Source organism: Microchirus variegatus (assembly GCF_963457635.1).
Source record: "Microchirus variegatus genome assembly, chromosome: 19".
NCBI lineage: Eukaryota > Metazoa > Chordata > Actinopteri > Pleuronectiformes > Soleidae > Microchirus > Microchirus variegatus.
The window spans coordinates 9,317,505-9,450,812 of NC_139820.1; the positions used below are offsets into that span (position 1 = coordinate 9,317,505).

At 41.6% G+C, this 133,308-nt stretch overlaps 7 protein-coding genes across 9 annotated transcripts; 4 read left to right on the forward strand and 3 right to left on the reverse strand.

The window, feature by feature from the left end:
- Positions 1 to 543: 543 nt before the first annotated feature.
- Positions 544 to 2,406, forward strand: LOC310941278 (nucleoredoxin-like protein 1; the record flags this gene model as incomplete). Its single annotated transcript, XM_083906420.1, has 3 exons — positions 544 to 825; positions 925 to 1,014; positions 2,130 to 2,406. The coding sequence occupies exons 1-3, from the start codon at positions 590 to 592 to the stop codon at positions 2,404 to 2,406; spliced, it is 603 nt and encodes a 200-aa protein (XP_083762546.1). The 5' UTR covers positions 544 to 589.
- Positions 2,407 to 5,190: 2,784 nt separating this feature from the next.
- Positions 5,191 to 6,966, forward strand: LOC310940703 (nucleoredoxin-like protein 1; the record flags this gene model as incomplete). Its single annotated transcript, XM_083905692.1, has 3 exons — positions 5,191 to 5,426; positions 6,383 to 6,472; positions 6,609 to 6,966. The coding sequence occupies 3 exons, from the start codon at positions 5,191 to 5,193 to the stop codon at positions 6,964 to 6,966; spliced, it is 684 nt and encodes a 227-aa protein (XP_083761818.1).
- Positions 6,967 to 13,742: 6,776 nt separating this feature from the next.
- LOC310941108 (adhesion G protein-coupled receptor L1-like) lies at positions 13,743 to 46,729 on the forward strand. Its single transcript, XM_083906200.1, has 25 exons — positions 13,743 to 13,849; positions 26,607 to 26,726; positions 28,648 to 28,861; positions 29,293 to 29,402; positions 30,242 to 30,256; positions 31,467 to 31,674; positions 33,174 to 33,438; positions 33,567 to 33,906; positions 33,986 to 34,279; positions 35,395 to 35,498; positions 35,655 to 35,840; positions 35,955 to 35,993; positions 36,074 to 36,254; positions 36,346 to 36,468; positions 36,595 to 36,812; positions 36,914 to 37,087; positions 39,025 to 39,237; positions 39,345 to 39,565; positions 40,003 to 40,069; positions 40,191 to 40,279; positions 40,391 to 40,559; positions 41,487 to 41,636; positions 41,722 to 41,818; positions 41,919 to 42,029; positions 43,028 to 46,729. The coding sequence occupies exons 2-25, from the start codon at positions 26,657 to 26,659 to the stop codon at positions 45,013 to 45,015; spliced, it is 5,646 nt and encodes a 1,881-aa protein (XP_083762326.1). The 5' UTR covers positions 13,743 to 13,849; positions 26,607 to 26,656; the 3' UTR covers positions 45,016 to 46,729.
- A 1,236-nt stretch (positions 46,730 to 47,965) lies between these two features.
- LOC310940940 (phospholipid phosphatase 3-like) lies at positions 47,966 to 53,952 on the reverse strand (the record flags this gene model as incomplete). Its single annotated transcript, XM_083906001.1, has 6 exons — positions 47,966 to 48,087; positions 48,740 to 48,916; positions 50,062 to 50,119; positions 51,126 to 51,412; positions 51,498 to 51,652; positions 53,853 to 53,952. 6 exons carry the CDS (start codon positions 53,950 to 53,952, stop codon positions 47,989 to 47,991), a joined length of 876 nt encoding a protein of 291 aa, XP_083762127.1. The 3' UTR covers positions 47,966 to 47,988.
- Positions 53,953 to 68,786: 14,834 nt separating this feature from the next.
- On the reverse strand, positions 68,787 to 70,271 carry LOC310940705 (tumor necrosis factor ligand superfamily member 14-like; the record flags this gene model as incomplete). Its single annotated transcript, XM_083905696.1, has 6 exons — positions 68,787 to 68,973; positions 69,071 to 69,308; positions 69,406 to 69,468; positions 69,552 to 69,585; positions 69,658 to 69,720; positions 70,074 to 70,271. 6 exons carry the CDS (start codon positions 70,269 to 70,271, stop codon positions 68,787 to 68,789), a joined length of 783 nt encoding a protein of 260 aa, XP_083761822.1.
- Positions 70,272 to 74,323: 4,052 nt separating this feature from the next.
- On the forward strand, positions 74,324 to 78,908 carry tmed1b (transmembrane p24 trafficking protein 1b). The gene is made up of 5 exons (XM_083906482.1): positions 74,324 to 74,579; positions 75,942 to 76,039; positions 76,133 to 76,322; positions 77,778 to 77,945; positions 78,035 to 78,908. Exons 1-5 carry the CDS (start codon positions 74,382 to 74,384, stop codon positions 78,083 to 78,085), a joined length of 705 nt encoding a protein of 234 aa, XP_083762608.1. The 5' UTR covers positions 74,324 to 74,381; the 3' UTR covers positions 78,086 to 78,908.
- A 12,853-nt stretch (positions 78,909 to 91,761) lies between these two features.
- Positions 91,762 to 113,874, reverse strand: LOC310940925 (dynamin-2-like). Of its 3 annotated transcripts, none has more exons than XM_083905981.1 (20): positions 113,550 to 113,874; positions 108,439 to 108,512; positions 106,808 to 106,957; positions 106,489 to 106,692; positions 105,270 to 105,368; positions 105,012 to 105,172; positions 104,777 to 104,919; positions 104,559 to 104,694; positions 103,756 to 103,823; positions 103,339 to 103,477; positions 99,750 to 99,836; positions 99,602 to 99,672; positions 97,750 to 97,804; positions 96,460 to 96,570; positions 96,191 to 96,300; positions 95,969 to 96,080; positions 92,835 to 93,002; positions 92,512 to 92,738; positions 92,135 to 92,386; positions 91,762 to 91,901 (listed from the first exon to the last, which is right to left on the reverse strand). In XM_083905981.1, the coding sequence occupies exons 1-20, from the start codon at positions 113,708 to 113,710 to the stop codon at positions 91,832 to 91,834; spliced, it is 2,598 nt and encodes an 865-aa protein (XP_083762107.1). In that variant the 5' UTR covers positions 113,711 to 113,874; the 3' UTR covers positions 91,762 to 91,831. The 3 variants fall into 3 exon arrangements, with proteins under 3 accessions (XP_083762107.1, XP_083762109.1, XP_083762108.1); XM_083905983.1 differs by having other exon boundaries at positions 92,835 to 93,005; XM_083905982.1 differs by having other exon boundaries at positions 91,769 to 91,898.
- Between the last annotated feature and the right edge of the window lie 19,434 nt (positions 113,875 to 133,308).

A 133,308-nucleotide genomic window follows, 5' to 3' on the forward strand; every position in this document is an offset into this window, starting at 1 on the left:
ACAAAACAAGGCAGTGTTGGTCGTTTATATCAGGTTCAATCAATCACTTTCAAAAAAGTGTGGCCGATGACTGTGAAATAACGTTCTCCCAATGTAGGATTTAAGCACTGACCTCTCCGAGTCTTATAGTAAATCCTCTTTTTTCTCTCTCTCTCTCTCAGGTAAGGGCCAATGCTGCTCAATTTCAAACATATTTCTTTTGACATCAGCCTTGGAAGTTTCAGTCCAGAGCTGCAAGTCTCAAATAGATCTGGCACAGCTCAGAGCCCGAGAGCCAAATCTAATTTGTGAGGTTATCGCTGTCAATTCTCCCGCCTGCAGCGACTGCTGCGACAGTGAAATACAAGCTGGGCAAGACAGATAAAGTACATCTCAGAGCTTTTAGGACTCAACTTTATTTATAAATCCAAATTTTATTTTAGATTTTTTTGTAGTTGTTGTGGACCATCAGACTCCTCATTGAAAACGCTGTGTCATAAAAGCCTAATTTGTACTGGTTAGCTGGCTCTGGCTTGGCTGCAGTGTGGATGATTTTCCTCCACACACAGGGGCTTCCACCCTTTCCTGCCACTGCCGCTCCGTCGTCATCATGGTGGACTTGTTCCTCAACCGGGTTCTGGTCGAGAACAACTGGGACCAGGACGAACTCAACACGGAGCATGAAATCATCGCAATCCTTCAAAACCGCATCCTGATGCTGTTCTTTGCGTCCGCTGAGTGCAAAAAGTGCCGGGAGTTTGTGCCCGTTTTGAACGACTTCTTCAAGAGACTGAAGGATCCAGCATACATCGAGTACCCCAAACTACTTGCGCTCATTTACGTGAGGTCTCTGTCTTTCCTTTCTCTTTGCCACGTTGATGCAAGGGATGTAACCGCACCCGTTTTACCCTCCATGACATTTCCATTCTCATCTTCTCTCTGCAGCTTGGACCAATCAGAGGAGCAGCAGGGGAGAATGCTCAAAGAGATGCACAAAAGGGTTCTGTTTTTGGCCTTTGAGGATCCGTACAGGAAGTAAGTGGATGGAAGAGTGTTTCTGAGTTTTCTAAAGCAAGATAAGGACTAAGATCTACACTGAACTACACTCCTGCTTGGGGTCACTTGGCAATGTCCTTATTTTTTCAATGAATATAACATTAAATGAATCAGAAATACACTCTATACATTGTTAATGTGGTAAACGACTATTCTAGCTGCAAACGTCTGGTTTTTAATGGAATATGTACATAGGTGTATAGAGGCCCATTTCCAGCAACCATCTCTCCAGTGTTCTAATGGTACATTGTGTTTGCTAATCTTGTTAGAAGGCTATTGGATGATTAGAAAACGCTTGTGCTTTTGCACAGCTGAAAACAGTTTTGATGATGGGGATCCTAATAAAGAATAACAACTGCAAACTAGGACTGCACACAGTCATGAAAGGACCCTCGCCAAATAATTCAAAATAAACAATGAAATATCAAATGACATCATATTTGACGACCGTGAGAAATATCATAAAGTTCTGTTCACGTTAAAGATGTCAAAAATTGGAATTTAAAGGTGCAATTTTAAGGTAAATTTTGTTGGAACCCTGAGGCCACACCTTTTGAGGTAGAGAAAACAACTTTTAATCATTAACCTGTCTTGAACGTATGTACCAAGTTTGGCGGGGCTAGCTTAAATGTGCTGGGACGAGTTCTTTCAAATGCGTAGACGAGTCATTTTTGTCTTTTCCAAAATGGCTGACTTCTGTGTGGGCGGAGCTAATGGAAGTACATTAGAAATTTGTTTGGAATCATGAGAGCAACAACCGTACCAAGTTTGGATCAAATTGGAACAACTGTGTGACTTATACACAAAAGAAGAAATACTAAAATTTAGCATTTTATGCAATTTTGACCACTTTATCTCGCGCTCTTTAGCACCCTGGGGCTAGCGGGTTAGGGCCCTATAACTCCATGCCAAATTTCAAGAGTTTTTATTAACACTAACCCTCGAAAAAATTGACCACAACGTCGGAAAAAAATAACAATAATCTCAACAGGAACAATAGGTTCCTCGCTCTTGGTGCCAGGAGCCGTTGGCCCTGGTACATTTGTGCTTGGGCCCTAAAAAACTGTGGATTTTCTCTCCTGTGCATTTTTCAGGGAACTGCAGGCCATGTTCAAGGTGAAAGACGTCCCAGCGGTCGTGGTCCTCCGTCCCGATGGCTCCGTCCTTTCTCCGAATGCCGTGGAGGACATCTGCCGCTTGGGTTGTGGCTGTTTCGGCGGCTGGCAGGAGTCGGCGGAGCTCGTCGAGAGAAGCTTCATGTTCAACGAGGAGTTCGACAATCTGGATCTGCGAAGTGCCACAGAGCCTGTGAGAAGACTGAAGTACAAGACGGAGGACGACAAGAGGAATAAGAAGTGGTGGAAGTTGTGAGGACGACGGACATCAAGGAAGAAGATGAAGAGACAAAAGACTAAAAAAAATATAAATAAAAGGTAAAGCCTTTTGTGTTGATCCTCTCTCTTAATTGTCTGACAACACATGATATTTATTCATTTCTTCTTATGTGACAATGTATTCTAGTTGTTAATAATGTAATTAATAACAAACTAAGAATCATTATGATGATAGGTTAAAACACAAAAACATGCATGCAAATGTGCAATAGTACAGACTCATATAGTGACCAACCCAACTGTGCAGCTTCAGAAAAAACAGCAACAACAAAGGTACAGTCAATAAAACAGTTAATGATGATAATATTTTTCGGTTTTAAAATAAAAATCAACAGAGCAACATTTTTTATATTAAAAAAAACTAAATCAATATATAACTATGTTGCTATGAAATTGTTATGTATTGATTTATATTCAAAAAACAATCAATTCTCGGTTGCTGCGCACACACTTCATTAGAAGAGTTCATCAAATTGTCGCTAATGCACCTGCATTATTTACTGAATAATAAACGTCTCATTGCGGCTCACTTCATTGAGGATTATTTATACCTCTGTTCACACATATTACAGTTTATGCTTGCTCAGCCATTGCTTTCACACACACACACATTCTTGTACTTGCGGCGTACTGAGGACCAGGCAAAAGTGCTGATAAAGTGAGGACCAGAATTTCCACTTCATAAATCAACACAATTACAAATATCTACTTCATGAATGACATCTATAAAGAACTACTGGGTGCAGTACCATAAAATGTCTGCAGGTGGAGCCACAGAGCAAAAAGTGTGTGAAACACCAGGACTGGAAAACAGGTTTTTGTACCAAATTGATGACCTCTTTTTAAAACAGAGTATAGCATGTTTACAACCTAAGGAAGTGATTTCAATGAAAACAAAGTGAGGACCGGCCAAAATATCCTCACTTTGTAAAAATGACCTCACTTTGTTGGTTAAAAACTCTCACTGGTCCTCATTATGCTGCAAGTACAAGAACTCACACACACACACATTATAGTACTTGCTGCATACTGAGGACCAGGTAAAAGTGCTGATAAAGTGAGGACCAGCAATTCCACTTTATAAATCAACACAATTACAAATATCTACTTCATGAATGAATTCTATAAAGAACTACTGGGTACAGTACCATAAAATGTCTGCAGGTGGAGCACCAGAGCAAAAAGTGTGTGAAACACCAGGACTGGAAAACGGCTTTTTCTGCCAAATTGTATAGTATAGCATGTTTACAACCTAAGGAAGTGATTTCAATGAAAACAAAGCGAGGACCGGCCAAAATGTCCTCACTTTGTAAAAATGACCCCACTTTGTTGGTTAAAAACCCTCACTGGTCCTCAGAATGCCGCAAGTACAAGAACAAACACTAGAGCTCTCACTCACACACCTCCCTCCCCGTCAGAAGAGGGGAGGTGGAGCACAGAGTGAACAGCCACTGCTATCAAGGTGAAGGAGACACACTGAGTGAGTGAGTGAGTGAGTGAGTGAGTGAGTGTGATACATGCTGACAGGCAGGAAACTGACTCAAGTACAGACCAAGAGAATGCAACAAAAAAAGAGGCCGTTCTCATGTTGGATCTGCTGCCTCGAGGGGAGATAATATTTATTAGAGGTAAGCAACTGTGAGGATTATCTGACTGAACAGCCAGTGAGATTAGAATAGATACAGTGCTGCGACAAAGTCTTATGCCACCATTAGATTTGTTGTTGTTTCAGCGACGCTACATATAATTATTTCTCAATCACTTCATTGGAACACAGCCTGAAAATAAGAACTTTTTCAGAAAATGAAACAGCTTCTCTCGGGTGAAAGGGTCAAGTATTTAGTGTGACCTTCCCTTACGCTGGAACAATAGCAAGCGTAGACGCCTAATTAATGTAAAACCTGTGAAAAAGGGTCTATGGCTATTTAAGACTCTAAACCAAAGGGTTTTACAGTCTCCACAGTAAGTGACACCCTCTCTCCTTAGACCCTCAATCAAGTGAGGAAACACTCCAAAAAATCCCTTTTTATAGTAGTAGAGCAGATTATTGCTTTTTTTTTTGAAAGAAGCGCCAAAATTTGACTGATTGTACCTCTTGGGTTATTCTTTTGAAAACTCCCTTTACCCACGTAAATGTCAAAATGTACATTTCCAACCGTCTTTTACATCAGAATTCCATTTCCTGTGCCGATGTCAGTGATTTTGGTGTCAAATGATAGGTAAAAATTCTAGTTTATAAATCCGAAATCCTATTTATATCTCTCTCTCTGCCATTTACTCCGAAAATAATGACGAAAATATGCAACGCAACATTATTCCAGCAAAACATTTATTACAAATGTACAAAAATGGTCATTGTATTTGCTCATGATTACTACTGTACATAAAAATTATTTCTTTTAGAGGTTTTTCTAATATTTTCAAAGGATCCTTGTTCAGGGTGATGCTGACTATTATTATAGACACTTTCAAGACAGGTTAAAAAAAAACGGTTAGAAATGGCGGCCATCTTTTATTTTTATGTCCGCCATTTTGAAATGTACGTGGCTAATGGGATTTTTCAAAAGAATGACCTAAGAGGTACATTCAGTCAAATTTTGGTGCTTCTTTGCAGTTGTGAATGAATTTTTTTTGCTAATCTGCTCTACTATAGGGAAGAGCATCCCTCTCCCAGGATGTCCTTTCACTGTTCAATGTCTTTTCAAATCCACTTGTAGCGTCTTAAACCTTAGCCGTCGTCAGCCCTCGTCTCTCTTTAATCATGGTGGACCTGTTCGTCGATCGAGTCCTGGTGAAGAACAACAAGGACCAGGACGAGCTGGACACAGAGCGTGAGATTGTCACGCGGCTGCAGAACCGCATCCTGTTGCTCTTCTTTGCATCGGCCGCCTGTGAAAGGTGTCAGACGTTTGCGCTCACGCTGAGCGACTTCTTCAGACAGTTGACGGATGAGTTCTACGTGGATCGCTCTGCTCAGCTGGTTCTGCTGTACATTAGGTAACACACACACACAACTGCACACATTTCCAACCATAACTGCACTTCAAATCATAGCCTAAACTTGTCATGCTATTGTAGATAGATAGATAGATAGATAGATAGATAGATAGATAGATAGATAGATAGATAGATAGATAGATAGATAGAAAGCTTGCTAGCTAAAAGATAAAGAGCTTGCTCGCTAAAAGATAGATAGATAGATAGATAGATAGATAGATAGATAGATAGATAGATAGATAGATAGATAGATAGATAGATAGATAGAAAGCTAAAAGGTAGATAGCTCGCTAGCTGATAGAGAGAGAAAGCTACACGATAGATAGCTTGCTAGCTGATAGATAGATAGATAGATAGATAGATAGATAGATAGATAGATAGATAGATAGATAGATAGATAGATAGATAGATAGATAGAAAGCTTGCTAGCTAAAAGATAGCTAGCTTGCTAGCTGATAGATATATATTATAATTATATAGATAGATACTGCAGTCTGTGTGCGTGTTCTAAATTGTACCCTTTAATGACGACACGATTCAAACAAATGTTATTTTAAATATGTTTTATACTGTTCAATTTTTTTATTTTATTTTATTTTTTTCTTCTTCGTTTTCAATTGTTAATACGCTATTTTAACGTGCTGTAAATTGTAAATAACTGCCAGATATCGAAAGTTATTCTGGAAAAATGGGCAAAAGCGCTTACTCACAGGACATTTTCTGGCCCCTTTATAGTTAAAAATAATTTTAAAAAATGTCCAGACGGACATTTTGGGTGTTAAAGGGTTAATCCTAACGTATATCCTCAAATGACATAAACTGATGTCCCATCATATCTAACATTCCATATTGTCCTCATAAGAGCAAAGTGACTTCTGTGGTTTATTTGAATAATGTGATGATTAAAATGTGCCAAATCTGTCTATTCATAGTGATTTTTCTTTTCGTATCATCAGTTTGGACGAGTCAGAGGAAAGACTTGAGAGCCTCCTCAAAGAGCTGCCAAAGAAGTGCCTGTTCCTGGCCTGTGAGGACCCCTACAGGAGGTGTGTGAGACTGGCCCACTGGTTGTGTGCACAACCTGCTGATGGATGATTGTAATGTAAATATACCTAGCTGTGTAAATCCATCTATTGCAATGTATGTGCCAGTATCTGTGTGTGTGTGTGTGTGTGTCCACAGGGAGCTGGAGGCCATGTTTAACGTGGAGGAGCTGCCAACAGTGGTGGTGCTGCGGCCTGATTGCTCCGTCCTGAGCCCTAACGCGGTGGAGGAGATACTGCACCTGGGCCCCCGGTGCTACCGCAACTGGCAGGAAGCGGCGGAGCTCATCGACAGGAGCTTCATGATCAGCGACGACTACGAGGGGAAGTCCATGCGCAGCTTCAGTGACCCCGTGAGGAGGCTGAAATACAAGGTGGAAGACGAGAAGAAGAAGAAGATGATGATGAAGAAGAAGAAAAGAGGGTGGGGTGACGGTGGAGAGGCGGGGAATGAAAAAGAAGAGGGTGGAGGAGGAGGAGGAGGAGTGTCATGGTGATGGAGATGAAGAGCCAGAGGAATAAGTTGTTGTGATTAGTAACTAAACGCTTTGTCGTAAGATTTCGACTACTTATTTAAACCAGGGTTATTATAGTTAACTAAGTCTAAGTTATTTTCAAGCTATTTTGTCCAGGTTACTTTAAGGCTGAAACTAGTTGTAACAAGAAGGGAGGATGGACGATAAAAGGGAGTGACCGATCTGATTTTTCACCAGAGCAGGAAGTAAAGGGAGGAGGGAACTGATAAATCAGTCACACCTGAGAGCTGAGGAGGAGGAGGAGGGAATAAACAAAAGCAGCTGGCGGGTGGAATGAAAGTAAAAATGAGAGGAATAAGCTGATCCCGGGAGCAGGAGATTGTGATGATCTTCGAAAACCTGCTTGGATACACTGACTGAATTCTCACCTACTCAGGGCAGATAAGTTCAAACTTTCTGGAACTCTCCTGGCTTCCAACCTCAAGTTACAGATACAGATGTTATTAGTGAGAGACTTTTTGGCATTTGTGGAATGTTGAATTTGATATGGCAATTTTGTTTGGAGTTTTAAGGGTTGGTCTCATTCAATTATTATTTTCAATATAATATGCATGAAAGTAACCTTGCCTTGGTTGGATATTAATTTTATGTTGGCATCTTTTGTAGCTAAGAAACAAGCTAACCGGGTAAAATACGAATATTTTCAAATGATGAAAATTGACAGGTTCGACTTTTGTCCAGCTTTGTCCAAGCTATTTCGTCCAGGTTACTTTAAGAGTAGGGAAACTAGTCAATTCCTAAACAATAACTAAAACTACTAAATCGTAGTTTTAGTTGAATTAACTCAAACTAAACTGAAATAAAAAAAGCAAACTGAGAAACTGAATAAAAACTAGAAAAGCACTCAGAGAGTGCAGACCTCCGCCAAGGCAGCTTAGCCCCCCCACAAAATATCGATAAAAACAGTGATAGTGATGTGTGCCTACAGATCACGCCCAAAATTTAATCACGTGTTCCTGGTCCCATTACGGACATTTCCTGAAAATGTTTCTGACTTTTCGAGTTATGTTGCTAACAAACAAACAAACAAACAAACTCTGGCGAAAACATAGATCTCCTGGCGGAGGTCAATAAAAAATAATGACTATTTCAACATGACAAACCACTGTGAACCAGTATAAAATGTAATGGTTGACTTACAGGCTATAGACACCTCCTTGCTAAGGGCACCAGTGTGTGCAGTGGTGACATTCTCGTTGTTCGGGTTAGAAATTGCAACAGATCCATCGCTAAACAAGACGATTTCGCCTCGTCACAACTGCGAAAGGGAGGGATGTCCTCTCAATGGGAAGATGATTTAGAAAACAACCCTGAAACTAGCATTTGAGAGCATCAACTCCTCAGGTAACTAACGTCATAAATAGTGCTGGGCACTAGTCGCGTTTCTATGGCGACTGACTGGAAAAAGACGCACGTGACGTCATGTTTACGTGCCGCGACACCGGAGTCCAAGCATCGTTTACCAGTTAGCTCCGTTAGCTGCGCCTACAGTCAGACTGGAGCGGTCTGTTTTATTAAAGGTCACATAGAGTGGTCCTGTTGCACATAAATGTTAGTTATGGAGGTCTACTTACATATATTAACTTGTTTTTATGGTCAAAATCCTCCTAGTTTCTGTAAACTAGCCGATAGAAATCCTCTTTTCTGACAGTGTTTTTCAGCCGCGATGTTTCAGAGTGAACTTTCACCCCCAGAAGACAGAGTCTTGTGATTGGCCAGTACTATCCAGCACGTCCGTTCTCAGAAGCGCAGCGCCCCCCTCTGGAACGGCGGATGCACTGCTCCTCATTATCAAAACATTGTTTTAACAGTGTTTAAAAATAGCTTCGTCACGACTCCCCGCCGCAGTTCCTTTTATGACTTTAAACCGGAGTCAGACCCAGAGTCAGAAGACACTGTTGCTCGTGAAACACCTCCACAACGGACGTTATTCTTCTTCTGCGGTTCAATGTACGTAACCGGATGTGCCCGGACTACCGCCTTGAGCAGGACGATCGGTTGTTTGTTTCGAACCGTCAGGCTTCATAAACAAGGTAATGACGCAGATACACACCAAAAAAAACAGCGATAATAGGAACTTCCGGTCTAGTTCCGCTTTAAACGAAAAGAGCAGGGCTACAAATAACCTAGCGTACCTGTGTACTGCGTATGTGTGCCTCTTTTTTTTTAAGTTTAGCGTTATTTTAGAGACTCATTTTAACAATCCGGAATCACGTAAACATGACATCACGCACTTCTATTTCCGGTCAGTCGTCATGGAAACATTAACGCCCGTTAAGCGCCACTATCGCATTAACGCGCCCAGCACTAGTTATAAACCAATTTCCCCATAGACTTCTATTCAAACTGTGTTATTTTGGAACCAGCATAGTCGCCCCCTGGTGTCTATTCACAATATTCTTATTTCCAGGTTGTCCTCAGCCATTGAGCTGGAAGACTACACTCAGTTTTTATACAGAGTCTATGGATTCACTATGAGATGTCACTAATTCTTATACATTGGATCTTTAACTGTGATTGATCTTAATTATAAACACCTCAACGTGTGCGTGGGTGTGTACATGCCAATTACCAATAAAACGTGATGTCGCATATTACCCGACAGAACAATGAATGCTGCTGGGCAGTGCTGACCTCAGCGTAGACTTAACTGCCTCGGCGATGTGCGAACGCTGCCAAGTGTACAGTGAAGCCAAGGTTTTGCTCTGAGCCAAGTTCTCAGCATTACGGCCCGTTTTATTACACTCACTCGTCAAAGCCTTTCTCCGTTTTCAAAAGACACGTCTTCCTAATGCAGTTTCAACATTTTCTTTTTCTTTTACATCATAATTTGCCGCGTCCAATCCCGACGCGCCGTGCATAATCTGAAATCGATGAATTATTCATCGCCATTAAAATAATTTCGTTTTATTGAGTGTTTATGAAGTCAAGCTGCACTTTATGGACTACACAAGAAGCAATCAGAGCTATTCAGATGGATGCGAGTGAAATGATGGTAAACTGGCTTTTTTTCTACATAGCCGGTAATTTAATGTGACTCATCTTTCATAATAAAGGCTGTGTTTAGCCGTCGCACACTTCCGCGCACATGAAAACTGTATTGATGATGCTTTTATGTAAATCAGACAGGAAGTTAAGATGCAAGAACTTCCTGATGTGCTGCCAGACTACAGTACACTCTTAGAAATACAAGTGCTAAGGAGAACCATATAAGGTTCTTCCCATTTCTCCTCATAGGAGAACCCTTTTTGGCTCCAGTTAGAACCTTTTTATAAATGTTCATCCTGGAACCCTTTTGGAGGGTTCCACCAAGAACCCTTTTAAAACCCTTTATTCAGCAAAGGGGTTTTAAAGGGTTCTCTGGGTCAAAATGATTCTTACGGGAACCATTAGTGTTACCAAGAACCCTTAAAAACCCTTTCTTTGGGAAAGAAAGGTAGAACCTCAGACCTTGTAGAAGGACCATTTTGGAACACTTATTTCTAAGAGTGTAGAAGAGACGCGGTGAAGCAACGCAGTGAAGCAACGCGGTGCAACGTTAGCTGCATTTCCACGAAACAGGAACCTGTGCAGGTCAGATCACCACTGTGCTGATTGGAACTGTGCAACCTGATCTGGACGGCATTTGAACCACGGCAATATTTTTTCTAGCAATACGTTTTGATTTCTTAGCGTTTTAGGTCAAGCTTTATGTCAATACTTACTTGTAGGTCTCTGCTCGAAAATTGCACACTCGTAATGTAATGGAACGATGCACCTGCAGCTCTAAACTTCAGTCAGATGTGAATATCGTCTCTGCAAAGTTTGGTCAAGTGAAGCAAAATTACAGAGGTTTTAGCACAGAAAGAGACACAATTTTCTCATATCGTTATCATTTTTTTTTCATTCCGTACCTCAAAACTCTCCACTTCTTGACAGTCGGCCGAAATCAGACTAAGGGTGCTTTAACCCCTACAGCATTTGGTGCGCACCAAACGTGTTTGGTTCGGTTTGTTTGCGTCGGTGTCAATGTAATCTTGGCAATTTGGTGCGTACCAAATCAACTCTACTCTGCTCTACTTTGGTACGGTTGTTTTAATATCTAGTCAACTCAAAATATGCATGACGTCGTTTGTCCCAACTCATCAAATGTGATATTTAAAATCCCCCAAACTTGTGTTGGAAATATGATAAGCCATTCTCAACTAAGGCTGAACAAGTAATCGAAATGATATCGAAATATCAGTATAGCCGACTGCAATTTCCCAATCTCGGGAGGCGCGGTATTTGTTAAAGCCAAAATGTGTGTCAAAATATCATTTTAGACAACAAGACGACTGACCGGAAAAAAGGCGAGTGTGACGTCTTGTTTACGTGCCGCGACACCGGAGTCCAGGCACCGTTTACCAGTTAGCTCCGTTAGCTGCATTAGCTCCTTTAGTGCCGTTAGCACGCATACAGTCGAACTGGAGCGGTCTGTATATAAATCGAAAAGAGCAGCGTTACAAATAACCAGCTTACCCGTGTACTACGTATGTGTGCCTCTGTTTTTAAAGTTTAGAGTTACTTTAGAGACTCATTTTAACAATTTGTGTAAACATGACGTCACGTGCGTCTTTTTCCGGTCAGTCGTCATGGAAACGCGTCATGCGTTAACGTGCGTTAACGTTGAAGTTAACGTTTTCTTTTTGTAGTTCTTATATTTCATACAAACTGTCGGTTGACCTATAGAGCTGCAACTCACCGTTATTTTCTCAATCGATTAATCTGTCGATTATTTTCTCGATTAATTGTTTGATCCAGAAAATGTTAAACGACGTCGATCGGCGGAAATGACGATGTTCCAGAATGTCTTGCTTTGTCCACAAACCAAAATGATTCAGTTTCTAATGATGTCTTTGTTATGTGGAGCAAAGAAACGAAAATATTCACATTTAGGAAACTAAAACGATCAGAAATCTTGTTTTAATCATGGAAAAAGCTTCAAACCGATTAATCTATTATCAAAATAGTTGACTTAATAGATGAATTGTGTCAGCTGTAGTAAGCTGACCTATTCTTCTTTTATATCTATATATACATATCAGTCATTACGGGTCAAATTTGCGGCTCTAGATTTATTAAAGGTGCATTATTATGTAATAAATCTAAAGCAACTGGCCATAAAACTCATAAAAGACTCAGGAATAATAAAACAGTACAGCCAAAATATTTGCATTAAAAAAAATATTTTGCAGACTGCAAATCATGTTTATATTTTGAAATCATGTTTTGGCATGTGGCGCCACCTACCAATCATTGCAGTCAGTAGAGTCTCAGCTGCCGAGCAACCACGGGTTGCCAGTTACTGTCACAGTTTTCGGCCACTTTCTTACATATGGCGCCTTTAAACTTGGGGTCAACAATGGCGCCTGATTGCAGAGGTTGCAGACCTCGATGGTTTGTGTCGCCTCTAACGATGACTGTCAGACGCCGTGTGTTTCACCAGGTGTCGTCGAGGTTCGACTGGTGGTGGAGGGGGTTTGGTGGTGGTGGTGTTTTTGAACAACAACAAGTGACACATGTTCTTCTCCTGTCACAGCTGCTCCAAAACAAAGCTCTCCTGTAGTAAATGCCTGCGGGCGCTTATGTTACATGCATGTGCTGCACACACAGCAAACACCATCCATGTGATTTGGGGGGGGGACATAAAATTGTGAGACATGTACAACGACATGTACAAAAAAAAAAAAGAGGCAGGAGCTGCTGTTTACCGCTCTCTATACTGCTTCTCTTTTTGCCTACACAGCAGCTTAACGCTGCTCACTGACACAAACCTTGATAATATAGTCGACCCCCCACCCCCCCCACCTTTTTTTTCTTCTTTCTATCTCTCTGTGTGTGTATGTGCACGTGCGCACACAGAGGCGAACACGCGTTGCGCGCTCCCGAACGCAGAACGCGCAACAAGCTGGGGAGAGAGAAGGACGCGGATGCAAGGCGAGGCTACGAGCGGGAAACCTCATCTCTCTCGGTTTTCTTGCCGTTGTCGCCGCGCTGTTTTTTTGATTTATTTACCTCAGCACAATTTTTATAACACGATTTATTTATTTTTTATTGTCTAGGTTGTCCCCCCCCCCCTTTTTCTATCCAGATATATCCTGATGTGCCACTGCTGCTGCCGCTGCTGCTGCTGCGCCTTATCACGATTCTTCAAGGATACGCACAGCGGCTGCGCTCACGTCGACGTTATTCCACATGCAACACAAGGATGTAATTGAGCAACATTGACAAGTAGTCGAGCTATTGAAGAGGAGGATACAGCAGCAGCATCATCATCATCATCAGCAGCCTGGGTCTGTCTGTCTGTCTGCGCGCTCCAATTTGCGTCTGATTCTTGTTTGCGTACGTGTTTTTTTTTTCTTCTTCCCTCCCTTCATCCATCCATCCACGGAGCTGTGAGGCCGATATGCGCCCGCATCCTCTCTGGACACGAAACCCGTGGGAATTATGATACCAACGTGACGCACACGCACACACACACACACACACACACACACACACAGCGGGGGAAAGACGACGCGCCTCGATAGGACGGAGGGAGGAGGAGGAGGAGGAGGAGGAGGGTGTGAGGTCCAGCAGAGACAGTGCACGGATCACAGGAGGCGGACGCCCCAGTTGTTGTTGGACACATCGCTATAATGACTTACACGGTCCCGCAGGTATAACCACCGCCACATCCCTGCCGAATATTTTTTTTTATTTTTTTTAATGCATCGGGCAGAGTGGAGGAGGAGGCTGCAAACGCAAAGTGAGCGAGGGGCGCGGAGAGACGGAATGCGGGAGACGCAGTGAGTGAGGAGGAGGTGGAGGAGGAGGATCGACGGTAAGATATGGATGTAGGCTATGAGGATGCACCCCGCCCCTCCCTCTCTCTCCCTCTCCCTCTCTTACTCTCTCACATGCACGCGCACATGCATGATCAGTCTGTACAGGTGCCTTCCCTTTGCTGCTGCTGGTGGTGCCATTGGATCAGTGAGGGACATGGATCTGATGATGTGCTGTGGGCCTCACACCGCTGCTCTGCCATTAGAGCTGGGTCAGTGGCACATGAGTGCCAGGCATGAGTGCTGTGAAATATTCATGGGCACGTGATCGGCTTCCTCTGGGCCTCTGAGGAGAGCAGGCAGGGAAAGTGGTATAATTCAAGGTGTCCCACGCAGAGGGAGGAGGGGGGGGGGGGGTCCATCACCGTTGGGGCTCATCATCCCAGATGACTCGGTGCAGCGCCTGTGGTGTGGTGCAACGGACGAATGGAATAAACAGGGAACATGAGCGGAGGACGGCCGTGTAGTGAGCGAGAGTCCATTATCAATATTTCAGACGGTGAAAGAAAGAAAGGACTGGGTCAGTGGAGGCAAGGAGTGACCGTGAAGATGGGGAGATGAAGGGAGATGTAGAGAGGACTCTAGCACTCATCTGTCAGCCTGAATTCCATTGTTAACCTTATGGCTTTGGGCTTGGTCATTTCATTGCTGTGTTGTATCGGTAGCAGATTTTGACGCCTGATTTGCTTTGATTCACACACGAGAGACGTTTGTGAATGCACAACTCGGTGACTCACCTACCGTAGCTGTGTGTGTGTGTGTTGGAAAAGGGGAAAAGAAACGTAACGAGGCTTGCTTGTGTGAACGGATCATTTACATCATCCATTTGGGGGGGGGGGGAGACACTAAGGATGGGATGGATTTTCTGTCGTTTGACTTGTAAAAATGCACCGTATGTGTCTGTTTTGGGTCACTCCGAACAGGTTTCTATTGTGTCTCCTCGCATCAGTCAGACACCCACAGACACTCAGTGGGCTCTCTTACGTGAGCCGAGGGCTGAATCTGATATATCAGAGTAACATCAATACAATGACGTGAGACTGAACGTTGCATGCTGTGATGTTGTCGAACTGTAGCCTAATATACGGGGCGTAATGAGAGTATGGGAAACGGCAGAGACGTGGTTATGAAAAATGAGTGTATGTGTGTGTACACATGGTCATCGCAGGTCAGCGATTGATTGTAGTGATGATGGACGGACAGTGATGACCTGTTTGATTGTCAGGCACCACGCCACGGGCTTTCTTCCTCTAATCGTCTCGGGTATGCGCTCAACGGCCACTTGATAAGAAACGGAGAACTACTATTAAACCACGAAGCCTCGTAACAGAACAGAATGCATCAAAAGAACGATATTTAAAGGCGCCATATGTAAGAAAGTGGCCAAAAACGGTTACTACATTCAAATTCAAAATACAGAGGTTCTTTTTAGGTTTCGTTTTCTGACCTAACTGGCAACCCGTGGTTGCTCGGTAGCTGAGACTCTATTGATTGCAATGATTGGTAGACGGCGGTAGGTGACGCCACATGCCAAAACATTTTGCAGTCTGCTAAATATTTTTTTTAATGCAAATATTTTGGCTGTACTGTTGTTGTTGGTGAGTTCAGTTTGTTATATGAATATTAATCCTGAGTCTCTGTGACATATTAGGATGATTTAATGGCCAGTTGCTTTAGATTTATAACATAATGCACCTTTAAAATCGACAAATGAAGTATGGTGAGGACAACCTGCTGCATCTTCAACGTTTGACACAAGGCCCTCTGCAGATTGGTTTGTCGCCATTCGATTATTTCAAACTGCTGTTCAGACCAGCCTGTCTGGCATCAACAACCATGTCACGTTCAAAATCACTGAACCCCAAACCCTAACCTTAACCCTAACCTCAACCTCAACCCTTTTTTTTGATCCCCATGTGTAATTTGCTTTATAATACGTTGAGTAATAATTTGTATAATGGTGGTTTTAATCCCCCAGCGATAATCGAACTGTACCCTCGCCCTCGCCAGCTTTTCAAGCCAGAGACAAAATTTCTCCCATCTCAGAGGACACCTATTGTCCGTGCAGCTCCAGCCCGCTCTGCTGCCTCGCAAACAAAAGCGGCTGAATGCGGTCGGCTCTGCTCTGTCACACCTCAGTCAGCGATCGCGGGAAGAAGTAGAATTACATTTTGTCACGCCTCGGGGTCACAATCCTGCTCTTTGTCCCGGAGTTCGTCTTGGTGACACGATGTCGGGGGAAAAAAAACACCTGGAATCATATTAACGGTGTAAGCTGGCACACAAATCACGATTAGTACGAAAGGGCAGTGAGGGACACGCGGATGTGACAGCCAGCAGATGACATGTCGCCTCAGTGTTAGCTCCAGTGACGCTCTGCGCACTAACTGCTCAGGTCTTTTCTCACCTTTGTGTGATGGAAAGACACATTTTAACCGAAACAATAACATGTGAGCTCAAGGTTACATCAATGCCTTTCTCATGCCGTGCTTAAGATGTAAGATGGAGCCATTTGAAATGGATTTTTTGCAAAGCCTTAATTCAGGTTTTATGGATGCCATTTTTAACATGACAGCCACTTTCAGATCAACCAAGACATTTGGTTCCTGGTTTTGCCTCATATTGCATTTTAAAAGATACATACATAAAGACAACAATAGTACTTTTTATTGATATTTATATAAGAAAAGATAGTGTACAAAGTACATACAGTACACTCCCTGCAACAATATTACCATACCATTCAACAGCCTGGTATTGATCGAACCTGTATGCAATCACTTACCAATCACTAATCACTTAATTACTTACACACATATATTAATTAAAACAAAACAGGATGATATACAATTAAATGGAGAAAGACAACAAACAAGCAATAAGTACACAAAAACGCTCCTTATGGGATTCAGTTTATGCACACTACAGGATCAGTCCTTTAAAACACCACCAATATTAGTGACATCCAATTTCTCTATATAACGTAAAAAAGGTTTCCATGTAGCCTAACATTTTTGAATACAACCTCCTGTAGAATAGCAAATCTTCTCTAATACCAAATGGTGTAAAAGGTCATTGATCCACATCTTAAAGGTTCCACTTCCACTTCCACTTCATCGCTTAGCTATGAGAGACGCAAAACGCTATCATATTCGTTTATAGTATCTTTTTTTGTAGCGTGATTTTCTTTTTGTGTGTTCAAAACCTTGAGTATCCATCCATCCAGCGCTGTACCAATCTGAGCTGACATAGGGGCGAACGGCGGGGTACGTCCTGGACAGATCGCCAGTCCATCACGGGTACACATATAGAGACAAACAACCATTCGCTCACTCACACTCACACCTACAATTTAGGGTGCTTTCACACCTACAGCATTTGGTGCGCACCAAACGTGTTTGGTCCCTTGGTTCGGTCCGTTTGCGTAGGTGTGAATGTAATCTCGGTACCTTGGTGCGCAACCAAATCAACCGGTCCGAGATCCGCCCTACTTTGGTGCGGTTCCTCTGGTGAAAGAAACCAAATGGGATGGAAACTGTATAGTTTAATGCATTATGGTTATGAGATGAGATACGGGATTACACCGAATGTTCCCCCGGGCGCATCAACGGTGGTTTTGCGCCCGTCCTCTGCCCAGCGTCAATCCCCACTGGGGGCATTACAGCTGCTGTCATAATCGCTGCCTTGCGAGCCAGCCGTATTCAGTGAGCCAGTGATTGGTTCCGACCGCGGTGCTTAGAGCTAGCTTAAGTTCCGCGGCAGTGACGGTGCCTGGTGGAGTTAGACTGGTTCCGGTGCTGATGGTCTTTGAGGTCTATTTTGGTTCGTTTAGAACTATGTATATGTCAAAGCAAACCATACCCACGTCTGTAACATTTTTCTGACCAATACGGACCAAACCAATCGAACTATAGGTGTGAAAGCGCCCTTAGAGTGTCCAATTGACCTAATCCATAACTCTGCACACACACACACAGGCATGAACATGGCTCCAAAGGCTCCTAGAATTTCGTCTGGTATCGCAACAAATTTCATCCAGTTGTGTTCCATCTTTTAATGTCTTTAATTAATAGATATAATAATATATATAGATATATTGTTTTCTTTCAGAGCAGTTATTTGTTCTATTCAGATGTATTATAAATATTATAAGAGAGTTGAACCATAGAGTAATGCTTTTTGAGATCTGAAAGATGACTTTCTTGGCGATAGGTAGAGAAATAAATAACCCTAACCAGCCATTTCAAATACACAATGCTCCAAATGTGTTACAAATATTGTGCTCCCATAAAAACAGGCTACAACATGACTCACTTAAAATCCTGCTGCTGCTTTTATTTACATTTTATAGCCTGTGTCTGGATCGTGGCAGATTTCCATATTTTTTTCTTCCGATAATCAAACCAGTTTATTTGACGTTAGAAAAAAAAACCATTGGCTAAAACTGGACTTTTAAATAAAACACCCATATTATTTGGAGTCAAATACGTGCTCTTTGCAATGCTTTACAGATCCCACCCCCTTGGCTTTGACCTAGAAATAAGAGAATAAGCTGGTGCACAGAAGAATAAGACAACAGCTGGATTTCGCCCTGGAAAAATCCAGGCCAGTACGTTTTTTTTTTTTTTTGGGGGAGCGACAATGAGACCAAATTTAAGTTCTGTCAGCTTAAAGAATTCAATATTTTAAAGTTCATGCACTGCAGCATTCGGCCAAACGCCAGCTAACCTGGAAACTGCCTGTTACTAACAAGCTGAAACGGGGCATTTCGCCACCTCGTGCTTGTTTACTGAGAGCGGATCGTTGTCCAATTAAATGACATGCCGTTCAAAAGTTTGGGGTAAATTTTTTAGAAAATATAGTCAAGACATTGACAAGATTAGAAATGATGTTGCCCTTCAAACTTTGCTTTCGTCAAAGAACCAGCAAAACTGTTTTCAAAAGGGTTTTCAAAGGTTTTCTAATCATCCAATAGCCTTTTAACGCGATTAGCAAACACAATGTACCACTAGAACACTGGAGAGATGGTTGCTGGCAGGGCCGTTTCTAGCTGTTTGGGGGCCCTATGCGAGATACTATTTGGGGGGCCCCTATTTTTTTTTTCAAACTCAAGGTAGAGAATCCTAACTTTTTCTGATTACCCCACAAACACTTACATGCTTTGCAAATATATGCATAATGAATGCATCCAATACATGCAAATAAAGACAGGTACTTTTAATTTTTAAAAATATAATAAAATATGAGTCTGAACTTGCAGTTTGGGGGGCCCCTGGTGGCTGTGGGGCCCTATGCAACTGCATAGTCGGCATATAGCAAGAAACGGCTCTGGTTGCTGGAAATGGGCCTCTATACACCTATGTACATATTCCATTAAAAACCAGATGTTTGCAGCTAGAATAGTCGTTTGCCACATTAACAATGTACAGAGTGTATTTCTGATTATATTCATTGAAAATAAGTGCTTTTCCTTCAAAAATAAGGACATTTCTAAATGACCCCAAACTTTTGAACGGTAGTGTAGCTCCACAGAACTGTGCATGGAAACATACCGAGTGCTTTTTATCCATTCCCGAGTATAATAAAGGCCCCATCATCTGCAAAACATAACCTTTGAGGATCACGGGGAGAGCTTGAGCCAAACAGCTGACATTGGATGAGAGAAGCAACAATCCAGATTATTGTTCTGTTCTGCTCAAACTAATCTGCAGCTTCAGTGCCTCTTTCATGAGTCATTTTATCCATATGTCATTCGTCTAAAAAAAACCTAAAATGTTTTCTTTGTTCAGGCTCATTATGTGTTCTTCATCATCGGATGATAATCGATAAATTATTTTGTTGACGACTGCGAAACGCGTGTCATCATTATTTTTCCCAGAGTCAAATCCGAGGTTGTTTTGGTCGTCTTGACCGTGTGATTTTCGAGGCGATTTCGTCATCTACCCGGAGGTTATTATTGTTGCAACTGGTTTGCGTTAAACACCGTCTCGTGAGAAAACATCTGGCTCGACGTGTTCGCTGATATCCGAGAGTTTTTCCGATGTTCTGCCAGAAAAGCTCCGCTTTGCCGCGGACAACTGAACTCACAACTGTTGATTGTTAATGCGCTGTGACTCTCAGGTCTGGGAAATGTTCAGCGTCCAGCTTCTAGGAAAGAGACATTCTGTTCCTGTTTGTTAGAATGTTTCATAATGTAGAGATGGTCCGTATGTTCGTGTCAGTCTTTATCTGAGCTATGAATAGGACTAACCCTACAACTACCTTTTAATCACGTAAACAACCAAATAAACCAATTATAATATTAGCTGATTACAAATTGATTAATTACACTATCGGACCAAACCCAAATATATGAAATTTACGATCCTGTATGATTTAAAAGAACATCAATCCTCACAAATTAGAAGCTGAAGCATCAAGTGTTGGACCTTCTAATAAGATTAATTGGTCAGCATTGGTCGATAGTCATAATTACAATGGGAAAAAAAATCAAAATTCTTTATATCTGCAGTTAATATGGTCATGCCTGGAAAAAAAATAACAGACTAATGTGGAACTAATGGATGTATGGTTTTATAATGTCAGTGCACAGTGTTTTTAATCCTCACAGGGCCACCTCATCTTAGCAGTGACACATTTCAGCTATTCGCTGCTTAATTAATGTCGCGCAATGATCGGGGCACCGACAAACGGTGATAAATGAGCAAATGCATCCGTTAAAGGAGGCAGATCCTCAGAGAAGGTGCCTATAAATCGGGCCGCTTTATATTGTGATTGAGAGTGCTGAGCTCAGGATTACGATCTTCATAAATATGTGAGGAAACTTAACAATGTTTAATCAACCTTCCCCCGCAGCTTTGGAATAGACTCAATTCTACAGAGTAGATAAAATACAACAAAAAAACAAAACATCAGTCACATGCAATAAACACTATTATACATTGTGTCATTGCTGTACATTAGCAGTGCACTCTTTTCATTATGCGAATATGATATGCAACAGTTGTGCACGAGTTTGAGTTAATTCATGTTTAACATGGTCGGGAATACATCTGCAAGTAATTTCCCCTCTGTTTTCTTTGTAGCGAGCCAGCTATGTGCAGTATAAACCCCAATGCTCTCGGGAACATCCAGCATGCAGGGGGCGGGGGGGGGTCCTCATGCTGCAAACTTGGCCCTGAGCGCTGCCTGTGTTTCCTGCCTGCAACAAGCAAATGATTCACAGAGGGCGACACCTCCATGCCCCCGGGGGGTCACCGGCTGACCAGACAAACATACGGGCTCCAAACCCTATAAATGTATTTGACGGTGTCATGAAAGTGTTGGCCTTGCGGAAGCTGTGGAGGTCAACTGAAGAGGACTCTAAAATCACAGAGGGGAATGCCATTGTTTTTATTGGAAATAATTTCAACCCGTAGAGCCTGTGTTTTCACTAAGGATGGGCCGATACCACTAGAGAGTATCTAGAGATCCCCATATTTGCCGCAATTCTCGAGTTAACCTAGTTCCCTGGTGTCCTAATGAACATGTCTGTGACATGCTTTGGTCAAAAGACCTTAAGGATGAAGCACCACAGCAGTTCAATCACTCTGCCAAAACAGCCCTGTTCAGAACGCTCGCTTTTGAGTGCCTGTCTCTTTAAATGCAAATGAGACACAGGAAACTACGTCAGCGTCACTGAGGCTCCGGCAGCTAACAGCTGTTAGCATTTGGAAAAGCCATCATTAGCCGACTCTAGTCGTCACATTGCCGTCATATATAAAATGTATCCACTGGACGCGTAAATCCTCTGAGGCGAGGAGTTTGTGTAGAACTCTGTGCAGCCAAGAATAGAACACTTTGCAGACTTCTGCTCTTCCAGATACTATTGCCCTCACCTGCACTCTCGCGTTTTCCAGGAATGTGTCATTGTGATGTAGCAACGAGTTCAGAAGTCAACATCGCGTGTTTTATCTCCTGTACTTCCACAAAAACATGACTCAGTCATCTTTTTTAACCCTCTAACCCTTTGCATAATATGTCCCCTTTAAGAAATGAGCAGCCCAAACATGACTCGGCGAAAAAATGCTTTTGCTGATTTTAATTTAAAAAAATATTACAGTCTGTGCATTGTGAAGCATGGACTACATAGGATTGTATTGGATTTTACATTTTTATCCAATCCAGTGATTTTGACCAGTATCGGACCAATTCCCTAGTTCTCGCTATGATGCCAAATCTTTCGTCTCTTGTCACTCAGTGTTTTTATATGACCTTAGATGACCTTGACTGGGACTAAATACATGTAAACATGTTAGTCTGGGGAGAATGCAGGTGCTCTACCCATGCACCTCAGTTCCCACTCCTGGGCTTTGACCTAGAAGTAAAAAGAAGAAGTCAGCAGAGGAAGGAGAAAACAAAATAAAACACATGGTGCAAGCCAGACTGACAAGAAGACTGAGTTTGTGTTCCGTCAGCCAAAAGAATTCTTAAAGTTTAAGATTGGCACTCGAAATGCTACCAACTAGCCGCCAGCCAACGTTGTTTTGCTGTGTGACATAATAGGTCAGCCAGAAACTGACTAGGAGGTTATATTGCCACCTAGTGTTGAAAAAAAAAAATCATACTACATTCAATAAATCAATTCCCTCAGTAGTGTTTGTACGGCATACAGGGACAAAGAGAGTGTAGACCAATTAAATGGCGTAGTAGCGGCACAGTGGTGCGACTCCACTGTGCATGGAAACGTACTGACTCTCTCTCTCACACACATTTCCCTCCATTAGGAACACGCCAGTGTACTGCTGTTTTGTCACTGTGCTTCATAGTGATCCACCCTTAGGCGCTGACAGCTCTCTGACCAAAAGAGGGGGAAGTTACTCTCTCTCTCACACACACACAGTGAATATTTGTACCTGCCATGATTGCACATCAGTTTGAATGATTTCCGACAGACTGATTTTTATTGGATTTCAGCTTTCATCTGCTTCTCGCAGCATTGTGTTGGTCAATATTTCCATTTTTTTAATTTTTTTTTGTATTTTATTCTAAGCCACACAGGATTTGTTTGTCAGACTCCTAAATGACCTTGCTATCATGATCAAGCTGGATTCCTTAGTGCTCTTGTGGCACGGATCTGTGCCACAGGTGCACCCTTGGTAAATTGCAGTGGGAATAATGCACAACTCACGACACGTGACATCGTGGTGGTCATTTGTTTAAATAAAGTGAGGAAAAACACTTACGGTCTCCATTTTGAACGTTTGACTTAAAAACATCAAAGCGAACGGCTCGGAATGGATACCGATATGATCACTATATTGCGAAATATTGCATTTGGCACCATCTAGTGGACTGAAACTGATTATTCTTTGTGTTAATCCATAAAAAAATACAGGTTTATTTATTATTTGTAGTTCTGGGCCATTAACGTCACCATTAACGGCGTCAACGTTAGCGTGCGAATCGTTTCCATGACGACTGACCGTAAAAAGACGCGCGTGACGTCATGTTTACGTGGCTCCCGATTGTTAAACTTAGTCTCTAAAGTGACGCTAAACTTTAAAAACAGAGACAGACATACGCAGTACTCAGGTACGCTGGTTATTTGTAGTACGACTGTAGGTGTGCTAACGGCGCTAAAGGAGCTAACGGAGCTAACTGGTAAACGGTGCTTGGACTCCGGTGCCACGGCACGTAAACATGATGTCACACGCATTTTTTCCCGGTCAGTCGTCACTAAAACGTGCCATGCATTAACGTGCATTAACGTTGACATGCCCAGCACTAATTATTTGTGAAGTGAACTAGAAAAGCACTCGGAGAGCGCAGACCTCCGCCGAGGCAGCTCAGCCCCCCACAAAATAGCGATATAATTAGTGATAATGTCTACGGATCACACCCAATATTTCCTGAAAATTTGACCTGGCGGAGGTAGAAAATGGATACTTGGTGTCTCCAAATATCACGATATTTCACTGTACCCTCCCTTTGCCAAGCATGTCAGGGAACTACGGTGGCCTTCACATACCAAGAAGGATGCCATTCCGCTTTGTTTGCTTGGTAAGCTTTCGCTTTAAAAAGTTAGGCTAATTCTAACCTCGTGGAAACCGAACAACATTTACCTGAAAGAAATTATACTCCCAGGTAAACATAATTAGGGGAGGCGTGCTGAATTTCTGCGTATAAAGTTCTAAATGCGACAGTAGTAGCCGTAGTAGTCTGTATGCTCTGTATGTGCATGATTGTGTGTACATTAATGCCACTGTGTGTGTAATTAATTTCCCTCCAGGCCCACCACTCACACACTCTCACTTAGAGACCGCGGCTTCTCCAAGTAGGCCGAGCTGTGGCCTAGGGCTAGATTTTGGTCACAGGCAGAGAGTGCATTGCCACCAACAGTGGGTAAGGGTGTGTGGCTTTGTCAGGGCCCATCAGTGTCCTTGGTCTACTTACTCTGCATCTCCACTTGTGTGTGTAAGTGTGTGTGTGTGTGTTTGTTGCCTCCTTAGGAAGCTTTTCTGGCATAAACACTGAACTTGTCAGGACCAGTAGTCCTCATGGAGACCAAAACCTAGGCTTATATCTGAGGAATTGGTTAAGTTGAAATGAGATAAGATAGTTTAGTTTATTAGTCCTGCAGCAGGGAAATGTACATTATAGACAGCATGAGCTTGATATTCACAGTAGAAACAAGGATTAAAGGTGTATTATGTAATAAATCTAAACCAACTGGCCTCCTAAATCCTCCTAATATGTCACAGAGACCCAGGAATAATGTTCATATAACAAACTGAACTCACCAACAACAACAGTACAGCCAAATATTCGCATTAAAAAAATATTTTGCAGACTGCAAATCATGTTTATGTTTCATGTTTTGGCATGTGGTGCCACCTACCGCCGTCTACCAATCATTGCAGTCAGTAGAGTCTCAGCTGCCGAGCAACCACGGGTTGCCAGTTACGTCTGAGCTACAACGGCGGAGAAAAGCGAAACCTAAAAGACTTCGGTATTTTGAATTTGAGTGTAGTAACGTTTTTTGGCCACATTCTTACATATGGCGCCTTTAACTGGTTACGGTTAAAGTTAGGGATGACGATATGTTTCGGGCAAATGGAAGTCAATGCAGGAAAGCTGCGTGTGTGTGTTCTTGTACTTGCGGCTTACTGAGGACCAGTGAGGGTTTTTAACCAACAAAGTGAGGTCATTTTGACGCAGTGAGGACATTTTCGCCAGGCCTCACTTTGTTTTCATTGAAATCACTTCCTTAGGTTGTAAACGTGCTATAAAAGCAATCCTCACTTTGGTACAAAAACCTGTTTTCCAGCCCTGGTGGATTCACACACTTTTTTTGCTCTGGGGCGCCACCTGCAGACATTTTATGGTACTGCACCCAGTAGTTCTTTGTAGATGTCATTCATGAAGTAGATATTTGTAATTGCGTTGATTTATAAAGTGGAAATGCTACAGTATGCAGCAAGTACACGAATGTGTGTGCGTGTGTGTGAGTGAGTGTGTGTGAAGGTTCTCAGTCATCCAGGTGATTGTATTTTCAAGAGTTTTCGATATAGGCAACTGGAATTGCTTTAGTTTGAGTTGAAAACGTTAAATCTCTTAATCTAATCCAAGAGGCTTCTTCGGTTCAAAGAGAGAGTGTGTGTGTGTGTGTGTGTGAGCCTTGTTGGTTCAGTGGACTTAAAGAAGGCAGACGTCTCTTCCCTCTCTCTCTCTGTATGTGCGGCCCTTACAAGCACCAGTATTTGAATGCGTGTTTGACATTTGTTGAGAAGTGACCTAAATCTGTCTGCCGTCATTACCGAACAAGATGACGGAGAGAAAAGCAAGTCACACAAATAGCACATGCGTGTGTACACACACACACACACACACTGGAGAATCTCATGCTGGATTTTATGGCAGCAGCAGCAGCATTGGGGAAAACAAATGTAATGGTGTGTGCATGTTACAGTTCAGCCTCCATCCGCCCTTCTGTCTGAGGCCAAGAGTTCAGTCTATATTAGGGAGTCATATTACTCTTACTCTCGTGTAGCTCGGCCGCCTGTGTCCCGTATGTTCCCTCGTAAAACTCCACGCCGCTGCCGCAGCAGCAGCAGCAGCATCACCCTCTGATCACCTGTGCCCTCAGTCAGCTGTTCATCCCATTACCTCTGCCCTGCTGAGAGGCAGAGTGTCTCCACTCCATCATTTATTTAGGATTACTGAAAAGTGGCCAAAGCTGAGCGAAGGCCCCTCCGCCTGTGTGTGTGTGTGTGTGTGTGTGTGGATAGAAAGATTAAGAGTCTTTTATGGGTCAGTGGCCACTCTTGCCTCTGGCTAATTATGGACTTACTTACATGCTTTTCACCCGCAAACACACACACACTCGGATACACACACACCCAGTGTCTCTCCTTCACTCGCTCCCTGTTTCACACACACACACACACACACACACACACACACACACACACACACACACACACACACACACACACACACACACACACACACACACACACACACACACACACACACACACACACACACATACACATGCTGCACTGTGCTATCACCATGGTAACAGCAGATTGAGGGACTGTTCATAGTACTGATTGTCCAATTGTTATCTCTATTTCTTTCTATCCACTGTCTCTTTATTATTCTGTGCCCCCACCTTGTTTGTTTTCTGACATGCTCTCACTGTCGGTGTGTATTATTGACCATATTACACACACACACACAGTCAATCTCACAACTCCACTGCTCTCTCTCCAGGCTCTCCTTACGCGGCTGGTGGTGTGACCTGCTAAATCTTCCTGTCCAGCATGGCCGTATCACTCTGGTTCCTGGGGGTGTGTGCACTCACGATAGCTCACGTCGCCCCCTCCAGCCAAGGTAAGCATCGCGGCAGTGGGGTTATCTTAAAATGTCCTAATGAGATCAAGAAATAATCGATCAATACATGGATTTTTTTTTTTGACAAGAATATGAATCAGACAATGTCACCTTGGCAAAGTTGGCGAAAGGCTGTGACCTAAATAAATAAGAGAATTACAAAAAACGATTGAAGTATGCAGCTCGATAAAAGGGAGGGTTTTTTTTTTTCCTTTAGACGGCATCATATCATTCAGCACTGCAGACAGTTACAGTGCACAGTCCGCATACTGATCACGTCCATGTGTTGGGCGGTGTTTAATCCCGGTGCAGCAGCAAGCTTTTCATGTGTACACGATACTGCAGGTGATGCGAACAACAGGATTAAGGTTGGAGTGATGTTATTCTCTCTAATATCGCTGGTTTAACATGGATTAATATGGCAGTCGGTTGGGTTTACACACACACACACACACACACACACACACACACACACACACACACACACACACACACACACACACACACACACACACACCTAGATATGAGGATGAGCGAAATCCCATTTGCAAATGTAAGAAAATAAAGTCTTTAAGTGTGTTCACTGAGCACTTGACAACCGACGCGGAAAGCTTTATCTCACACACACACACACACAGACCCAAAAACACACAATGTTGTGATTCACAGTGTTACATCAAGGTGTCACGGTGGAGGTGTGGTGTGATTTCTATCATCATCACACTCTGTTTGCACCCTTGCAATGCAAGCATTCGTACGAGTGTAGAAATTGAATTAAACTCACGTGGGAGACGCACACACGCGCACAGTGCCATAACACATTCTGCACGTTTAGCCCAATGCTTATTGTCAATTATGGGGCCCTGAAGCAATGGGCAAGATTTAATTAAGGCTATAACTGTAAGGTATGCATGGCATTTGTTATACAACTGGTGAATAATTAATTAGTGTACCAACATAGCAGCTCATGATGTGATTTAATTAGTGCTGGGCACGTCAACGTTAGTACGACGCGTTTCCATGACGACTGACCGGAAAATAGACCCGCGTGACGTCATGTTTACGTGCCGCGGCACCGGCCGTTTACCAGCTAGCTCCGTTAGCTGTGTTAGCTCCGTTAGCTGTGTTAGCGCGCCGCCTACAGCCGAACTGGAGCGGTCTGTTTATTAAACGAAAAGAGCAGCGTACTGCGTATGTGTGCCTCTGTTTTTAAAGTTTAGCGTTAGTGTAACCGTGTAGTTTATTATTTTATGTATGGAATTTATGTTGTCATCATTAGCATTATGTTTTTTAAATTACTGTATTACATGTTATTGTTTTATTATGTGTTTAAGTTGTGTTGTTCATTTTATTTATTATGTTATTTAGTCTGTAATGTTTTATTACCACTTTTAGTCTTTTTTTTTTTTTTTTGTGTAATGTAATTACGCGTCCCCTTGTTGTGGTGGGGGGACCAGGTAAAGGGACGGACCGGACCGGACCGGAGAAGAGAAGAGAGTCCGGCTCCGCGTGAGATCGTGCTTATCTGTTACCTGTGAAAAGAGAAAAATAAAGTCTCGCTGTCCTGCCGACACGGTGTCCCTTCATTTGAAGGATTAACTTCCTCCTTGTAACCCGCAAAACCCACGGCCATGGTGCTTCCTGTCTAGAAGTCGGGATTACATTACTTTTGAGACTCAGTTTAACAATCGGAGTCACGTAAAAGTGACGTCACGCGCGTCTTTTTCCGGTCCGTCGTCATGGAAACGCCCAGCACAAGATTTAATCTATAGAAACTACGAATTCTCAGCACAGATGTGGTCTTGAGGGAGCTTTTGAAGCTTTATTTCAGGGAGTGACTTTTTATTTTATGGAAAATTCTCCAACTCATGCAGGCACAAAAATGTAATATCTTCTGTTTTCTTTTTCGCCATCTGAGCAGCTATGTCTCGAGCTGCCATGCCTTTTGGGCTGCTGCGCAGGGAACTGGCATGCGAGGGTTACCCCATAGAGCTACGCTGTCCAGGAAGTGACGTGGTGATGGTGGAAACGGCCAATTATGGACGCACCGATGACAAGATCTGTGATGCGGACCCCTTCCAGATGGAGAACACGCAGTGTTACCTCCCCGATGCATTAAAAATCATGGCCCAGAGGTGTGTATACGTGCTGGGAATCCCATTGACTGCGTGTCGTCGCGTCGATGTAAGCGATTGCACTGTAGAGCAACGTATGTACAGTAGGTCCTGTGCAGGTAAACAGATCAATGTCAATGTGACCATCTGCAGTTTCTTGTGCGCTTTTGTGTCGACAGAGACAGCGTTTGTGTTGTTAGTCATGTGTACCGCAAGTGGAGTCGTCTCTCCAGCTGAGTCTGAGTGCCTGGCTGCACCATTAGCTGTGAACTCAGCACTGTTTTCCTAGAAGAACTGATCAATATTCACTGAGGGAGAGGAGACAAATGGAGTGTCCTCTGCTTCCCCTTTCCTGTCTGTTAATTACTCCCCCTTGTTTTTTTCCCCTCACTCCACCTTCCCTTTGACTGATCCTTCCATCCATCCATCCACCCATCCCTCTCCTGCTCCAGGTGTAACAACAGGACTCAATGTGTGGTGGTCGCCGGAGTCGATGTGTTTCCAGACCCTTGTCCTGGAACATACAAGTACCTGGAGATCCAATATGAATGTGTCCCTTACAGTGAGTATGCATATGCTATATATATATAGACACACACATATATATGTATATTTCCATAAACTCACATATACTGTTCACACACACACACAAACATGACATGCAAATGTGTGCATGAAAGAAAAATTAACCCATTTTTCTAGCTACACTTTAGGTTTGAGGTGTTTTTTTTTAATCGTATAACCTCTGATGTCGACCATGAGATTGAAGGATAGAAAGTTTTTTTTTTTTTTCCTCAGGGAGTGTGTGTGTGCTTGCGTGCGTGTGCGCGTGGTGTAAATACAGACAGGAAGTTAACTGTAAGAAAGTACAGAGAAAGAGAGCAACAATCGTAGAATTTTACTATACATCATCTGTGTGTGTGTGTGTGTGTGTGTGTGTGTGTGTGTGTGTGTGTGTGTGTGTGTGTGTGTGTGCGTGCGCGGGAGTGGGAGTGTGTGTATACACTTGCGTGTGCATGCGTGTGTGTTTTCTTTTCCAGATTCACGCCACAGGAGTCGCTCTCTTTTCTCCACAGGAGCCTGATTGAGGAAAAGGAGAGCTCGGGGGAGGCGGAGGGAGGGAGGGAGGGAGGGGAGGAGAGTAGGATAGAGGAGTTTGCTGGCTCTCTTTTGTGTTTTTTTTTCCTTTCTTTTTTTGTAAATTCTGATATTTGTGGCGAGAATGAGTTCCAAAAATTCTTTATCTGTGCAATTTTTTTCCTTTCCTTTCTTTCTTGCTCGCTTTCTTTCTCTCTTTCCTTCTCACTTGCCTTCTCTCTTGCTTTCTTTTCTTTACTTCCCTTCTTTCACCCTCTGACTACTCTTTCTTTCTCTCCCTCTTTTTTTCCTATGCTTGAGTAGAAGTGGACCAAAAAGGTAAAGACAATACATTGTAGCATCTTGATCTCTCCTTACCCCCCGACCCCTCTCTCTTTCCTCTCCTTCTCTTCCTCTCTCCTGCCATCTCTCTCTTCCTCTTAACCTAGGATGTTGTTTCGTAGTCATGCTGGATGTTGCCCCCCTCTTTCTTTCATTTCCTACTCAGTTCCCCCCCCCCCCCCCCCCTCTCATTTTATCCATCTCTTGTTGTATGGAAACCCGCCCTTTTATCCAATTTTATCCAGGTTCCGCACCTAGTCTCTCTTCTTCTTGTCTCTCTGTGTAGTTCTCTACACTTTCGTCCTCTCCCTCTCTTCCACTGGTTTCTCTGTCTCTTGATTTTCCTCCATGGTCTTTCTGCACACACCGACACAACAGCTCACACAAACATAATCTTTTTCTCATCTATTTCCTGTTCACATACACGATTTCTTTCTTTCCTTCCTTCTTTCTCTCTTTCATTCTTTCTTTCTTGTCCTCCTCATGCTTATTTTCCCCTTTTTCTTCCCTTATAGGAAGAGCCCCTTATTTATCTTCATAGGACAAATAAGACCAAATGTGTGTGACTGTATGTCCGTCTGGATTTGTGCTAACTAAGCACTGCTTCCGTGTGTGTGTGTGTGTGAGTGTGTGTGTGTGTGCATGCCTATTTGCATGCCAGTGTGAGACCGTGTACATATGTGTGTGTCCATACAGTTATTGACATGTGGGTGAACTAGGCGTTGTGCTCGGTGTAACTAACCTGCCCTCTCATTCACTTCAAGGCAAAATTTAGCCCCGCCCTCTGCGTCCCTGATTCTACCTCACACTCTTTTTTTCACTCTTTTTGCACTAACACACACACACACGCAAAGCACACACAAAAGACATACAAACACTCTTACACACCTTCCATTGCAGTGTCCCTGTTGTATTTCTCACCACACACACACACTAACAGTGTGTGATGACACTTTTACCTCTCTTCTGTTGCTTGAGATCAGTACAGGTGTTTTAAAGCCCTTTCTCTTCTTTTTTCTTCATTCTTTTTTCCCTCAATCTTGCCGCACCAACTGCATCTAATTCAATCAATTTTTCATTTCGTCAATCCATTTTCTACCTTCACCTGCTCCACTGTCTCTCCACTCTTTCCTGCTCTTCTTCTCTCGCTTTTATTTTCCTCTTCTTCCTGACATCCTGCTTCCCCCTCCTAAATCCCCTCTTCCAGTCTTCGTATGTCCCGGCTCACTGCTCAGCATCCAGCCGGCCTCGTCGCTCCTGGAGGCAGAGCATCAGTCAGGAGCATGGTGTAAGGACCCACTCCAGGCTGGCGACAGGCTATACGTCATGCCGTGGACACCGTATCGGACCGAGGTGCTGTACGAGTACGCCTCGTGGGAGGACTACCGCCAAAATAGAATCACCACCACTTACAAGTGAGTAATGAGACCGTGTGAGCTGTATTTATTTTGCGTCAGCTGTAGGTTAAATGACAAGTTACTTTTGGGTTTGGATTGAGACGAAACAATTTGACAAGGTGACCTTGGTTCTCCCGACTTTCATGGCTTTTTGTAATCTATATATTTATTTAAAACAAGAAATAAATGCCTTTAAAATCATGGTGGTATTCACCATGTCCACTGTTATTGGGTGCACCTATGTAGTTTTCGAGCTAAACACATAAATGTCATTTGATTGGCTAGTGCCCGTGTTGGTACTGTATATTTGCATAATGTGTTCCCAAGTGGCCTTTGCACACTAGTAAGAATGTCACTCTCGCTTTGTTTAGTTAGATTTCACTACAAAACATGAAACACACGCTCTGGCTGCTGCTTTAGAAGCAAGATGGCATCCTCTGCAAAGCAAGGCCTTACCTAAAGTACATAATTAAGGCTTATTATAAGGCATGAACATACATACAGGTAGTATATTTGATTCTGCCAAGTCAAACCTTTAAATGACTATGGTTAAAGAAGGAATTATATACACTACTCACAAAAAGTAGTAGGTATTTTTGGCTTTTGGATTCAGTTCTCTAACAAGGTGATTAACTGCAAAAAAACACAACAACTGTCTGATGTAGTGGTTCAATTGTTATTGAATTTCAATGTCAATTTGTATTCAAACAGTCGTCTTCATCATGATGTTCAAATGTTGACATCATGAGACCAAGAAAACACTTTAAAATTGATCAAGTTATTGAAAGATTGAGATGTTTTGTTGTGCTATTGCCACCACTGTTGTTAGCTCTTGTTTGAGATAGAGAAATTACCATTGCATCCTTCTACTTAAATGCCCTGCTTTCATGGTTTCCCTAACTTAGTGTAAGTTGCTAACCTGCTCCCAGGTTGATCTTTGGGACTTCGATTAAAATGTTTGTAGTGCGACCGTCGCCAACCGCACGAGTGACTAAATCAATTGTAACTTACCAATAACATCCTCATTGAGAAAGTGTACATAAGTACACTACCATTCAAGTGTTTGGGGTCACCAATAGAAAATATAGTCAAGACAATATAGTCTTATTTATAAACTTGACTATAGAAAATATAGTCAAGACAATATAGTCTTATTTATAAACTTGACTATAGAAAATATTGTCAAGTTTTGCTGGTCAAAGAACCAGCAACGTTTTTTTCAGCTGTGCTAACATAATCGCACAAGGGTTTTCAAGGGTTTTCTAATCATCCAATAGTCTTCTAAAGTGATTAGCAAACACAATGTACCATTAGAACACTGGAGAGATGGATGCTGGAAATGGGCCTCTATACACCTATGTACATATTCCATTAATAACCAGACAATTCTTTCTCCAATTCAGACAATGTTATATTCATTGAAAAAAAGTGATTTTCCTTAAAAAATAAGGACATTTCTAAGTGACCCCAAACTTTTGAACGGTAGTCTACATCTTTTGTGTCATTGTCTGTCCTAGGTTGCCCAGCCGTGTGGACGGTACAGGCTTTGTGGTGTATGACGGCGCAGTCTTTTACAACAAGGAGCGAACGCGCAATCTGGTCAAATACGACCTGCGGACGCGCATCAAGAGCGGGGAGGCAGTGGTGGTTAATGCCAACTACCACGACACCTCACCGTACCGCTGGGGAGGGAAGTCGGACATCGATCTGGCAGTGGATGAGAACGGCCTTTGGGTGATCTACTCCACCGAAGCCAATAATGGACGCATTGTGGTCAGCCAGGTGAGTGGGAATGAAAACAAATTAATGATTAGAAAAAGGGGAAAGAGAAAGGGGTTTTATACACACCCAAACTGTCTCTCACCTCCTACATTTCTGTCTAATAATGTCTTCAATATTCCCATCTGCAGGTGAATCCGTACACCCTGCGCTTTGAGGGTACCTGGGCCACTGGCTTTGATAAACGTGGCGCGAGCAACGCCTTCATGGCATGTGGCGTGCTCTACGCCGTTCGCTCTGTATTCCAGGACGATGAGGGACAGGCGGACGGCCGCGCCGGCAGCGACATGGTGGTCTACGCCTACGACACCAGCCGCGGACAGGAACTGCCTGTTCAGATACCATTCCCCAACCCTTACCAGTACATCTCCTCTATAGACTACAACCCCAGAGACAACCAGCTGTATGTGTGGAACAACTACTACGTGCTGAGATACCCGCTACAGTTCACTCCACCGCCGCCCACTAAAGGTCCGCAGGATAAGCGCAGATGTGTAATTGGACGCTGACGCTCATTTCAGGAAACTAATGATGCTTTCGTCATATCCAGGTCCCCTCTCATCTTTGATGACGACTGTACGCTCCTACACAGCGACTGTTGCTCTAACCCCAGTGCGGCCGTCAGCCTCTCACCCGATAGGCGTCATCAATCGAGGGCCCTTTGACCAGCGACCTATCACAGCCATGGTTCCTCTCACACCACGCCCCCCACTGCGTGTACCCTTGGCTCCTGGGAGCCCCGGTCAGGTGGGCGGATGTGAGGGCCGGGTGGCACGAGGGGTGCAATGGCCACCCACACTGAAGGGAGAGACAGTTGAGAGACCCTGCCCTAAAGGGTCACTGGGTAGGTGTGGCACGTGTGTGTGAGTGTGTGCCAGCATATCAGCCTGTGTGATGTGTGTGTGTAATATCAACGTGTGTTTCTGTATCTCTGTATCTTGTTTCCCTTTGAAATATAGTCGGATGCCCTCTCTTTGAACTTCACATGAGAGAGGAAAAAAGAGAGGTTGTAGGGTTTAGGCGAGGTGGGCTCACCCCGCTGTGCAGCTGTCTTCCTCAGCCAGTGTTACCTCAGAGCAGAGGCTGTTATGTTCTTATGTAAATAAGCCTCTGATGCATTAAGGATTGTCCATGATGTTTACAAGAGCATTATGTATAACCCCATTTAGGACTGAAAAGAAGTTCAGCTACTCTACACAACACTACTGCACATTAATTTGCATAAAAGATGTGCTCATTGGCAAAATAGAAGTGAATTATCGTTAATGTGGTCGCCATTTAAACTGATGACATTAGTACAAGCTGGTAAAGCGCTACGCTTTCTCCACTGAGTATGAGAGTTACCAACGGGCGCTCTGCTTTAGCCTATTTTAGCTTTGAGATTAGAGACGAGAGAAGTGAGTCGTTGGAGAAGAAAGTTAGATTAAGCTAATGAAGCTAAGCTAAAACCTCAGGTCTTTGTTAGCAGTGCTAAAAGTGGGTGGACACAAAAATCACAGAACTTCGTCAGCGAACCAGCAAACGACTGTTTTCAGCTGTGCTAACATGATTGCACAAGGGTTGTCTAATCATCCAATAGCCTTGGATTGGATGATTAGCGATTAGCAAACACAATGTACCATTAGAACACTGGAGAGATAGTTGCTGGAAATGGGCCTCTATACACCTATGTACATATTCCATTAAAAACCAGACAATTCCAGATTAATAGTCGTTTAGCACGTTAACAATGTATAGAGTGTATTTCTGATTCATTTAAAAAAGTGCTTTTCCTTCAAAAATAAGGACATTTCTAAGTGACCCCAAACTTTTGAACGGTAGTGTATATATGGAGATGCATATAAGGTCAAAAGTTGCATGGGAAAGAGATCAGAAATGACAAACTACCTGAGCATATGTGAAACCTAATGTGTCCTTTTGCTTCTCTGACTGTCTGTGTCGTGGCGTCTGCCTCTGCAGGTATCGCCTCCTATCAGTGTGTGTCGTCTCCAGTGGGTTGGAGCTCTAGAGGGCCTGACCTTTCCAACTGCACCTCTCCGTGGGTCAGCCAAATCGCACAGAAGGTTAGTTTTATACACACACACACACACACACACACATACACACACACACGTGCACTCTCATGCACCCTGCGCTAATGCCCTAAAGCAAGTCAGCAAGCAGTTCCCCGCTAAATGTCAAAATATTTGACATTATAAACACCCCCGCTTCAACTCCAGATCAAGAGTGGAGAGAACGCAGCCAACATCGCCGGGGAATTGGTGAACCTGACCCGGGGGCGGATCTATGCCGGTGATGTCAGCATGTCTGTCAAGCTAATTGAGCAACTATTGGATATCCTGGACTCCCAGCTCCAGGCCTTGAGACCGGCCAATAAAGAGTCTGCAGCACGCAATTACAACAAGGTAAATTGTTCCTTTTGTCAATGCCGATGTGCACTTGACCTTCTCTGGAAATGAAAGCTGAAATGTCATGCGATGATGATTCAAACAGTAACTGTTTGATGCTTTTCTTTTCAGCTGCAGAAGAGGGAACGCACATGCAGAGCTTATGTTCAGGTAAAGAATGGATGGATGGAGGGAGGGAGGGAGTGATGGAGGGATGGATGGATGATAAAACACTTTTTCCTCTTTTGCAGGCTGTCGTTCAGACCGTTGATAACCTGTTGGGTCTTGAGGCTCTGGTGTCCTGGGCTGACATGAGCAGCACTGACCAGTCGCGCTCAGCGTCGCTGCTGATAGATGCGGTAGAGAAAGGAGCCTTTCTATTGGCTAACAACCTCTACGAAGGCCGCTTCAGTGACCGGGCGCCAAATATTGGTACGTGCTGCTTGCCAGTTTTCTCTCCTTCTTTTTTACACGTCGTGGAAACCACCTCCTCATCCATACATTTGTGCACGTCTCTTCATAGATCTGGAGGTTTATGTGCTAAATACAGAGGCGGACATACAAGACCTGACGTTCCCTCACTCCTATGACAGCGACAGCATCTTGCAGATATCTGCAGTGGCTCTGCAACAGTACAGCAACAATGGTCTGTTGCATGCAATAAGACGAAATAACATTTTGTGAATCTCAGTATTGTAGTTTATCTCCATGTATTAAAGATATGGAACAGGATATAAATGTCATAATGTTTTCCTCCCCTTTTCCTCTGTAGGCCAGGTAAAGCTGGTCCTTTCGCTCTATAAGAACTTGGGCTCCTTCTTGACAACCCAGAATTCAACTCTCCGACTTGGGCTGGGGCTTGGCCAGGGCTCAGAGGTCAGACGTAAAAGCCTGGTGGTCAACTCCCATGTGATCTCTGCCTCTGTGCACAGAGGATCCAACAGAGTGTACCTCTCTGAGCCAGTCATCTTTACTCTCCGGCACCTGCAGGTCTGTGTGGAAATCAGTTTACCTCATAATTAATACCCACTTCCTGACAATTGCGCACGGACAAGTGGTCATCGGATGTGTTGGTCTGTTTGTCTATCTAGCTGGAGAACCACTTTGGCCCCAACTGCTCCTTCTGGAATGCTTCGGGGGTTTCTGGGAGTGGCAGGTGGTCGACGCAGGGCTGCCGCCTGTTACACACCAACAACACACACACGACCTGTGCCTGCAACCACCTGTCCAGTTACGCTGTCCTCATGACGTATCAGCAACCTGCTGTAAGTACTCGGTATAATACTTTTTTTTGTTATATCTGTCATTTTGTACACACTCTGGTCAAAATTCTGATCACATCACACCCTGGTATATAATAGTGAAACAGTATTTCAGATTTACCTCCAAGTACCACCAGAGGAAGCTCATGTACCACTGGTGCTACACGTACCACAGTCTGAGAACCATGGCACCATTTGAGACATGTGGTACAAGGGGACTGAGAGTTGTAAAAGTATGCTACACTACCGTTTGGGGTCACTTAGAAATGCCATTATTTTTGAAGGAAAAGCTCTTTTTTTCAATGAATATAACATTAAATGAATCAGAAATACACTCTATACATTGTTAATGTGGTAAACGACTATTCTAGCTGCAAACGTCTGGTTTTTAATGGAATATGTACATAGGTGTATAGAGGCCCATTTCCAGCAAACATCTCTCCAGTGTTCTAATGGTACATTGTGTTTGCTAATCGGGTTAGAAGACTATTGGATGATTAGAAAACTGTTGAAAACCCTTGTGCAATTATGTTAGCACAGCTGAAAACAGTTTTGCTGCTTCTTTGACAAAAGCAAAGTTTGAAGGGCAAAATTATTATTTTGAATATAAATCATTATTTCTAATCTTGACTATATTTTTTTTATTCATTTTGCAACTCTTTTGATGAATAAAAGTGAGTTTTATTGGAAAACACAACAAAAATTGTATAGGTGACCCCAAACTTTTAAACAGCTGCTTCACATCCATTTTTAGATATCAAAGTCCACCTGTGCACACATTTATTGTAGGACAGTTTGACTTTGCCTTTATTGCACTCAGAACAATCCCAGAGGAGCTGATTAATTGTGGGCAGTAACATTACTCCTGTGTGATGTATGACCCGATGACTAAGTGTTTAGTAATAAGTAGAGAATAGATGTGAATGTACTCGATGCGTCTGCGGATGCAGTCACATTATTCACATTCATAAATGATGTGGGGGACACCTTTTGGCCACATTCTTTCGCATTACTGAACACAAGCTGGTGTCTTCTAAACCGCTGCAGTTTCACACTGTTGTAACACTTCTTTGTGCCCAAATTTTGGTTTAGTTTGTAGCCACTACAATATTAGCACTGATATGCATGAGTTCTCTTTTGTTTAAAAGTGTATTATATGTTACTGCAGCGTGAGTAGAGCTTTGAATGACTTGGCGCCTCTTGACTGTTATTTTTGTCAGACACTTTTTTTTGTGTCAGATACTGATACCAATATCAGTATCTGCGATATATATATATATATATATATATATATATATATATATATATATATATTGGATTTTTGAATTGCATTTTTATCTGTCCGATATCCGATCCAGAGATTTTGACCATTATCGGACCGATACCGATTCCCACACCTCCTACACAGATGCATGTTTTTCATGAAAACTCACACTTTTATTCATCAAAAGAGTTGCAAAATTAATAGAAAATATAGTCAAGACATTGACAAGATTAGAAATAATGATTTTTATTCAAAATAATAATTTTACCCTTTCATCAAAGAACCAGCAAAATTGTTTTCAGCTGTGCTAACATCATTGCACAAGGGTTTTCTAATCATCCAATAGTCTTCTAAAGCGATTAGCAAACACAATGTACCATTAGAACACTGGAGAGATGGTTGCTGGAAATGGGCCCTATAACACCTATGTACATATTCCATTAAAAACCAGACGTTTGCAGCTAGAATAGTCGTTTACCACATTAACAATGTATAGAGTGTATATTCATTGAAAAAAAGTGCTTTTCCTTCAAAAATAAGGACATTTCTAAGTGACCCCAAACTTTTGAACAGGAATGTAAATGTCTCGCAATGTCAACGTTCATGCATGCTCTCCCTGTAATCACATTTAAGAAGAAAAAATCATTGCGTTCTGTTTTTTCTCTACGTGTTCCAGTTCTCGGCTGGTGTAGAAGAGCTCCTGGTCTATGTGATTTCTTGGGTTGGCATCTCTGTCGCTCTGGTGTGTTTAGCCACCTGCCTCACAACCCTGTGCTGCCAGGGGGCAGCCTGGCACACAGACCACAGCACCATCCACTGCAACTTGTGGGCCAACCTGCTCATCACTGAGCTGCTCTTCCTCGCTGGTGCCAACAAGACACAATACACAGTGAGTGCACATCGTGGACTAACGTGCCGCGTAGTAGTTAAGTATTTTTTTTTTGAAAATATTATAATTATAATTTTTTTTTTCTCTTCCTGACTTCACATTTTCAGGTTGTGTGCTCTATTGTTGCTGGCTTGCTGCACTTCTCGCTACTCTCAGTGTTTTGCTGGTTGTGTCTGGAGGGCGTGGAACTGTATCTGCTACAGCGGGAGGTGTTCGAAGGTCGGAACTCCAGGAGGAAATATTTCTACCTGTGTGGCTACTCTATTCCCGGCCTGGTGGTGGCTGTGTCTGCAGCCATAGATTTCAGAGGCTACGGCTCAAACACGGCGTAAGTTGACTTTTTTTTTTTCGACGCAAAATGGCCGCCTCCTGTGTGGCAGCCTGTTGCAGCAGCGCTCGCTATTTTTTTAATCTATTCTAATTTTCTTTGGTGATTCATGTTTATTAAATATTATCTTTATCTTTACTGTCTTTGCTGCTGTAACGATGTAAAATGTCCCCACTGCGGGAAATATAAAGGACTAACTTATCACATCTTATCGTATTGTACCGTATCGTAACATATCGCATCGTATTGCATCGTATCGTAACATATCTTATCCCATGGCATCGTATCTCATCATATCGAATCGCATCGCATTGCATCGCATCGTATCGCATCGTATCATATCTTATCTTATCTTATCGTATCGTATCTGACTTTTCTGCTTGTGTTAGTGTGTGGACAGTCCTTACCTGTATAATTGTTTGCTTCTTTGTGTGTAGATGTTGGCTACGAACAGACAACTACTTCATCTCGAGTTTCCTCGGACCCGTTGCTGTCATTATAATGGTGAAAATTCCTGCTAAACTTTTCCTGTAGCCTTGGTAATCAATCATTATTGCATATACTGTGGATCAATTATTTATGGATGGATGTTTAACTGTTGTCTTTTTTTGTTGCTTTGCCCCAGTTGAACCTTATTGTCTTGGTGATGACCTTACACAAAATGCACAGCACCGCTGCTTTGAAGCCAGACTCCAGTCGCCATGACAACCTTAGGTTAGTGCGCTGATGAGAGTGTAGAGTTCATTGTGTTTCAGTAGCTTTGGCACCATTTATGAGCAAAATATTATTCATATTTTAAAATAGAACTTTTTTTTTTATCTCCAGGGCTTGGGCAGTGGGCTCCCTGACACTGCTGTTCCTGGAGAGTGTCACCTGGTCCTCAGGCCTGATGTTCCTGTCTGCTCCATCTCTCCTCCTGGCGTATCTCTTCTCCTCCCTCAACACAGCACAGGGCCTGCTCATCACCATACTACACTGCAGCCTTGCCAGGAAGGTCAGGCTCTTATCATTTTTATTATTAGGCCTATTGTTATTCTAGGAATTATTATTATTTTCTCAAATTTGACCCCCTAAACGTGCGTGAAAACAAACTGTAATTGGCACACACATCTGAACTGGTGAAAAATTTTATAAAATAATGGTCCTCTTGGGACCATGACCTCGACGAAAAACCTGTCAAATTGTACTAGACCATCCAAGATCAAAAGTTATCAGAATGTTTCGCAGATTCAAAGGGGCGTGGCCACGGCAGCCATCGGAATGTTGGCGAATTTCGATGACTCACCACAAAATTTCGCTATAACTTAGCCATACATCGACCAATTGCCATGAAACTGTCACATAGGTGACATGAGACCCCGCCCCTGAACATGTCTACGAACGCGAACTTGACCCAGACAAGATGTCAGCCATTTTGAATTCTGCCGTTTCGCAGTTAAACAGGAAGTGCCCTGTACCCTGTGCCATATATTCTCGGCCCTGAACACATATGTGAGACCAGGGACCCTCCCTGGACACGTCTGCAAGCTATTACCTGCACACAGGAAGTAGATCTGCCCAGACAGGAAGCGACCCATCCCATACTTTGCCATATATTGACCAATCTACCCTAAACTTCACATACAAGTTAAGTGACCCGGCCAGAACACAAAGTCCAGGGCTTACCCGGCCTGGTGGTGGCGAGGGCCAGCACAACGCTGCTTGCAGCTTTAATTATTATTAATATTATTTTTAATAACCAAGACAAAGTGACAAAATTCAAATTTACATACATAGAAAGGATGGACAGAATATGCAATGGATTTTATATATGGACGGCCATCAAAGATATAAAGGCAATGATGATTAAGGGTTTTAACATTTGACCTTGTCATTATGAACTGCATCAACCAATAATATCATGTTTGTACATTACATGCAGGGCCAGAAGGACTACGGCCGATGCCTCCGTTTCTCGCAGTGCTGTGCAACTTCCTCCTCCAGCTCTCCGGACTCAGTCAAGGGTTCTGCCCTGCGCTCCAACAGCCGCTACACCAGCAGCCAGAGTCGGAGAGCCACTGCTAACAGACAGGTATGAAACACTGTGCCTCTCTGTGTCTTTTTCTGTCTCCTCTCTCTGAATCAGTTCTGACCGTGTTTGTCTCTCTGTGTTCCAGAGTCGTATCAGGAGGATGTGGAACGACACAGTTCGCAGGCAGACTGAATCGTCTTTTATCGCTGCAGATGTGAACAATACTCCCACTCTTAACCGAGGTGGCACTCACTTTTTTGCTTTTTTGTCTTTTTAACCTCAGCTTTGTGGGTGAGGGATGTGTGGGGTTAATTGTCTCCCTCTCCTCTTCTCTATTCTCAGCTGCTTTGGGAAATCATTTCCTCACTAATCCAGTGTTGCAGACTCATGCTGGAGCCTCTCCTTATGACACCATGCTGGCCCAGGGATACAATCAACCTTTCACCTCCACAGGTGCTTCTTCATATACTGTAGCTCTGTGTGTGTATCTTTTTTATTCTTTGCTATTCAGTGTCCTAAGTGCCTTTATATTTGTTTATGCAAAACTCTTGACTATTCTAATTCTCCAAAGTAGTCTAAGACTTTTGTACGATGTGTCTTGTTCCTGTGCAATTTGAATGTTTGGAAACCTAAGGTCACTTATTTTTGTCTCGTTGTTTTGATTTCGGTTTTTGAGTTTGACGAGTTTTTGTCTTTACATGTTTTTGAAATTCTCCCTCTCTGTCTCTCTGTCTTAACGTGGAGCAGTAGGAACCTTCAGAAACAAGCCGAGTATGAGCCTCTTCATTGTGCTCTCTTGAATCATTGAGCGCCACTCCAATTCATATTGTGCGATGCAACTACTCATAGACCATGAAGATATAATAAACATCTTTTTCATGTCACTGCACAGTGAACATTTCATAAAATTATATTCCCTCAGTCATTTTGGTCTACGTAGGCACACTTAACTCTGCTGAACCACTCATACATTCATTCATACACTACCATTCAAATGTTTGGGGTCATTTATGAAGGAAAAGCACTTTTTCCAATTAATATAACATTAAATGAATCAGAAACACACTATAAATTGGTAATGTGGTAAACGACTATTCTAGATGTACATAGGTGTATAAAGGCCCATTTCCAGCAACCATCTCTCCAGTGTTCTAATGGTACATTGTGTTTGCTAATCGCGTTAGAAGGCTATTGGATGATTAGAAAACCCTTGAAAACCTTTGTGCAATGATGTTAGCACAGCTAGCAAGCAAAGATTGAAGGGCAAAATTATTATTTCTAATCAATGTCTTGACTATATTTTCTATTCATTTTGCATCTACTTTGATGAATGAAAGTGTGAATTTTAATGGAAAACCCCAAACTTTTGATCAGTAGTGTACATCTCATGTATATTTTTAATGGCGTCCTTGTCTTTTTTGTAACTGGTATCCTCCCATTTCTCCCAACAGAGGGAAGTGTGTCACAGAGCCAGGAGTCCTGTGGGTTGGACAGTGTGTGTCTCAATGGAGGCTACACCCCCAACACCTTCACTCTGCATGGTCTTGGGACAACACCTGGGTCCCGAGCTGGAGTTGTTGGCAGCACTGACCTTCTGAGGGATGGAGGCGTCGGGTTAGGAGGGGATGACATCTCTCCAGGCCTCCTCACCCCTCATGGAGCGTCAGATCTGGGCAGTAGCACCGCAATGCGCCGTAACTTGTCTGACGCCGCCGCCCTCGAGAAGATGATCATCTCTGAGCTGGTGCAAAGCAACCTGAGGCCCTCGGTGCCCATGCCTGTTCCTCCTGAGCGCTACGGAAGCCTGGCGAGGCCTCATCACCACGACAGGGCAGCCGTCACTCACGCTGCCACGCTTACTCGACATGCGCAGCCGCCCCAAGAGGGCTGGGCTGCCACCATGCAGCCGAGCACGTGTCACAACGCGCAAGAGGGCTGGGCGCACGCGAGGCAACACGCGCAAGAGGCTGAGGCGCCGCATACCGTGACACGTGGACAGGATCACGCCACAGCGCCGCGCTTGCAAGATGGCTGGTCACAGGCGCGCGCTTCTGGGGAGTCGGAGTCCCGCGAGCTGCTTAAAGACGGGGACAAATTGCAGCTGCAAGGCACTCTGGGTCGCCGCGGTCTCCAGGACAGGCAGCAAACGCGTCCCCCGGATGTTCAGGCCCGGCCCTACTCCACCCTCAGCCGCACGCCCGGTACTTTGTCCCGTCACCGCAGCACAGTGGAGACAAGTGGAGGGATGGACCGAGAGAGAGAGAGGGATAGAGACTGGGATCGATACCGAGACAGGCCACTCCCCCCTCCTCCTCCCCCTCCACCACAGGAGTCTGAGCCCCTGTACAAGGCTCTGGAAGAGCCGCTGTTGTTGAAACAGAGGGAGGCAAGTATAGAGACATGGAGAGGCGTTCAGGACAGAGAGAAGGATGAGACTTTTCACGTAAAAAGGGACGGCATGATGGACGACTGGAGGGGAGTTGAGAGAGGAAGGGACGAGTCTTTCACATCTCAGAAGAGAGACAGAGAGATGGACAATTGGAGGGGTGGCATAGAAAGAGGGAGGGAGGAACCTCATCTGCTGGAGAAGAGAGATGGACGAATGGAGGTGTGGCGAGGAGGAGCGGAGGCAGAACAGGAGACGTTCATTACCCAGAAGAATGATTTTGCGATTGAGGGATGGCGAAGCGGCGTGGACCGAGAGAAGGAGGAAACCTTGTTTTTAACAGACAGAGATGGATGGAGAGCAGGGGTTGAACGAGAGAGCGAGAAACCGAAAGATCGAGTGCTGGATGTGTGGAGAGGTGGGGTGGATATAGACAGGGAGGAGTCCTTCCTGTTTGAGGGCAATGATGGAGGTCTCGATGGGAGGAAACGAGGGAAAGATAGAGGATCCCTTCGGTATCACGGCGAACGAGAGGATTCCGACAGCTTTGCTTTGCCTTTGACGCCTGATCTTGACCTTGATCCCGACTCCTCACCAATCTACGCCAGAGAGTCGAACCCCTCCCCGCTGTACCCGGGGGACCGAAGCTCGCCACCACTTAGCATCTTCCCCCGAAGCTCTCCACCGACGAATATCTTCGCTCCGCGAGACACCAACTCCCCTCCCAACAACCTTTACTCCCGACACTCCCCACAAGTGTACAGCCGAAGCAGCTCTCCTCCTCGCTTCTACACCCGCACCTCTCCGCCAACCCTCTCGTACCCCGACAGCAGCCCGGAAGGTCCAGAGGAGGTCAGCCCCACCGGCCAACCGCAGCGCCCTGCTCTGGAGCTGCCGTACAGCCTGGGGCGGCCCCCGCTTGGACCACGGCCCAATCACCTCCAGACCTTCTACCAGCCGCCGCCGCTGGCCTCCAACGGAGAAGCAGTGTACACCACAGAGCCCACCTCCGAGGGAGAGGATGGACAGATGCAGCGGGTGACGAGCCTGTGACTAGGGCGGTGGTGATCGGGTCATAGAAAACAAGGAGGAGACGAAAGATGATGATGATGATAATAACAGCAAACAATGATGATCGTCATACTGAATGAAATTAAGAGGATAATGAGAAGCAATGAAGAAGGTTACAACCATGACAGTGATGGCTCCTCCCTGCTTCTATCTCCTGATCACCACGAGACTTCCCCCTTTCCATGTTTTGTTACTTTTCTATGACTGTGATCCATTTCTAACTCTCCCTTTTCTCTCCTTCCTGAAACCCTGCTGTGTCTTCCCATCTCATCAGTGCTTATATCCTTATTGGCCCATAGTCTAAGTTTTTAGCGAATCATTGGCCGGGTGTTTCCCCCTTCCCCTCCCCTCCCCCCCTCCCTGTAGCAAGCAAAAAGTGTGTCAACGAAGCACTTGTGTGTTGCCAAAAAATCCTTTCAAAGAACATGTGCATGACTTTATAGTGGCTTTACATGGCTACATACTGTAGGAGGAAAGTGCTAACGTGCGAGTGTAAGCATATGTGCGAGTGTATAGCTTGATGAGCATGCGTGTGTGACTGAGTGTGTGTGTGTGTGTGTGAGAGAGAGAGAAATAGAGTGTGTGTATATATATATATATACATCATTCTTGTATAATTAATGTATCACAGTGAAGCATTTTATCAACATTGACTGGGGGGGCTTCTTCTTACACACACTCCCCGCTACTGATTTTGAACTCTTGACCAATCCCCATTTCACATAAAAGCCAAAACCTCCGCCTCCTCCTTCCTCCAACCTCCACCTGCCAGTAACTGTTGATGGTGATGGGACTCGTTGCCATGGGGTTTGTCATAGCAACAGAACTCTTGACTCCAGAGCCAGAGATCATATAAAACCTCAGAACTTTTCTTGCAACCCCCCCCACCCCCTGAGATCCTTGTACATACTGACCTCAAGTGTTCTGATTGTCTTGTATTGCTATTGAAGTTCAAGTAAACACGTGAAATACATGCTTTTTTTGTCTTTCTGTTTTCTGTGGAATGTACAGAGAGCTGGAGGGTTCAGGGAGAAAAAAATATATAGGAAGATTACACATGGAATAAAGAGGATTAAGCAGCGGTGAGGAAAGAACGACTGAGGTACTTTTGTAACACCTTCGTTCGGGAAATATTGATGATGCACTGAGAGAAAATAACTTGTACACTACCGTTCAAAAGTTTGGGGTCACCAATACATTCCACAAGGGTTTTCTAATCATCCAATAGCCTTGTAACGCGATTAGCAAACACAATGTGACATTAGAACACTGGAGAGATGGTTGCTGGAAATGGGCCTCTATACACCTATGTACATATTCCATTAAAACCCAGACGTTTGCAGCTAGAATAGTTGTTTATAGTTGTTCTGATTCATTTAATGTTATATTTATTTTAAAAAAAGTGCTTTTCCTTCAAAAATAAGGACATTTCTAAGTGACCCCAAACTTTTGAACGCTCGTGTACAGTCTGATGGGGTTGATCTAGTCAACACTTTTGCTTTGGCTGCTTATTTTCCTTTGTTGTATTACTACTTGTTGTTCAGTTTCACCAGTGCTGGTGAAAGAAAAGCAGAGGGGGGATTTTTTTTTTAATTTATAACAGAAATGATAGCAAAGGTAGGTCCATGCACATACTGAGTTATTCCAAGTTGAACTGCAGTGGTGTGGACTCTGATGTTTAAGTCGAATATTATATTATAACACACAAAAGAAAATCAGAAGAATGTTTTTTTTTTTTTTGGTTTTTATGTTGTGCGCTTAAAGCTGCACTGATCAATACTTCTAGTTTAATAAACAGGTCAAGCGAAGTGAAATGTGTGTGTACTCCTCTGTAGCATTTGAACAACGTTGTTTGGGTTTTTACGGACTGTATCTTTAACAGCTGGGTTCAGACACTGCCCGAGGTTGAGTGTGTGGACCGTTTCCAAAGTTACTCGAACTTCAGGTTGTGCAGTGAGGACGGAGATATTTTTTAATAAAAAAGTGTGTAATGTTAATATTTAAGGAGAAAAAACAAAGTCACAGCATGAACTGAGATTTTTAAGAAAATTATTTGTCTTTAATGGTCAGTGTGATTCTGGACGGAAGTGCATTGCATTGTTGTTGTTTTACAGAGTAATTATTTCTGTTTTTCTGAGTAATTTTGTTTCACGGTTGGTTTTTCGGAGTATTTATTTTTCTAATTTACTGATTTTTTTTTCTGAGTTTACATTCATTGCTTCATTGGGAGTTTCGATTTATAACAACATGGACGCGTTTGCTCGAAAAACGGAAAAAAAAGTACTCAGAAAAACATATATATATATTTTTTTCCAATTGAATGCAATGCGCTTCCGTAATTCTGGACTGTTTAGTAAATCTGTTCATATTTATTATGAATCCAACTGAGAAGTAGCAACATAGAGAATGTACTCGTCAAAACAAAATACTCTCAGAGGATTCAAACCTGATTTAACTGGTACAAGTTAATAAAGCTAACTCTGCTCTTGTAATTCTTTCAACAGTGCCATTACATTCACTCTGTTTATGTCGACAACAAAACATAATAGTTACGTGTGTGTTTATATAAAATACTGAAATACTTTATTAATAATATTAACGTGGAATTGAAAAAGTGCTTGTACAAAAACTGTGTACATTTACAGGTGATGCATATCGTGGTAGTGGTGTTTTTTTTCAGTCTCGTCTCACAGGTAAAGGTCACGAGGACGAACGAGGACAAGTGCTCAGTGTGAGTTTAGCTTTCAGCGTCCTGCCTCCTTCCTTTCTCACCGTTCATATACACAGTAGTATGTCCTTTTCTCTTTCCTTCCTTCACAGCACTGAGGTATGTGGTTTTGTCTTCACAGGAAAACGGCCTCGCGTTCTTCCAATCGCTCGTCTCTCCTAAACCAGACTACGGCGCCGCAGGTGGATGACGACGGCGACACAGGCGGAGGTTTGTGTGAGTGGTGTTTAGCAGACAGAATGGTGGGGCGACAATGGGGAGTTCAGGGTCTCGGTGGGCGACAGATCTGGACTGCAGCTTTTAAACATGGATGAGATGTGGAAGGCCTGTAAAGACACGGAAACAGAGACACGCCCCAACTTAAAGTAGACATATTATACCCTGTTTCTATAAGTTAACCTAGTTCCCTGGTGTCCTAATGAACATGTCTGTGACATGATTTGGTCAAAATATCTTAAGGATGAAGCACCAAAGCAGTTCACAACAGCCCTGTTCAGAACGCTCGGTTTTGAGTGCTTGTCTCTTTAACTGCAAATGTGACACAGGAAACTACGTCAGCGTCACTGACAGCAGTTAGAATTTGGAAAAGCCATCATTTGCTGACTCTAGTCGGCACATTTACGTCATATTTAAAATGTATCCACTGGACACGTTAATCCTCTGAGGCTGTTTGTGTAGAACTCTGTGCTGCACTGTGGAGTAAAGAATAGAACACTTCACGGACTTCCGCTCTCGTGTTTTTTAGGGACAAAGCGGAGCTCCGCAAACAATTCCACGAATGTCTCAGTGTGACGTAACAATGAGTGCGGAAGTCAACATCGCGTGTTTTATCTCCTGTACTTAGACTGAGTGAGGAGGACCACAAAAACATGAGTGAGTCATCTTTTTTCACACTTGGTCCCCAGAGTCCCATATATAAGTACTAAAATGATTAAAAAGTTGATTTTGCATAACATGTCCCCTTTAAGATGTACTTACCACCCAGTAAGCAGTGAGGGCTCCCTGTATGTAGCCCGTTAGCACGTCGGACGGGTGGTGCCGGTAATCTGAGATCCGGGTCAAACCTGTGTAGAACGCAAGCAAAACCAGGAGGAACTGCAGTGCAGGTCTCAGCAGGCGAGCCCCTCGCCAAGTCCACCGTGCCTGCAGATAAAACTGCAACAAACAATGATATTTAATGGGCCTCTATACACCTATGTACATATTCCATTAAAAACCAGACGTTTGCAGCTAGAGTAGTCGTTTACCACATTAACAATGTATAGAGTGTATTTCTGATTCATTTAACGTTATATTCATTTCAAAAATGTGCTTTTCCTTCAAAAAGTAGGGTTAGGGTTCGTGTCTAAGTGACTCCAAATTTTTAGTAGTATATAATGGCCATTTCTTTAAGTACACCTGTTCAACCGCTTATTAAGAAAATACCCAATCAGCAACTCAACTAATTTTGACATGTTGACATGGTTAAGCTCGTCTTCTATCTTTCTTACTAAGAAAGACGAGTTCATAGTCTCAACTCTGTCCATTTTTGACAGCCGCTATCGTCCATGACGTGCCTGGTGGCAGGTGGACAAAAAATCGCGAATGAATCTCAAAACTTGGTAATGCGAGTTCTGATTCATATCGAGTTCAAACCGAGCAAAATTACGTGGAGGAAAGACTATTTCAGTAACTCTGAAGATAGCCACGGATGTTGGCGCAACACGGGCGGGGTCTGAGTATTTCAGAAACTGCTGATCTGCTGGGATTTCCACACACACACACATACAGAAATATCTCGATGATTTAGGTCCAAAACAAGAGATTCTCACTGTCCAGTGAGAATGACCAGGACCGGTTTGAGATGACTGATAGTTACGATCGCCGCGCACTATACAGTAGTAACATGAGGGGGTCATGGCAGTTGATGCAGACATATACAGGCACTTGCATGTACAAACCCATGCTTTGATAAACGCATATAAACGCAGGCTCTTACACACTAACACATTCACACAATAGAGGAGAGCAGTGAGGCGGTGAGGCGAGGTCACACTCCTCCCACAGCAGAACAAAGCTGTCTCTGTTTATCCCATTCCTCCATTCAGTCCTTCTCTCTCTCCCTCTCCTCTTTCACGCTCTGTCTTTTTCTTTTTCTTTTTTTTTGCAGCTAACTGGACTGAGATGGCTCCCCCGTTTCGTTCGCTCTCTTTGTATTTCTTCGAGAAATAGTAATTGGAAATTGGAGAGACAGTAAATTGGGTTTGCTAGTGTGTGTGTGTGTGTGACAGAAAGAGGAATATACTGACACGGATACTCACTGCTAAGTAGAGCATTGTGTACATGGCAAAGGAAGCGTGGCCTGAGAAGAAGGACTTCCTGCAACAACAAAAAAATCACACACACATCACATACAGTTGAGGCCGTGTGATATTCACTCTATTCACTATTGGGCCAATACTGGTCAAAATCATTGGATCCCAAAAAAAACCAATACAATAATGCATCAGTGCAAATGTGTTAATATTAATATTGGTGATTTTCTATTGGTGACATGTTTTGGTCAAAATACTTGAAGGATGAAGCACCATAGCAGTTCAATCACCCTCGGTTTTGAGTGCCTGTCCCTTTAAATGCAAATGAGCAGTTAGCATTTGGAAAAGCCATCATTTTCCGACTCTAGCCGGCACATTGCCGTCATATATAAAATGTATCCACTGGACACGTAAATCCTCTGAGGGTGGAAGTTTGTGTAGAACTCTGTGCTGCACTGTGGAGCCAAGAATAGAACACTTTGCAGACTTCCACTCTTCCGGATACTATCACCCTCGCCTGCATTCTTGCGTTTTTTTAGGGACAAAGCGTAGCTCCAGGAATGTCACATTGTGACGTAGTCATGAGTGCGGACGTCAACATCGCTCTACCGTTCAAAAGTTTAGGGTCACCAGAACCAGCAAAACTGTTTTCAGCTGTGCTAACATCATCGCACAAGGGTTTTCAAGGGTTTCCTAATCATCCAATAGTCTTCTGACGCCATTAGCAAACACAATGTACCATTAGAACACTGGAGAGATGGTTGCTGGAAATGGGCCTCTATACACCTATGTACATATTCCATTAAAAACCAGACGTTTGCAGCTAGAATAGTCGTTTACCACATTAACAATGTAGTGAGTGTATTTATGATTCATTTAATGTTATATTCATTGAACAAAAGATTTTCCTTCAAAAATAAGGACATTTCTAAGTGACCCCAAACTTTTGAATGGTAATTTTTGTACACTAATGTCCCAACTTGGGAAGTTAGTTAGAAGAACCCCACGACAGGTAAATACTCCTCATCAATGATATCTGAAGGGCAAAATCCACCGCTGACATACAGTACCTTGCCTCTTCCTCTGACCGGTGATCAGACTGCTTGCAGCTCACCGATTCAACGTAGCTTCCCGGCGTACAGTTGAGCGACGCATAGGTGACGCCACACACGGCCAGGAAGTGCGGTCGCAGCCGCCCCACGCTCAGTTTGGCCATGTTGGTCAGCGATTGGCCGACGCAGCAGCCAAACAGGAAGCAGCCGAGCTCCTTGTACAGACAGGACACGTACACGTTCCTGACGAAGGCCTTGGAGCTGACGCTTTGGAAACGTACCCTGTAACACTCCCCAAGGGCGATCTGGAGGTGATCATAGTTCTCAGCAAGCTGTGACGAGGTGTGAGCTGGGAATTACTGCAACAAATATGATATGATATGTACTCACTGTGAGGCCAGTGATGATGATGCCACCAGCGATGAGTAGCTCATCTGGTATGGCCTCTTGTTGCAGAGGATAGGTGATGCTGGGGTCCCCACACACGAAGCCTCTTCTGTAAGGACTCACTGCCTTCAGCTCACATGCAAAGAAAGGAATGGAGGCTGCAGAGAGGGAGTACGTCGAAGCAAGAGGGAAATATTAGAGGAACAATGTGATTTGATATTCCAAGAATCCCTAGAAGACGCACGGATATTCCCCTTTGTGGTGAGATGGGTGAGAGACAGGAGAGGATATGAGCTTCACAGAGACGAGCTACTTCCTATCTACTAACATACATTAACTTGTTTTTATGGTCAAAAACCTAGTTGCTGCAAACGAGCCGATAGAAATCTCTCCTCACTGAAGCTCTCATCAGCCGTGCCGTTTCAGACTGAAATATCACCCCCAGAAGACGGAATGGGTTGTGATTGGCCTGGTACCTGGAAGTGACGTAATTAGCAACGCCAGCTCTCAGACGCGCAGCTCCTCCGATGGAAACGGTGGATACACTGCTACTCATGCCTTTGACCCGGAGTCGGAAGACACTGTCGCAAGTGAAAAACTGATCTGCTGTTCAGGAGACGGGATCCTTACGTCACGATTCCAGACCGAGAATACAATAAAACCCAGCGTTCTCAGCAGTGGCTGAACTGTTTGTTTCTAAACTTTAGGGCTTCATAAACAAGGTAATGGCGCAGATACACACCAAAAAAAACAGCGTTGATTGGAACTTCCGATCTATGGGAGCTTGTACCAAAAGGGTTCAACACTCAGCGTCATTGCAACTGTGAAGACTTTGCGTCATCTTGAGCAGATTGCCTTCGATGAGGAAACGAGTGGTTGGCACAAATCTGAGGCTTAAAAAAAAAACCTGGGACTGGGAAGTACAACAAAATCAGGGTGGGAACCAGAACTTTTCTCTTGAGAACCTCACAAGTTTGACAGCCGAGAGGAATGCGAGGGTCACGACAGTGCTGCTCAACTGGGACCAAAGATGCCCAAGAAACTGGAGAAAACTCTCATGTCCTGACGACATGAGTGCAGACGGAATCATCCCAGAATGAAAATAGAGATAAAACGTAAACTGTGTGTGTGTGTGTGTGTGTGTGTGGCGGGGGGGTTTTGTTGTTGAGTGGAGAGAGAGGATTTGGTTGTTTGTGACTCCAGTTCAACTATTCCCTACGAAACAAAGAGGAACTGCTGCAGCGGTCCAGAGCCAGAACCAGCCTCACACTGCCTCTGTTTGTCTCTGTGTCCTTCCGTGTATGTGTCTGTGTGTGTCTGTGTGTGTTTGTTACCCCTAAGCACCTTTTCTAGCACAAACACTGACCTTGTCAGAACTGGTTGTTCCACAAAAAAATCTGGTCCTAATGAGGCAGAACCACAAATTCTAAGGTTAAGTTAAGTTCAGCTATTCTATAACTGCTTCAGGTTAAAAGTGAAGGATACTGCTTCGCTCAGGCTTCGAGGACGGTTGTAGTCGACGTCTTGGTTGTAAGGTCAGGGAATTTGGTTTGGGGTTAAGGGTTTAGATCAGACATGGAACGTGTGTCTGCAGAGAGATAGGTGGAAGAGACACGACGCTCCCTCCCTTCCTGCACATGTCCAATTTGTTAACACAGACTATAGCTTCCCCCCGTCCAGCTTTTTCCAATTAGCCGACATTACATAACCACCATCCTGTTACACATAGGAAAACAGGGGAGGAGGCATCGACAGTCATGACATGTGTGTGTACACACACACACACACACACACACACACAGCGCTCATGGATAGTGCATTTATTTCATTTCTACCAAACCCAATTCCCTATGGCTGGACTCCCTGAGAAACGACAGGTTGTCATGGAAACTGTAGAATTCCCCAGGCAATGCACAAACCAGCTGGCACGGTATCGGGAGCGCACGTTAGTGGAAACCCATGCATGGCCAAAGATAGATGTTGATTGAAAAACTCTCTTTCTTTCTTTCTTTCTTTCTTTCTTTCTTTCTTTCTTTCTTTCTTTCTTTCTTTCTAGTAAATGTGCTGCAAGCCCACACGTCTTAGCGTCATGTTTGCGCAGATGGAAACAAAGTGGAACAGAGCTGGAAAGAACTTCATGGGTGAAGTTAACCCTCATCTCTACAGAGGAACTCGCCTATAGTGGAAAAAAAAAGCACATTTCCGTGTGAAAAAAAATAACAACACTTAGTAATCGAAAGCATTCCAGTGCAAACAGTCACCACATGCTCCACGCTGACTAGATTTGTAGCCTGTAAAAGTTTCACACACTAAAATACACACAATAATAAAGCTTTTTTTTTTTTTTTTTTTAATTACCAAGGAAGAGGCACAAAAGGTCCAAGCCGATCAGGAGTTTTCGTTTGGATAAAGCCGGTCCAGAGATGTCTATGAGTTTCTTCCCACTGCTGTTCTCCATCCTCATCCCTGCTGCTGCTGCTGCTGTGGGCAGGCTGCTCTTGTTGTTGAGCTGCAGCTCCGCGTTGGAGACGCACACACCGCCGCTCTGCGGCCCGAATCCATCCAACGTGAGCATGATCACTCGCTCTGGGAGCAGAAAAAAAAAAGAAAGAAAAAAAACTTGTTGTCATCAGACACTGTGGGAGCGTCCTTGAACTGCTGAGCTGCAGGGAGACTGAACATATGCGCCGGCTGACACGGTATTTAATCTGTTTCTATCAAAGTTCTTCTCTTTTTTTCAAATGCATTTTTTTTTTTTTTTAACCTGTCCTGCCCAGTATCTGGGACATGTAGTATGGTTGACTACTAGCCCTGTGGTGTTAAGCAGATTTGCTGTGCGCAGGGCAAGTCTCTGATACTTGGCCTGCAGTGTTTTTATTCTTATTTATTTGTTTTATGATCGTGGTAACCGGACCGGACAGGGGGACGGGGAGTGGACAGACGGGGGAAGGGAAAAGGGGGGGGGTGGAGGAAGAGAGAGAGAGAGAGATGCGAGAGATGCGCAGACAACATTAACAGTGACAGTGTAGTACAGTGCAGACAGAACATACTTCACAGAACATACGCAGCACTAAACAATTAAGGTAATACAAAGCAGAACATACTTCACAGAACAAAGCATAAACAACACTAAACAATTAAGGTACTACAAAATAGATAGAACATGAACGACAACAAATGAATACTGAGCATACTTCACAGAACATAATATTCATTTGTATAACAGGTATGGTTTCTAGTACTCGTTAACGACCATATGAAGAGAGGTTATCCAGGTTTGCAACAGCTATATCAGTTCAGTTTCATCTTATAGTGTGGTGGGATGCGTGTGTGTGTGTGAGAAAGCATAAGCGCGCAAGTGTGTAAATGTGCAGGTGTTGTCATTAGATGTGGTTGGAATCTGAGTGGGGGACCGAGCCATTGTCCGACCAACCCCCAGCAGCGAGCCAGTAAGGACCCCGATGCCCGGGACCTCCAGCGGCCTCGCAGGGCAGGAGGAGCCCGCTGCCACCGCCCCCCAGAATGGCGGCGCATCCACCCCACAGGAGACCAGCCGGAGGGGTGCGGGGCGGAAGTCCCCCCACGCAGGGTCAGCCCCCGTGGGCAGACGGCGGCAAAGCTACGGACAGAGGCCCAGCCACCCCACACCCAGGTAGATCGAGGAGGTCCAGGCCTCCCGCACCCAGAGCCCACTAGTGTCCCGGGGCGGGGCCGGCCCACCACCGACGGGGGCAGAGCCCCCCCAGGCCGCCCACCGGGAAACAACCACAACCACCCCCACCACATACCAGAGACCGACCGCACGTCCCCCATCCCCAGGAGGGGCAGGTAGAGGCTCACACAGGACCCCAAGCCAGGGGATCCCCAAAGACGGAAGACGGGAAGGCCCCCAAGCCAGTCCAGGGCAGAGCTCCCAAGCATAGGCAGGGGCAGAGGTCCGAGGAGCCACCATGACCGACCCCGCGGCGCCCCAGCCAGGGTCCCCACCAAACATCCAAGAGTGCCGCTGCCCATCGCCAGCTCCCGCCGGGTAAGCAGTCAGCCGCCCACCACCGCACCTTCCGGGAGTTGCCCGCCCACCACTGCACCCCCCGGAAGGTGCGCCGTGATGGACAGCAGCAATGCCCCCCAGTCCCCCCCAGCCGAGCGTAGGCGACCCGGCCCCCCAACATCCAGCGACACCCCCAAGCCGCCGCAGCCGTCCCCCACCCAAACAGCCAACCCCCAACCAGATCGAGGAGTGAGCAGGGGTCGGGTAACCGGGAGAGTACTCATGCCCAATCCCCAGCCCCCGTCCTCCAGGGATGACTTGGTGGTGAGTGTGTGTGTGCATGTGTGTGTGATATGGGGTATGGAATATGAGGTATGTTGTAAACTAGTGTGAAATTAAAATGGAGGGGGAAGGCATGGCACGGACGCCCCACTGCTGGCTGACAGTGGACATCAACGTGCTCCCTCCCCCACCAGACCCTGTTGTCTATGGTGCGATAAAATTAGGGGGGAGAGCGGCGGGTCGTGGAGAGTGATCCCACCATGTGGTGGTTCCAACTCCCCTCTGTCCCACCATTCCTCCCCCCAGTGCCCTAAATGTATGTGGGGAGGTGTATGCATCCTGGAGGGATATTGAGGTGGGCAAGAGCAACCCTCCCGCTGGATGCCAGCTTCCCGACTGGCAGAGCCATGTGCCCCGACCCCGCCCACGTCCCCGCCCTAGGAGGGGGTCCGTCCAGGTCAGGGACATACCACAGCGCCCCACGAGCATCACCAGAGCGGAGGGGCAGATCCACCCCCCACCCGACCAGGGGGTAGGCTACCGATGGGCACAGCCCCCCCAGATGAGGCGGAGCCCCAACCCAGACCACCACGATGCCGACCACGACTGCGCCCCCCAGTCCCCTGACCCCACCCATCGCCCAGGGACAGCCCAGTCCAGGCCCACGCCCCACGCCGCCTCCGCCTCCGAGGACCCCCATAGCAAGCCGGTCACCCGTACGCCCCCCCCACGTCCCCCAAGGGACAGAGGACGCACAAGCCCGCCCCCGGGTGCAGCGGGGGTATCGCAGCGGGGGGGGGGGGGGGGGAGGTGGTTTCTCCTGCGTCACAGAAGTCACAGACTCGTCCTGACTCGCCGTGGGACGCAGTCACCTTGAAGATATATGCCTCAGGATGGAGAGAGAGAGAGAGAGCACAAACATGTTGCTAAACTCTTTCTGTGTGTGTGTGTGTGTGTGTGTGTGTGTGTGTGTGTGATGACGACAATTTGACTAACCGGCATCAATACCTTTTGTGCCACATTTCCATGATTCACTTCTCGATAAAAAGTTATTGGCAATAAGAAAGACAAAAAAATTCCACTTGACGTCAAATTTAAAAAAAAAAAAAATCAAAATTTCCCCAACATAATTATTACTACTATTAAAGGTGCATTATATAATAAATCTAAAGCAACTGGCCATAAAATCCTCCTAATATGTCACAGAGACTCAGGAATAATGTTCATATAACAAACTGAACTCACCAACAACAACAGTACAGACAAAATATTTGCATTAAAACAATATTTTGCATACTGCAAATCATGTTTATGTTTTGAAATCATGTTTTGGCATGTGGCGCCACCTAGACGTCAGTAGAGTCTCAGCTGCCGAGCAACCACGGGTTGCCAGTTACGTCAGAAAAACGAAAACCTAAAAGACCTCGGTATTTTGAATTTGGATGTAGTAACCGTTTTTGGCCACATTCTTACATATGGCGCCTTTAATTTTGGAGCTTTTATTTTTTCTCGATTTTTTAATTTGGTCCATAAAGTGTCATAAAACATTAAAAAACAGTGATGGATGTCTTGTTTTGTCCACAAACCAAAATGGTTACATTTTAATGATTTCTTTGGTATGTGGGGCAAAGCTATTTAAGAAGCTGAAACTATCAGAAATCTTGTTTTAATCATGAAAAAAAGCTTCAAACCAACTCATCGATTACCCGGTCGGAACGAGAGCCTTTCTGCATGTTCTACACATTCCTGGATACAATCTCATTATAGATATAATATAGATTTTATAGATATATTCTCTACTTTCTTGAATCATTGCAGATCTGCTGAGGGGAAAAAATCGAAGAATCCTCTCATAGGCGTCGGACATCTTGATCTGTCACCTTTCCTCTAAGGTAAAGAGTCATATACCTCAACTCTAGGTTTCACTGGCGGAATGAGAGAGGATGCCTAACTGATAACATCTCATTGTTCCTGTTCGGCATTGTCTCAAGAAACCGAGGAGCTGTGAGCCGAGCCGAGCCGAGCCAGGCCTCGTCATGCTTGAACTGTGTTGTGGACAAATTCAGCTTAAGGCCCCATAAAGTCTTGGGTCGGCCCTGAGCTAATGTTTGTAAGTAGAACTTCCTCACTCACATATTTTAGTTTGAAAAAGTCATTCAATATCCTGTTTGTGTACTTTAAAGGACACATATTATACAAAATCAACTTTTTAATAATTGTAATACTTATATTTGGGACTCTGGAGGCCCTATGAGTAGGCAAAGTGTGAATAAAGATGACTCAGTCATGTTTTTGTGGTCCGCCTCAGTCTAAGTACAGGAGATAAAACACACAATGTTGACTTCCGCACTCATTGCTACGCCACAATGAGACATTCAAGGCAATAGTATCCGAAAGAGTGGAAGTCCGTGAAGCGTTCTATTCTTGGCTGCACAGTGCAGCACAGAGTTCTACACAAACTTCCAGCCTAAGAGGATTTACGTGTCCAGTGGATACATGTTATATATGACGGCAATGTGCCGGCTAGAGTCTGCAAACGATGGCTTTTCCAAATGCTAACTGCTGTTAGCTGCCGGAGCCTCAGTGACGCTGACGTAATTTCCTGTGTCTCATTTGCTTTTAAAGAGACAGGCACTCAAAACAGAGCTTTCTGAACAGGGCTGTTTTGGCAGAGTGATTGAACTGCTGTGGCTTGAAAACAGTTGTTCAGACATCTCTGCATTTCTCACAGTACACAAGTGGCCTAAGCATCATTTTTTTCAGGGAAAAAAATTTTCACATTGCTCATGTGGAGGGCTCAAAAACTCATGTATCACATATGATACGTTTGGCGTTATAGGGTTAAACACTGCCAAATGTAATGTTTCTTCGGGAAAGGGTTTTTAAGAAGCAAATGGTTCCAGGTAGAACCTCAGCCTTGTAGAAAAACCCTTTCGGAACCCTTATTTCTAAGAGTGTACCTTTGAATGATTTATGATGAGCTCCAGACATTTTTCGGGAAACACACATTTGCGCCATGATCTTGCTAAGAGATAAAAAAAGAGAAAAAAAGAAAAAATAGATGATCTCACTCGTCTTGCCTGGAGGCTATAAATATGAATCAACAAGATCATTGTAAATTTCCACACTGCGGGGCGAATAAAGGACTCTCTTATCTTATCTGAAAACTGTCTTAAAATAAAAATCTGTCAACGCGCCAACCTTTCTTCTCCTTTAGTAAACCTTTATTGTCTCTTAATTGTTTTTCTTAATTTCGCAAGTGTTATCTGTTTGGCAGCTATTAATTAACTAGAAGCAGCATTAAAGGTGCCATATGTAAGAATGTGGCCAAAAACAAATTTCCAAATTCAAAATACCGAGGTGATTTGGGTTTCGTTTTCTGACGTAACTGGCAACCCGTGGTTGATCGGCAGCTGAGACTCTACTGACTGCAATGATTGGTAGACGGCGGTAGGTGGCGCCACATGCCAAAACATGATTTGCAGTCTGCAAAAGATTTTTTTTTTAATGCAAATATTTTGTCTGTACTGTTGTTGTTGGTGAGTTCAGTTTGTTATATGAACATTATTCCTGAGTCTCTGTGACATATTAAGAGGATTTTATGGTCAGTTGCTTTAGATTTATTACATAATGCACCTTTAAAATTTAGCGATTACATTCATATTATATCATGATTATTTGAGGGTACAAGACCAGTGTGATAGAGCAATGGAGGGAGAATAGTGTTACCTTGTGATTGGTTGTCGATCGCTGGACTTGAGGGTAAACGTTTTGGGAAAATTCTGGTCACACGTTTTTTTTTAATTTTTCCCAGCGGAGGTAATTTGTTGTTTGTGATGTTTTCAGTTCACAATGAGAGCGTGAAATAGAACAAGTTTTGTAATGCAGCTCTCAAAAAGAGAACGGGGAAGTCTGTGACCGCATACCTTTTTTTTTTTTGAGAGAGAGCAAAATTGCATGTGCAGCAGAGTTTTTTTTGTTGCAATAAATGAGTTCTCTGCTGCTGTAGGGGGCAGTCAACACACCACCAGTGAGGAGGCTGCTGGTTAGAATTTTCAGGATGTAGGAACATTTAGCGTGTGTGTGTGTGTGTGTGTGAGAGAGAGAGAGAGGGAGGACGTTTCGTCATGTGAAGTAAAAATAGAGTCATCCACTTCCCTGTCAGAAAGTCCAGCGCATGATGATTTGTTTTGTCATAAAAAGGCCGGCGCTTAAATCCTGACCACAGAAAATCCGTGTGCGCGCGTTCGTGCGTGCATTCTTAAACTTTTAATGACAAATTGTCATTAAAGTAGTAAATCATTTTTCAGTTGTGTTGGACATAATTAGAGATGCGCAAATCCAACATTTTAATTAAACATTATAGAATTTATTTACAAGTTTGATTTACTTTATGTGGGGCACGCTTTGCAGTCCAATTAAGGGGATTAAGATCAGAGGCGATTCTAGAGTCTGTAGGGGCCCTAAGCAAAAATTCCCAGGGGCCCCTTCCAACCAGTGTTCGTCACCATGATATTATAAATAATCTGACACCAACGAAAAATGTATGAATTCAAAATGTATTTATTTTTTTAGAAATGAATGTGAGCCCTCATGCTCCGAGTGTCGGGGGCCCCCTATCGGCTCGGGGCCCCAAGCAGTTGCCTACCCTGCCTGTTCACAAACTGCGCCTCTGATTAAGATAAGACACACACACACACCTCACGCTCCCACCATGTCCTGACATTATATTTGTGGAATTTAAATGTATGTGTGTGTGTGTTTGTGGCTCATGGAAAACGTATGGCTTGTTTTGTGTGGTCAGTTTCACAAGGGAACGGAGAAAAAAAAAAAAAAAACGGCGTTTGCGCTACGTTTCCCCTCAGTCAGTCCAACAGGAACACATGACCTTCTTCAAACTGTCAGACTTGTTACGATACGCGTCTCATTTTCTCTGTTTCGTGCTGACTTCCCCATCCGTCTGTCACCCACACACACACACACACAAAACAGTCCCCGCATTTTCCCAACATTTCGCAGTTGCCATTCCTTGATGTGATATTTAAATTAGTGAAGCGTCGCCGTGACATATGTCGTAAGGTTGTGTGGGAAACCTAAATGCAGAAGTGAATTGCAATTGACAGAGAAAGATGCTCCATGTTTGTCAAATTTTAGAGAAGATCTTACTAAAACCATCTTCTACCGCTTTATCCTCCACATGAGGGTCCCAGGGGGGGCTGTGCCAATCTCAGCTGGCACTTGGGCCAATAGGCGGGGTCATATAGGGCCGGAGAGACAAACAACACTGAGTGTCCAGTTTGGTTAGTAGGGGGCCTGACAAGTGAAAAATAATAATAATACAACTGGTAGAGCTTACTAACATATATAAGTAGCATACTAGCCCTTTATTAGTAATCATTAAGCAAGTATTAACGCCTTATTCTACCTCTGTTATGATGTTAATTAGGATTTTTTTCCTACATAAGGTGTTAATATGTGCTTAATATTTACTAATAAAGGGCAAGAATGCTACGTATGTAATATGTGTTGCCTAATGTGTTATCATACAACTTTTTCAGAAAAATATATTAACATAATAATAATAATAATGATCACACGTCACATCATTTCAGAGTTTCAGACTTTATTTTTGATATGGAATGATTTATAGTTCACAATATAAACTTATTTATGATGCGAAAAATGAACACATAATAATAACTTCTGCTCCTGATTGTTTTGGTTGATTGGTTCTGATTGAACCCATTCTTGCTCAGTATGGGGCGCAGGTTATAAAGCTGCGCATGCTAAAATAAACTTTTTGCCACACTTAGCAAAAAACGTCTTGCCTTAAGATTTAACATTTATATTTAAATGTATATTTAGCATTGAGATTTAATATTTATATTTATATTTATATTTAACATTTATATTTAACATTTATATTTATATTCAGCATTTAGATTTAACATTTATATTTAAGGTGTACATTTAATATTTAACATTTAGATTTATATTAAGCATTTAGATATGACATTTATATTTAAGATTTAACATTTAGATTTAACATTTATATTTATATTCAGCATTTAGATTCAATATTTAGAATTAAATGTAGATTTTAAGATAAGATAGATATTTAATATTTAACAATTAGATTTAATATTTAACATTTAGATTTAGATTTTTTATTAACATTGATTGACATCGATGATTGACATTGAAATTAAATTTTCACAAGAGAATTAAATATCACAAAGTTCACAAATATTGCTGTAAATCTGGTCAAAACTAACATTAAAAAAAAAATCACCTGTATTTTATATATGTTTTTTGCTAAATGTGGCAAAAAAGTTGCTGTTTATTATCGCGTGTGCGGCGCCCCATAGAACAGGGGCACCCCCCCCCCCCGTGACCCCGTGACCTCTTCTGGGTCTGGTTACAAGCCCAATTCTTTTCCTCTTGATCTTGGTTTGTGTGACAGCGCGTCTCAGCTCTCTCTGTCGTACCAGGGCCCCCCTGAGTTTCAGTGTGTTCCTCAGTATCGGAATCGGTGCAGTATCCAAGTCGCCAGCCTTTCTTTCCCTTTCGTTTCCCACCGCACACGTTGCCATTGGCTCACCCCTTGCGCAACAGCAGAGAAAGCTGCGGAAAGTCAGCGCGTCTTTTTTCTTCTTCTTCTTCTTCTTCACGCCTCCTATAAGCAGATGCGGCGCGTGTGAGGAGGCGAGAGGGAAACCCATGACTTCCGCGTTTTTCCTCCCCATGTGAAACCTCGCGCAGACTAAAGCGCACAGTCTCCGGCTATAAAAAGTCAATATGATGCGCGCTGTCCCGACAGTCGCCTCCACACCCAGAGCTCCGTGCGTGACACCCCGAGGACTTAACCTGTGGACCTAAACACCATCGAGCGACAGGAACTGTGCAACTTTGCGTGTCCGATACTCGAGCCTTTTTTTAAAAAACTTTTGCCAGTCACTTTACTGCGCGTGGATGAGAGACCAGAACCGTGAGATGGACGTTGAGTCTCTCCAGAAGAGACACGGTCGACGCGGAAGCTGCGTGGACGTTTTCCTCGTTGTGTCCATCGTTTTTCTCTTTGTGGCGGTGACGGCCTTGGCCGCCGGTGGAGTGATGTTTGCGCTGGAAATGCGCTCCAAACTCAAGCCTTTTGAATTATTAAGCCCCACAGCTGAGCCATCAACAGGACAAGCACTTCACCTCCAAGGAGACTACAAGGTAAACACATCACTACAGTCATTTGCATACATTTAGTTATCTTTTCTTTTGTCTATTTCTGGTTTGACCCATTTGATAATCTGATTTTTATTATTATTATTATTATTTCAATAGATGGAGAAATTCGCCTTCCTGGAAGCCATATCAGGTAAATCATGCTCAACCTTTGTTTATTTATACTGTAAATGTCAAATCCATACTGTCTATACATTCTATAACTCATGTTTTATAGTCTTAGTGTTAATATCTTTATATATTTCGAATGTTATTTATTTAGGTTTATTTAACCTATTATTTATTTTGTTTACTGTCCTGCTGTAACAGTGTACATTTCCACAAATAAAGGAATATCTTATCTTATAAATATAAATTAAAAAAAAGAGTCCAGTGACAAACGGACACTTTAACTCAACCTGTACGGGTGAAGTCATAAGAAAAAAAAGTATGTAACAATAGAACAAGTCGTCCGAGAACCTTTATCTAAATATAAAGTCACTGCAGGTTATAGATCTTATCTGTGCCCAAACATGATACTCATGATACTAAACAACACCAATTTACATGGAGAGAAAAAATAAAATGCATATAATCTGCATGTACGTCGCACAAAAAGGCATATTGCACAATCCCTTGAAGCAGCATTGTTTTGAGTTGAAAGAAGTAAATCAAACTTTCAAACTGTAGCCGTTTGTGGAAGCTGCATCTAAAACTGTGTCTGCGTTTGTCTCCCCCTGCAGTCGGACTAAAGACCTCCACCATGGAGTGGCGTCAGGTCCACTATGGCGCCGCTGTGTCCGTTGGAACCAACTTCCTGTTTGACCGGGACCAGCAGTCGCTGAAGCCGCAGCAGCCAGGGACCTACTTCATGTACATGGAACTCAACGTAACCTGCACCTTCAATTGCAGCGCGGCCGTCTTGAGCGTCAGCGTGGGCGATATGCTCACCTGTAAGGTCAGGCTCCCGGCGACGACTGACTCGACGCCTGTGAGCAACAAGTGCTGGGCAGTGAGCCACATGAATGGAAAGAAACTGCTCATGCAGATGACGGTCCACGGAGAGGGAGAGGGAGTGAGGTACTGGAGACTGGAGTCAACCGGCTCAGGATTCGGGATGTTCCTTGTGAGCTAATATGGACATTTTAGCGCGACTGATGTGTCGAAAAAACGCCTAGAAAAACAATTTCATGTGGGTGAAAACAGGGCAGACACAAACTTAAAGGTGTAAGACAATTTGAGGACAAAGGACGAGACACTCACTCTATGTAAACTAGTGCAGTGGCCCGCAGGAAGTGTGTATGTACTGGATGGTGTGCGTACCTTTATGAAAAGTACGTGTTTTATGGAGTTAAGCTAAGAAGCGATTTAGCTTTCGACGTTGTAGTGGTCTTAGCATGCTAAGCGGGCATGAATTCAAAAATCTTCAACTGTCGAGCTATTTGGGAGAATGAAATCTGTCGGGCGAGGCTATGACACGCGTCGATACGCTAACAAACATAGCAACCTGTAGAACCGCGTCCATTGTGGCCACTCGCTCACGGTAGAGCTATGTTTTGTCATGATAAAATACTCATCAGTCCTTCAAGTTATGAGCTCGTACACGATGTCTGTGCAACAAATGCATATTAATCCTGACGGCGCCCCCTGCCTGGTGTAGCGTGATAAATCGTCGAAAATGAAAACTCCTCCGAAAAACGTGAAAATCAAGGATGCGCACCATCGGTGCCAATGCTAATGCTAATCGAAAAACGAAAACATTTGAGTTGTGCCTAATGAGGTTGCACAGTGTTAGACCTACGCTAATGCTAATCGTAGCCTCGCTAGCTTACCTTTGGAAACAGGTCCGCCAAGTTTGCTGCAAAGAAGTAGCATGCTAATGCAAAATAAATATGTGCTTAGCGTATTGGGGAATTGACACCGACTTTCAGTATAACACCATGTTCTGCGGTGAACCGTGTGAAAATGTCTCACCCACACCGTGAGGACACCCCCGCTCCAAACAGCGCAGCTTCTGCTGATGAGCCGCTGCCTGCCTGATGTAGCGTGATAAATCCGCGAAAATTAAAATTCCTCCAAAAAATTTGAAAATCAAGGACGCACACCATCGGGCCATGCTCAACCCATATGCAACATCTTAGGTCGATCTGACTAACGGTTGGCGAGATATGCCTGTCACAGACACAACTCGCTTTATGATATATATGTGTTATATTTATTCAGTAATATTTATGTGCTTTTATTTATATTGTAATATAGTTGCTATTTGTGTTTGCTACACATTACGTATTTTCATGGAGACGGACATGCCACTACATTAGTGCTGAAGTGCAATACGTTGTTTTTACGCAGCCTGCATCAGGTAAAGAGACATCGCAGCTCTTGGTTTATTTATTTGAAAGTCTAGGAAGCTCACAGAAACCACGTGTGATCATTTCTGTTACCAAACTCCGACAAGTGCCTCAGGGACCTCATTAAGATCGACGATCGACACGAAATGAAGAAAATGCCAAAAGGACGATTGTGATCAAAAACTGCTTGTATCTGTTCATTTGTCCTGTGGACAAACTACACACTGTTGAATGTACTTTGACCCTGATCCATATTAAACGTGGACATATTTATGGAATGCGCTGGGCACCGAGGTCTTTTTGGGGAGTGGAGAGAGTGGTTGGTAGGTGTGAAAGTGAGCGTGGCAATGTACGAAATGGAATAATATGGTTTAATAGGCTTTTATAGGTGAAGGAAAGTTCCCTGCTGTTACGCGGGCCTGTACCGGGAACTGCACGTACATCACTTCCTGTTTATTTACCATGAATGTGGTTTAGAACAAAACACGAACACAGGAAAATGACAAAGACACATGAAATTATTTGACTCTGTAAATGATTCGGTGTCATTTGCCACAACTTAAATGTTTGATGACGATAGTTGGTTTCTTGGTTATATTAAGTGCTGGGGTTAGCTATTTATTTCCAGTGAGTGTCCTAACAACTATATAAAGACCAGTTATATGCAAAATGATAACATTAAAGAACTTTTTTGCTACCAAATCTAATTTAATCCAATCTATTCTAATATAATCTTCAACCCTGTAGATTAATGTTAGGAGGTGTGTTTGTATTATCTACTTAAAACAGCAATATTTGCATTTTTTAAAATATATATCATCGAAATTTAAACGGCAAACGTGAAAGGGCACAGTCATAGTGATACAGTAAATCATTTAAATCCTTTAATTCATTGTTTCTCACACACACACACATATATATACGTCTCTTAGCTGTTGCAGGGAAAATGAGATTATCAGCTGTGTGTAAACAAGCTAAGCCCCTAAAAATGCAAATAAAGGCCTTAACTGCAACTAATTTAAGCATTGATAACATAACACAACTTACTAGTATTTACATAATTTTCTTGCTACACATTTCGTGCACTTGTATCCTTGCGCATGTATCTGAGAGTTGAAAAACGACTCCATAATTCAGATTCGATTGTGCGTTCCATATGCAAATGAGCCTCTCCTCTATTATACCATACCTTTTACGCTGAAGTACCTGTAAAACACTGCAAAGTGAATGCTTCCAGGAAATGAACACGCGTTCTGTTACTTTCTTGCTTGAGCTGCAGAAAAAAAAAAAAAAAAAAGTTGGTCTGTCTTGTTTGTGTGTTTGTTTCACCCAGATGCGCAGATGTTTATCTGCCTCTCAGCGCAGGAAATGACCCAAATCTGACGGCGGTTATCTTTCCACTAACTGAAAAACGTTCTCAGGGCTGATACTAAGTTAGCCGTCTGTCTACCTGTCCGTGCCGTTTCCCGTGCAGTTTTTTTTTTTTTGGAATTTGTTGTACTTTGGACTGTCTTAACTTGTTGGACATGTCTGGGTTTTTCCATTAGACTGCTGCTGCTGCTGCTGCAGCGTCTGTGCAACTTTCCCCTGTGAACTGAGAAAAGAGCTGAGTCACCGATACCAACCTCAGCACTCTTCATCCTCTCCTGAGTGCATCCTTACTCAACCACATCCTCCCCCTCTCTCTAACCCGAACTCTTAATCTAATCCACCTAAAATCAAGTCTTAACCCTCAAAAAAACTCTTTGTAAAAGGCCTCACAAAGATGTTTCACGTCCTCGCAGCCGACTACTACAGCGATTACTATCACACACACACGTTAAGGACTTCAGCATTGACCCTAACCCTTCCATTCATTTGTACAGCCTGGAACAAAACGCTATCCCTAACCTTAACCAATAACTAGTTAATGCACAATTCAAATCTTCGCCCTAAACTTTAACCAGTTCCTCAAAAGGAATGGAGGGTTGTTATAGTTACCGAAAACGAACGAAATAGCGGAAACTGAAATTGAAAGGACATGTTTGTGACCTGAAATGAAAATAAAAACACGATACCTAACTGAATCTGAATTGTGTGTTTCGGAAGCTGACTAAAACTGTAGCGTTTTTGTGCATGCATAAGCATGTTTTGAAAGGTTGTATTTGTTGTTGGTTCGTCTAAGTGAATGTTACGTTGGCCACATGGTTGGTGTAGTGGTTAGCGCTCTTGCCTTTGCAGCAAGAAGACCCGGGTTTGAGAACCTTGAAGTGCCTTTCTGCATGGTTTGCAGGTTCTCCCCGCTTGTGCGTGGGTGTTCTCTGGGTTCTCCAGCTTCCTCCCACAGTCCAAAAGCATGCAGATTTGGGGATTAGGTAAATTGGACACTCTAATTTGACCGTAGGTGTGAGAGTGAATGGTTGTTTGTCTCTATATGTGGTCGTGTGATGGATTAGCGACCTGAGATTGGCACACTGGGACCCTTACTGTGAAGGATAAAGTGATAGGCGAGTGAGTGAGTCAATACTTATTATGACCTTTTTTGAATCTTGCACCTGGCAAATACAAAAAAAATAACTAAAAAATCAAGTAAAACTAAGAATTTACAAAACGAAATAAAAATTATCCGAAGCTATTGATTGGGACCAGGTTTTGGTCTCCATGAGGACAACTGGCCCTGACAAGCTCAGTATTTATGCCAGAAAAGGTCCTTAAAGGTCATAAGTACATGGATATGGGTTGAGCATGGCCCGATGGTGTGCATCCTTGATTTTCACATTTTTTGGAGGAATTTTAATTTTCGCTGATTTATCACGCTACACCAGGCAGGCTTTTAGGCTCATCAGCAGCAGCTGCGCTGTTTGGAGCGGGGAGGTGGGAGTGAAGAGGCTGTCCTCACGGTGTGGGTGAGACTTTTTCACACGGTTCACCGCAGAACATTGTGTTATACTGAAACGCATTAGCGTGCTACTACTTTGCGGCTAACTAGGCAAACCTGTTTCCAAAGGTAAGCTGGCGAGGCTACGATTAGCATTAGCGTAGGGCTAACACTGTGCAACCTCATTAGGCACAACACAAATGTTTTCGTTTTCGATTAGCATTAGCTTTAGCTAGATGTTGTGACTGCCGGCCCCCTCTTGAGCACACTAGATGCTCATTGGACCCCAGGTCGTTTGACTTTGACACCCCTGGTCCAATACATCTTATCAGGAACTGATGCGACCTCATGTTTAGTTTGATCAACTGTAAATTTATTAACATGAAAAAAACAAAGTTTGTTACATGATATCAAGTAGGATATAATCTGAATATCAGATACCTTTTTTTTTTTTAAAAGACGAGTCACACCATGTATGCTGTACATTACATATATTAGATATATAAAAAGAAAATGATCATAGCATCTTGTGTAAACGAACACAAACCTAGACATACAGTACAATAGAGTCTGATCACACAGTTGTGCAGACACAAATCCTAAGGATATATCATAAAGGCCCCCATGAAGTTGTTCTCAGGTCCTGGTCGCATTTCCTGTATATTCTCCAAGGTGACAAATATTGCATCTCTGCTTTGCAGGTGGAAAATCCCAGCGAGAAAGCTGTCCCATATGTTCTGTCCGGCTGACGTCTTGCTCGTTGGTTTCGGGTTCCGGCAGCGGAAGCTTTAGAGAGAAACATGACAGAAATGTCTGGAGTGAAACTCTGGTGCAACAACAACAACAAAGAATGAAAGTACCGGCGAAAAAGACGGCGACTGACCTTTTCGATTTCATCAGTTCTAGCGATTCACCGTAGGCGCTCGTGTTTTTCATGACTCGGTGCAGGATGAGGGAACACTCCTCTGCCACGTTCATTTGCACTTTGGAGTACAGGTAGTAGTAGCCTTCCTTCTCGACCAACAGTTGACCTTTGTCGTAGCCCATATCGCGGGTCACGGCATTACCGATGTCATGTATCCACTGTACCACGTTGTTTCCCCCTGCAGGCTTATTGGAGCCTTAGATTTAAAATTGAACAGGAAAAAAAAATTAGAACCAATCACCGTGTTTTGATGATTAACAAAATTTGACCGGAGAGGTGAGGTGAGCTCTGACCCATGAGATGAGCAAACGGCCTTTCTTGGATCTGTGGTCGCACGATGGCAAGCTCATTGATCTCTGATGGGATAACAGCAGGAAAAATACATATGGAAAAACACCCAAAACATAGTAAATAGTGATAACATAGAGATATTAATTACCTTTAGATCCCACTTGACTCATCAAGTTGGCACCCTGAAACATTAAAAAAAAAGTGTCAACAGCTCATACACTGTACCTCAGACAGTGAGTCACTAGTTCACTTACCTGCTGGACAGATGTTCTAGGATTGGACCAGTTCAAGTAGAAATGATGATAGTCATTGAGGCGCTGTAGTGAGAAAATAGAGAGAATAATAAACGTTTTGGTTTTGGACATCAGAACTCCATAGCATGAAAGAGTATTATGAAACTGTGTTCGAAAAGTGAAGCCATATTGTGGGTTTTTTAGAGAGATAGCAAAGGGAAGTAGAACTTAAAAACATTTTCTTTTCTTTTCTTTTTTTTTTATCAGCGTGAAACTTAGAGAGCAGACGAGAACTCGCACACAGAGAGCTGTCCACTGCTGAGTCTGGATGTGACGTAGTAGAGAGAAATAGGGAAATTCTAGAAGAAAGGGATTTCCAAAAATGCTCTCTCGCTCCCTTTACACAAACAGACACACATGCAGACATCGAGCCTCACCTCTGTTTTCTTGTACAGTGCGTAGATGAAAACCCCCTGTACAACAAGTCCCAACATGGTCACAGCCACCAGCAGGAGGAGAAACTTTTGGCCCACTCTACCCCACAGTGGGTCCCTCTTCCTGGGCATGGAGACAAAGTTGGCGTGACTGTCCACCACAAACACTTGGGGGCAGACTCCCACGTCGCCCTCTGCCATGTCACCAAAATCACAACTCTGATTTGGAGCAAAGAATTGACAGAAACAGGATGAGGTAAATCAAAAGAAGAAGGAACAAATGAAGGGAGGAAAAGGAGTTTTCTGTCCTCTGCTCACTATAGGAACGTGTAATGCAACCAGCACCTGGGAAACATGTGATTTCTGCACACTGAAACTACTGCAGACAGCACAAAAACATACATTAAGGGACATTACCTTGGCTGTAGATGTGCACCTGATGCTCCTCCGCAGCTCACTCAGCCTCCCAGCAGCTGAGCGGTAGTTTTGAAGCTGTTTTGAAACACAAAAGCGTTTAAAAAAAAACACAGTTTCTTGCAATCTTTCAACACTGTGTTTTTTTTTTCTGGATGCCTCACCGTCTGAAACAAATATCCTCTGACTGCACCAAGTGGAAATTCAGTCCTCCCTCACCTCTCGTGTGTGCTCGCCTGCTGTCAGCTGTCACTAATATTGCTTTTTTAAGCACGCTCATGTAAGCAGGAAATGAAGATGACATGGGGAAGAGGCAGTGTTAGAGTGAGTAACAGTGTGTGTGTTGTGTGTGTGTGTGTGTGTGTGGGACACTCCCCAAAACTACTGAATATAGTTATCGTCCCTCAGCTGACACTTCCCTTTCTCTCACTGTGTCATGTTTGACTGAACACTTTGTGTGTTTTCTGAGAAACTCCCGATTGTCTGGCTGAGTAATAACACAATATAATATATATCATAAGATATAGATCTCAATTACACTCAAAATTTGTTATTTCTGCATAAGGCGTCTCAAATCTGATTAAACTTTAACTAATAAAGATGAATGAAAATGTCGTTGCCATTTGGGTGTCTGTAAAACTGATGATGTTACCGGTTATTTCTGTACAGCCACAACATTAACATAGATCACTGGTTTTTACATCTCATGGCAGATCTATGCAAATGTTTTTTTTTGTTTTTTTTTAATTATTATTACTTATTTATATATAGAGGAACTTGGTGGCAGTTATCTAACATCGGCCACAGTGGCCTGCACTGATTGAAGCCTCGTCTCTCACAGATAACAGTGAATGAAGAAGGCAGCGAATGCGGCAACACATCTTCTTTTTTTATTTCCCCCTCCTCTCCCTTGATTACGGTCACTGCTTTGTTCAAGTGTTGCCACACTTGGACTATTCTTTTCATCTTCCCTTTTTTAAAAAAATTATTTTTATTTTTGTTACATATGGTTTTTCGGTACTCCGTCACAAACAATGTGACTTTTCCGATAAGGAAATTCCACTTCACGACAAATTTGTGCTGATAATAGATGCTTCTTCTTTTTTTTTTTTTTTAAATCCATGCTGTCGTTTCATCACTTCACTGAACTCGTGGTCAAACTCATTGTAATTCCACCCTTGCATGGTTGTTGTAGGAGGAGGAGGAGGCGTCAGTTTGAAATGACAGACTCCATATGTCGACACATCATCTGTACACCGACTCAGGGGCGCAGCTTGTGAACAGGCAAGGCAGGCAACGGATCGGGGCCCCCCTGACACTCGGAGGGGGGGCCCCCTATTGGCAACAATGGGCGATTTGCAATGACATCTCAGTAGGAAACCTCCCTAAAGGGGCCCCACCTCACGTTAACCTGTGTGAAGTTATCGTTCTGCAAGTTGCAAATGAAGAGGATTATTTAAGATAAGATAAGATAGTCCTTTATTCGTCCCGCAGTGGGGAAATTTCCAGTGTTACAGCAGCAAGACAATAAAGATAAGGATAATAAATAATAAACATGCATTACCAAAAAGAAATCGAATATATAAAGTACAATATGTAAAGATATTAACACTGACTATAAAAATAGGTTTAAAAATAGAATGTAGAATGTACATTACAACCGGTCTGCAGAATATACACAGTATGCACATGGTATTTACAGTGTAAGGAAACGGCTGAGCTATTAAATAAGGATATTAAATAAGGATATGGATATTGCACTGATGAGAAAACTACAGTATAAATGACAAGTATGAAAAATGACAATATATTGCACTTAAAAAAATTTACATTGTGAAAAAATATATACAGTATATTACAGCATTGAAAAATTAATAGTATATTGCACATGGAGAGTGGAGAGTGTGTGTGTGTGTGTGTGTGTGTGGGGGGGGGGGGGGGGACCAGTCCACAAAATCCTGAACAAGTTCTCTGTACTCTCTGTCGTCATCGTCTGTGATGAGGCCGACAATGGCAGCGTCGTCAGAGAACTTCTGCAGGTGACAGGAGGGGGAGCTGTAGGAGAAGTCTGCAGTGTACAGGGTGAAGAGGAACAGAGCCAGAACTGTTCCCAGTGGGGCCCCTGTACTACAGACAGCCATGTCCGACACACAATCCCGAGTCCTCACATACTGGGGTCGATCAGTCAAATAATCCACAATCCAGGATGTGAGTCCAGTGTAATGTATATCTTTTTTACTCAGTTTATATATTACTAAGTTTATTAAAAGCTATTTACAGTATTTTATTGTTCTTTACATTTATATTTTCACATACTTTTTAATTACAAGATTTTTCCATGTTATTTCATTCATTTCGGGAAAAAAAAATATTTTGAACTCATACATTTTTCGTTTGTGTCAGATTATTTATAACATAATGGTGATGAACACTGGTAGGAAGGGCCCCCTGGGAATTTTTGCTTAGGGCCCCTACAGACTCTAGAATCGCCTCTGCACTGACTTACTTGCACACACATTAGATCCATGGCACTACACTGAAACTACTACTTTATTCATCCCCTCTGTTTTGCCGTTACCATAATCTAAAGCCACATCACACGGACATGCATTTGTGCAAACACATGCAGGTTGCCCACAGCGTGAGTAATAGCTGGACCACAAAACCATACACAGAGGCACAGATGCACTTTGAACATCGCATTCAGTGGGGGATTAAAACAACAGGAAGGACAGATGGAAGTCAACCAGAGTTTTGCTGTTACTGTTACGCACACGCAGGTATGAATCACAAAAAAAACTAATTGCAAAATTGTAAACTTGGCTTCCTCATTCGGCCTCACTGCCTCTTGCTGTATCTTCCACGTTGATGTCAATTCCCGTTTGACTCACAATGCAAAAACACCGTCAGTGAGTGCATTTCGTCGGCCGATTGTTATCCCGTGACACGTTTGTCATTTCTCTGCAGCAAAAGCAGTAGCGTGGAATGACATATTCAGCAATGGCTTTCAAGGTCGCGGCGTTGCTCACCCTGTCAGGGACACTTGAACTGTGTATACTAGGGATGGGACCATGTAATACCATTATTTTGTATCTGATACAATACCAAAAAGTTGTTTATATGGACATTATTCTGATACGGTCATTTTAGACCAGGGGTCTCAAACTCAAATGACCTGAGGGCCAATGTGCATCTATTGTGGTCATGAGGGGGCCGGCCTAGAGAAGAAAAAGTGGGGGAAAAAACTGTTCACAATATTGCATCATGATATCACACGTATACTTAAAGGTGCATTATGTAATAAATCTAAATCAACTGGCCATAAAATCCTCCTAATATGTAAATATAAACAACAGTACAGACAAAATATTTGCATTAAAAAATATATTTTGCAGACTGCAAATCATGTTTATGTTTTGAAATCATGTTTTGGCATGTGGCGCCACCTACCGACGTCTACCAATCATTGCAGTCAGTAGAGTCTCAGCTGCCGAGCTTGGATAACAACAAGAGGAAGAGTGGGTGAGCTAAGGGTGTTTTTTACATCATAAAATGAATGCACATGTGTATATATAGTTACAGTGACATTATGTGTATATAACTCATGTATGCATTATAAGTTCTATCTATTATCTATTATATTCTATTATAACAGTTCTATCCAGGTTTTATAGTACAGTAGATTCCGTGGTGTTACTATCAGGGTGATGGAGACCTCAGCTCCACGCTGATTGGACGGGCTTTGCTACTCTTCGCCCTGTGATTGGCCCGCAGAGTTGCCCCTTGTTCCGCGTCCTCCGTCCAATCACGGCGTCGCAAAGTTCTTGTGCGGAAGTGGGGACGCGAAGGAGATGGCTGAAGTTAGGTAGCGCCGTGTTTGGGATTAATATCTTCTCCATGGAGCTTCTCAGCAGGAAGGAGGGCAGCCGGGGTCGGCCGTTTGTACTCGCTGTTGTTTTCGGGCTGTGTTTAGGCTCCGTGCGCTGTTTCGGACCGAGTCAAGACAGCGAGTTCACGTTTATGCTACCAGCCGGAAGATCGGAGTGTTTCTTCCAAACAACAACAAATAATGGTTCGATGGAGGTCGAATTTCAGGTAACTACACGCGTGTGTGTGTGTGATAGAGAGAGGGAGTGTGTGTACACGACATTGAGGGACACTGATGACTCACACGTCCGTGTCGCGACTGCTACAAGAGGTCCACGACTGATACTGGTTATGCTACGACCGATGCAGAAATCAGGGCAGCTTGATATTGTTTGGCTGATACGTTTGACCGGTTTTCTTTTTTTCGTTCATGTGACGAGTTCAATCATAAGAAGATAATTTGTCAAACTGGTTTACTTAAATGTGCAGTGTGGGTGTTAAACTGTGACTAATATGGGTGAAGCTGCAGAGTGCAGCAAATGGAGGACTCAGGAAACTATGGTGGCCTTTGCATGTCAAAAAGGATGTAAAGAATCTCCACTTTATAATCTATGTAATGTATGTATATGTGTGTATTAGTATATGTGGGTATATATGTGTATATGTATGTGTATATATATATATATATATATATATATATATATATATGTATATATATTAATATGTATATATGTGAAACTGTTTTGCTTTCATGAGTAATAATAGTACCAAAATAACCGGCCCCAGCTGTTCCATTCCTTTGTACAATTCTCTTTGGGTACCAGAGTTAAATGGTACGATACTATCGGGGGAGCTCCTCCCATGGCAGTCAGCCGATTGGGCAACAGAAAAAAAAACTCCCTTGTGATCGGTGTAAATATCCCATGGAAGCTAGCTAGCTATGCAAAGCTTGGCGTCTTGTAGAGACAAACAGCCACAGACCGAGCAGGAAAAAAGAGCTGCTAGATGTCCTCCATTGTTGTCTGCTGTGTCGCGTTCAACGACGCCACGCTGCGCAGCGCCAAGGCCGACGCAGGGCTTTACCATTCCAATCCAAACCAAACCGTACCATGATGTAAACACATCAAAAGTGACTTGTATCTGTTTGTGAAACCACGAAGGCCTGATAGATGGAGGACAGCTGAGAATGTCACAGAGGGACCTCTCGCACTGTTGAGTGACTAAAGGTTTTCAGCTTTAGTCCTGGTCTCTGCTTCATCGCATTTGAATTGTGGTAGTTTGACAGGTTAAAAGTAGCTTTATCCATTTAACCACACTTACCCGAGCAGAAACTAATGAAGGTCTTATCACTCTCTTAAGCCATTTATTTGCACAGGATCATATGTCATAGTGCAAACTCTTACTAATCTGACGTGTGTTTGTTTAGTGGGAGAGTCTTAAAGACAATGGTCTCTCATGCAGGGTTTTAAGACCAATTGATAACGTTTGGCTTGGTGAACGCACACACGCCACACACAGTAACTGTAGTGTACGTGGGATAAAAAAAAATGCTGTTCTGTGTGTACATTATGTGCTTGTGTTTCCTTCCAGGTGATTGCAGGTGCTGGTATGGATGTTGACTTCACCATCATCTCTCCAGGAGGCGTCCAGCTCATCGCCGATTCTCGACGATCCGACGGAGTCCACCTGTTAGTGCAGCCTCACACTCCACGCGTTATATAGTTCAGCCGTGTTGTTGGACCCGTCTGTTTGACTTTGATCTTACTCTCTGTTATTTCCAGCGTGGAGCCCACAGAGCAGGGAGATTATCAAATCTGCTTCGACAACAGCTTCAGTCGCTTCTCAGAGAAGATGGTGTTCTTCGAGATCGTCATCGAGGGTCAGGCAGGAGATGTGGCTGGAGAGGATGACTTGACAGATGTAGGGGACCCCGATGGAAACCTGCTCGAGTATAAGATGGACGACATCCGGGTGAGATGCATGTTTGTGGTTTACACGTTACTTAAAAAAAGAGTTGACAGTTGATCTGTCAATGCCACTGGGGAAAAGATACTGTATCTACAAGCAAGAGAACAGGGTCATGTAGGAACAGACCATGACGGCTTAGAGTTTCAGTTTTCCTGGCTTGCGTAGCACTTGGAAACAAAGCAACAGTTTAAAAAGAATGCAGTAGCAAACATACACTTACTTCCAAAGCCACCGAAAGTTGTTAGCTGTAGACAGGTTCTTACGGGCTTGACTTGTAGGTACTGTTTTAATTCCTCAATCACCAAGGCAAGAAAGAGTCATGTGAAGGGGTTTGCACATTTATCTCTACTTGCCGTACGTCCAAGTTACATTTCTATCCACGTGTCCAAGCTTCTTTTGGATCAGCAACACATAGAAATATTCCCTTGATGTTCGAGGTCGTGAATGACGATCTATTGATTTAACAGTAGACGTAACCTGACGTAACCTGACGTAACCTAATGTAACCTTCTAGCGTAACCTAACGTAACCTACTAGCGTAACCTAACGTAATCTACTAGTAACCTACTAGCGTAACCTAACGTAACCTACTAGCGTAACCTAGCGTAACCTAGCGTAACCTACTAGCGTAACCTACTAGCGTAACCTAGCGCTGCAAAAAACCTTTTTACACCAAATAATAACAAAGAAATCATCGTAATTTCCAGGTTTGACAAACACTGATCAACGTTTTTTAACGCTTTCCGACATTTTATGGACCAAAGGATTAATCGAGAAAATAATCGACAGATTAATCAATCACGAAAGTAATCGTTATTCCCAGCTCTACGCTTGTTAAAAAACACTTTTAATCTGTTTCTGGACTGCATTTTGTGTGACACATCTTAAATGTATGTAAGTTAAATATTAAATAAATGGAACGGGTGTAATTATTAAAAATATTGACCTGATTGATCAACGCAACCTTTAAATCGGTCTAAATCTGCTACTCTTCAACTACAGTATATCTCGTTCCTCTGTGACTCAGACTGTCTATATTACATAGCCATACATCAGCTTCACTGTGTGACATAATCTTTCTTTATAGCGATGTGATCTCTCGTAACTCATCCAGCTGCTGTTAGTACAAGATAACACAGTGTACAATCGCATCAGGAAGTATGCTCTTCTAACACCGGAGTTAATAATAACTATATAGCTGGGTTGTTTTTTTACAGGCTCATTTATGTATAAATAAACAAACGAAAGAGCACAAAACCACATCTCCTATCCATTTTTCTTATGTCGTCAGCAGGGGCTAAACTGGCAGGGGAAGTGGGAAAGCATGGACTGAACAAGTCATGCACTGGTGGTTTTTTCGGTTTTATGGGGTTTTGCTGACGGCCTGATTATTTTTCTTCACCATCAACATCATTATTAGCGATCATTAACAGAGTGTGTGTCTAACTTCTCCTTCAGGAATCCATGGACTCTCTGCACAGACGCTTAGAGCGTAGTTGGCAGATGCAGATGATGTTGCGGGCTTTTGAGGCGCGTGACAGGAACCTCCTGGAAGATAACCTTTGGAAAGTCTCTTTCTGGTCCTGTGCCAGCATGCTGGTGATGCTGTGTGTGGCCTTCACTCAGGTTAATATACTAGTGGGATAATCACACTTTAGCAACACTTATGAGCAACATGAATCACAACATGTTCTCCGTCTGTGTACCATTCCCAGGTCTACACTGTCCGGAAACTGTTCGACGATAAGCGGAGGGTCTACACATAGAGAAGACGTCAAAACTGAGCTGGGAAGGAAGACACGATGTGTATACTTTTTTAAACATTTTTTTCGTCAACATGAATAGTAGCGATCAACTTCATCACTCCTTTGACATTTTACATGTACTGTTTGCGATCCGTCTTTGAAGGGTAACCAGATAAGGGAACGAGAAATTCCAAATTGGCCGTTTCATTTTATTTAATGCCATTAATGTGACCTTTTACCACAAACCAATGAGAAAATCCTTTTTTAAAAAACCCACAAAGGCTGTTTTGCTGCTGGCCTTTGTTTCTGATACAGTTTGAGGATTTCTGGGTTTTTTTTGGCAAAAGGTGAAATGAACCTAGTTATAGGTTTAAGGTCAGTTCTACAGCGTCACTCAAAAAGTAATCTAAATAACTCCTAGTTGTGCAATAGTTAGTGGTGTATTGTTTTTCCTGACATTTTTTAATGCAGCTATTATGTTGGTGGTTTGTCAAGTGATCCGAATGTGTCCTTAGTTGTCATTATTATTCCCATTTATTTGTCTTTTCTGAGGGATGTAACCCATTTGTTTCCGTGTGCCAGAAGATGTTAATGTTGGCAAAAAGATCAAAAAGAAACTGGCAATATTTCCAGTGTGTTGGTGACTCCTCCATAGGAGTCACCAACACCATATGAATATGTTGGTTCAGGTGTGCATCAGTGTCGAAATTGTGAAATTGTGTGTTTTGGAGGAGAATGAAAAGTTGCTTTTATTGCGTTTGTTTACAAAGTCAACAACATGTGAAATTTGGTTTGTACTCGTAGAGTGATTTGTTGTCTTTATAATCAGGTTTTCATGGGTGTCATTGAGATTAATAAATACATTTTTACACAGTAGACACTTGATGAGAATGTGTGTTTTTTTTTTTAGACTTAAATCTGAGAGCTGAAAAAAAAGCTGTAATGGTTTCAGTGGCAGTCTATTGTGCATGTAAATCAGGAGAAATTAGTGCGGTCATGTTACGGTGCCTGATTTCAGTAGCATCATCTCACTTCAGGGGTCGCCACAGCGCATCGTCTCTACTTCCGTCTTGTCTTGTTCTGTTACACCAACTGTCCTTCTTCACAACATCCATGTACCTTCTCTGTTCTTCCTCTTTTCATACTATACTATGACTTTTTGGTCAAATTTTGGACAACATGCTATACTATGACTTTTTGGGTCAGATTTTGGACGACATACTATACTATGACTTTTTGGTCCAATTTTGCATGACATGCTATACTATGACATTTTTGGTCAAATTTTGGACGACATACTATACTATGACTTTTTGGTCAAATTTTTGGACGACATGCTATAGTATGACTTTTTGGTCAAATTTTCAATGACTTACTATACCTTTGACTTTTTGGTCAAATTTTGCACGACATGCTATACTATGACTTTTTGGTCAAATTTTGGACGACATGCTATACTATGACTTTTTGGTCAAATTTTCAACGACATGCTATACTATGACTTTTTGGTCAAATTTTCAACGACATACTATACTATGACTTTTTGGTCAAATTTTCAACGACATACTATACTATGACTTTTTGGTCAAATTTTCAACGACATACTATACCTTTGACTTTTTGGTCAAATTTTGGACGACATACTATACTATGACTTTTTGGTCAAATTTTGGACGACATGCTATACTATGACTTTTTGGTCAAATTTTCAACGACATACTATACTATGACTTTTTGGTCAAATTTTCAACGACATACTATACTATGACTCTTTGGTCAAATTTTGGACGACATACTTTACTATGACTTTTTGGTCAAATTTTGGACAACATACTATACTATGACTTATTGGTCAAATTTTCAACGACATACTATACTATGACTTTTTGGTCAAATTTTGGACGACATGCTATAATATGACTTTTTGGTCAAATTTTGGACGACATGCTATAGTATGACTTTTTGGTCAAATTTTGGACAACATACTATACTATGACTTATTGGTCAAATTTTCAACGACATACTATACTATGACTTTTTGGTCAAATTTTGCACGACATGCTTTAGTATGACTTTTTGGTCAAATTTTCAACGACATACTATACTTTGACTTTTTGGTCAAATTTTGGACGACATGCTATACTATGACTTTTTGGTCAAATTTTGCACGACATGCTATACTATGACTTATGGGTCAAATTTTCAACGACATACTATACTTTGACTTTTTGGTGAAATTTTGCACGACATGCTATAGTATGACTTATTGGTCAAATTTTGGATGACATACTATACTATGACTTTTTGGTCAAATTTTGCACGACATGCTATACTATGACTTATTGGTCAAATTTTGGATGACATACTATACTATGACTTTTTGGTCAAATTTTCAACGACATACTATACTATGACATTTTTGGTCAAATTTTTGGACGACATACTATACTATGACTTTTTGGTCAAATTTTGCACGACATGCTATACTATGACTTATTGGTCAAATTTTGGACGACATACTATACTATGACTTTTTGGTCAAATTTTGGACAACATACTATACTATGACATTTTTGGTCAAATTTTTGGACGACATACTATACTATGACTTTTTGGTCAAATTTTTGGACGACATGATATAGTAGGACTTATTGGTCAAATTTTGGATGACATACTATACTATAACTTTTTGGTCAAATTTTGCACGACATGCTATACTATGACTTATGGGTCAAATTTTGGACGACATACTATACTATGACTTTTTGGTCAAATTTTTGGACGACATGCTATAGGATGACTTTTTGGTCAAATTTTCAACGACATACTATACTTTGACTTTTTGGTCAAATTTTGGACGACATGCTATACTATGACTTTTTGGTCAAATTTTGGACGACATACTATACTATGACTTTTTGGTCAAATTTTCAACGACATACTATACTATGACTTTTTGGTCAAATTTTGCACGACATGCTATAATATGACTTTTTGGTCAAATTTTCAACGACATACTATACTATGACTTTTTGGTCAAATTTTTGGACGACATGCTATACTATGACTTATTGGTCAAATTTTCAACGACATACTATACTATGACTTTTTGGTCCAATTTTGCACGACATGCTATACTATGACTTTTTGGTCAAATTTTTGGACGACATGCTATACTATGACTTTTTGGTCAAATTTTTGGACGACATACTATACTATGACTTATTGGTCAAATTTTTGGACGACATGCTATAGGATGACTTTTTGGTCAAATTTTCAACGACATACTATACTTTGACTTTTTGGTCAAATTTTGGACGACATGCTATACTATGACTTTTTGGTCAAATTTTGGACGACATACTATACTATGACTTTTTGGTCAAATTTTCAACGACATACTATACTATGACTTTTTGGTCAAATTTTGCACGACATGCTATAATATGACTTTTTGGTCAAATTTTCAACGACATACTATACTATGACTTTTTGGTCAAATTTTTGGACGACATGCTATACTATGACTTATTGGTCAAATTTTCAACGACATACTATACTATGACTTTTTGGTCCAATTTTGCACGACATGCTATACTATGACTTTTTGGTCAAATTTTTGGACGACATGCTATACTATGACTTTTTGGTCAAATTTTTGGACGACATACCATACTATGACTTATTGGTCAAATTTTTGGACGACATGATATAGTAGGACTTATTGGTCAAATTTTGGACAACATACTATACTATGACTTTTTGGTCAAATTTTCAACGACATACTATACTATGACTTTTTGGTCAAATTTTCAACGACATGCTATAATATGACTTTTTGGTCAAATTTTCAACGACATACTATACTATGACTTTTTGGTCAAATTTTTGGACGACATGCTATACTATGACTTATTGGTCAAATTTTCAACGACATACTATACTATGACTTTTTGGTCCAATTTTGCACGACATGCTATACTATGACTTTTTGGTCAAATTTTTGGACGACATGCTATACTATGACTTTTTGGTCAAATTTTTGGACGACATACCATACTATGACTTATTGGTCAAATTTTTGGACGACATGATATAGTAGGACTTATTGGTCAAATTTTCAACGACATACTATACTATGACTTTTTGGTCAAATTTTGCATGACATGCTATACTATGACTTATGGGTCAAATTTTGGACGACATACTATACTGTGACTTTTTGGTCAAATTTTTGGACGACATGCTATAGTATGACTTTTTGGTCAAATTTTGCACGACATACTATACTATGACTTTTTGGTCAAATTTTGGACGACATACTATACTATGACTTTTTGGTCAAATTTTGGACGACATACTATACTATGACTTATTGGTCAAATTTTCAACGACATACTATACTATGACTTTTTGGTCAAATTTTGGACGACATGCTATAGTATGACTTTTTGGTCAAATTTTGCACGACATGCTATACTATGACTTATTGGTCAAATTTTCAACGACATACTATACTATGACTTTTTGGTCAAATTTTGGACGACATGCTATAGTATGACTTTTTGGTCAAATTTTGCACGACATGCTATACTATGACTTATTGGTCAAATTTTGGACGACATACTATACTATGACTTTTTGGTCAAATTTTGGACAACATATTATACTATAACATTTTTGGTCAAATTTTTGGACGACATGCTATACTATGACTTATTGGTCAAATTTTGGACGACATACTATACTATGACTTTTTGGTCAAATTTTGGACGACATACTATAGTATGACTTTTTGGTCAAATTTTTGGACGACATACTATACTATGAATTTTTGGTCAAATTTTGCACGACATGCTATACTATGACTCATTGGTCAAATTTTGGACGACATGCTATAGTATGACTTTGGTCAAATATTTGGACGACATGCTATAGTATGACTTTTTGGTCAAATTTTCAACAACATACTATACTTTGACTTTTTGGTCAAATTTTGCACGACATGCTATACTATGACTTTTTGGTCAAATTTTGCACGACATACTATACTATGACTTTTTGGTCAATTTTTGCACGACATGCTATAGTATGACTTATGGGTCAAATTTTCAACGACATACTATACTTTGACTTTTTGGTCAAATTTTGCACGACATGCTATACTATGACTTTTTGGTCAAATTTTGCACGACATGCTATACTATGACTTATTGGTCAAATTTTGGATGACATACTATACTATGACTTTTTGGTCAAATTTTGGACGACATGCTATACTATGACTTTTTGGTCAAATTTTGGACGACATGCTATAGTATGACTTTTTGGTCAAATTTTCAACGACATACTATACTATGACTATTTGGTCAAATTTTGCACGCCATGCTATACTATGACTTATTGGTCAAATTTTGGACGACATGCTATAGTATGACTTTTTGGTCAAATTTTTGGACGACATGCTATAGTATGACTTTTTGGTCAAATTTTCAACGACATACTATACTATGACTTTTTGGTCAAATTTTGCACGACATGCTATACTATGACTTATGGGTCAAATTTTGGACGACATGCTATAGTATGACTTTTTGGTCAAATTTTCAACGACATACTATACTATGACTATTTGGTCAAATTTTGCACGCCATGCTATACTATGACTTATTGGTCAAATTTTGGACGACATGCTATAGTATGACTTTTTGGTCAAATTTTTGGACGACATGCTATAGTATGACTTTTTGGTCAAATTTTTGGACGACATGCTATAGTATGACTTTTTGGTCAAATTTTCAACGACATACTATACTTTGACTTTTTGGTCAAATTTTGCACGACATGCTATACTATGACTTTTTGGTCAAATTTTGCACGACATGCTATACTATGACTTTTTGGTCAAATTTTGGATGACATACTAAACTATGACGTTTTGGTCAAATTTTGGACGACATGCTATAGTATGACTTTTTGGTCAAATTTTCAACGACATACTATACTATGACTTTTTGGCCAATTTTGGACGACATACTATACTATGACTTTTTGGTCAAATTTTGGACGACATACTATACTATGACTTATTGGTCAAATTTTCAACGACATACTATACTATGACTTTTTGGTCAAATTTTGGACGACATGCTATAGTATGACTTTTTGGTCAAATTTTGCACGACATGCTATACTATGACTTATTGGTCAAATTTTCAACGACATACTATACTATGACTTTTTGGTCAAATTTTGGACGACATGCTATACTATGACTTATTGGTCAAATTTTGGACGACATACTATACTATGACTTTTTGGTCAAATTTTGCACGACATGCTATACTATGACTTATTGGTCAAATTTTCAACAACATATTATACTATAACATTTTTGGTCAAATTTTTGGACGACATGCTATACTATGACTTATTGGTCAAATTTTGGACGACATACTATACTATGACTTTTTGGTCAAATTTTGGACGACATACTATAGTATGACTTTTTGGTCAAATTTTTGGACGACATACTATACTATGAATTTTTGGTCAAATTTTGCACGACATGCTATACTATGACTCATTGGTCAAATTTTGGACGACATGCTATAGTATGACTTTGGTCAAATTTTTGGACGACATGCTATAGTATGACTTTTTGGTCAAATTATCAACAACATTCTATACTTTGACTTTTTGGTCAAATTTTGCACGACATGCTATACTATGACTTTTTGGTCAAATTTTGGGACGACATACTATACTATGAATTTTTGGTCAAATTTTGCACGACATGCTATACTATGACTCATTGGTCAAATTTTGGACGACATGCTATAGTATGACTTTGGTCAAATTTTTGGACGACATGCTATAGTATGACTTTTTGGTCAAATTATCAACAACATTCTATACTTTGACTTTTTGGTCAAATTTTGCACGACATGCTATACTATGACTTTTTGGTCAAATTTTGCACGACATACTATACTATGACTTTTTGGTCAATTTTTGCACGACATGCTATAGTATGACTTATGGGTCAAATTTTCAACGACATAGTATACTTTGACTTTTTGGTCAAATTTTGCACGACATGCTATACTATGACTTATTGGTCAAATTTTGGATGACATACTATACTATGACTTTTTGGTCAAATTTTGGACGACATGCTATACTATGACTTTTTGGTCAAATTTTGGACGACATGCTATAGTATGACTTTTTGGTCAAATTTTCAACGACATACTATACTATGACTATTTGGTCAAATTTTGGACGACATGCTATAGTATGACTTTTTGGTCAAATTTTCAACGACATACTATACTATGACTATTTGGTCAAATTTTGCACGCCATGCTATACTATGACTTATTGGTCAAATTTTGGACGACATGCTATAGTATGACTTTTTGGTCAAATTTTTGGACGACATGCTATAGTATGACTTTTTGGTCAAATTTTCAACGACATACTATACTATGACTTTTTGGTCAAATTTTGCATGACATGCTATACTATGACTTATGGGTCAAATTTTGGACGACATGCTATAGTATGACTTTTTGGTCAAATTTTCAACGACATACTATACTTTGACTTTTTGGTCAAATTTTGCACAACATGCTATACTATGACTTTTTGGTCAAATTTTGCACGGCATGCTATACTATGACTTTTTGGTTAAATTTTGGATGACATACTAAACTATGACGTTTTGGTCAAATTTTGGACGACATGCTATAGTATGACTTTTTGGTCAAATTTTCAACGACATGCTATACTATGACTTATGGGTCAAATTTTGGGCGACATGCTATAGTATGACTTTTTGGTCAAATTTTGCACGACATGCTATACTATGACTTATTGGTCAAATTTTGGACGACATACTATACTATGACTTTTTGGTCAAATTTTGGACGACATGCTATACTATGACTTTTTGGTCAAATTCTGGATGACATACTATACTATGACGTTTTGGTCAAATTTTGGACGACATGCTATAGTATGACTTTTTGGTCAAATTTTCAACGACATACTATACTATGACTTTTTGGTCAAATTTTGCACGACATGCTATACTATGACTTATTGGTCAAATTTTGGACGACATACTATACTATGACTTTTTGGTCAAATTTTGGACGACATACTATACTATGACTTTTTGGTCAAATTTTGGATGACATACTATACTTTGACTTTTTGGTCAAATTTTGCACAACATGCTATACTATGACTTTTTTGTCAAATTTTGCACGACATACTATACTATGACTTTTTGGTCAAATTTTTGGACGACATGCTATAGTATGACTTTTTGGTCAAATTTTCAACGATAAACTATACTATGACCTTTTGGTCAAATTTTGCACGACATGCTATACTATGACTTATTGGTCAAATTTTCAACGACATACTATACTATGACTTTTTGGTCAAATTTTGGACGACATACTATAGTATGACTTTTTGGTCAAATTTTGGACGACATACTATAGTATGACTTTTTGGTCAAATTTTTGGACGACATGCTATAGTATGACTTTTTGGTCAAATTTTTGGACGACATACTATACTATGACTTTTTGGTCAAATTTTTGGACGACATGCTATAGTATGACTTTTTGGTCAAATTTTCAACGACATTCTATACTATGACTTTTTGGTCAAATTTTGCATGACATGCTATACTATGACTTATTGGTCAAATTTTCAACAACATACTATACTATGACTTTTTGGTCAAATTTTGGACGACATACTATAGTATGACTTTTTGGTCAAATTTTGCACGACATGCTATAGTATGACTTTTTGGTCAAATTTTCAACGACATACTATACTATGACTTTTTGGTCAAATTTTGCACGACATGCTATACTATGACTTATTGTTCAAATTTTGGACGACATACTATACTATGACTTTTTGGTCAAATTTTTGGACGACATGCTATAGTATGACTTTTTGGTCAAATTTTTGGACGACATGCTATAGTTTGACTTTTTGGTCAAATTTTCAACGACATACTATACTTTGACTTTTTGGTCAAATTTTGCACGACATGCTATACTATGACTTTTTGGTCAAATTTTGCACGACATGCTATACTATGACTTTTTGGTCAAATTTTGGATGACATACTATAGTATGACTTTTTGGTCAAATTTTCAACGACATACTATACTATGACTTTTTGGTCAAATTTTGCACGACATGCTATACTATGACTTATTGGTCAAATTTTGGACGACATACTATACTATGACTTTTTGGTCAAATTTTGGACGACATGCTATACTATGACTTTTTGGTCAAATTTTGGATGACATACTATACTATGACGTTTTGGTTAAATTTTGGACGACATGCTATAGTATGACTTTTCGGTCAAATTTTCAACGACATACTATACTATGACTTTTTGGTCAAATTTTGCACGACATGCTATACTATGACTTATTGGTCAAATTTTGGACGACATACTATACTATGACTTTTTGGTCCAATTTTGCACGACATACTATACTATGACTTTTTGGTCAAATTTTGGATGACATACTATACTATGACTTTTTTGTCAAATTTTTGGACGACATGCTATAGTATGACTTTTTGGTCAAATTTTCAACGACAAACTATACTGTGACTCTTTGGTCAAATTTTGCACGACATGCTATACTATGACTTATTGGTCAAATTTTCAACGACATACTATACTATGACTTTTTGGTCAAATTTTGGACGACATACTATACTATGACTTTTTGGTCAAATTTTTGGACGACATTGCTATAGTATGACTTTTTGGTCAAATTTTTGGACGACATGCTATAGTATGACTTTTTGGTCAAATTTTCAACGACATACTATACTTTGACTTTTTTGTCAAATTTTGCACGACATGCTATACTATGACTTTTTGGTCAAATTTTTGGACGACATGCTATACTATGACTTTTTGGTCAAATTTTCAACGACATACTATACTTTGACTTTTTGGTCAAATTTTGCACGGCATGCTATACTATGACTTTTTGGTCAAATTTTTGGACGACATGCTATACTATGACTTTTTGGTCAAATTTTTGGACGACATGCTATACTATGACTTTTTGGTCAAATTTTCAACGACATACTATATACTATGACTTTTTGGTCAAATTTTGCACGACATGCTATACTATGACTTATGGGTCAAATTTTGGACGACATACTATACTATGACTTTTTGGTCAAATTTTTGGACGACATGCTATAGTATGACTTTTTGGTCAAATTTTGCACGACATACTTTACTATGACTTTTTGGTCAAATTTTGGACGACATACTATACTATGACTTTTTGGTCAAATTTTGGACGACATACTATACTATGACTTATTGGTCAAATTTTCAACGACATACTATACTATGACTTTTTGGTCAAATTTTGGACGACATGCTATAGTATGACTTTTTGGTCAAATTTTGGACGACATGCTATACTATGACTTTTTGGTCAAATTTTGGACAACATATTATACTATAACATTTTTGGTCAAATTTTTGGACGACATGCTATACTATGACTTATTGGTCAAATTTTGGACGACATACTATACTATGACTTTTTGGTCAAATTTTGGACGACATACTATAGTATGACTTTTTGGTCAAATTTTTGGACGACATACTATACTATGAATTTTTGGTCAAATTTTGCACGACATGCTATACTATGACTCATTGGTCAAATTTTGGACGACATGCTATAGTATGACTTTGGTCAAATTTTTGGACGACATGCTATAGTATGACTTTTTGGTCAAATTTTCAACAACATACTATACTTTGACTTTTTGGTCAAATTTTGCACGACATGCTATACTATGACTTTTTGGTCAAATTTTGGACGACATGCTATACTATGACTTTTTGGTCAAATTTTGGACGACATGCTATAGTATGACTTTTTGGTTAAATTTTCAACGACATACTATACTATGACTATTTGGTCAAATTTTGCACGCCATGCTATACTATGACTTATTGGTCAAATTTTTGGACGACATGCTATACTATGACTTATTGGTCAAATTTTGGACGACATACTATACTATGACTTTTTGGTCCAATTTTGCACGACATACTATAGTATGACTTTTTGGTCAAATTTTTGGACGACATACTATACTATGAATTTTTGGTCAAATTTTGCACGACATGCTATACTATGACTCATTGGTCAAATTTTGGACGACATGCTATAGTATGACTTTGGTCAAATTTTTGGACGACATGCTATAGTATGACTTTTTGGTCAAATTTTCAACAACATACTATACTTTGACTTTTTGGTCAAATTTTGCACGACATGCTATACTATGACTTTTTGGTCAAATTTTGGACGACATGCTATACTATGACTTTTTGGTCAAATTTTGGACGACATGCTATAGTATGACTTTTTGGTTAAATTTTCAACGACATACTATACTATGACTATTTGGTCAAATTTTGCACGCCATGCTATACTATGACTTATTGGTCAAATTTTGGACGACATACTATACTATGACTTTTTGGTCAAATTTTGGACGACATACTATACTATGACTTTTTGGTCAAATTTTTGGACGACATGCTATACTATGACTTTTTGTCGTATTTTGGACGACATACTATACTATTACTTTTTGGTCATATTTTGGACGACATACTATACTATGACTTTTTAGTCACAGCGGATTGTCTCTAACTCCATCTCGTCTTACACAAACTGTCCTCCTTCACAACATCTATGTACCTTCTCTGTGGTCTTCCTCTTTTCCTCAGCTCTTTCCTGTCTTCAACATCCTTTGTCCTTCCCTTCCACCTGCTGTCTTGAACACACGCTATATCTACCTACCTTCTCACCATCAAATCAGCCAGCGCTCTCCCTTAACCAGTCACAGTCCTCACATTTGAAGTCCCTACTCTCACCCCCACCCCCCTTCTCCTCTGGCTTTGTCTTTGACCAACAGCAGCACAGTTTCCATCAGGATCCTGTTCAATCAATCAAGCATGCGACCTACATGATGTATGAGCACTTTATTGAGTGATATTGATCCTTGGGTGTGTCTTACTGTAACCTTTTACACAAACATCGTTCATATTACATGAGATCCAACGTCATACTGTACTGTGTGTTTACTTTTATGGACTGTTCTATTGTTTAATTGTCTTACAGTTGGCAGACATTTCAAGTGAGAAAAGGACACAGTATACAGAGTATTTATAGATCAAACATGATTAGTATACAGCATACATTCAATGCTAGAAATACTACAAATAACATACAGTGATTAGCAGTATTTTTGCAGGACAAATATTTTTACATCATGTACGTTGCTTTTCAGCCTCCTCATTCTTCTTCATCTTTGGTGTTTTTGTGGACTGGATCTGTGAGGTTTGTATTCTTGCCTTCTTCTGGTTTAAACCATCCCCCTTAAAAAAAATCTGCGTTCATCCCTGGAATAATTTATACCCATTATTTCTCCCGTCTTTCCCTCCTTTAAAGGTCACACGTGTACGAGTGTCTCTTTAGTGTTTCTGAACTCCAGTGCCGTGCCCGTAAAAAAAAAGTGGAGTGGCCTCCTCCAGCCAGCCTGAGTGTCCAAGCGAGAGGGCGCAGCAGCTGTTTCGCTCACCAGTGGTTGGGTCTGGAAGGGACTTGCGGAGGTCGCCTGTGTGAGAAGACCACAAGAAGACGACGGTGAGAATTTGTGTGTTTTCATAACACAAACGCACACACACAGGCAGCAAACACAATGGAGAGGGAAACGTGAGAAGTGGAATTGCATACCTTTATTCATCCTTGTGCACCGACAACACCAGAAGCAATATGCAACGCTATCTTTACTCTACGTTGCCACCGGCAACCACAGTTACCATGGTGACCCACAGCTCCATCATACAGTAAGGACAGAAGGCCATGCCAAGCTGAGTACATTCTTTGCTTTGCTCTCTCTCTCTGCTTTGAGGCGATTTCATGTACTGTTTTGTTTATTTAGTGATATTAAATAACCGTACGTGGCATGACAGACACAAGGAATGAGAGACTGTCTGACACACCTCATTTGTCCATACTTTTATTCAGTCTTTTTGCAACCTCTGAAAAAGAGGCCCGTTTTTTTTATTACATGATGTTTTTTTTGTTTGTTTTTAAACATATTTTTCACTGAGTAATGAGAGGTAACTGTCACAGGACCTTTGGCTGGGCAAAGTCATCATCAGCTTCCCTTATCCTGCCTCCTCCTCCGCCTAAGTTGGTCCGCGGTGAGTAAATGCTGAGTCCTTTTCATAGTGGAGAAAATGATTTAAAGTAATCAAGCTAAATGTTGACGGTCAGTCTTCATTTTAATACACTAAATCGAGCACTTACTTTGAAAATCTACCAGAGAGACTTGAAAAAGTGCCGCTTACTTGATGAGGTGCTTAGTGTGTAAAACATTAGCAGGTAAAATGATGTCTAAAACTCCCTTTGCCATGATAGAAAAAAAATAATAATAATCTACGAATCATATATTATGGATTCAAATGAGACAAAAGTTTGAAATCATCAAAAAAAGTGAAAGCAGAAGATGTCATCATCATATGCTTTGTTTAAAAAAATAATAATAATAAAAACAAACCTTCACAAAGTTACACAAGTACATACATAATGCATCTGAAACGCACAGACTGGAACAGCATCGGGAAATATAAACGTGTAAACCGAAAGAAATCTAGTCAAGCAAGGAAGGCTCTGAAGGACGAATGACAGTGGGTCGGTTTGGAGCAGCCGGGGGTCTTCTGCTGCAGGAAGAGAGGGGAGAGAGAGGGGAGGAGGGGATGGGGAAGGGGAAGGGGAGCGAGGGAGGAAACATGCAAGGCAAAATATCATGAGAAAGTCATGCACCACTGAGGCCCAAACCACCAAAAAGTCATATCAAACGGAACAAGCCTTCACCAGCAATGCCAAAGCCACAAGTAGCATTCGATTCTGTGTATAATGCGAGTGTCTCCACGCAGTACATGAAGGGTCTTACCTGGGAATCCCCGGCGGCAGCGCAGGCGGCACACGTGCGGGCCTTGATGGAATAAGGGGCACGTTGGCCGAGTTTGGATCTCCAGGGTAAGCCGCTTGTCCGGGTGCAGGCCCAGGACGCGAAGGTACGGGCGGCGCACCGAATGCTGGCGAGGGGTTGCGTGGCGGCGCCGCGCCTGGGTTGGTCCCCCTGGCGGCCGGGGGTCGGCTGGGTGGGGGCGCTGTCGCGGAGGCGGGACGGGATGCTGGAGGACTGAGAGACCAAGGCAGCATTTGTTAGAACGCCTATTCATACGCACGATATGTAGTAATGAGTAGTATCGACAATTTCCTTTACTTTCATTGTTTTTCTTTTTTGTTTTTTTTACAGTTTCTTACCTGGGTTCCTTGGGCATCCAGGTGTCGTCTACTGGTGGAGGCACTGGGGTGGAAATAGTGGTGGTGCTGATGTCTCCAATGATGACCAGGGCCTCTTTCAGAGCGTGGTACATCCTCAACATCTCATCTCTCCTCTGAGCCTGCTCTGCTGACTCCTCCATCAGACTGCCCTGGTCTCCTGCCGAGTACAGGTAGGCCAGCAGCTCGGAGTGGATGAAGTCCTTCGCCTGGAGAAGAGACAAAGACAAAGCAGCTTAGTGAAGACAATAGTCTGACCTTGATGACTGATCTGTGAAGTGTGACAGATAAAGCAGAGGACATACACTGTTGATCATGAGGTGCATGATGGTCTTGGGCATGAGGTCTCTGATGGACTTGTTGACGATGCCGATGTAGGAGTCCACCAGGTTGCGAATGGTCTCCACTTGTCGCTCCAGCTGAGGATCCATGGACACGGTGTCGGGAGGAGTAATCGCATCTTCATTCTCTGTCTTGTAGAGACCCAAAACATAAAGACAGATTATAAAGTGATGAAATACAAATCCCTGTTTTTCCATCCACTCTATCAGGATGTTTGCCGCAAAAAGTGACTGAATTCATAAAGATCATGTGTGGTTTAAACTGCTTCTGTCAAATAGTAAAGGACCTGAATATTAAAATGAGAGGATAGCTATGGCCTAAATATTTCATCCTTCATTTGCATTTAATTGTGTATGACAAGTGTTCGGCTTCTTAACGTTGCATTATACGTAATGTGATGTCCGTTTCATTTGTATTTACATTTGTATTTATTTGCCCTCTCTGCCTTGATGACAATTTAGTCATGGTGGCCACTCGTGGTACTGCAACAAAAAATACTAAACTGGACGACATGACTTTTTGGTCAATTTTTGGACGACATACAATAGTATGACCTTTTTTGGCCAATTTTGGACGACATACTATACTGTGACGTTTTTGACCATTTTTGGACGACATACTATAGTATGACGTTTTTGATCAATGTTAACCATTTTTGGATGACATACTATACTATGTCTTCCAAAATCGGAAACATTTTTTGAAATTTTTCTTTAGCCCAAAATGTGACCAAAACGTCATACTATACTATGTCGTCGACCTCAATGTCATACTACACTATTTCATCCAAAATCTGACAATTTTTTTGAAAAAAAAAATGTTGGTCCAAAATTTGACAAAAACGACATACTATACTATGTCGTCCAAAATCTGACAATTATTTTGAAAAACATTTTTTTGGTCCAAAACTTGACAAAAACGTCACACTATACTATGTAGTACGTCATAGTACAGTATGTTGTCCAGAAATGGTCAAAACTGGTCAAAACGTCATAGTATAGCCCTGAATGATAGTATCACTTTTGTCCACCAGAGGTTTGACCCCCTCCTGTCAAGTCTGTGGGGGGCCGGGGGGCTTGAGCACAGCCCCAATCTCCCACCACCACCAGTGAGTAATCTCTTGGGACTGCGAGGTGGAATCGAACCAGCCACCACCAGACTGGCACAACCTTACAGGTGCGAATGAAACCACTACGCCACACATCCCTGTGTGATTTAGGAGCTCTTGGTGTTTTTCAGTGTTCACTTTGGATGTGGAACTTAAATGTTGGAGTATAAGGGAATTGAACCCACAAGCTCAACATCCTGAAGACTGCTCCTTAACCAGTTGCGCTAACCACACACTCTCGCTTGCATTATCAAACTCCTTTTTTCTGTTTGTGGTTGAACATTGTATTCAAAAATCAGCCCATGCAAGACCCAAACCTATACTCACAGGAACCAAGGGTTGGACCCATAATCTCAGGATCCTGATCCTTAACCTGTTGAGCTAATTCCACACCCGAAAGGTACTTGTTCCAAGTGGGAATCAAACCAGGGTCTCCTGCTCCAAAGACAAGTGTGTAAACCATTACACTAACTGTTTGGCTGGGCACGTGTGCTGAACAGACGTTATCAAGTAGTTCAATACGTTGAAGTCATAGGTTTGATTATTGAAAGGCTTCCAAATTTTGCAAATAATAACACAAGGACAAATAGCTCATGGGACTAAGAGAATGACTCAAGTTCCTGAGATTTGTGTGAGTATGGGTTCAAATCTTGCATGGCCTGATTTTTAAATACAATATTCAACCAAAAAGAGTAAATAGGAGTTCGAAGAATCAGAGAAAGAGTCTGGAGTTAGCTCAACTGGTTAAGGAGCAGTAATCAGGATCCTGAGGTCATGGGTTCAACCCTTGCGTCCTGTGAATATGGGTTTGAATCTTACATGTACTGAATTTTAAATACAATATTCAACCACAAACAGTAAATAGGAGTTCGAAAAATTAAAGAATGAGTGTGGAGTTAGCTCAACTGGTTAAGGAGTAGTCATCAGGACCTTGAGGTTCTGGGTTCGATTCCCTTATCCTCCAACATTTAAGGTGCCACATCCAAAGGTAACACTGAAAAGCACCAAGAGCTTACAAATCTCTCAGGGATGTGTGGCGTAGTGGTTTCGTTCACAACAGTAAGGTTGTACCAGTCCGGTGGTGGCTGGTTCGATTCCACCTCGTGGTCCCAAAACATTACTCGGTGGTGCGGAGCGGCAATAAAGTGGTGGAGTGGTGGGACCGAGGGAGGGGCAGGAGCTTCTCCCCCGGCGTTTCCAGAGACATGAATGGAAGGGGTTATGCCATTTTATTTCACACATTTTTGACCACCCCCACCCCCACGGTAAATCAGTGTGGTGTGGGTGTGTCACACCCCACCACACCGCCGTAAATCGGTGTGGTGTGTCACACCCCACCCCACCACCGTAAATCGGTGCGGTGTGGGTGTGTCACACCCCACCCCACCACCGTAAATCGGTGCGGTGTGGGTGTGTCACACCCCACCCCACCACCGTAAATCGGTACGGTGTGGGTGTGTCCCACCCCACCACCGTAAATCGGTGCGGTGTGGGTGTGTCACACCCTACCCCACCACACCCCACACCATAAATCGGACTATGTCGTCCAAAATCTGACAATAATTTTGAAAAAAAAATGTTTGTCCAAAATTGGACAAAAACGTCATACTATTCTATAGTATGTCATATGACATAATGTCAAATGTGACAATTTTTTGAAGAAAAGAATTTGGTCCAAAATTTGACAAAAACGTACTATACTATGTAGTACGTCATACTATACTATGTCTTCCCAAAATGTGACCATTTTTGGAAAAAAACATTTGGTCCAAAATTTGACAAAAACGACATACTATGCTATGTTGTCTACCTCAATGTCATACTACACTATTTCTTCCAAAATCTGACAACTTTTTGGAAAAAAAATGTACTATACTATGACATTTTTTACAAATTTTGACCATTCTTGGACGTCATACTATACTTTGACGTTTTTTACTTTTTTTGGATGACATACTATACTATGACGTTTTTGATCAATCATCATACCTGGTCCTTCTCTGGGTAAACACCAGCTCTGAGGAACGAAGCCTTCCAGCTGTCAACGTCCTCCTGAGTGTCACACGCCAGCTCAATCTGACGCAGGTCTTTATACACATTCCTGCGAGACACACATGTCCAACCATTCACCAGACATGTGAACACATAGATGCCAAAAAAAAACATTTTAAGTAACAACTTAACACTTTAAGGAGAGGGCACTATTGTTACCTCTGCTCGGTGTTGAAGATGGCAAAGACGTGCTTGCTGGACATGAAGCCTTTCTCCACATCTCTGAGCTTCAGGTTGTCCAGCGGCAGCATGTACTTCTTCTCTTTCTCCTGAAGAAACACCATCAATCGAGGCCATGAATCGTGAATACAGTTTTACCTATAGTAATCAAACTGAAGTCCGCTGTGTCCTTCAGAAAAGGAACCGTTCTTTTTATGCCACAGAGAAGAGGAAAAACGAACAAGTGCGCATCCAATCAGCAGCCTTACCTCCTCATCTTTATACCAGGAGAGAGACTCTGCAGTCAGAACAAACCAGTAGTCCTTGGATCCTCCCTTCATGATGCTGATGTTGATGGTGAGCCAGCCTCTGCGGATGACCTGCACAGCAGAGCCCAACAGTTAAGTAAACTACACCAGACACCAGCAGAGTAACGTGGATATCAAAAGGGCTGAAAATGTTGTCACGATAAATAAATAAAAGTGTCCAATGAGTCACAGCAATAATTCCATAGCAATTATGTTGTATCTCAAAGTGTGTTTGCACAACCGTATCAGACACATACTGAACCTTTGTCAACACTGATGCTGAAGAAATACGTCGCTTTTGACTTATTACCCAGCCCTAACGAGAGAAAAGCTCAAAGAAATGTCACAGTGACGCTGGAAACCGAGCAAGAGCGGGCACAGTCACAGTCGACATCAAAACATGCAAAGTTCAGTCAGATCAACGGCAAAGTGCGAAACATAAGAGAATCAAAACAAATGATGACAGCTCACTGTGAAGAGTCACCTTCTCTGCATTCTTGTTTTTTTTCTCTGACAGACAGCCAGGAAGACAAAGGGAAGAAAAAGACACACAGGGACGATTAAGCAGACGTTGTGACCATGAACGTAATTAGAATTGGAGAATTATCCGCACAGACAAACACGACAATAGATCGGGTGACACAAATCTGCCATCGTGAAGGGTGAAGGGTCAGTTTTCAGGCGTCATCATTTGGAGCAAAAGAGGAGAAAGAGACAGAAGAAGAAAAAAAAACCGCATTTAACAGTTGAATGCACATAAAGAGCTGCTCTCACAGGATGTTTTTGAAAAACGGGCTGAAGATGTCTTCACTGATTCACACTGTTGTGTCATGAATGTTATGTGTCAGTACATTTAGATATTTGTCTGTCTCGTGTGACACAGATTTTGAATCTCAATTGTCAGAGCCTAGAAAAGACATATTTCTGCACTATTTTTGCGACTCTCGGTCAAGTCCCAATTCCACTTGGAACGCGGCATCCGTTTCTCACACTCCGTACGCAAGTGTCACACTTTCACTTCCTCCTACTTCATCGAGGAGCACATTATTTTTTATTTTTTTGTTCTCTTCGTGGCACGATTGACCGCCGACTCCCCCGCCCACGCAAAGAGGAAGTGACACGTGAAGGGAAATAAGGAGAAAAGACGAGAGTATGTAAATGTGATGCAACAAACAGAGACGGGCTGAGAGGATGACAAAAAAAACAACAAAAGTAGTAAACGTGGCGCTGCGGAGACATCCGTGGAATCACCTGATTGGGCATGACTCTCTTCTTGGTAGCGTTAGCAGCAGTCCTTTGCTGGGCACTGCAGGACAGAGGGACAGCAGGGAATCCAAATGAGATGAAACACATGATACTGTACATAAAGGTAAGAATAATCGGTAAGTATCGAAACATCGACGACAACAAAATGAGGCGATCGAAAGTGAGCAGAGACAGAAGAAAACAGTAGGACAGTAGTACGCACTCAAACTCCCGACACGACACTGTAAAAAAAGAAAAAGATGAGAAGACTCATCATTTCAAGGCAACTTCCTGCAAGTTTACAGCCCAACAAAAGATCAACGAATATTATTTTGTAAGACAAACTGCTAAGTTAGAGTTGTGCCAACTCAAAATTCAAAATGTAATATTTTAATTGAACAAATTATACAAATATAAATAAGATTAGTTAGCCAAACTGATTGAAAACAAAAATTTTGAGTTGGCACAACTCTAACTTACAAGTTTGTCGAACAAAATAATATTAGTTGATGGAACTTTCTTTTTTTTTTTTTTTTTGAAATCTTGTTACATATACATATATATATATATATATATATATATATATATACATATATATATATATATATATATATATACTGTATATATACATATATACTGTATATACATACACATATATACACTCACATGAGGTCCATATTTCTATTTCTATTTCTAGTAAAGTCAAAACTACAACTAATGATTATTTGCCAATATATTTCATCAAAACAATGAAACCTGTTTTGTTGTATGCTTCGTTGAACAGTGATGAGGTAACAATAATGTCATGATATCATGTGGCCACCAGAGAGCACTGATAAGTATATTTTTTCCACACACGATATTATTATGAACATTGCTGTACATATGTTGGATAAAATATTTATGGCAATATTCTCAAATGTCTTCTTTTAACCACAAACCATATACACAGTGATGAAAGTATTCACTTTCTTTTTTTTTTTAACCCTTAGTGCTCACGTGGCACAGATCTGTGGCCTGGGAAATTGCTGTGGGAATAATACACAACTCCTTATATGGACATCCTGGGGGTGTGTGTTTATAGGTCACATATTCAGGCTTTAAAAATGCAGGGGAGGTTCGTCTTCTTATGATTCAAAGTTATGAGTCATTGTATATCGCATTTTTACGAGCGATATAAAGTGAGTAATAATTGTGCAGACATCTTGAGCTGAAACTATTAATCGATTATTACTCGATTACTAAAAGAATTTTGATAATCGATTAATCGTTTTGAAGCTTTTTTCATGATTAAAACAAGAGTTCTGATTATTTTAGCTTCTTAAATGTGAATATTTTCTCCGTTTGTTTGCGCCACATAACAAGGAAATCATTAAACGTGAATCATTTTGGTTTGTGGACAAAACAAGAGAGAATTAAGTCATTGTCAACATAGTCAAAATCAAAATAATCGACAGATTAATCGATTATGAGAATAATCGTTAGTTGCAGCTCTACAGAAGTCACACAATTAGACAGTTTTTTTCTCTTTTGTTCATAAAAACGTGAACTTTGAGCTGTGACATATTTCCAAATTCCACAAATTCAATCCAATTTTAAACAATTTGAGTACTTTCTGCTCAGGTGTGTTTATATAGTTGGAGTAATTGGCCATAGGTTACACTCTATATTGCACATTCTTACAGCCTCTGTATATACTGTATGTTTTAACAGAGTAATGGGTTCTGTTCTAAGGGTTAAATCTCAGAATGATTACCATAATAGTCAGTAAATAATAATTAAGCAGTCCAGTGTTTGGGACAGACCTCCATCTCTACTCGTCCCTGTACAGTAATCAATAACTGCAGCCATGTCTTACTTGGCAAATCCAATGAAGTCCTCGTGGTTCGTGTTGATGTAGGAGAGCTCAATATCAATCAACAGCAGCACCTGACGGGCAAAAAAGGACACGTTTTAAAGTGGAAAAACAACAACTGTGCGGATAAACCACACACACACACACACACCTGGTCCTTGGTCTTGCTGTCCCTCTCTCTGACGTAGGTGGTGACGATCCTCTCCGTCTCTTCCCTAAGTCGAGGGTACGAATCCAGCTGTAGACACACACACACACACACAAATACACACATACACTGCTGCAGGTACCGTGACTCCAGTATGTAGGCGTACAAAACACTACAAACACGTCGTGTGTGCATGCAAGCAGTCACACAGCTAACAACTCTACACACAAATACTGGGAAAGATGTTTGACAGACGGAGGGAGGAGGCATGCACTGAGATCCCGATCAATGGTCAAGAAGCGTGTTGGTGAGTTCAGTATTTCAAGAAGGAATTCAAAGAAAAATCAGATTAGAGAGGCGAAGAACTGACGGCGTTTTATTACAAGGTGTCAAAGGTGCAGCGAAGGCTGTGACGCGTTGGGGGAAAAACTACAATTAAATTGAATTCCATGACAAGACAGGGTGGAAAAACAGCCACAGTTGTGCCATTTTCTAATCAGCCAAGTGTGGAAGTGGAGGGATCTGTTTTGATGAGTGGAGCAGCAGGATTGTTATGGGGTTGTTATGACCCCGTTCAAAGCCCGGCATTAACATCCGCCCTGAGCGATACGATCGCAGGCAGATGGCGCTAAGTTGAACTCTCTCTGTGTCCTCATCTTGCAGGTTGCAGGATCCAGATCAACACCAAATGTATTGTTTTTAATTTGTTGTTGTTTTTTAGCTGATTTAGGATCATTTTGATGTGCTGAATCCAAATATCACATTGGTTTTGCTCAATCAGGTCAACTTTCTGAACAAAGCTTTTTTTTTTTTAAACGTTTTTGTTTACATACGGGTATTTTCACGTCATATGCTGCAAAATCATTTGATATTTCTTGCAATTAACAAATTCTGAAGATTTTGCACGTGCCAACATATGACTAATTGTTTTTTTTTATATATATATTACAAGTGAATAAAATGGCTTCGACTAGATCTTGCAAAAATAAGCCTGACGTATTCTGCTGTCACAAGTTTCATAAAGCGTGCGTACCGTGCTTATTTTGGTATTAAACTTGGTGAGCAGGTGTGCATTCTTATCTCTACTTTATTACTAACTCTACATTAGAGTGTAATTTAATTTAATTTTTTAGCAAATTGTATTTTATTTTATTCTATTTTTACTCTTATCTTTACGTTGTCTTTCTTTTTTTTTTTACTTATTATGCCCTTGCACATTTCTGCACCTCTTGTCACCTTAACTGAGCTGTTGTAAACGTGTTTCCCCCCCGGGGGAGGAATAAAGTCATTCAATTCAAAATTCAATTCAAAATTCCAAAAAAAGTCATAAATTTCATCAGGAGATTGGATTTTTCAAAATCAAAATAGCATTAAAACCTGACCTGATTGAGAAAAAAATGGACGTCATTTTTGGATTCAGCGGTGCAAAATGCTCCTAATTCAGTTGAAAAGACATAGACTTACATATCTTTTTTATGTCATCGCCATTATTATTATGCTATAATTAAAAAATCGATATCAGTAAAAACTTTAACAACAATCTCTGCTGCTGCTTATATAAATGACTGTAGTTCTATAAACATGTGATCACTGACTCAGAATTGTCCTGTATAAACGTATAACTTGACATAACTGTTGCATATCTGCTCTTCTGTCTCTACCTCATCTCCCTCTTGTCCGTTCTTTCCCCCTTTATGTCCCCCATTTTTCCTTTCACCCCAACCGGTCTAGGCAGATGGCTGCACATCTTTGAGTCTGGTTCTGTCAAGAGATTTCTTCTTCTGTTAAAAGGGAGTTTTTGTGTGGTGTGGTGTCGTCGGTCAGGACAGATGTTAATACCAGGTCTCCAGTGGGGTCGATATGTTATAGGTCGCGGTGCTGTTGGGGTAAGTGGGCAGGCTGGGGTCCAGGATCAGCGAGTGGGGGAGGGGGGGGGGGGGGGGTCTGATTAGATTTGTCATGAGACAGGGGGGCAACAGGGAGCAGTGGGTGCTGCATGAAGCCTTAAAGCAGTGGAGCAGGGATCCTACGATCAGCCACATTAATCAAAGACAAGTTAGTTCATTTAACTTTTTGTCTTTTCGCTCTTTCCCCTTCACTGTCCGACTCATCCCTTAATCAAAAACAGTTGCGTCTCGACTGATCCCGTTTACCTTCTCGGTGCACTTCCTGATCAGGACGACAAGCTCGGTGACGACGAGGTCGACGCATTTCAGACAGGGGTCTTTCAGCTTAATGATCTGCTTTTTCACTATGGCCTCAAACGCCAAGTCGGGGGTGAACAGGCCCGTCCTGTGGTGAGGCATCAACGGAGTTGCAAAGTTTAATGTATACGGCAAAAGAACGGGAGCGGTAAGGTAGAAAAATTGATGCCCATGTTGGACGGGACGTTGTGTAAGAGAGAGGGGGGGAGGAAACAAGAGTTTCAGTAGGGAATAGACAGATGAAAATGAGGAATGTGACAAAGAAAAAAAGTTAATGGTTAGTTCTATTTCGTGTTCAGAGCAGAAACAAGCTGCAGGATCTCAAACATGTTCATTGCAGTTTTTGCTTCCTGTTCGTCTGTTTGACAGAAGTCAGCCTTCAGTAATTCAATACTTCAATATTTAGCCTTCTGTTGGCTGGATCTGTTGAACTGTTCTCCTCTATTGCCACCATCTGGTCAAAATTTGAAAGTGTTCTACATTTAAAGCTCCCATAGACCGGAGGTTCCAATTAACGCTGTTTTTTTTGGTGTGTATCTGCACCATTACCTCGTTTATGAAGCCCTAAAGTTTCGAAACAAACAGTTCAGCCACTGCTGAGAACGCTGTGTTTTATTGTATTCTCGGGCTCTGCAAGCGCTCTGAAAAAGCCTGGAATCGTGACGTAAGGATCCCGTCTCCTGAACAGCAGATCATCCTGCTCTGGGCACTAGTCCGGGCACGTCTGATTGCATATGTGAACCGCAAAAGAAGAAGAACGTCCGTTGTGGAGGTGTTTCACTTGCGACAGTGTGTTCTGACTCTGGGAGTCGTGACGAAGCCATTTTTAAACATAGTTAAAACAATGTTTTGATAATGAGTAGCAGTGCATCCACCGTTCCAGAGGGGGAGCTGCACTTCTGAGAGCTGACGTTGCTAATTACGTCACTTCCAGGTACCTGGCCAAACACAAGACAGTTGGGAAAGCTCTCGTTGGCTGGCCAATCACAACACAGCTCTGTCTTCTGGGGGTGAGATTTCGGTCTGAGGAGAGCTTCAGTGAGGAGAGATTTGGATTGGAGATTTTTAACCATAAAAACAAGTTAATGTATGTAAGTAGACCTCCATAACTCACATATATGTGTGATAGGACCACTCTATGGGAGCTTTAATTTCATAGTGCCACGAACACAACCAACCCTGCAGCTTGTTCTGCAGTGAACCAGGACATTCAGCGACATCTGCGGTGCAGGAAAACTGTCAAACTGAATACATCCACCTTATACACTGAGGCTTTACGTAACTAACTGCGAGGCACCACTTTATGGCCTTAAAGATGCTCAGTCTCTGTGATGTGTGTATGTACAGGTGTGGCAGCCAGGCAGGAGACTGAGACCATGTCGCGATACCTTATTGGTGCACTGTCTGACTGTGTTGATGAGCTCCTGGATGACCAGGTCGATGCATTTCAGACAGGGCTCTTTCAGCTTAATGATCTGCTTTTTCACTATGGCCTCAAACGCCAGGTCTGGGGTGAACAGGCCTGTCCTGAAGGACATACAGATAAAACAGGCATGGAGCAGGGGAGGGGGACATAAAGACACACAGGACGAGTGAGAGACAGAGGGAGGGAACAGTGGATGAAATACTGGAGGAGGTGGAGAAAAGAAGGAACACACGAAAGAGAGACAAACTGAATGGACACAAAAATGGGACGGACGTTGAGGGACTTGAGGTCTTGGTGAAGTTGAGTTTACACAAACATAAAAGCTGGACAGAGTGGTCAGGAGACAAAATGTGCGACGCTGTGTTTTGTCTCAACTTGCCTGACTCCATGGATGTTCTTGATGGCATAGCTGATCTCTTTCCTCAGCTCCTTCTCATCAAACTCCATCTGTGACACACACACACACACACACACAAAGAAATAGGGATAATGATGCAACAAAACACAAAGTCAGACATGAGGAAGCGTTTTGTGTTTATTGTGTCTATTTCTCCAAGTTAACCTAGTTCCCTGGTGTCCTAATGAACAGTTTAGTTTTCGGTTTTGAGTGCCTGTCTCTTTAAATGCAAATGAGACACCAGAAACTACGTCAGCGTCACTGAGGCTCCGGCAGCTAACAGCAGTTAGCATTTGGAAAAGCCGTCGTTTGCCGACTCTAGCCGGGACATTGCCGTCATATATAAAATGTAACCACTGGACGCGTAAATCCTCTGAGGCTGGAAGTTTGTGTAGAACTCTGTGCTGCACTGTGCAGCCAAGAATAGAACACTTCGCGGACTTCCGCTCTTCCGGATACTATTGCCCTCGCCTGCACTCTCGTGCTTTTTAGGGACAAAGCGGAGCTTCGCGAGACGACAATTCCAGGAATGTCTCATTGTGACGTAGCAATGAGTGAAGAAGTCAACATCGCGTGTTTTATCTCCTGTACTTAGACTGAGGCGGACCACAAAAACATGACTGAGTCATCTTTTGTTCACACTTTGCACTCTCATAGGGCCTCCAGAGTCCCAAATATAATGATTAAAAAGCATAATATGTCCCCTTTAACGTCATGAATATAACTTTAAACCATAACGTCGTGTGTCGATGATAAATGTTAACAGAATAAGTGGCAACAGTCACCTTCACCAGCTCAAAGGGAAAGCGCTCGTGGAAGATGCGGTTGATCTTGGCTCCACCAGACAGGTTGGAGGTGTCCACCTGGTCTCCGGAGCCTTCGATGCACTTCTCAAAGTCGACGCCGAACTGCTGCACCATCCTGCGGATTGTACGTAGCATTAGTGACACTGCGCAAAGCCTTGCGTTGACATTATTCGTGGACCCAAAATCTGCGCACTGACTGAAGTAAAGCCTTGGTCTTGCGCGTGGGGTCGTCCGGCCGGAAGTTCTTGTACTCCTCCACCTCCTTCTCCAGCGACAACAGCTGGCTTTGCAGTTTGCTGCGTAACCCCGGCAACGTGTCGCGGATGTGGTTGGTGAGTTGCTAAAAAAAAAAAAGGAAAGGATAAAAAAAAAAACTTTTATGCATGTAACTGACAAACACTGCGTGCATGTATGATCGGGTTTGTGCCTCACTTGGTTGAGAGTTTTCTGCAGGTGTGACGTGCCCATGCGCTCTGCAATGTGTCTGTACCCAGGATGGGAGAGGAAAAACTTCCTCTCTGCGGCCAAAGCGAGGCGGATGTCTTTCTTCCCGTCGATATCCTTCTGACTGCGGTTCACCACCCCGATGTAACCTTCAGGCAAACACAGATGAAGAAACAAACGGTGAACGGTGATTGGAAGGTTTGAAGAAAGTGTTTTTAAAAGTGGGTTTTTTTTGAGTGGTCACACCTCTGCGTAGCGGCAGGAGCTTGTTTTCCAAGATGTCTCGTGCGTCCGTGCCCTCATCCATCAGGTCCAGCTTAGTGATCACACCAATAGTCCGCAGCCCTGAAGGAAAATGTGTGACGCGGGTCACTCATTGTTCAACCACACTTCATGACTTTATTTAGCCTGTTACATTTAACCCTCATGCTATCTTCCCAGTTGCTATACACCTTTTGTCCTCTGGGGGCAAAAATGACTGGTGTGACTGTTATTTAGCCAGAACCAGGATTGAGAAACACTGATTTAAAGGCGCCATATGTAAGAATGTGGCATTCAAATTCAAAATACCGAGGTCTTTTAGGTTTCGGTTTTTTTGTGTAACTGGCAACCCGTGGTTGCTCGGCAGCTGAGACTCTGCTGACTGCAATGATTGGTAGACGGCGGTAGGTGGCGCCACATGCCAAAACATGATTTTAAAACATAAACATGATTTGCAGTCTGCAAAATATTATTTTTAATACAAATATTTTGTCTGTACTGTTGTTGTTGGTGAGTTCAATTTGTTATATTAACATTATTCCTGAGTCTCTGTGACATATTAGGAGGATTTTATGGTCAGTTGCTTTAGATTTATTACATAATGCACCTTTAACTCTTAGAACACGGAGCATTTTGGCTGCTTTTTGCCATTACTATGTTTAAATGTACAGTATATAAAGAGGCTACAAGGTTTACAAAGTGTGATTAAATAATTGGCCAGAACTGCTCGTGTCAGCAGCAGATATGGAAAACATAATTACTATGAGTTATTTTACAGTTACAGTTAATAAGATAATTTGGATTAAATGAAAGGGGGGGTGGTGGGGGGGGCAGAAGACAGAGATAATTACATTTAATAATATCTCTGCTAACCTTATTCACTACATCCATGCTGCAGGGATGTCTTTTAATAATGTAACTGTTAATTATTGTGATGAGCCGGCGCCTGCACAGGGCCAAAGATGAATAGAAAGGAGAAAATCGCTAATGGTTGCAAGTTACGGCGTGTCAAATTAGAGCAAAAAAGTACTTTTTTTTCAATGAATATATAATATACTATTCTAGCCGCAAACGTCTGGTTTTTAATGGAATATGTACATAGGTGTATAGAGGCCCATTCCCAGCAACCATCTCTCCGGTGTTCCAAATAAAGAGGTGAGTAATTCTCACACAACCACGGACACAGCCACACTTCCTCTCTCACCCTGAGGGTCCACTTCCTTGGATATCTTGAGGGCGTCGGAGTTGGCCAGGTCAGTGTTGGCCGGGGTGACCGACAGAATCAGACAGCTCTCCTTGGTGATGAACTGCATCAGCATGTCTCTGATCTGGTGCTCGATGTCCACGGGCTGATCCCCCACAGGCACTTTGGTCATCCCCGGCAGATCGATCAGAGTCAGGTTCAGCACTGAGAGGCCGTCGGCGGGTGGTTGAAAAGAAAAGAGAAGAAGTGGAGGAAGCGGTTAGGAAAACCCCTGCGATACATCGCAGCACGTTCAGTGAGCAAAGTGTGCGTCTGTTACCGTTTGGGGAGTAGACGCGGAGGTTGATGGGGACTGGAGAGATGCCCTTGTTGGATCCAGTGATACGGTCGGTCTCTGCCTCGATCTCCATGCGGACTTCGTCAAAGTCCACAAACTTGCGGCCCTTGCAGTGCAGGAACTCCGCATACTCTGTGGTGGATGAAATTGAAAGATCCTTATATGGACATCCAGGGTGTGTGTTTATAGGTCACATATTCAGGCTTTAAAAAATTTGTTTTTTTATCCGTCTTCTTACGCGTTGTTGAGTCAAAGTTATGATTCATTTTAGATCGCATTTTTAGTGGTGATATAAAGTGAGCAATAACTCTGCAGAAGTCACAAAATAGACGTGAATAGTGAACGTTGAACTGCGGCGTATTTCCAAATTCCACGAATTCAATCCGATTTTGAACATTTTAAGTAGTGCTAGCCACGTTAAACGAGCCATGGCAACTGACTGGAAAAGACACGCGTCGCGTCATGTTTACGTGCCGCGACACCGAAGTCCAGGCACCGTTTCCCAGTTAGCTCCATTAGCTGCCTTAGCTCCTTTAGCGCCGGTTAGCGCGCCTACAGTTGAACTGGAGCGGTCTGTTTATTAAACGAAAATAGCAGCGCTACAAATAACCAGCGTACCTGTGTAACTGCGTGTGTTTTTAAAGTTTAGCGTGGAGTCACGTAAACATCTTTGTCCGCTCAGTCGTCATGGAAATGCGTCATGCATTAACGTGCGTTAACCGCCGTTATCGCGTTAACCTGCCCAGCACTAATTTTGAGAACTTTTTTTGCTCAGGTGTGTTTATATAATTATTTTTCCATCAGATTGTCTAGAGGTTGTGCTGAAAAAAAAGGATATAAGACACTCTATATTGCACATTTAGAGCGTTCAATTTGCCTAATCCCCAAATCTGCACGTTAACACATTCCGCGTTTCCATGACGACTGACCGGAAAAAAGACGCGTGTGACGTCATGTTTACGTGCCACAATACCAGAGTCCAGGCACCGTTTACCAGTTATCTCCGTTAGCTGCGTTAGCTCCTTTAGCGCCGGTTAGCCTACAGTCGAACTGGTTTATTAAACGAAAAGAGCAGTGCTACAAATAACCAGCGTACCTGTGTACTGCGTATTTGCGCCTCTATTTTTAAAGGTTAGCTTTACTTTAGAGACTCATTTTAACAACCGGTGAGTCACGTAAACATGACGTCACACGCGTCTTTTTCCGGTCAGTCGTCATGGAAACGCGCCATGCACTAACGTGCCCAGCACTAATTTTGAGTACTTGTTTTGCTCAGGTGTGTTTATATAATTATTTTTCCATCAGATTTCCTATAGGTTGTGCTGAAAAAAAGCATATAAGACACTCTATATTGCACATATAGAGAGTTCAATTTGCCTAATCCCCAAATCTGTATGTTTTCGGACTGTGGGAGGAAAACTGGAAAACCTGAAGAAAACCCACTGGGTCTTCTTGCTGAAATTCATTTACATTATGGAGATCTGTTGACTAAAGTGCTAACTATATGAGTTACATGGGACATAATTGTTAACTATTGCTCGCAGTATAAGTGGACTCCTGCTGCACCTGACTCCTACTTCCATGATTTAAAAAAATGCAAATGCAGAACTTGCCTGCTTTACTGTTTACCAGCTGCAGGATGAGAGGACGACGTGTGACGATGCCAGATCCTCTGGGCAAAAAGTCCCTGCAGGAAACACAGACATCGAGTTAAAAAAAACACACACAAACTACTTAGGGAAAGGGATATTAGCAGAATTTGCACTATATTGTAATGTTTATTGCGTTTTATTATCTATTATCTATTATTTTAGTGTTTAAGTATTTTATTTTTATGCACCGTCCAACGGTTGGTGCAATTTCGTCGTACACCCAGTGTGTATGATGACAATAAAGAATATTAGTGCAGCAACTAACGATTCTTTTAGTCATCAACTATTTTGTCGATGAATCGTTGAATGGTCCATGAAACGTCGATCAGTGTTTGTCAAACCTGGAAATGACGATGTTCTCGAACGTCTTGTTTTGTCCGCAGACCAAATGATTTCTTTGTTTTACGTGGAGCAAAAAAAACAAGAAAATATCTACATTTAAAGGCACCATATGTAAGAAAGTGGCCAAAAACGGTTACTACGCTCAAATTCAAAATACCGAGGTGTTTTAGGTTTTGTTTTTCTCTGCCGTTGTAGCTCAGACGTAACTGGCAACCCGTGGTTGCTTGGCAGTGGAGACTCTACTGACTGCAATGATTGGTAGACGGCGGTAGGTGGCGCCACATGCAAAAACATGATTTGCGGTCCGCAAAAGATTTTTTTTAATGCGAACATTTTGGCTGTACTGTTGTTGTTGGTGAGTTCAGTTTGTTATATGAACATTATTCTCTGTGACATATTAGGAGGATTTTATGGCCAGTTGCTTTAGATTTATTACATAATGCACCTTTAAGAAGCTAAAACAATCACAAATCTTGTTTTAATAAAACAGATTAAACAGATTAATCGATGATCAAACTAGTTGACGATTAATATTCCATTCATCGTTTCAGCAAAACAGGCTCCACCTTGAACTCTAACTGCAGGCCCTTAATCTGATCGTGAGCATTACAGACACAAAGCCACGACTGACTTACAGCTCTATCCATTATGAACAAGGACAGAGACGTTTGCCTCTGTTTCCTCTCCTCGCCACAGACAAGTCGACAAGAACGAGAACTGCCATCATTTCCAGGTCACTGACTACACATCGCTGCAAGCCACATAGCGTACATGTCCGTGTCTGTCTGTCTGTGTCTGCTTTGCCACTAGGTCAACAGCAAAGTGGAGAGTTTAGTTTTAAAGGTAAGCAGGCCAGCAGAAAAACACACTTATTGGAACACCCCCCACGTGCCTGTTGTCCACTGCTGACAGAGCAGCCAGGATGTTACACAACTGTGATTCCCGTCCTCTTTCCACATCTCTTCCTGTGACTTATGAAACCACACATGACAAATATAATACTCCGATCAACAATGCAAGGATGCGTTCATTCCCAAAAAAATATGGTTATTTTCACAATCGATCAATCTGTCGATTCTTTTTCTCGATGCGTCAATGAGTTGTTTTTAGTCCATTCAATTTTGGAAAAAAGTTGATTGCCGTTTCCTAAACTCCATTTAAGGCAGGGGTGTCAAAGTCAAATGACCTGGGGACCAATGAGCATCTAGTGTGGTCAATAGGGGGCCGGCCTAGAGAACAAAAAGTCGGAAAAAAAACAACAACTTTTTTTGACAACTTTTTGATGTGTCTAGCTCATTTACGTAGGGTGCCAATCGCCAAAATGGGAGCCAAAATTAAAAAAGGCCGACTTCCTGTTGAGGCCATAGTCTTCCCGCCAAGATTCAGGAAATTCGGTGGAACTCAATCTGTGGCGAAGTTATAGGGCACTTCCTGCATGGCGAAATTTGCCAAAATGGCAAGGGTTTGCTAACATTGCTAACAAAAAAATATTATATTATATTCTGTCCCGTCACTGGCGGTCGTGGGCCATGTCTTCATGATAACATAATATTAAAAGGGGGCCCGCATGTCATCGATTGGGGGGCCGCATATGTAACTTCAAAGATGTAATTCTCAAATATTGTTCTCACAAAAAAAGAAGAATCAAACGAGTGTAGCATGCCATATATTTATAAGATTCTTTGGATCATTTCGGATTTTGCATTTTTAATCTACTAGTCCTGTGATTTTGAACAGTATCGGACCGATACAGATACCGATATTGATTCCCACCCCGAATATATATATCCAAATCTGCAAATTTTTCATTGACCTTTAAAAAAACAAAAAATTGTCATATCTTACAAACATCCAACAAAGACCGATTTTCATTCGTCCATCGCTCGTCTCCAAACTAGAAAACTAGTACTAGACGCTTATTTATCCATGTTTTTTTTTTAGGTCTTTTAATTTATTTTACTTGTTTTAGATGCATCTTATCTATAGATACCTTTCCTTCACGGTGGTTATTTCAAAGTGCTCTACAAATAAAGTTGGATTGGATTTTCTTCTTCTCTGATCCCATAAATGAATCTTGCCCTCCCTCACACCCTGGTTGTAAAACACTGGCTTCTTACCAAACATGAAAACCTTTCTGTGGTTATGTATGTGGCACTCACTATGTCACACACACATGACGGTGCAGCTGGTGACATCACTGATGACCCCCGCACACACACATATCAATGCCCCTACTGTCTCCCCCGGCCACTGCTTGGGACTCGGAGACAAAAGGCAAAAGGGGGGGATAAAAAAAAGAAAAAGGAGACATGGCAGCCTCATCAACATTCTGTATCTCTCGGACGACAAATGAAATCATTCTCACATGTCGACGTGGTTAAGTGCTCTCGTTTCTGGGTATCTTCACACGACTGCAGCTACTTTATCTACGGTGAGGAAATTGGGCCTGTGCTGCAGCAACACAGCCCGCTCTTCTTCCTCTTCCCTTTCCACAGTGAACCCGTTTCATCCTGAGCGGTTGTGTGAAAACCTTCTCCACTGCCAAAGTGACTCCCACGTCGCCACAAACCGACTTAGTGTTTTTTCGTGATGATTTGTCATCAATGGCTCACAATGGCCCGCTGCAATTCTTTCAGACTCAGTCATCGAGCTCTCGGAGAAACGTATGGCAAGCCGTTTTAACATTTGATAGCTAGACTGGATATGTATTACAGATATCTGTAATTCAATTCTTCCTATCCACAATGACATTCTTCCTAGGACAAATGACGTCACTTTTGCCATTCATGTGTATTGGGCATTCAATTTCAGATATCCACAATGACATTCTCCCTATCCACAACAACAAACTTCCTATCCACAATGTCACTCTTCCTAGGACAAATGACGTCACTTCAGTGCAGTTTCTTTACGATTACAGTAAAGTATTATGACTAGTAACAATTGGATTGAAGATATCTGAAATGGGAGTTTCTCCGAGTAAGATTTCTATTGCAGATATCCAGAATGTCATTGTGGATATCTGAAATTGAAAGCCCAATACACATGAATGGCAAAAGTGACGTGTCCGAGGAAGAATGTGATTGTGGATATCTGAAATGACAATTGTGGATAGGAAGATTGTCTTTGTGAAATATGATATGACAATTGTGGATAGGAAGATTGTCATTGTGGATATCTGAAATGACAATTGTGGATAGTAAGATTGTCATTGTGGATATCTGAAATGACAATTGTGGATAGGAAGATTGTCATTGTGGATATCTGAAATGACAATTGTGGATAGGAAGATTGTCATTGTGGATATCTGAAATGACAATTGTAGATAGGAAGATTGTCATTGTGGATATCTGAAATGACAATTGTGGATAGGAAGATTGTCATTGTGGATATCTGAAATGACAATTGTAGATAGGAAGATTGTCATTGTGGATATCTGAAATGACAATTGTGGATAGGAAGATTGTCATTGTGGATATCTGAAATGACAATTGTGGATAGGAAGATTGTCATTGTGGATATCTGAAATGACAATTGTGGATAGTAAGATTGTCATTGTGGATATCTGAAATGACAATTGTGGATAGGAAGATTGTCATTGTGGATATCTGAAATGACAATTGTGGATAGTAAGATTGTCATTGTGGATATCTGATATGACAATTGTGGATATCTGAAATAACAATTGTGGATAGGAAGAATGTAATTGTGGATAGGAAGAATGTCATTGTGGATATCTGAAATGTTCTTTTTGACTTGGAATAATTGAATTACAGATATTTGTACTACATTTCCAGTCCAGTTATTAAATGTTAAAGCGGCTTGCCGTACACGTTCCGTTTGTGTGCAAAGTGTAACGCAGCGGTTATCGAATGGCCTGGGCGATGACCTCATCAATCACACCCTTGAAAGTAAAACATTGACCTGACCTGCGTGCGATACTAGGCCCCATAAAGGTGCGTTTACAACACGGAAATAAGCTTTTTGCAAATGTTTGCCTCTGCTGAGGAAACTCTTAATCATAACAACAACAACAGTACTTTTATCTATATAGCACGTTTTAAGAAAATCTTACAGTTGCTCTCACAATTAGTTTTCACATTTCCATTGACTTCAATTGTTAATCATATATTGCGAGGGATAATTGTCCAGTTTTAATGGTTTATATGTTTGCTTACTACATCTTTGTGTTGCAATCAGAGCGTTTTGGTGAATAAATAGTTTGATAATGATTTTTTTTTTTTTTACTCACTTTATTTGGCTCTTGTTTGCAGTAAAAAAATAGAACAATTAAACTTGGTAATGGATGGTTTCTATCTTAAAAATGACAGTAATTTGCTTTTTGTCATTATTGTGAATGGGTGTTTTGCAGTGTTTGCCCTGTGGCTCCTCACTGCACATACAAAGTTTTTGGAAACAAATTAAATTATGGATCACTGTAATGATCTGTTTTTTTTAGACTCACAATCGATAGCTGTTTTGCTGCGTAAAATGCGTAACGACCAAACGTGAATAGCTTAGCTCCAAAATGGAAAGAATCCGTTGGAGGAAAAAAAAAACGGTAGGAACTGGGAGGCACCGACACACAGAGCGCGTAACTGACTGCTTAGCTGGCGACTTTTACGCAAAAGCCTGGTTGTCATTACAGGAGCGGAAACAGCCACAAACTGAGAAACAATGACTACACTATGCTAGATTAACACAACAACATTAAAAAAAGACTGTACAACCTGCCCACGAAATTCTCCAACACGGAGCTTTTCCCTGCGCTTTGCCCGCCGACCACCGCTATCTGCGGCAGATCCAAGTTACAGCTCTGGCCGATGGAACTAAACGCGTCCTGGAGCTTGTTGATCAGGGGAATGAGGTCTTCCATCCCCCGGTTTCCCATTGCGGCACCTCGGTGTTTTGCAGCCCCGTCTCTCCGAATCCAAGATCCACAGGGTCGCTCACACGGCGGACCTAAAAGTTCCCGGACGGCACAGCAGTGCGCCTCAGTGTCGGCGAGTCTGTGTCATTAAGATACGGTGAGCTTCAGGGGAGACGAGTCCTGACCGCGGTGACGCTACAAAACTGGACGACAGATGATAAAAGTAGGGACATTAGACTCGAAAACTTCTGTCATCATCCGGTCAGGCTACGCCCAGCCTCCGCCAGAGGTTGTGGCTCCGCCCTGTCCGTCAATGCGCGCAGCGATTGGTCGGAGGAGACGTCAATCACTGCAAACATACATGTCATCATTTATTTTCTGTAGGATTTGCACTTTGACTAAGCAGGAAAAGGGCAATTACATGTGCTGTCATTGCTTTGAAGTATTTAAACAAAAAAACAAAACAAAAGTTTTTTCATGATTAAAACAAGTTTTCTGATTGTTCCAGCTTCTTGAATGTTAATATATTCTTCATTTCTTTGCTTCATACAAGAAAGAAATCATTAAAAGTGAATCATTTCGGTTTGTGGACAAAACAAGGGTAGGGTGCAAAATTGTTCAAAATGGCCTACTTCCTGTAACCTGTCCATGGTTACGGTCAGCTTTTTTGTTCTTCTTGGTCTGTAACATCCACCCAGCAAGTTTTGGGAAATTCGGTGGAACTATATTACAGCTGAAATTATTAAAGGTGCCATATGTAAAAAAAATGTGTTAAACGGTTACTACGCTCAAAATTCAAAAATACAGAGGTTTTTTAGGTTTCGCTTTCTCCGCCGTCGATGTAACTGGCAACCCGGGATTGCTCGGCAGCTGAGACTCTACTGACTGCAATGATTGGTAGACGGCGGTAGGTGGCGCCACATGCCTAAAGATGATTTCAAAACATAGACATGATTTGCAGTCTACAAATGATTTTTTTTGAATGCAAATATTTTGTCTGTACTGTTGTTGTTGGTGAGTTCAGTTTGTTATATGAACATTATTCCTGAGCCTCTGTGAAATATTAGGAGGATTTTACGGCCAATTGCTTTAGATTTATTACATAATGCACCTTTAAAGGCGCCATATGTAAGAATATGGTCAAAAACAGTTACTACACTCAAATTCAAAATACCGAGGTCTCTTAGGTTTCGTTTTCTCCGCCGTTGTAGCTCAGACGTAACTGGCAACCCATGGTTGCTCGGCGGCAATTGGTTGATTGGTAGACGGCGGTAGGTGGCGCCACATGCCAAAACATGATTTCAAAACATAAACATGAAATATTAATTTTATATTTTGGCTGTACAGTTGTTGTTGGTGAGTTCAGTTTGTTATATGAATATTATTCCTTACTCTCTGTGACATATTAGGGGGATTTTGCGGCCAGTTGCTTTGGATTTATCACATAATGCACCTTTAATCGATTCATCGATTTGAAGCTTTTTTCATGATTAAAACAAGATTTCTGATTGTTTTAGTTTCTTAAATGTGAATATTTTCTTCGTTTCTTTGCTCCACATAACAAAGAAATCATTCAAAATTGAATCATTTGGGGACATTTTATGGACCAAAGGATTCATCGATTAGGAAAATAATTAGTTAGTTGCAGCTCTAAACTATATGCCAATATCACAATATCAAGTTTTTCTGCACGTTAACCCCTTCAAAAATGACCGGGAAACCATGGATATAATAATAAAAAAATTATAATCTGAAGGCTAACAATAGGTTCCTCTACAAACTATTACATTTCCATGGAGTAGAATTCACCCTTTTTTTTGTTAAATAGAAGTTATAAAATTCACAAAAAGTCCAGTTTCAGTCCAGTTTTCAGTGTAACTTCACTGATTCTGCCACAAGAGGTTGCTGCAAAGCAAAACAAGACATTTACAAAAATGTCATCCATAATATCCACAGCATGCATCTCTCAGCTGTGCACCAGCTGCCGAAGTGAAAGAAGAACTTCCTCTTTTACAGTGGAAAGTAGATTATAAGCTGCATCACACATATATATATATATATACACTTTTTTTTTACTAACGCCCTATATTCAGAGCACATCTACAAATAATACACTCCACGTTGTGCCACACAAATTTAAGCGGATGAACATTTCTCCATGGGAAAGAAATGAAACTCTACTGCGTAAATATACATTAAAAGATTGAATATGTTACGGTTCCTCAGGTTTTTGGACTGTAGAATATTCACTATTAACAACAAAGGAGTAATCGCACACCAGCGAGCCATTTTTATCAGGATGTGCATTTCTGTCTGTGGAGACAGTGACAGAATCCTCCTGGAAACTGACGCTGGCGTAGTGGAGCTGGTCTGCAGCAGGGCCGGCGCAGGCGTAAACGGACGACAGAGCGTCTCCTGGTCCTGAGCCTTGGTTTAGTGCCGGTATCTCCTCATAGTTGGGATCGCCGTGGTTTTCCTGGGGAGGAAAATGCAGATGAGACAGATGATAATATACAGTAAGTCACACGCACACAAATCAAGTCATTAACACTGACTGACCTCTGTGATTCCGCCAACATCTGATGATTCCCCTGAAGGACAACGTGCAAAGACAGATTACATTCGTGCAACAAAGTCGATAACCATATGTTCTCAACCCTTACCTTGTGTCCTGAGGCGATCGCGTCTGTACTTTAGCAGCACGATCACAGCGATTACAACTAATATCACGACTGCCAGACACAGCATCAGAGCCCAAGTGACGCCTGCAACAACGAGACAACAGAAAAGAGGGGCTCAGTCACCGCGGGTTGCCAGGAAACACCAGGGAAAGACAGGAAACCACATATCGCTATGATTCTTTCACTTAAATGAAGTCTGGCAGTAGCTAATACACTCTTAGAAATAAAAGTAAAGTAGAACCATATAAGGCTCTTCGGCTTGTCCTCATAGGAGAACCCTTCTTGCCTCCAGGTAGAACCATTTTATAAAGGTTCCACCATGAACCCTTTTGGAGGGTTCCACCATGAACCCTTTTTGAAACCCTTTATTCAGGGAAGGGGTTTTAAAGGGTTATCTGGATCAAAATGGTTCTCACTGGAACCATTAGTGTTACCAAGAACCCTTGAAAAATCCTTTCTTCGGGAAAGGGTTTTTCAGAAGCAAATGGTTCCAGGTAGAACCTCAGCCCTTGTAGAAGGACCCTTTTGGAACCCTTATTTCTAAGAGTGTATACAGGACAAAGTAGTCTTGTACTATTGCCTTGTAAAACACAGAATAAACACACGTGTTGACTGTGAGTATAGTGGTTTTTTACCCTGAGGTTAGTTTATTTTAAACTCTGCACCCCTGTTATTTTTGAGAGGAAGCAACCTTATCCTAGACGGGTCCTTGTATAAGGGCTAAGGTTCTACCTGGAACCATTTGCTTCTGAAAAACCCTTTCCCGAAGAAAGGGTTTTTCAAGGGTTCTTGGTAACACGAATGGTTCCAGTAAAAACTATTTTGATCCAGAGAACCCGTTCCCGAATAAAGGGTTTTAAAAGGGTTCCAGGTGGAACCTTTATATAAAGGTTCTACCAGGAGACAATAAGGGTTCTCCTATGAGGACAAGCCAAAGAACCTTATATGGTTCTACTTGGCACTTTTATTTCTAAGACTGTGGACTGCTGATCGCTATTATCATACTTTAAACCTAATAACTTCATCCCTGTAGTAGTTGTAGTAGTAATATTAGTAGAAGTGTTTGCATATGATGAAAAGGTTTGTTGAGTTCACCAGAGTGTGGTGCTTGGTCAACATGGAGGCTGGTTGCTGCTGTTGTCCACTGAGCTGGAGGGCCCCCCTTGTAGTTTTTGCCTTGGTTCTCCACTGTGGGTGAGGGGAAAGAGACAAAAGTGAAGCGACCGCACGCAAAACAATTACTAAATCCTCAATGCTTTTATGGTGTCATCTGGGTATCGAGCCTCCTCTGTATCGCTCAGTATTGAAAGTCCGGCGCCTAAGGAGTTAATCTCGTCAGAGTCAGTCAGCAAATTAGCATGCGGCATACTGTTGGACGTGGATCTAACATCTCTCGTTATTGGCTGTCACATTTTACCTATTATGTGGGAACGAATTAGTATTTTGTGCGCACATTTTACCTATTATGTGGGAACAAATTTGTATTTGGTGCACACGTTTTACCTATTACGTGGGAACAAATTACTATTTTGTGCACACGTTTTACTTATTACGTGGGAACGAATTTGTATTTTGTGCGCACGTTTTACCTATTACGTGGGAACTAATTAGTATTTCGTGCACACGTTTTACTTATTACGTCTAACGAATTAGTATTTCGTGAACACGTTTTACTTATTAGGTGGGAACAAATTAGTATTTCGTGCACACGTTTTACCTATTATGCGGGAACGAATTAGTATTTCATGCGCACGTTTTTTAACTATTACGTGGAAATTAATTAGTATTTCGTGCGCACGTTTTAACTATTACATGGGAATGAATTGGTATTTTTCGTGGGCATGTTTTACCTATTATGTGGGCATGAATTAGTATTTTGTGCACACGTTTTAACTATTACGTGGGAATTAATTTGTATTTTTCGTGGGCACGTTTTACCTATTATGTGGAAATGAATTAGTATTTCATGCGAACGTTTTACCTATTACACGGGAATGAATTATTATTTTTCGTGGGCACGTTTTACCTTTTACGTGGGAACGAATTAGTATTTTGTGCACACGTTTTACCTATTACGTGGAAACTAATTAGTATTTCGTATTACCTAACAGCAGAAGCAAACCAGGTAGCACTTGTGTTACAGTGATGGCGTGAAGATGTCCGTTTACTCACCCACAGAAAGGTGGATTTCTTCGCATCCACTTCTGTGACATTTCCTATCAGAGCTACACCAGTACGTGCCAGCGTCGGCTGTCGTCACCTGGTTGATGTGCACATTGAAGAAGTGTGTTCTTTTGTTGTCCCTGATATGAAACCTGCCTTCAGACACGTCTCTGTCAGCCTTTGTTGTGTGTATTAATGCCAAACAGTCGAAAGGATTCTCGCCCTTGCACAGGTACTTTGTGTTGTTCACGTGGTTAGGTGGATAGGGGCACTTAATTAAAGCAGTTCCACCCAGACTATTTACTGGTCGTGGGACATCATCCCTGTCTGACAAAACAGAAATTCAAAATCAAGACAATATTACGTATGGAGCCAAAGACATTACATGAGAAAAGAAAAAAAAAAGAAGGTAAAACGTAATATTAATAACATCCCTGTGTGTGTGTGGGTTTTCTCTGGTTTCCTCCCACAGTCCAAAAACATATAATATGGAGATTAGGTAAATCGGACACTCTAAATTTACCATAGATGGGAGAGTGAATGGCAGTTTGTCTCTATGTGTGTGTGATGGACCTGTGATGGACCCTCATGTGGAGGATAAAGCGGTAGAAGATGGAGGGATGGATGTAATACCTATTTAGTGGCCACAAATAAATATTTTGTGTGTATGTTTTTACCTATGTCGTGGGAACTAATTAGCATTTTGATGGAACAAAATAGTATTTCGTGCGCACATTTTAACTGTTCCGTGGGAACTAATTAGTATTTCATACGCAGGTTTTACCTATTACGTGGGAACAAATTAGTATTTCGCTGGAACAAAATAGTATTTCGTGCGCACATTTTAACTATTACGTGGGAACAAATTAGTATTTCGTGTGCACGTTTTACCTATTACGTGGCAACTAATTAGTATTTCTTGGGCAAGTTTTACCTATTTCATGGCTATGAATTAATATTTTGTGCACACGTTTTAACTATTAGGTGGCAACGAATTAGTATTTTGTACACGTTTTACCTATTACAAGGGAACAAATTAGTATTACGTGCGCATGTTTTACCTATTACGTGGGAACAAATTAGTATTTCATACACGTTTTACCTATTATGTTGGAACAAAGTAGTATTTCACAGACGTTTTACCTATTACGTTGGAACGAATTAGTATTACGTGTGCACGTTTTTCCTATTTCATGGCTACGAATGTATTGTGCACACTAATTTTTCCCCATGTCATGTAAGTGACAAAAGATCGTTGTGTTGGAAGTGCAAGATTAAAAGCAGATACTTACTTCTAATATGGAGATGGGTCCTGGACAGACACGTGAGTGTGTTGTTTGTTTGCACAGCGCACCAGTATGTTCCATTGTCTTCATGGTTCAGCGTGGTAATGACCACAGTGTAGACTCCCTTCTGTTTATCGTCTGTCAATGTGAACTTTGTGCCTAACTGTGTGCGATCTGAAAGGTGCGTTGATATCACATTTTTGCACCGGTCTCCGTCTTCTCTGCAGAGTTGTTTCACCGCGCTTTCTCCCACTTTCGTGTACGTGCAGTGGATGGTAACAGAGTCTCCAACACGAAGCTTCTGCCACACTGGCGCGTCAACACCTGCCAGAGAGTTGGAGAATGAGCGCATTACTTTTAACGTTTGTTGAAATGAGTGAGAAAGTTAAAGCATGTGTGACCTTTGACCCATTTTGACTTATACGTTTACATATTTTACTTTGTCAGCACTTTAATTTGTAAAGGTTTGCCTTTAATTAAACCTAATTGTCCTTTTTGCACGACACAAGAAAGAAACCCAATCGTAGTAACTTTTACTCTGAGTACACTTTAAACAAGCTCCTTTTTTTTACTTTAACTTGAGTACATTTTTAGACCAGTAATTTTACTTATATCAAATGCTATCAAAAATAATTTTTATTTACAATTCATTTGCGTGGATCACAATTCTGCCGAGTACATGTTTTTGGACATAGCTCTGTGCTTGTTTCAGTGAATTGCAGCCGTCACATAAATGCAATAGAAGGAAACATGTTTTTGCACATGTTTCAGGAAACACTCAAACATGTTCAAGTACATCAAAACTCCTCTCACGTAACCGAGTCAGTGTTTCGTTATTATTAGCTATGTTATTTTGATCTGCATAACGTTGCTTTTCATCGCTGTTGTACTTACATGCATTTATTTCCACAGTCTCTGAAATTGCACCAGCTGTAACAAAAGATGATGCAAGACGTTAGTTTATCTTAACACACGCTCGACTGGTTTTAACCCAAATGCATTTTAGAATGAGAGATAAATATATTACCCATCATTAGGTAGATGACGACGATCAGTGATGCTCTCATTGTCTCTCTCCAGGTTTTTCCCCAACTCACTATAATCTGAATATACTGTAAAGAGTCAAATATACAATAAAAAAAAAAAAAATTTTAATCTCTCTCCTCTGATCTTCCTCTTTTTTATGCTCTCTCTGTGAACCAGAAACAGGAGGGGCTGGTGTTAAAATCGAGAGACAAGGACATTCAAATGTAGCAATATTTAAAGCAAAAGCACAAACCAGGAACAAATAGAATCTATTATTTATTTCATTTCACAGACTGACCACTAGATGACATCATAAACTAGGGTAAATTCCCTTGTAATATTTCTAGAAACTTTTCCCCACTTTACCAATGTGTTCATTATAAGTTTAGCCTTTCGGTTCATCTCTTGTAGAATCAGCCATGTTGCATCCTCAATCCAATCCAATAATACAATCTGAACTGCAGATTCTCTACATGGTCGTAATAGTTAAGAAAACTAAAATAGAAAAAAAAAACTAAAAAGAAACCCCTATGGGCTGAAATACGTGTCACCAGAAACTGAATTTGAATCATTTATATTTGAATTTGAATTGTTTAATTCGAATTATTGCATTGAAAAAAACTGAATCTGAATAGTATAATTTGAAATTGAATTTTTCAAATTCCAATTCCATATCTCTTCGCATTCAGTTCTCACAATTCAAATTCAGTTTTTTTTTTCTGAATTGTCCGAGGATGCACCTGTGTGAGCAGTAAGGGTCAAAATGGCATCTACTTGTGACCTTTTTGAATCTTGGACCGGGCAAATACTTCATATTACAAACAAAAAAAACTAACACTAAAACTAATGAAAACTAAACCAAAACTTAGCATTTACTACAAAAACGAATAAAAACTAGCAAATCTTCTCGAAAAAACCAATTCAATCTGACTCACTTTTTAAAACGTCAAAACGAAATAAAAACTACCAAAACAATCCTGAACTTGGTTCTCTAATCTGTAACCTGTGGGTGAGAGGTTTCATAACCGTGGGAACATTTTGTAAGACTCTTACTTTGGTCATACACTACTCTCAGTTTTTATTTTATTTAAGGCATGTGTGTGCGTGTGTTACTTTCACTTCTCCACCATAACCACCTACAGATGCAAATGCACTTCACCGTGGCTTAAATCTATACCTGACGTGATCTACAGTACAATTGTCATAAATTATTATCATGATATTTTCCAAATACTTAATAGTGTGCGAGCAGTGGGTATTTACAGGGAATCTGGTCCATCTGCGAGTTTAACGGTGCAGTATGTGACCTCTGTGACCTCTGCAGGGACAGCACAGCAGTCCGTGTGTTTGTTGAAGCTAACGGTAGCGTATAAAAGGCCGTCAGGTTGACTTTGAGGCTCTGAAGCGATGCCGATGTTGGAGTAACAGTTGTCTTTGTGTCGCTCGTGGCCATCGGCGTCTACGTCCGTATGAGCCGATAAAGAGGAAGTGGCGATGTGGGGCGTGTCGTCTTTCAGACTGGATGGTGTTGCATAGACTGTGTTGTGATTCTTTCCTGTATGGAAAGTGAAAATAGTAAAAGGACACAATTTTAAAACTACAGCGAGGCCACAACATTCTGCATAAACATTTGCAAATAATTTATTTTAATTATCTGACACTTTCAGTCTTTAGATTATTCATTTGAATTTATAGGTTTGGAGTGTAGACATATTATACCCTATTTCTCCAAGTTAACCTAGTTCCCTGGTGTCCTAATGACATGCTTTGGTCAAAATACCATAATGGATGAAGCACCACAGCAGTTCAATCACTCTGCCAAAACAGCCCTGTTCAGAATGCTCGCTTTTGAGTGCCTGTCTCTTTAAATGCAAATGAGACACAGGAAACTACTTTCTGCGTCACTGAGGCTCCGGCAGCTAACAGCAGTTAGCATTTGGAAAAACCGTCATTTGCCGACTCTAGCCGGCAAATTGGCGTCATATATAAAATGTATCCACTGGACACGTAAATCCTCTGAGGCTGGAAGTTTGTGTAGAACTCTGTGCTGCACTGTGCAGCCAAGAGTAGAAAGCTTCGCGGACTTCCGCTCTTCCGGATACTACTGCCCTCGCCTGCACTCTTGCGTTTTTTAGGGACAAAGCGGAGCTCCGCGTGACGACAATTCCAGGAATGTCTCATTGTGACGTAGCAACGAGTGCGGAAGTCAACGTCGCGTGTTTTATCTCCTGTTCTTAGACTGAGGCGGGCCACAAAAACATGACTGAGTCATCTTTTTTCACACTTTGCCTACTCATAGGGCCTCCAGAGTCCCAAATATAAGTATTAAATTGATTAAAAAGTTGATTTTGCATCATATCTCCCCTTTAAATATATATATTAAGTATGTTTGAATAAGCACAGGATCACATTTTTCACATTTTGAAGAAGATGAATTGCCTACCCCACACTAGATGATTTTATGATGATTGTACTACTTATGCTGATCATATTCTGTGAATTATTGATTTGTTTTATACCAGAAGAATTGCCCATGTATCCGTTTCGATGCTTGAAGAATATCAGCAGAGCCATCGCCAGCACCAGCACAAGCAGCGCGAGACCTGCACCAATGTACACCAACATCTCTGGAAAAAAACAAGAGACAAGATATAAAGTCAGTCAACGCTTTCATAATTATCTACACGCTGTCCATAAAATGACTCACTTGTACCAGAAGTGATGTTTGTCCCATCGCTGTCTGTATCTTCTGAGAAAGAAAGACATGTCATAAGTGATGAAGAACAACTAAATCGTTAAAAAAAAAAGTGTTTACATATGGTGTAGAATCCCCTCACCCTTTTTGACAGTGAGGATGACTTCATTATATGTGTCAAGTCCATCTCTTTCTATTCCACACCAGTAGGTTCCTGAGTCTTCCTCTGTCAGGTGAGCGATGGTCACATGGAACGTGTTTCCTCCGTCTAAAATGCTGTATTTCCCCCGTGCATCTTCCCCCCCGACCCTGCTGCTGATCAGGACATCTTCGTCGCGGCACGCACCCTTGCAGAAATATTTGATGTTGGAAAAGGCATTGGCATGAACGCAAGGTATTGTGACGTCCTTCCCCGACTCTCCAGTGATGGACGCAGCTTCAGTCCGACACAATCCTGCAGGAGATCAGTGGCTCTTTATAATAATAACACAACATTAGTTTTTGGCCGTTGTTTGCTCTGTGCTGATTTTCTGAGCCAATCAAAGGTAAAGCTATTTCACACAAAAAAAGGCAGTTAGAGAATATTATGTTGCTCGTTGTTACACGTTTGTGGATAAGAAGAACTGTTTTAAATGTGCATTTTGGTGATTGTTGTTTTTCTTGTTATTACTAATCTCCAACCAGACACCTACAAATGCTCATGACTCTTTAACATTAGCTTTAAAAGTAAAAAATAAAATAAAAAATATATATATATATAATAGACAAGATAGATAGACGGACAGACAGATAGATAGTAAGCTAGCTAGCTAGATACTTAGATGCTAGCTACCTTAGATAGATAGATAGATAGATAGATAGATAGATAGATAGATAGATAGATAGATAGATAGATAGATAGATAGATAGATAGATAGATAGATAGTCAGCTAAGTAGCTAGATACTTAGATGCTAGCTTCCATAGATAGATAGATAGTCAGCTAGCTAGCTAGATACTTAGATGCTAGCTACCTTAGATAGATAGACAGACAGATGCTAGCTACCTTAAATAGATAGACAGACAGATGTATATAGATAGTCAGCTAGCTAGATAGATACTTAGATGCTAGCTACCTTAGATAGATAGACAAACAGATGCTAGCTACCTTAAATAGATAGACAGACAGATATATATAGATAGGTAGTCAGCTAGCTAGCTAGATACTTAGATGCTAGCTACCTTAGATAGATAGTCATCTATCTAGCTAGATACATATATAGATAGACAGACAGACAGATGCTAGCTATCTTAGATAGATAGATAGATAGATAGATAGATAGATAGATAGATAGATAGATAGATAGATAGACAGACAGACAGACAGACAGACAGACAGACAGACAGACAGAGATATATAGACAGATACTTAGATAGACAGAGAGCAGATGCTAGCTAGGAAGATAGATAGATAGACAGACAAGAGTAAACTTACCGCCTATGTAAAAGATAAAAATAAGATAAATCACGTCCATGTTGAGTGTCACTTTCCGTTGCTTTTGTGTGACTTTTCAACCCTGTTTTCCCGTCTTTGCTCCTCTGCATTTGGAGTGCAGAGTATACTGCGTTGTTCCTCTTTGTCCGTTCACTTCCTATGTGGTCACCTTCCTGTGTCTAACCCCTCTCTCCGAAAATGTCAATGAAGGCCTCGCTGAGAACATTTAAAAGATAGCAATAGCAAAGTCATGCTATCACTTGGTTGTTATTTGGGTTAGATTTATCATAAAACAATGTAGAGCATCGCCATTTCTGTCTTTTATTTGAGCACCAAAAGAAATCACACAAAAATATTGCGTTCACTTGATTGTGAATCGTTAACTTTTCTCATATCAACTATTATAATTTCCTCACCAAGCCATCGCAGTAAGTAGATAAGCAGATGTGGGATGGGGGGAATATATATATAGACTTATACTATATCAACTGTTAATCTGTTCTTTGATTCCCAGCGGTTCATGTACACAGTTCCTCTGAAGCCTGTGATACACATGATCCTCAGAGTGGCTGAGGTCCAGGTGTTGATACGGGCAGACGTGATCGGGTGCATCCACATTAACATACGAGACGGCAGACTCTCGATGCCGGGATGCGAAGTGCGAGCAGAGGTCAGGAGGCGGCGCTGGCAGAGCTCGGCGATCGGGACAGTCTGGAGCCGAACAGGTACAGCACGGATCAGGACCGGTCACCACCACACCGGGCATCATTGTCTCGTAGTCTGATGAAGTCTGCGGGGAGAACAGAAAGCCGCCGACTGTGAACTGCTTCTTAATATGCAATGTGTATATTTTTTTAAAGTTAAGTAGACGTACACTGAAGAACAGAATGAGTGAAAGCAAATTAACTCTAATGTTTGGAAATTTGGGGAATACAGTTTAAAAGGTCACTTGGTAGATAGACAGACAGATAGATGCTAGCTACCTTAGATAGATAGATAGATAGATAGATAGATAGATAGATAGATAGATAGATAGATAGATAGATAGATAGATAGATAGATAGATAGATAGATAGATAGATAGATAGATAGATAGATAGATAGATAGACAGACAGACAGACAGAGAGATGCTAGTTACCTTAGATAGATGCTAGCTAGGATAGATAGATAGATAGATAGATAGATAGATAGATAGATAGATAGATAGATAGATAGATAGATAGATAGATAGATAGATAGATAGATAGATAGATAGATAGATAGATAGATAGATAGATAGATAGATAGATAGAAAAGGACTTCTGCACAAGTATTACTATTTTATGTCACAAGTTAAAATGCGATGTAAAATTAATCATATCTCTGACTGAACAACACATAAGACGGAAATAAAACCCCATATAAGTCCATATAAGGCTTTGTGTATTATTCCCATGGAACTTATCTGGCTTAATATTCATTAAGTGTGTTGCATTTCACTAAAAAAAACAAATATTTTCGAAATCTTTTGAAAACGGTGTTTAAAACAATCATAGTAATTTGTTTGTTCAGAGAATTCACCTTTTTATAATCACATTTGAGACGGCTCACTGGGCTTCTGTGAAAAGTCAGAAACCAACTAAGCGCTTAAACACATTTTTCTGTTCAGGAATAAATAAATAACTATAATTTGTCTTCTTAATAATGTGTTCAATTGTTTTTTTCAGTTTTCTGTGTAAAAGAGTAAATTATTTAATAATTATTATTATAGTTCAGAATTAAAAATATCATTCCAGTTAAGAGCTTCTACATACTGGTGTATTAACCATTACAGAAACATAAACAATTATTTAGATCAAATAGTGGACTTTGTGACAAACCTCTGTGTTCACTGGTGGATTTGACCTTTGGCACTGATCAGTCGGCACAAGACAAAGTGCAAACAGACACACAAACAGCATTGCTGCCACGCACATCACTGCAGTCAGGAACACTGGCATGTTGAGCTCTGTGGGAGAGAGTGAGCATATACGTTTTTTGGACTCTTCCACTGATGTGAAAGAATAATAATATTATGGGAACACACACACACACAATACTCACTGTCAACTGTGAGGTCATTGGGAGAGACGGGTAATACATTTGCTAAAAAAGTGAAAAGACAAAGAATACAACGTATGTACACACACAGTTAAAATAAATCAGATCTTATTTACTGTAATTGTGGATGAGGGTTTGCTGTTTTTTTTGTTTTTTTTAAAGCCACAAATAAATCCATCTTCTACCACTTTATCCTCCACACGAGGGTCACAGGTCAGCTGACATAGGGCTATAGGCAGGGTCACACCATGGAAAGATCGCCAGTCCAATCGCAGGGCCGCATATAGAGACAAACAACCACCCACTCTCACTCAATTTTGGAGTGTCCATTTTACCTAATCTGCACATTGCATGTTTTTGGACTGTGGGAGGAAACTGGAGAACATGCATAAACCCGGGTCTTATTGCTGCAACGGCGAGATTGCGAACCACTACACCAACCGTGTGGCCCACCACACTAAAAATAGTAAAAGCGCCAATTTCACAGAAATCGGAACTTCAGAAAAGAGGAAGACGTACATTATGAGTAAAGTGACCCGATTCAGTTCCTATATATGGTATGAATGTGACATATATTAAATCACTCCTGTCTCCTGACTTATTATCGTAATTATTGCTATAGACTACCGTTCAAAAGTTAGGGGTCACTTAGAAATGTCCTTATTTTTGAAGGAAAAGCTCTTTTTTTCAATGAATCTGACATTAAATGAATCAAAAAAATACTCTATTCATTGTCAATGTGGTAAACGACTATTCTAGCTGCAAACGTCTGGTTTTTAATGGAATATGTACATAGGTGTATAGAGGCACATTTCCAGCAACCATCTCTCCAGTGTTCTAATGTTACATTGTGTTTGCTAATCGCGTTAGAAGGATATTGGATGATTAGAAAACCCTTGTGCAATTATGTTAGCACAGCTGAAAAGAGTTTTGCTGGTTCTTTGACCAAAGTTTGAAGGGCAAAATTATTATTTTGAATAAAAATCATTATTTGTCAATGTCTTGACTATATTTTCTATTCATTTTGTAACTCTGCTGATGACTTTTAACAGGAAATGCTAAAAAATTGTATAGGTGACCCCAAACTATTGAACGGTAGTGTATCTGTTGACCACAGAGCAAACGTAAGTGTGTTGAAGTGTGTTGACAACCTGTACCTCGAGAGACATTCAGTCGTATCATGCTGATCTGGTCAGGGTGCGAAGTGACGTCCACGCCGCACAGGTATGTCCCACCGTCCGCTGGGACAAGTTTGTCCACTCTGACGACGAAGAAGGCCCCGGTGAAGTTGTCGTACAGAGAGTAACGTCCGTCTGTCTCCCACTGGTTGTGCTTGTCCGTCCATATCAGGTGCTGGTCGATGTTGTCATTGCGGCAGAGGTACTTGGCGTTGCTCTCCCAGCTCTGTGGATACTCACATCTGAAGTAAAACTCCTCACCTTCAACACCGGTCACATATGTGGTCCTGACACCGATCAGAGCTGTCGGAAACAAACAGTGACGTGTATAAATGGTTTGTTCCATGAAGCGGTTTATCACAGCACCTTAAATGCAGCTTACCTTTGATTTGTAGCACAGTAATGACGGCAGTCACGGTTGTTCTACAGGAGATCCAGGTCGCTCCCATCACTCCCAGTTTGCCTTCAGTCCACACGCTGTCAGACTCTCTGCTACAAAAGCCCAGGATTCAAAATCTTTGTTCAGTCAGGTGCAGCTTTCATGTCCATGTGCCTGAGCCACTTCCTCTTCCATGGACTTTCATAAACCTGTCCACACATAACACTCAAAACTACAAATTGAAAAATGTTGAACCTGTGAAAGAAGCAAATGAATACGATACGATACAATCAACATTATATTATTGTGATGCATGATGAAGCACAACAAGGGTGATATATGGAACTATACTGCCATACAACACATAATAGGTTGTTTATAAATTGTTGGAAAAAAAAAAAAAATCACACTTATTACTTCAGATGATATTTCAAGTGTTTTTTCTTACTTTTTTAAAATCACATTTTTGCTCAGCACACATTAGGACATAATCCTTTCAATTCATTATGAGGTGATTCTTGTTATACACAATTACTCTTGGTGAGTTTGGTGACTTTATTGACATGAACACTAGGAGTCACCAAAGTCTGACGCTTTAGCATGCACTCATTTACATATACAAACATGTTTCAATTGTGGTGTCCTGTTACAAATAATTTTAACTAACTTAACCAAATCTAATTCTAATTTAAAAAACAAAAAAACAAATTGTACTTACTTGTACATCACACTTGTGAATAACACTTTATAGTTTGGCATATTTGAAGCACTTAATTACTTCTAGCACTTAAATATATATATATATACATATACACATATTATGTATGTATATATATATACATACATATATATATATATATATATATACATACACACACTCATATATATATATACACACATATGTATGTATGTATATAAGAGCTTTGGGGGCTGCTATGCTAATGCGTTAGCATAAAGTTCGCTAGCTTAAATGCTAACGAGTCCACTCACATAACAGAAGTGAGCTTTGTGTTGGCCTCTGTCTTTGTTAAGAAAACGCAGAAGAACAATTTAGTTCTTCTGCGTTTTTCCTTGTCCATCTTCATTCAACAGTGAACACACAGAGCAGCAGTGATGAGCTGCAGTCTCTTAGCCTTGCATATTCATTAGCCACGTGTTTCCTCTGTGACGCAGCTGATTGGCCGAAAAAACAACAAAAGCACTGGAATGTGACCAATCACCCGGTCCTAACTAGGACTGATTCACAGTGATCAAACATCCCTAATTCAAATACAAAGTTTGTGGTTTTAAGACACACAATATTGTGATTTGAAGCATGTAGTGGCTTCTTCGAAACTTCAACTTGCACGATTTTGAAAAAAACAAAATCCACAATTTTGAAAAAAACAAAAATCCACAATTTTGAATATATATATATATATATATATATGTAATTGTTTTGGTTTATTCGGTTTGCGTTTGTTGCCGGTTTAGCCGTGGCGGGTTATATATATAGATATAAGTCTAATGTGTCAGAATTAGTGACATCTACTGGTGAGACTCACCCCCCTCACTTTCACAAATGCCCCAGGAAACTACAATGGCCTTCAAAACACTCTTTCACAACTTTCTCTCTGCCATTCATTCAAAAATCTCTCGAAAAAACAGACCCTCAAATTTTTTGGGTGAATGGAATACGCTTCCGTATTTTTTCCTTCCAACTCAGCTGGTTCTTGATAAATCTAAACCAAACCAAAGCGACGTGGGCATGGACTCAGATCTGGAGGGATCAGATGATGGGGGGCTGCTGTAGATGTCTGCTGCTTTGCTCATAGCACTTCCCATCGCTGCAGGTGTATGCGTATGCTTTCTGAAACGGTCATCGTGTGTTCTTTCAGATATTATCGGTGGCAAAGGTTTGATCCCTGAGCTGATTTCGAGGTTGTTTTGGTGATTTGCGGCCGCTGGGCGTCTCGATCCTGCAGTGGCTCTGGAGCAGGAGAGGTTTTCATAGATATGAACTGGTATGCTGCATTCTGCCTCTGTGGATACAAGTGCTGGCGGATCCTGTTTAATGTGCTGAGCAGTTGAGCAGATTTTATTTGACGGCATTTCTTGGTCAATGTCGTCATACTCGCACTCCAACTGTTGACAAATGGCCAAAAGAAAGAATCAGCAGTTGTTTTCTTTTCACCAGACAGAATGTAATTATATAAACTCTTCTGGTAGTAGTGAAGCAATGATCCTGTATCCGTGACCATTTTAAAAGCATTAACATTTAATAAAAACCCAATTCAAAAATAAAAGCCAATGTGGTTCCAATGACTTTTGGAAAAACCCTCCTCTAATTTGACCTCAGAAATCCGAAAACTAAATCTAATTTGCTGCTCAGAAAAAAAAATCTGATGTTTCTTAGGACTTTGAAGACATGCACTAATGTGTTAGCGTGTCCGCCTCAAACATACAAACCTCTCCTCCGTTGGGCCTGATTAAGTCTTTGCTGTTGGAACACACTGGTGTTGGAGGCTTCGAAACTTCTCTGCGGTTCCTGAACATCGTTGCCAGCACCAAGACACAGAGCACAACGACAGGCACAACGACAGGCACAACGGCTGCGTACAACGCGGTGCCTGTCCAGAAACAAGAAAGACACTAACCAATTAGACACAGGCGTGTGCATCATCAGCTGACGTACAGTACAATCTTGCACAGAAACTCACCAGTGCTCATGCTCATTCTCTGTTCTCCTGGATTAGTGTCGTTTGAGGCTGTAAGGAGGAGGATGGGGGGGGGGATTATTGTTAGTGATTACCAATTCCACCAATTCTATCAATAATTTACATTTGAAAGGATTTGGGTTCCATATTTTCCTCTGACCTGTGGATTGGTTTCTAGGCCAACCGGTGCCTAAATCTGATGTCAGTGTCGAGGAGGAGATATGCGGATATGTCCACGTGGGTGAAATGTCAGGTATGACAGTCGTCTTTTTTGCAATAACCGTTTGGGGAGCACTGGTGGATTCAGAAGCTGTACATGCATGAGAGTACAAATACAATTTAAAAAAAATTACAATAATAATAAACAACAATGTTGTACAGTCTTAGAAATAAAAGTGCTCAGTAGAACCATATAAGGTTATTTGGCTTGTCCTCATTGGAGAACCCTTTTTGGCTCCAGGTAGAACCTTTTTATAAAGGTTCCACCTGGTACCCTTTTGGAGGGTTCCACCAAGAACCCTTTTACCCTTCACCAACATATTCCTTTAATTACTCAATTTAGCTAGCTAGGTTTTAGATAGCTAGCCAGGGGGGCCGTATCTATGTTCCCCGGGTCCTATGTTCCCCGCTTTGTATGTGACCGGGGAACATACAAAGTGGGGAACATAGGAACTTTTTTTGGAAAAACTGGGAACATTGGACACCTTCATTCAGGAAAGGGGTTTTAAAGGGTTCTCTAGATCAAAATGATTCTTACTGGAACCATTAGTGTTACCAAGAACCCTTAAAAAACCCTTTATTCAGGGAAAGGGTTTTTCAGAAGCAAATGGTTCCAGGTAGAACCTCAGCCCTTGTAGAAGGACCCTTTTGGAACCCTTATTTCTAAGAGTGTACAATCCGGTGTTTCATTTGTAATTCCATTGAAAGTACCCTGTGACTTTGATATAAAATGATATGATTAGGTTCATATGATGCACCAGTGTGTGTGTGTTCAAATGCTGGGGAATGCAGAAAGAAAACTAAAAAAAAGTAGGATTGTCAGATAATTCAGTGTAACAGTGGCACATCCACAACGGTCTTACCTTGGATTACAGTCAAGTTCACTTCAGTGTATGAATCCATACCAGGCCGGGCCACTGCACACCAGTATTTCCCAGAATCTGAGATCTTGAGCTGACTGAAGGTCACAGTGAAGACTCCATCCCCCGAGTCCACCAGAGTTATCCGCTCTGACGCTGCACGTCCACCGGGTTTCACAGTAACCAGCACGTCTTCAGCTTCTCTGCACTGATCCTTGCAAAAGTACTTATTGTGTATCGAGGCAAGTTTGTGTGAGCTTTGGAACGAGACTTGTCCCCCCTCAAATCCCTCTGTCTGGATTATTTTGCCTCCTTCTGTCCACGTCGCTGCCAAAAATACAAAAAACGTGACAATGAAGTGTCTTTGAATGTTCACAAATGTACAAGTCCGTGTTATAGGAAGACACTTACCATATAAAAGACAATAGAAGATAGAGAAGGTCTTCATTCTGACTGACGGGGGTGTCTGGAATTGTTTCTCAATTTAGCCTCGTCTTCATGCTCTACCTGCGGACTGACAGCTTCGTGCAAATGAAATAACATCTTCACCAGCACGACGGTCTCGCCTCTTCCTGTGGTTCTGTGGTTTTGACTGTACAAGTGCACAACTAGTGCATATCATATGCAGCCGACGCCAAACACATGCAGAGAAATGCATACAAACGAAACACAGCCCACACAGTTTCAGTGTCATCATGCCCCCACATTATTTAGCGTATTTTTCCAGTAAGCTCGAACTAACATGAAGCTCTCTGTCACGATTTTAAAGGAACCTTAATTGTCTCTGTCAGGTGTTTTGGCCACGTTTGTCTGTCTGTGAGCAAAATAACACAAAAGGTAAAGGACACATTTGGATGAAATTGGCAGATTTTGGCTCCTATTT

Excerpts from the sequence above, each read along its gene's own strand:
- LOC310940925 (XM_083905983.1), bottom strand. The coding sequence starts at position 113,710 with ATGGGAAACCGGGGGATGGAAGACCTCATTCCCCTGATCAACAAGCTC. Across the intron at positions 97,805-99,601 it reads GACTTCATTGGATTTGCCAA|TGCCCAGCAAAGGACTGCTG; the intron begins GTAAGACATGGC and ends TCTGTCCTGCAG. Across the intron at positions 96,571-97,749 it reads AGAGAGTCATGCCCAATCAG|GTCATCCGCAGAGGCTGGCT; the intron begins GTGATTCCACGG and ends TCTGCTGTGCAG.
- tmed1b (XM_083906482.1), top strand. The coding sequence starts at position 74,382 with ATGGAGCTTCTCAGCAGGAAGGAGGGCAGCCGGGGTCGGCCGTTTGTA. Across the intron at positions 76,040-76,132 it reads CGATCCGACGGAGTCCACCT|CGTGGAGCCCACAGAGCAGG; the intron begins GTTAGTGCAGCC and ends TGTTATTTCCAG. Across the intron at positions 77,946-78,034 it reads TGTGTGTGGCCTTCACTCAG|GTCTACACTGTCCGGAAACT; the intron begins GTTAATATACTA and ends TACCATTCCCAG.
- LOC310941108 (XM_083906200.1), top strand. The coding sequence starts at position 26,657 with ATGGCCGTATCACTCTGGTTCCTGGGGGTGTGTGCACTCACGATAGCT. Across the intron at positions 28,862-29,292 it reads TTAAAAATCATGGCCCAGAG|GTGTAACAACAGGACTCAAT; the intron begins GTGTGTATACGT and ends CTCCTGCTCCAG. Across the intron at positions 34,280-35,394 it reads CTGCCCTAAAGGGTCACTGG|GTATCGCCTCCTATCAGTGT; the intron begins GTAGGTGTGGCA and ends CTGCCTCTGCAG.